The sequence below is a fragment of the Primulina tabacum genome, chromosome 14 (genome assembly GCF_025594145.1).
Source record: "Primulina tabacum isolate GXHZ01 chromosome 14, ASM2559414v2, whole genome shotgun sequence".
NCBI classification, from domain to species: Eukaryota; Viridiplantae; Streptophyta; class Magnoliopsida; order Lamiales; family Gesneriaceae; genus Primulina; species Primulina tabacum.
The window spans coordinates 9,627,210-9,771,388 of NC_134563.1; the positions used below are offsets into that span (position 1 = coordinate 9,627,210).

General features: G+C 36.1%; 2 protein-coding genes and 2 long non-coding RNA genes across 6 annotated transcripts; all 4 read left to right on the forward strand.

Moving 5' to 3' along the window:
• Positions 1–19,631: 19,631 nt before the first annotated feature.
• Positions 19,632–36,994, forward strand: LOC142525201 (uncharacterized). The gene is made up of 5 exons (XR_012815042.1): positions 19,632–19,801; positions 21,782–21,918; positions 22,686–22,873; positions 24,721–24,838; positions 36,783–36,994. It is a non-coding gene; the product is annotated as an uncharacterized LOC142525201 (long non-coding RNA).
• Positions 30,636–33,000, forward strand: LOC142525200 (uncharacterized). Its single transcript, XR_012815041.1, has 2 exons — positions 30,636–30,795; positions 32,788–33,000. It is a non-coding gene; the product is annotated as an uncharacterized LOC142525200 (long non-coding RNA).
• Positions 36,995–80,920: 43,926 nt separating the features above from the next.
• Positions 80,921–83,836, forward strand: LOC142525371 (transcription factor bHLH30-like). Of its 3 annotated transcripts, none has more exons than XM_075629649.1 (3): positions 80,921–81,077; positions 81,442–81,948; positions 82,889–83,836. In XM_075629649.1, the coding sequence occupies exons 2-3, from the start codon at positions 81,478–81,480 to the stop codon at positions 83,375–83,377; spliced, it is 960 nt and encodes a 319-aa protein (XP_075485764.1). In that variant the 5' UTR covers positions 80,921–81,077; positions 81,442–81,477; the 3' UTR covers positions 83,378–83,836. The 3 variants fall into 3 exon arrangements, with proteins under 3 accessions (XP_075485764.1, XP_075485765.1, XP_075485763.1); XM_075629650.1 differs by having other exon boundaries at positions 80,927–81,077; positions 81,457–81,948; XM_075629648.1 differs by lacking the exon at positions 80,921–81,077 and having other exon boundaries at positions 81,121–81,948.
• Positions 83,837–108,264: 24,428 nt separating this feature from the next.
• On the forward strand, positions 108,265–113,975 carry LOC142524414 (uncharacterized). Its single transcript, XM_075628399.1, has 14 exons — positions 108,265–108,680; positions 109,672–109,762; positions 109,968–110,052; positions 110,224–110,293; positions 110,428–110,497; positions 111,159–111,228; positions 111,856–111,901; positions 111,987–112,236; positions 112,316–112,518; positions 112,601–112,675; positions 112,833–112,893; positions 113,033–113,113; positions 113,413–113,492; positions 113,625–113,975. The coding sequence occupies exons 1-14, from the start codon at positions 108,562–108,564 to the stop codon at positions 113,701–113,703; spliced, it is 1,380 nt and encodes a 459-aa protein (XP_075484514.1). The 5' UTR covers positions 108,265–108,561; the 3' UTR covers positions 113,704–113,975.
• Positions 113,976–144,179: the final 30,204 nt, after the last annotated feature.

Consider the following 144,179-nt stretch of genomic DNA (forward strand, 5'->3'; position numbering starts at 1 on the left):
TGTAAGCTTAAATAATTATTTGGGACATGTTAGTGTCAATGGAATTAAGAAAATGTAAAAAACATGGAATTTTACGCATAGGGGTAAAACGGTAATTTTTGGGTTTCCAGGGGCAAAATGGTCATTTTGCACCCGGGGTGAAATTTTTTGTCCTGGCAGCGCCCTGAGCACAAATTTATGATATTTTAAATGTTCATGCATCATGATCACGATTTTAAGATTTTATAAAGATATACGTCGCATGCTTGGATTTAAGAAAAATTGCATAAATTCAAGATATTTATAAGTGATGAAAATGATAATGTTTTGAATGATGGGAATTAGTTGTGGCTATCGAAATATATGTAAATGGTTAAGACGTATATGTAAATGCTGATGATGAAGCCTAGGCACAGTGGATGGGTGATCCTGTCACTGATGTCCGACAGCCGCCGGGTACCGCGGTTCTATGTATGATGGATCCATCGTAAATGATGAACGATAGTCACCTCTAATGAACTGAATTCACCAATGATGAACGATGAATGATGAATGATGAACGATGAACGATGAATGATAAACGATGAGCTGTTTTGACACGTCATGATTTTACACGACACGTTTATGTTACATTTTTAAAGTTCATGAAAGGTATGTTGAGTATGATATTTTTCATTGTTGCGTTCTATGTATATGTATTTGCTATTAACGGTGCAGATGTGTTGAGTCTGTAGACTCACAAGGCGTGTTTGTTGCAGGTGAGCTTAATGATGAGGGGACTGGAGGTGCCGAACTCTAAGTAGACAAACTTGGTGCGGTGACACGACCCGAGGACCGCATATTTTCCGCATTATGATTTATGAGATTGGGTGGAGATGAATATTTTCCTAAGTTGATGAATTTAATATTTTGACTGATTCATGTTTACGTATGATTTTGGATGAGTTTAGTTATTTCAAACTGTAGCGTCTACTCGTTTTAAAAGTGCGGAATTTTTTTTTTAAAAATATTTTTATAAAAGCTCGCATTTTCGAAATAAAATTTAAAAGTTTCGAATGCATGCGCTCAATAGAAAAATATAAGATTTAAAAATGATCTTAAATATTTGACACTAAAAATAGCGTCGTTTAAAAATTAATCAAACTCATCCAAAATCATATGTAAACATAAACGAGTTAAAATCTTAAATTCATTAACGTATGAAAATATTCATCTTCTCTCAATCTCATATATCATAATACGGAAAACATGTGGTTCTCGGGTTGTGTCACCACACCAGGTACGCCTACTCAGAGTTCCCCACCTCAGTCCCCTCATCATTAAGCTCACCTGCATCAAACACGCCTAGTGAGTCTACAGACTCAACACACCTGCACCGTTAATAGCAAATACATATACATAGCACACAACAGTGAAAAATATCATACTCAACATACCTTTCATGAACTTTAAAAATGTAACATAAACGTGTCGTGTAAAATCATGACGTGTCAAAACAGCTCATCGTTAATCATCATTCATCATTCATCGTTTATCATTTATCGTTCATCGTTCATCATTCATCATTCATTTATCTTTCATCATTTATCATTCATCGTTCATCATTCATCGTTCATTTATCTTTCATCATTTATCATTGGTGAATTCAGTTCATTAGAGGTGACTATCGTACATCATTTACGATGGATCCATCATACATAAAACCGCGGTACCCGGCGGCTGTCGGACATCAGTGACAGGATTACCCATCCACTGTGTCTAGGCCTCGTCATCATCATCAGCATTTACATATACTCCTTAAACATTTACATATACTTCGATAGCCACAACTAATTTCCATCATTCAAAACATTACCATTTTCATCACTTATAAAAATCATGAATAAATGCAATTTTTCTTAAATTCAAGCATGCGACGTATATCTTTAAAAAATCTTAAAATCGTGATCATGATGCATAAACATTTAAAATATAGTAAATTTCTGCTCAGGGCGCTGCCAGGACCAAAATCTCACCCCGGGTGCAAAATGACCATTTTGCCCTTGGAAACCCAAAAATTACCGTTTTGCCCCTAGACGTCTAAAATTGACCCGAAGCTTACCGAACTCCTTAAAATATCCCAAAACATATTTATAAGCATTCATAGACGTAAACTCGAGTTCATTTTACAAACTAACCGATTCGTTTTAAAATTTGGACCTGGGTCCCGGTTTTAACCCGAATCGGACCGAAACTTAACCAAAACTTTCCCAAATTTTTACCATACCTTAAAAACATCTAAAAGGTCTTAAAAACCTCAAAACCAGACCTTTAGACACTCGAATAAGACCCTGAACAGCTGCTGGAAATTCCAGCAAGCCATCGCCCAACTCTAGCCGTGACCCTAGCATGCTTCTAACTACTTCATGCTTAAACAGACTCGAACCAGACCCAAACCAAGCCCTAGACTCGACCCTTAGACAATACTTAAGACAATGGTTAAGCCCTTTTTAACTCAGAACCATCACCTAAGCCCCAAAAAATCAGAACCGTGACAGCAGCTACAAGAGACTCAAATTGTGCAGCTTTCATGTTTCTGGTTGTACAGCTTTCTTCAGCCAACCAAGCCACAAACCAACTTAATTAGGCTCATGCTAGGACCCTTAGAGAGTGCCTAAATCATAGCCAAGAGCCCCAACCCAGCCCCTAGCCGAAACCATAAGATCAAACACCTACAGCCCTTACATGCATACAAATCTGCGCAGCTGCACTTCTTCTCGTTCCAGCATACTTCCTGGCCAACAAGACCCTTAACCACCATAACTATACTCATCCTACGACCATTAGAGACTGCCTAAACCATGGCCAAGAGCCCTGGACCAGCCATACACGGAACAACAAGATCCAACACCTACAGCTCCTACACGAACCTTGCCACAAACGTCGACCTACAACCATAACTCCGATCTTTAACCCCCTAGGCTTGATCCGTTCATGATACCAGCAAGGTGTCCCCTTTTTTTAAGTCTTATCAGCCCTCTAACACCGAAAACCAGCAGCCCCTTGCAACTTACCAGAAAAAAAACGTGAGTGGTGATCACAAGATGCAAGAATAAACAAGAAAACCGAAAATCTTTCCTGCACTAGGTTGGATCGAAATTTTAATTGTAAGAACACAATCATCAGCATGTATATGACGTAAATGATACAGAAATAAGGGTACGAGGCGTGCCTTAGATAGTTGATGAACGAAAACGAGACGGAGGAGACGCCGGATAGCCTTGGATGCAAGAACAAGCCAACAACCGTGGCCTTTAACTGGTGTATTTCTTTGAAACCGAGAGTACTGAAATATAAATGGGGTGTCGGCAGGTGGTGGTGGGTGATAATGGTTGTAGGGTAGCAATTATAATCTTTAATTAATTATTAATCAAATAACTAATGACCCTAAATGGTTTAATTAAAATATTAAAAGAGTTTAAGCCCAATAATCTTAAAAATAGGTCCATTAAATTCAAACACACTCCCGAAAAATATTTCGGTTTGAAAAGTTTTTGAAAATATTAGCCGAACCTTCAAAAAGTCCATCGATTCGATAAAATTTACGTACCATTAAAAAATTAAAATCTTGCAGTTAAAAATACCCAATAAATCACAATTCTTGAAGAATACCTTTAAAACATCTTATATTAATTAATAAAAATTAATCTTGTAATAAAAATAATTTCCTTGAAAATTCTCTGGTCTTCGTTCCTCGTTCGAGCGCGAAATGAAACTTGTGCATATCGTGTAGGAAACTCTCGATTTATCAGGGAGCAGGAAAGGATTTTCGGTTTTGTTTCTTACCATGCATTATTTGATCTTTGTACTCACGTTTTTGGTGTATTGCATGCAAGGGGACTGCCGAGGGTTGCGTAGGGCTGTTAAGATTGAGGTTTATGATGTCTAAGGGCTGAAGTTGAGGTGTGGTCATGGGGTTCGATCTGATCGCTGTTGTTGTGAGTGGAATGATCGAGAGGTTGGATCGTGGAGGTGCTTGTTGGGGCTGTTCGTGTATGGAGTAGGACGGGCGGTGCAGAGGCTGAACCGGGGCTTGGACCAGACCTTGGAGGGTCTGAGTCACGGTCCAGGAATGGCCAACTACCGCTGGAACCACCTGAAGCACCGGCCGCACACAATCGAGGAGGGAAGCTCGGGTAGAGTAGTTTGAGTATTAGCGATCGGGACCTTCGTGTAGGCTTGCATGGGACTATTTGCGTTGGTTCAAGGGGTTCAGAGGAGTCATAGGGTGTCTAGGATAAGCTGAGCAGGGGCTGGTCCGATTGGTTTTGGGATAGGAAAGAAAATATGATTATGGTGCACATGGGGGGCTACGGGTGGGGATAGGAGAATGGGTCCAGCTTCTTGTAGGTCTTGGCCGTGAGATTTAGGTGCTTATTTTTTAAGACCTTTTAAGTGTTTTTAAGTTATGTTAAAAAGCTGGGAAAAATTTGGTTGAGTTTCGGTTTGATTCAGGTTAAAACCGGGACTCCGGTCCAAGTTTTAAAACAATTCGGTTAAGTTATAAAATGGGCCCAAGTTTACATCTAGGGATGCTTTTAAATATGTTTTGGGATATTTTTAGGAGTTTGGTAAGCTTCGGGTCAAAATAATGAGTTTTGAAATTATCCGGGATTTAATCGCCGCACGAAATGTTAATTAAGGAATTAATTGAAATGTCTAGATTTAAACTTAATAAAATTATGGAAAATTATATTTAAGCTCAAATAATTATTAGAAGTCTAAGTTTTTAATTTGGGAATTTTATGCTAAGGTTTGGTTTAATTCGGGATTAAAACGCATTAATATGTTATAGTTAAAGATTAATTTAAAAGTCATCGATTTAAGCCAAATAAAAATATGAGAAAATTCTTGTAGGCTTAAATAATTATTTGGGACATGTTAGAATCAATGGAATTAAGAAAATGTCAAAAACGTGGAATTTTACGTTTATGGGTGAAACTATAATTTTTGGGTTTTCTGGGGCAAACTGGTTATTTTGTAATCGAGATGAGATTTTGGTCCTGGCAGCGCCCTGAGCACAAATTCATGATATTTTAAATGTTCACGCATCATGATTCACGATTTTATAAAAATATACGTTGCATGCTTGAATTTAAAGGAAATTGCATTTATACATGAATTTTATAAGTGATGAAAATGATAATGTTTTGAATGACGGGAATTAGTTGTGGCTATCGAAGTATATGTAAATGGTTAAGACGTATATGTAAATATTGATGATGAGGCCTAGGCACAGTGGATGGGTGATCCTGTCACTGATGTCCGACAGCCGCCGGGTACCGCGGTTCTATGTATGATGGATCCATCGTAAATGATGATGTACGATAGTCACGTCTAATGAACTGAATTCACCAATGATAAATGATTAAAGATGAATGATGAACGATGAACGATGAATGATAAATGATGAACGATGAATGATGAACGATAAATGATAAAAGATGAATGAGGAATGATGATTAACGATGAGCTGTTTTGACACGTCATGATTTTACACGACACGTTCATGTTACATTTTTTAAAGTTCATGAAAGGAATGTTGAGTATGGTATTTTTCACTACTGTGTGCTATGTATATGTATTTGCTATTAACGGTGCAGGTGTGTTGAGTCTTTAGACTCACTAGGCGTGTGTGATGCAGGTGAGCTTAATGATGAGGGGACTGAGGTGCGGAACTCTGAGTAGGCAGACCTGGTGCGGTGACACGACCCGAGGACCACATGTTTTCCGCATTACGATTTATGAGATTGAGAGGAGATTAATATTTTTATACATTGATGATTTTAAGATTTTTATTATTTTATGTTTTCGTATGATTATGGATGAGTTTGGTTAATTTAAACTGTACTATTTTTACGGTAAGATAATTACGATTATTTTAAATGTTATTTCGAAAATGCGAGCTTTTATTTAAAAAAAAATATCCAGTAGAATTATTATGGGGTTGAGATAAGTTTTAACTTTTAAGTATATTATCGAGGATAGGAATCGATCAGTAAATTTTGGTGCTAAGGCTTCTTAGGGTGAACTGCATGAATACAAATGTAATAGATCAACGAACATCCTGAGTATAGTATAAAAAAAAAATAAGACGCAATAAAATTCGGACTGCCATTTCTAATATTGGGAATTTTAAGAAAAGTTGAAATTTGAGGTTATAGAAAAATAAAACTAGGTTACCATAGGTCGTTATAAGTTGAGTTTCGCAAACGAAGATTTAGAAGGTATAATTTATTAGAATTGAGGAGACATAAGAACAAATTAACACTTATTTTATCAGAGTAGCGCAGCGGAAACGTGAATTATTGGAATATTAGAATTAAGAGTCTAAACTTTTATTTATCGAGGATAAGCGAATTTCGGGGACGAAATTCAATTTAAAAGGGGAAGATTGTAACGTCCCAAAACTTTGAAGGTTCACGTAAACCACATGCATGTAAGTTATTTAGTTTCTTTGGTATTTTATTAAATTGTTATAAAACATTAAATGCATGTTTATTTTGTGTTTTAATTCATAATTTATTTAAAGTTCATGCATAATTATTTCATAATAGAATTTATTTCATAAAATTTTAAAAGTTCATGCATTAGGATTTCTTGATGCATTTCGCGCTCGAACGATGAACGAAGACCGGGAAATTATCAAGAAAATTTTTTTATTACATGATTAATTTTTATTAATTAATATAAGGTGTTTTAAAGGTAATTTCCAAGAATTGGGATTTATTTGGTATTTTTAACCGCAAGATTTTAATTTTTATCGGTGCGCAAATTTTATCATATCAGGGGACTTTTTGAGGGTTCGGCTAATATTTTCAAATCTTTCCAACACGAAATATTTTTCGCGAGTGCGTTTGGATTTAATTGGCCTACTTTTAAGTTTATTGAGCCTAAAACTCTTTTAAACTTTTTAATTAATAATTAAAGTTCATTATCTTGATTATTGCCTAATTAACTAATGTATTATTGACTACCCTACACATTAAACCAACCGACACCCTCTCTAACCACTTCATCCTCTCCATTTTTAACATCCCAGCTGCATTTTTCTCTCGGATTTCAGAGCATTCATCGAGGAAAGCTTCGGTGGTCAATTGTTTTGTAAAGGGAAATTCATCCGGGTTCCCTTGTCTCGTTCTTGCACTTCAAATCACCAAGGCACGCCAAGTACTTTTATTTCTGCATTATATACGCTATATATATATGCTGTTATGTGTTTATTTTTAGGTGGAATTCTCGGTTCAGCATTATTCATGGAGATTTTTCAGTTTTGTTTCAAGTCCTTGCATTATTGAACATTCAACTCACGTTTGTTGTAATTTGCTGCAAGGGAACTGTCAACTACTGTCACTAGAAGTCTGAACCACGTAATATTTAAGGGGAAACATGCTGGAATCGTGTTTTGGCCGTGGGTGGTAAGGGCCGAGAGGTTGGGTGGAGTTGTGGCTTGTTTTGGGTTGTGTTCGGACCAAAGGTGAAGCCGACGGTGTGAGGGCAACTCTAGGCCTTGGACTTGTCTCTGATGGGTCTGAGTCATGATCTGGAAAAGCTTGAACACTGCTGGTCTTGACTCTAGGGCCGCACGAGGGAGTCGAACTAAGGAGAGATCGGGTTTGAGCGTTTTGGATGTCTAGTGAGAAGATGCGATTTCCAGCAGGCATGGGGCTGAGTCCTTGGGTTGTTTTGGTCCAGTAGGGCCCTATAGTGATCTGAGTGAGGTTGGTTAGGGGCTGCTCCACTCGGACGTGAGCTAGGATGCGAAATAGTGAAGCTTAGTCGCATTAGGATTCGAACTTGGCTTGTGCTGAAAATAGCAGCTGCTGGTGGTCTCGTTTTCATGGGTTTTAGTGTGCTGGAAAAGGTGATTTAAGAGATGATAGGATGTGTTTTAGGCATGGGTTAAGTTGGGAGAAATTCGGTTAATTTTCGAGTCGATACGGGTTAAAACCGGGACACCGGTCCAAGTTTTAAAAACAATTCGGTTAAGTTATGAAATGGGCTCAAGTTTAAGTATGGGAATGCTTATAAATATGTTTTGGGACATTTTTAAGAGTTTGGTAAGTTTCGGATCAAAATAATGAGTTTTGGATTTATCCGGGATTTAGTCGCCGCAAGAAACGTAAATTAAAGAATTAATTGAAACGCCTAGATTTAAGCTTCATAAAATTATGAAAGATTATATTTAAGCTCAAATAATTATTAGAAGTCTAAGTTTTTTAAATTGGGAATTTTATGCTAAGGTTTGGTTTAATTCGATATTAAAACGCATTAATAGGTTATATTTAAAGATTAATTTAAAAGTCATAGATTTAAGCCAAATAAAAATATGAGAAAGTTCTTGTAGGCTTAAATAATTATTTGGGACATGTTAGGGTCAATGGAATTAAGAAAATATCAAAAAGTGAAATTTACATCTAGGCGCAAAACGATAATTTTTGGATTCCCAGGGGCAAAATGGTCATTTTGCAGCCGGGGTGAGGTTTTGGTACTGGCAGCGCCCTGAGCACAAATTCATGATATTTTAAATGTTCACGCATCATGATTCACGATTTTTAAGATTTTATAAAAATATACATTGCATGCTTGAATTTAAAGGAAATTGCTTTTATACATGAATTTTATAAGTGACGAAAATGATAATGTTTTGAATGACGGGAATTAGTTGTGGCTATCGAAGTATATGTAAATGCTTAAGATGTATATGTAAATGCTGATGATGATGATGAGGCCTAGGCACAGTGGATGGGTAATCCTGTCACTGATGTCCAACAGCTGCCGGGTACCGCGGTTCTATGTATGATGGATCCATCGTAAATGATGTACGATAGTCACTTCTAATGAACTGAATTCACTAATGATAAATGATGTAAGATGAATGGTAAATGATGAAAGATGAATGATGAACGATGAATGATGAACGATAAATGATAAAAGATAAATGATGAATGATGATTAATGATGAGCTGTTTTGACACGTCATGATTTTACACGACACGTTTATGTTACATTTTTAAAGTTCATGAAAGGTATGTTGAGTATGATATTTTTCACTGCTGTGTGCTATGTATATGTATTTGCTATTAACGGTGCAGGTGTGTTGAGTCTTTAGACTCACTAGGCGTGTGTGATGCAGGTGAGCTTAATGATGAGGCGACTGAGGTGCGGAACTCTGAATAGGCAGACCTGGTGCGGTGACACGACCCGAGGACCACAGTTTTCCGCATTACAATTTATGAGATTGAGAGAAGATGAATATTTTCATACGTTATTGAATTTAAGATTTTAACCCGTTTATGTTTAAATATGATTTTGGATGAGTTTGGTTAATTTTTAAACAACGCTATTTTTAGTGTCAAATATTTAAGATCAATTTTAAATCTTATATTTTTCTATTGAGCGCATGCATGCGAAACTTTTAAATTATATTTCGAAAATGCGAGCTTTTATAAAAAAAAAAAATTTATTTCCGCACTTTTTGAAATAGCAGACGTTACAGTTGGTCTCGCTCATTTTTAAAATTCTACTGGATAAATTTTTTTTATATAAAGCTTGCATTTTCGAAATAACATTTAAAATAATAGTAATAATTTGACAGTAATAATAGCGTATTTTAAAAATAAGAAACATCCAAAATCATACGTCACCATAAACATATAAAAATCTTAAAAATCATCAACGTATTAAAATATTCATTTCCCCTCAAATCACATAAATCATAATGCGGAAAACATGTGGTCCTCGGGTCATGTCACCAAACACCAGGTCTGCCTACTCAGAGTTCGGCACCTCAAGTCTCCTCATTATGAAGCTCACCTGCATCACACACGCCTAGTGAGTCTAAAGACTCAACACACCTGCACCGTTAATAGCAAATACATATACATAGCACATGTCACGCCCCGAAACTCGGGATTGACACCGGCGTTGTTTAACAATCACACAATCGAAACAACAAGCCTTTCGTAGCACAGTATAAATCGAACCAGTTTATATATCATAATTTCAGCGAAATAAACATTGTCTTTACAATAACGAAATCCAACGAAATAGTAAATAATGCGGAAGCGTCTAACAATTATTAAATCATAAATTCGAACATAACTACTACTGGTCTCGTGAATCACCATCCCAAGAACTGTTCGGACTTCTCTTCCTCAACCTGTTCTTCGGACTTATCTGGGAAGGGTTGTAAGGGGGGTGAGTATTTTGGGAATACTCAGTAAATGGGGGACTTTGAACACAACATAACCAATTTAATAACATTTTCAAAACATATCATAAACGTACATCATGCTTTTCATAATCGTAACATAAATTTCATAACATAATAACAATGCGATTTTTCACCTTTAACGGTTTACTGACGTCAGTCCCTAAGTTTTGATCCTCTAAGGGGGCGAGGCCATAAAACAGTTCTATCCCACTGTTAAGGGTCATATATTGGAATTCCACCCATTTTCAGGGAATTCTCACAGTGTCAAACATAAACGTACCAAAAGTTCGTAAAAACGTAAAGACGAAACAACGGTACTCGACCGTATTTTTAAACCACAAAACCGAAATTTTCATGTGCATAAAACAAAATTTAAAGTAGCCCACTTACAGTGTTTGAATGCTAGAAAACGAAGATGCTTGGCTTCGGGATTTAGGTTGCTTCTTGTGCTGGCTCGGACAGCGCTTCGGCTCGACTTTTAGGCTAACCTCGGGACAATATTTGGGCAGAGTTTCGCTAGGGAGAGTTGCTGAAATTCTCGAAAATTTGCAGCAAGGACTTTCGAAAATTAGGTGTGGGGAATGACTAGGGTTGATGCACTATTTATAGGGGAGGAGGGTGGAGCTAAATTTGGCACTAAAATCATACCAAAAATCATATCAAATCCCCTAATATTGGCTCCAAATTTCCTTGCCATTCTAAAAAAATATGATGGCTAATTTATGGAATTTGTTTCCAATTTCCTTATAGTTTATTCTTGTATGTGATAATTTCGAAAATTGCTAGGTCCATGCTTTGATTCCTCTAATCTTGGATTGTCTCTACCCAATATAGTATATCCCTTTGCATATTTTCGAGAATATGCTAGCCTTATTGTAGGTATTTTTGACTTGGTAATCAAGATTTCCAACAATTAATTTCCCCATAATCATATCCTATTTATTAATAAAGTCTTATGCTAAACAAATTTCCTTACAATTATTTAATTACAAAATGGAAAAATCCGGTTCTTACATCCCTCCCTCCTTATGAGAAGTTTCGTCCTCGAAACTGGAGTTGGCCAGGTATCAAAATAGGTAGGGATATTCCTTTCCCTTACAATCTACTACCGCATTGTTTCTTGCTAACCAATCCATTCCTAAGATGATATCGAAATCGACCATGATCAACTGTATCAGGTCGGCTCTAAAAGTCTAATTACCAATACTGATTTTTCAATCTCTGTAAATTTCGTCAGTTTCAATGGCTCTACGAGTAGGCGTGGCTAGTTGGAAAGGTTCGGTTAGCTTATCGGGCTTAAGTCCTAACTTCTTACCAAATCTCTTAGATATACAAGAATTTGTAGCGCCACAGACAAATAACACATAAGCAGGCACTTGCTGAAAAAATATGGTACCTGTCACAACATCGCTTGCATCATCTGCCTCCTCCTGCGTTATGGCAAACACCCTGGCATTTGGTTTGTTCTCCCGTGGTTTATTGGCATTCGCCCCTGAGCTCGACCCGTCACTTTTACCTGGTCCAGTTGTTTTGTTGCTGGCGGCTGGACAATCTGCCATACGGTGTCCTGGTTTTCCGCATCCAAAGCAGACACCGCTGGCTCTACGACATTCTCCCAGGTGTCGTAAGTGGCAAGTTGGGCAAGGCTAAATGGCTTGGTAGTTGGTGGCGGGTGAAGGACCCTTAGGTGGTTCGCCGGAGTGGTTCGGTTTCTTGAACGACTGACTGCCATGAGAGGACTGATCATTCATAGGCCTTTTGTTCCTAAATCTCCTTCTCTCTGCGCTGGATATCAGCTTCAGCTCGGATAGCTGCGCCCATCAGGTCTGAGAAGTTCGCAGGTTGGTAGACTGCCAAAGCCGACTGTATTCTGCTGTTCAAACCCTTTTTGAAGCGGTGTAATTTCAGAACTTCGTCCGCCATGATTGCCGGAGCATAAGATCCTAAGGCGTTGAACTGGGAGGTGTATTCTACAACTGACATGTCGGGAGTTTGAGTGAAGTTTTCAAACTCACTCAGTTTCTGCAGTCTGACCTCGGCTGGATAATACTGTTTCAGAAAGGCTTCTCGAAATCGCTGCCAAGTCATTGGTCCTGCAGCTGTCATGGCTGGCGAGATTGCTTCCCACCATTTTCCTGCTTTATCTTCCAGGAACGGCACAGTCACGTCCACTTTCAGTGCCTCGGGAACTTCCAATAGGCGATGTTGAGTCTCTACACCTTTTAGCCAACTCTGGCTAACTTCAGGGTCAGCGGCTCCACTGAAGGTTGGACACCTATTCTTGCGGAGTGACTCATAGTGGAACTTGATTCCATTTGGTGGTGGAGGTGGTGGTGGCTGATTGGCGTTCGGGTTTCCCAACCCTTGCAGTGTTGTCGCCACAATAGTGGCTATGGCCATAAGATCAGTTTGGCTTAAGTTGACTGCCGGCGGGGGTCCATTTCCTTGCTCGTTCTCCTGTCCGCCTTCACGGTTGATATTAGCATAACGCGGGTTGCGGTTCTGTCTTGGGGGTCTGCCGTCCATTTCCTACAGATTGCAAGTTCTAAGAATTTGTTGTACGAGTAAAGTTCATACAATAGGTTGTGCTGAAATAAATTGAAATCAATGAACCAAATAGAACAAATTTTTATTGATTTCTAAAAGAAAGAACATGACCAATCTAAAGGAAATAAAAGTCGTACTGAATAAAATAGCAACAACGGAAAAAGAAAGGTAAAATAAAACTCCTAGAACAAAATCACTAAGACAGAATAAAATATCAGGATAAAGTAAGATACTGAAAATTAAAATTTTTTTAAAATTTCGAAAAATGAAAAGTTTTGAGATAGGCAATATGGATTCGAAGAGTATGTCGAGAGGATTTTAGATCAGTTGACGGAACCGAATTCGGAGTTTCCTACGAAAAATCGAAGGACACATGCTGGCGGGTTGACTCGTTGACTCGGCCGAGTTGACTCGCCGGGTTGACTCGCCGGAGTATGGTCGGAGGAAAGGCGTGCGTCGGCGAAGAGGTCAGCATCACAGAACCGGTGGTGGCACGGCCAGAATCGGTCGGAAAAATACCTAATTGGCCGGAACTCGCTCAAACTCGGTTAACTCACTTGAAATTGGGCGTTTTCGATTAGTTGATCCGATCTCAAAATTGATTGTTGGGAAACGTTACCCATGGATAGTATAATGTTTGGGTAAAAGGAATTGAAAATCGGAGTAGGATTGATAGGGTAATTGGACGAAATAAGATTCGGCGTTAGGGTTCGTACGCCAAATCCGTAGATCCAAAATTCCGGTTGCACCCGAGCACGAAATCTGAAATTGTTTGAGGGCTTTTGTTCGACTCGTCAAGGCAGTCCTAGATCTGGTCTCCGATCAAAGAAATACTACCAGAAGCGGCCGGAATCGGCGAAAAATGCGGCGGATCGCGCTAAGGGATTGTTTGGCCGGAATTCCCGATTTTTTTTTTTTTTTGAAAATCGATTTTTTTCCAACTCGGATTATGAACCTGGCGGCTCTGATACCACTTAAATGTCACGTCCCGAAACTCGGGATTGACACCGGCGTTGTTTAACAATCACACAATCGAAACAACAAGCCTTTCGTAGCACAGTATAAATCGAACCAGTTTATATATCATAATTTCCACGAAATAAACATTGTCTTTACAATAACGAAATCCAACGAAATAGTAAATAATGCGGAAGCGTCTTACAATTATTAAATCATAAATTGGAACATAACTACTACTGGTCTCGTGAATCACCATCCCCAGAACTGTTCGGACTCCTCTTCCTCAACCTGTTCTTCGGACTTATTTTGGAAGGGTTGTAAGGGGGGTGAGTATTTTGGGAATACTCAGTAAATGGGGGACTTTGAACACAACAAAACCAATTTAATAACATTTTCAAAACATATCATAAACGTACATCATGCTTTTTATAATCGTAACGTAAATTTCATAACATAATAACAATGCGATTTTTCACCTTTAACGGTTTACTGATGTCAGTCCCTAAGTTTTGATCCTCTAAGGGGTGAGGCCATAAAACAGTTCTATCCCACTGTTAAGGGCCATATGTTGGAATTCCACCCATTTTCAGGGAATTCTCACAGTGTCAAACATAAACGTACCAAAAGTTCGTAAAAACGTATAGACGAAACAACGGTACTCGACCGTATTTTTAAACCACAAAACCGAAATTTTCATGTGCATAAAACAAAATTTAAAACAGCCCACTTACAGTGTTTGAATGCTAGAAAACGAAGATGCTTGGCTTCGGGATTTAGGTTTCTTCTTGTGCTGGCTCGGACAGCGCTTCGGCTCGACTTTTAGGCTAACCTCGGGACAATATTTGGGCAGAGTTTCGCTAAGGAGAGTTGCTGAAATTCTCGAAAATTTGTAGCAAGGACTTTCGAAAATTAGGTGTGGGGAATGACTAGGGTTGATGCACTATTTATAGGGGAGGAGGGTGGAGCTAAATTTGGCACTAAAATCATACCAAAAATCATATCAAATCCCCTAATATTGGCTCCAAATTTCCTTGCCATTCTCGAAAAATATGATGGCTAATTTATGGGATTTGTTTCCAATTTCCTTATAGTTTATTCTTGTATGTGATAATTTCGAAAATTGCTAGGTCCATGCCTTGATTCCTCTAGTCTTGGATGGTCTCTACCCAATATAGTATATCCCTTTGCATATTTTCGAGAATATGCTAGCCTTATTGTAGGTATTTTTGACTTGGTAATCAAGATTTCCAACAATTAATTTCCCCATAATCATATCCTATTTATTAATAAAGTCTTATGCTAAACAAATTTCCTTACAATTATTTAATTACAAGATGGAAAAATCCGGTTCTTACATCCCTCCCTCCTTATGAGAAGTTTCGTCCTCGAAACTGGAGTTGGCCTGGTCTCAAAATAGGTAGGGATATTCCTTTCCCTTACAATCTACTACCGCATTGTTTCTTGCTAACCAATCCATTCCTAAGATGATATCGAAATCGACCATGATCAACTGTATCAGGTCGGCTCTAAAAGTCTAATTACCAATACTGATTTTTCAATCTCTGTAAATTTCGTCAGTTTCAATGGCTCTACGAGTAGGCGTGGCTAGTTGGAAAGGTTCGGTTAGCTTATCGGGCTTACGTCCTAACTTCTTACCAAATCTCTTAGATATACAAGAATGTGTAGCGCCACAGTCAAATAACACATAAGCAGGCACTTGCTGAAAAAATATGGTACCTGTCACAACATCGCTTGCATCATCTGCCTCCTCCTGCGTTATGGCAAACACCCTGGCATTTGGTTTGTTCTCCCGTGGTTTATTGGCATTTGCCCCTGAGCTCGACCCGTCTCTTTTACCTGGTCCGGTTGTTTTGTTGCTGGCGGCTGGACAATCTGCCATACGGTGTCCTGGTTTTCCGCATCCAAAGCAGACACCGCTGGCTCTACGACATTCTCCCAGGTGTCGTAAGTGGCAAGTTGGGCAAGGCTTAATGGCTTGGTAGTTGGTGGCGGGTGAAGGCCCCTTAGGTGGTTCGCCGGAGTGGTTCGGTTTCTTGAACGACTGACTGCCATGAGAGGACTGATCATTCATAGGCCTTTTGTTCCTAATCTCCTTCTCTCTGCGCTGGATATCAGCTTCAGCTCGGATAGCTGCGCCCATCAGGTCTGAGAAGTTCGCAGGTTGGTAGACTGCCAAAGCCGACTGTATTCTGCTGTTCAAACCCTTTTTGAAGCGGTGTAATTTCAGAACTTCGTCCGCCATGATTGCCGGAGCATAAGATCCTAAGGCGTTGAACTGGGAGGTGTATTCTACAACTGACATGTCGAGAGTTTGAGTGAAGTTTTCAAACTCACTCAGTTTCTGCAGTCTGACCTTGGCTGGATAATATTGTTTCAGAAAGGCTTCTCGAAATCGCTGCCAAGTCATTGGTCCTGCAGCTGTCATGGCTGGCGAGATTGCTTCCCACCATTTTCCCGCTTTATCTTCCAGGAACGGCACAGTCACGTCCACTTTCAGTGCCTCGGGAACTTCCAATAGGCGATGTTGAGTCTCTACACCTTTTAGCCAACTCTGGCTAACTTCAGGGTCAGCGGCTCCACTGAAGGTTGGACACCTATTCTTGCGGAGTGACTCATAGTGGAACTTGATTCCATTTGGTGGTGGAGATGGTGGTGGCTGATTGGCGTTCGGGTTTCCCAACCCTTGCAGTGTTGTCGCCACAATAGTGGCTATGGCCATAAGATCAGTTTGGCTTAAGTTGACTGCCGGCGGGGGTCCATTTCCTTGCTCGTTCTCCTGTCCGCCTTCACGGTTGATATTAGCATAACGCGGGTTGCGGTTCTGTCTTGGGGGTCTGCCGTTCATTTCCTACAGATTGCAAGTTCTAAGAATTTGTTGTACGAGTAAAGTTCATACAATAGGTTGTGCTGAAATAAATTGAAATCAATGAACCAAATAGAACAAATTTTTATTGATTTCTAAAAGAAAGAACATGACCAATCTAAAGGAAATAAAAGTCGTACTGAATAAAATAGCAACAACGGAAAAAGAAAGGTAAAATAAAACTCCTAGAACAAAATCACTAAGACAGAATAAAATATCAGGATAAAGTAAGATACTGAAAATTAAAATTTTTTTAAAATTTCGAAAAATGAAAAGTTTTGAGATAGGCAATATGGATTCGAAGAGTATGTCGAGAGGATTTTAGATCAGTTGACGGAACCGAATTCGGAGTTTCCTACGAAAAATCGAAGGACACATGCTGGCGGGTTGACTCGTTGACTCGGTCGAGTTGACTCGCCGGGTTGACTCGCCGGAGTATGGTCGGAGGAAAGGCGTGCGTCGGCTAAGAGGTCAGCATCACAGAACCGGTGGTGGCACGGCCAGAATCGGTCGGAAAAATACCTAATTGGCCGGAACTCGCTCAAACTCGGTTAACTCACTTGAAATTGGGCGTTTTCGATTAGTTGATCTGATCTCAAAATTGATTGTTGGGAAACGTTACCCATGGATAGTATAATGTTTGGGTAAAAGGAATTGAAAATCGGAGTAGGATTGATAGGGTAATTGGACGAAATAAGATTCGGCGTTAGGGTTCGTACGCCAAATCCGTAGATCCGAAATTCCGGTTGCACCCGAGCACGAAATCTGAAATTGTTTGAGGGCTTTTGTTCGTCTCGTCGAGGCAGTCCTAGATCTGGTCTCCGATCAAAGAAATACTACAGAAGCGGCCGAAATCGGCGAAAAATGCTGCTGATCGCGCTAAGGGATTGTTTGGCCGGAATTCCCGATTTTTTTTTTTTGAAAATCGATTTTTTTCCAACTCGAATTATGAACCTGGCGGCTCTGATACCACTTAAATGTCACGTCCCGAAACTCGAGATTGACACCGGCGTTGTTTAACAATCACACAATCGAAACAACAAGCCTTTCGTAGCACAGTATAAATCGAACCAGTTTATATATCATAATTTCCACGAAATAAACATTGTCTTTACAATAACGAAATCCAACGAAATAGTAAATAATGCGGAAGCGTCTTACAATTATTAAATCATAAATTGGAACATAACTACTACTGGTCTCGTGAATCACCATCCCCAGAACTGTTCGGACTCCTCTTCCTCAACCTGTTCTTCGGACTTATTTTGGAAGGGTTGTAAGGGGGGTGAGTATTTTGGGAATACTCAGTAAATGGGGGACTTTGAACACAACAAAACCAATTTAATAACATTTTCAAAACATATCATAAACGTACATCATGCTTTTTAAAATCGTAACGTAAATTTCATAACATAATAACAATGCGATTTTTCACCTTTAACGGTTTACTGACGTCAGTCCCTAAGTTTTTATCCTCTAAGGGGGCGAGGCCATAAAATAGTTATATCGCACTGTTAAGGGCCATATGTTGGAATTCCACCCATTTTCAGGGAATTCTCATAGTGTCAAACATAAACGTACCAAAAGTTCGTAAAAACGTATAGACGAAACAACGGTACTCGACCGTATTTTTAAACCACAAAACCGAATTTTCATGTGCATAAAACAAAATTTAAAACAGCCCACTTACAGTGTTTGAATGCTAGAAAACGAAGATGCTTGGCTTCGGGATTTAGGTTTCTTCTTGTGCTGGCTCGGACAGCACTTCGGCTCGACTTTTAGGCTAACCTCGGGACAATATTTGGGCAGAGTTTCGCTAAGGAGAGTTGCTGAAATTCTCGAAAATTTGTAGCAAGGACTTTCGAAAATTAGGTGTGGGGAATGACTAGGGTTGATGCACTATTTATAGGGGAGGAGGGTGGAGCTAAATTTGGCACTAAAATCATACCAAAAATCATATCAAATCCCCTAATATTGGCTCCAAATTTCCTTGCCATTCTCCAAAAATATGATGGCTAATTTATGGGATTTGTTTCCAATTTCCTTATAGTTTATTCTTGTATGTGATAATTTCGAAAATTGCTAGGTCCATGCCTTGATTCCTCTAGTCTTGGATGGTCTCTACCCAATATAGTATATCCCTTTGCATATTTTCGAGAATATGCTAGTCTTATTGTAGGTATTTTTGACTTGGTAATCAAGATTTCCAACAATTAATTTTCCCATAATCATATCCTATTTATTAATAAAGTCTTATGCTAAACAAATTTCCTTACAATTATTTAATTACAAGATGAAAAAATCCGGTTCTTACAGCACACAGCAGTGAAAAATACTATACTCAACGTACCTTTCATGAACTTTAAAAATGTAATCTTTCATGAACTTTAAAAGCGTAACGTAAACGTGTCGTGTAAAATCATGACGTGTCAAAACAGCTCATCGTTAATCATCATTCATCGTTCATCATTTATCATTCATCGTTCATCATTCATCAGTCATTTATCGTTCATCATTCATCGTTATTGTAAAGCTCCGAAAATCGAAAAGTCCATATGAACCACATGCATACAAATTATTAAATTTCTTTGGTATTTTATTAAATTCTTTTAAAGCATAAAATGCATGTTTATTTTATTAATTTTTGTTTAATTATTTTTATGCATCATTCACGATTTATTCCATACATTTTATAAGTTCATGCATTAGAATTTTTAAGTTTCATTTCGCGCTCAAACGCGTATCGGAGATCAGAAAATTTTCAGGAAAATTATTTTAATTACATGATTTGTTTTTAAATATTAATTTAAGATGTTTTAAAGGTATTTTTCAAGAATTCAGATTTATTGGGTATTTTTAACCGCAAGATTTTAATTTTTTTCAGGATTGTATTTGGATTTAATGGGTCTTATTTTAAATTAGGCTGCTTAAAAACTAAACTTAAACCTAATTAATACTAAGTGGCCAACCACCCATTTATTTATGCAGCCCCTCCACGTGAAGGCATCATCTTATCTCTCCCCTCACAACCGACACCATCTTCATTTCTCATTATTCTCTAGGTTCCATCCATTTCCCATCTCATAAAGCTGAAGGTTTCCTCGTTCATTCTTTGTTCTTGAAAAATAAATCATTCCGGCACTCGTCTTCGATCTTCTCGCGCCATTTCATCTAAGGCACGCCACGTACTTTTGTTTCTGCATCTTACTCGCTATATATATATGCTGTTATATGTTCATTAGTTTGAGGATTTTTCGATCCAAAGCATAGCATAGAGGTTCTTCGGTTTTGGGTAAAATTCATGCATATTTTGATTTATCAGTCACGTTTTCTGTTTTTGGGTGCAAGGGGCTGCTGTATTATGATGGTAAGGGGATGTTCAGATCGTGGTTGGTAAGGTTTAAGTGATGGTGTGCGCAGCTGGTTGGGTTTTGTTGGAATAGACGAGTGTCGATCGAGTGAGAGGCTTGTGGAAGGTTCGATCCATTGTTCCTGCTACACCAGCTGAGCGAGGGCCTCCTCCAGCCCTGGACCAGACCCTGGTGGGTCTGAGTCAGGGTGTGGAATGGCTCGAACCATGCTGGAAACAACAGAATGAGCAATCGAGTTAGGTAGAGACGATTTGGCTTCGGTAGTGTCTTGTTGTGGATTCTCGGTTCCTAGCGGTTAGTAAAGTGCATGGGGCCGTTGGCTTAGTTCTGGTAGGTACCTTAAGGGCAGGTCTAGGTCCTAGATGGTCAGGCTTGTGGCTGGTAAGAGCTGGTGCGAGCCTAACGCTGGTGGAATTCGGTTGGTACATAGAGGGATTGAAATGAGAATAGCTGATTTTTGTCCAGCGGCTGGTGAGGGTTGTTCGAAGGGCTGGTTTGTCTAATTTTGAGGTTTTAGCACCTTTTAAGTGTTTATTAGGTGTGGTAAAAAGTTGAGAAAAATTCGGTTAAGTTTCGAGTCGATTCGGGTTAAAATCGTGACTCCGGTTTAAGTTTTAAAATAATTTAGTTAAGTTATGAAATGTGCTCGAATTTACATCTAGGAACGATTTTAAAAATGTTTTGGGATATTTTAAGGAGTTTGGTAAGATTCGGATAAAAATAATGAGTTTTGGATTTATCTGGGATTTAGTCGCCGCACGAAATATTAATTAAAGAATTAATTGAAACACTTAGATTTAAGCTTAATAAAATTACGAAAAATAATATTTAAGCTCAAATAATTATTAGAAATCTAAGTTTTTTAATTTGGAAATTTTATGCTAAGGTTTGGTTTATTTCGAGATTAAAGCGCGTCAATATGTTATGTTTAAACATTAATTTAAAATTCATCGATTTAAGCCAAATAAAAATATGGGAAAATTCTTGTAGGCTTAAATAATTATTTGGGACATGTTATAGTCAATGGAATTAAGAAAATGTCAAAAACGTGAAATTTTACGTTTAGGGACAAAATGGTAATTTTTATGTTTTCTGGGGCATTTTGCACCCAGGGTGAGATGTTGGTCCTGGCAGCGCCCTGAGCACAAATTTATGATATTTTAAATGTTCATGCATCATGATCACGATTTTAAGATTTTATGAAGATATACGTCGCATGCTTGGATTTAAGAAAAATTGCATTTATTCAAGATTTTTTTTATAAGTGATGAAAATGATAATGTTTTGAATGATGGGAATTAGTTGTGGCTATCGAAGTATATGTAAATGGTTAAGATGTATATGTAAATGCTGATGATGAGGCCTAGGCAAAGTGGATGGGTGAACCTGTCACTGATGTCCGACAGCCGCCGGGTACCGCGGTTCTATGTATGATGGATCCATCGTAAATGATGATGTACGATAGTCACCTCTAATGAACGGAATTCACCAATGATGAATGATGAACGATGAATGATGAACGATAAATGAATGATGAACGATGAACGATAAATGATAAACGATGAATACTGAATGATGATTAACGATGAGCTGTTTTGACACGTCATGATTTTACACGACACGTTTACGTTACGCTTTTAAAGTTCATGAAAGATTACATTTTTAAAGTTCATGAAAGGTATGTTGAATATGGTATTTTTCACTGCTGTGTGCTATGTATATGTATTTGCTATTAACGGTGCAGGTGTGTTGAGTCTTTAGACTCACTAGGCGTGTGTGATGCAGGTGAGCTTCATAATGAGGAGACTTGAGGTGCCGAACTCTGAGTAGGCAGACCTGGTGTTTGGTGACATGACCCAAGGACCACATGTTTTCCAGCATTATGATTTATGAGATTTGAGAGGAAATGAATATTTTAATACGTTAGTGATTTTTATATGTTTATGGTGACGTATGATTTTGGATGTTTAGTTATTTTTAAAATACGCTATTATTACTGTCAAATTATTACTATTATTTTAAATGTTATTTCGAAAAATGCAAGCTTTATATATAAAAAAAATTTTATCTAGTAGAATTTTAAAAATGAGCGAGATGTTTCAGTATTGTAATGTCCCGAAAAATTTGAAGGTCCACGTGAATCACATGCAATTTATTAAATTTCTTTGGTATTTTATTAGTTTGTTTTAAAGCATTAAATGCATGTTTATTTAATAAATTATGTGTTTAATTATTTTTATGCATAATTCATACATGATAGAATTTATTTCACGAAATTTTAAAGGTTATACATAAAGATTTTTAAGTTTCATTTCGCGCTCAAACGAGGAACGGGGACCGGAGAATTTTCAGGAAAATAATTTTTATTACATGATTAATTTTTATTATATAATATAAGATGTTTTTAAGTGTATTTTTCAAAAATAGGATTTTATTGTGTATTTTTACCGCAAGATTTTATTTTTATCCGGTACGCAAATTTTATTGAATCGAAAGACTTTTTGAGGGTTCGGTTAATATTTTCAAAATCTTTCCAGCACGAAATATTTTTCAGGACAGTATTTGGATTTAATGGGTCTTATTTTAAATTATGCTCATTAGTGCACATTTTAATTAATCTAAACTATACTTAAAACTAAACTTAAACCTAATTAATACTAAGTGGCCACCCACCCATTTATTTATGCAGCCCCTCCACGTGAAGGCATCATCTTATCTCTCCCCTCACAACCGACACCCTCTTCATTTCTCATTATTCTCTCGGTTCCATCCATTTCCCATCTCATAAAGCTGAAGGTTTCCTCGGTCATTCTTTGTTCGTGAAAAATAAATCATTCCGGCACTCGTCTTCGATCTTCTCGCGCCATTTCATCTAAGGCACGCCTCGTACCCTTATTTCTGCATCATTTACGTCATATACATGCTGATGATTGTGTTCTTAGAATTAAAATTTCGATCCAACCTAGTGCAGGAAAGATTTTCGGTTTTCTTGTTTATTCTTGCATCTTGTGATCACCACTCACGTTTTTTCTGGTAAGTTGCAAGGGGCTGCTGGTTTTCGGTGTTAGAGGGCTGATAGGACTTAAAAAAAGGGGGACACCTTGCTGGTATCATGAACGGATCAAGCCTAGGGGGTTAAAGATCGGAGTTATGGTTGTAGGTCGACGTTTGTGGCAAGGTTGGTGTAGGAGCTGTAGGTGTTGGATCTCGTTCCGTGTATGGCTAGTCCAGGGCTCTTGGCCATGGTTTAGGCAGTCTCTAATGGTCCTAGGATGAGTATAGTTATGGTGGTTAAGGGTCTTGTTGGCCAGGAAGTATGCTGGAACGAGAAGAAGTGCAGCTGCGCAGATTTGTATGCATGTAAGGGCTGTAGGTGTTTGATCTTATGGTTTCGGCTAGGGGCTGGGTTGGGGCTCTTGGCTATGATTTAGGCACTCTCTAAGGGTCCTAGCATGAGCCTAATTAAGGTGGTTTGTGGCTTGGTTGGCTGAAGAAAGCTGTACAACCAGAAACATGAAAGCTGCACAATTTGAGTCTCTTGTAGCTGCTGTCACGGTTCTGATTTTTTTGGGGCTTAGGTGATGGTTCTGAGTTAAAAAGGGCTTAACCATGGTCTTAAGTATTGTCTAAGGGTCGAGTCTAGGGCTTAGTTTGGGTCTGGTTCGAGTCGGTTTAAGCATGAAGTAGTTAGAAGCATGCTAGGGTCACGGCTAGAGTTGGGCGATGGCTTGCTGGAATTTCCAGCAGCTGTTCAGGGTCTTATTCGAGTGTCTAAAGGTCTGGTTTTGAGGTTTTTAGGACCTTTTAGATGTTTTTAAGGTATGGTAAAAATTTGGGAATGTTTTGGTTAAGTTTCGGTCCGATTCGGGTTAAAACCGGGACCCCGGTCCAAGTTTTAAAACGAATCGGTTAGTTTGTAAAATGAGCACGAGTTTACGTCTATGAATGCTTATAAATATGTTTTGGGATATTTTAAGGAGTGCGGTAAGCTTCGGGTCAATTTTAGACGTCTAGGGGCAAAACGGTAATTTTTGGGTTTCCAGGGGCAAAATGGTCATTTTGAACCCGGGGTGAGATTTTGGTCCTGGCAGCGCCCTGAGCACAAATTTACTATATTTTAAATGTTTATGCATCATGATCACGATTTTAAGATTTTATAAAGATATACGTCGCATGCTTGAATTTAAGAAAAATTGCATTTATTCATGATTTTTATAAGTGATGAAAATGGTAATATTTTGAATGATGGGAATTAGTTGTGGCTATGGAAGTATATGTAAATGTTTAAGACGTATATGTAAATGCTGATGATGATGATGAGGCCTAGGCACAGTGGATGGGTAATCCTGTCACTGATGTCCGACAGCCGCCGGGTACCGCGGTTTTATGTATGATGGATCCATCGTAAATGATGTACGATAGTCACCTCTAATGAACTGAATTCACCAATGATAAGTGATGAAAGATAAATGAATGATGAATGATGAACGATGAACGATGAACGATGAACGATAAATGATAAACGATGAATGATGAATGATGATTAACGATGAGCTGTTTTGACACGTCATGATTTTACATGACACGTTTATGTTACATTTTTAATGTTTATGAAAGGTATGTTGAGTATGATAATTTTCACTGTTGTGTGCTATGTATATGTATTTGCTATTAACGGTGCAGGTGTGTTGAGCCTGTAGACTCACTAGGCGTGTTTGATGCAGGTAAGCTTAATGATGAGGGGACTGAGGTAGGGAACTCTGAGTAGGCATACCTTGTGTGGTGACACAACCCGAGGACCACATGTTTTCTGCATTACGATTTATGAGATTGAGAGAAGATGTATATTTTCATACGTTAATGAATTTAAGATTTTAACTCGTTTATGTTTACATATGATTTTGGATGAGTTTGGTTAATTTTTTATCGACGCTATTTTTAGTGTCAAATATTTAAGATCATCCCCAGAACTGTTCGGACTCCTCTTCCTCAACCTGTTCTTCGGACTTATCTGGGAAGGGTTGTAAGGGGGTGAATATTTTGGGAATACTCAGTAAATAGGGGACTTTGAATACAACATAACCAATTTAATAACATTTTCAAAACATATCATAAACGTACATCATGATTTTCATAATCAGTAACGTAAATTTCGTAACATAATAACACTGCGATTTTTCACCTTTAACGGTTTACTGACGTCAGTCCCTAAGTTTTGATCCTCTAAGGGGGCGAGGCCATAAAACAGTTCTATCCCACTGTTAAGGGCCATATGTTGGAATTCCATCCATTTTCAGGGAATTCTCATGGTGTCAAACATAAACGTACCAAAAGTTCGTAAAAACGTAAAGACGAAACAACGGTACTCGACCGTATTTTTAAACCACAAAACGAAATTTTCATGTGCATAAAACAAAATTTAAAATAGCCCACTTACAGTGTTTGAATGCTAGAAAACGAAGATGCTTGGCTTCGGGATTTAGGTTGCTTCTTGTGCTGGCTCGGACAGCGCTTCGGCTCGACTTTTAGGCTAACCTCGGGACAATATTTGGGCAGAGTTTCGCTAGGGAGAGTTGCTGAAATTCTCGAAAATTTGCAGCAAGGACTTTCGAAAATTAGGTGTGGGGAATGACTAGGGTTGATGCACTATTTATAGTGTAGGAGGGTGGATCTAAATTTGGCACTAAAATCATACCAAAAATCATATCAAATCCCCTAATATTGGCTCCAAATTTCCTTGCCATTCTCAAAAAATATGAAGGCTAATTTATGAGATTTGTTTCCAATTTCCTTATAGTTTATTCTTGTATGTGATAATTTCGAAAATTGCTAGGTCCATGCTTTGATTCCTCTAGTCTTGGATTGTCTCTGCCCAATATAGTATATCCCTTTGCATATTTTCGAGAATATGCTAGCCTTATTGTAGGTATTTTTGACTTGGTAATCAAGATTTCAACAATTAATTTCCTCATAATCATATCCTATTTATTAATAAAGTCTTATGCTAAACAAATTTCCTTACAATTATTTAATTACAAGATGGAAAAATCCGGTTCTTACATCCCTCCCTCCTTATGAGAAGTTTCGTCCTCGAAACTGGAGTTGGCCTGGTCTCAAAATAGGTAGGGATATTCCATTCCCTTACAATCTACTACCGCATTGTTTCTTGCTACCCAATCCATTTCTAAGATGATATCGAAATCGACCATGATCAACTGTATCAGGTCGGCTCTAAAAGTCTAATTACCAATACTGATTTTTCAATCTCTGTAAATTTCGTCAGTTTCAATGGCTCTACGAGTAGGCGTGGCTAGTTGGAAAGGTTCGGTTAGCTTATCGGGCTTACGTCCTAACTTCTTATCAAATCTCTTAGATATACAAGAATGTGTAGCGCCACAGTCAAATAACACATAAGCAGGCACTTACTGAAAAAATATGGTACCTGTCACAACATCGCTTGCATCATCTGCCTCCTCCTGCGTTATGGCAAACACCCTGGCATTTGGTTTGTTCTCCCGTGGTTTATTGGCATTCGCCCCTGAGCTCGACCCGTCTCTTTTACCTGGTCCAGTTGTTTTGTTGCTGGCGGCTGGACAATCTGCCATATGGTGTCCTGGTTTTCCGCATCCAAAGCAGACACCGCTGGCTCTACGACATTCTCCCAGGTGTCGTAAGTGGCAAGTTGGGCAAGGCTTAATGGCTTGGTAGTTGGTGGCGGGGGAAGGCCCCTTAGGTGGTTCGCCGGAGTGGTTCGGTTTCTTGAACTAATGACTGCCATGAGAGGACTGATCATTCATAGGCCTTTTGTTCCTAATCTCCTTCTCTCTGCGCTGGATATCAGCTTCAGCTCGGATAGCTGCGCCCATCAGGTCTGAGAAGTTCGCAAGTTGGTAGACTGCCAAAGCCGACTGTATTCTGCTGTTCAAACCCTTTTTGAAGCGGTGTAATTTCAGAACTTCGTCCGCCATGATTGCCGGAGCATAAGATCCTAAGGCGTTGAACTGGGAGGTGTATTCTACAACTGACATGTCGGGAGTTTGAGTGAAGTTTTCAAACTCACCCAGTTTCTGTAGTCTGACCTCGGCTGGATAATACTGTTTCAGAAAGGCTTCTCGAAATCGCTGCCAAGTCATTGGTCCTGCAGCTGTCATGGCTGGCGAGATTGCTACCCACCATTTTCCTGCTTTATCTTCCAGGAACGGCACAGTCACGTCCACTTTCAGTGCCTCGGAAACTTCCAATAGGCGATGTTGAGTCTCTACACCTTTCAGCCAACTCTGGCTAACTTCAGGGTCAGCGGCTCCACTGAAGGTTGGACACCTATTCTTGCGGAGTGACTCATAGTGGAACTTGATTCCATTTGGTGGTGGAGGTGGTGGTGGCTGATTGGCATTCGGGTTTCCCAACCCTTGCAGTGTTGTCGCCACAATAGTGGCTATGGCCATAAGATCAGTTTGGCTTAAGTTGACTGCCGGCGGGGGTCCATTTCCTGGCTCGTTCTCCTGTCCGCCTTCACGATTGATATTAGCATAACGCGGGTTGCGGTTCTGTCTTGGGGGTCTGCCGTCCATTTCCTACAGATTGCAAGTTCTAAGAATTTGTTGTACGAGTAAAGTTCATACAATAGGTTGTGCTGAAATAAATTGAAATCAATGAACCAAATAGAACAAATTTTTATTTATTTCTAAAAGAAAGAACATGACCAATCTAAAGGAAATAAAAGTCGTACTGAATAAAATAGCAACAACGGAAAAAGAAAGGTAAAATAAAACTCCTAGAACAAAATCACTAAGACAGAATAAAATATCAGGATAAAGTAAGATACTGAAAATTAAAATTTTTTTAAAATTTCGAAAAATGAAAAGTTTTGAGATAGGCAATATGGATTCGAAGAGTATGTCGAGAGGATTTTAGATCAGTTGACGGAACCGAATTCGGAGTTTCCTACGAAAAATCGAAGGACACATGCTGGCGGGTTGACTCGTTGACTCGGCCGAGTTGACTCGCCGGGTTGACTCGCCGGAGTATGGTCGGAGGAAAGGCGTGCGTCGGCGAAGAGGTCAGCATCACAGAACCGGTGGTGGCACGGCCAGAATCGGTCGGAAAAATACCTAATTGGCCGGAACTCGCTCAAACTCGGTTAACTCACTTGAAATTGGGCGTTTTCGATTAGTTGATCCGATCTCAAAATTGATTGTTGGGAAACGTTACCCATGGATAGTATAATGTTTGGGTAAAAGGAATTGAAAATCGGAGTAGGATTGATAGGGTAATTGGACGAAATAAGATTCGGCGTTAGGGTTCGTACGCCAAATCCGTAGATCCGAAATTCCGGTTGCACCCGAGCACGAAATCTGAAATTGTTTGAGGGCTTTTGTTCGTCTCGTCTAGGCAGTCCTAGATCTGGTCTCCGATCAAAGAAATACTACAGAAGCGGCCGAAATCGGCGAAAAATGCTGCTGATCGCGCTAAGGGATTGTTTGGCCGGAATTCCCGATTTTTTTTTTTTGAAAATCGATTTTTTTCCAACTCGGATTATGAACCTGGCGGCTCTGATACCACTTAAATGTCACGTCCCGAAACTCGGGATTGACACCGGCGTTGTTTAACAATCACACAATCGAAACAACAAGCCTTTCGTAGCACAGTATAAATCGAACCAGTTTATATATCATAATTTCCACGAAATAAACATTGTCTTTACAATAACGAAATCCAACGAAATAGTAAATAATGCGGAAGCGTCTTACAATTATTAAATCATAAATTGGAACATAACTACTACTGGTCTCGTGAATCACCATCCCCAGAACTGTTCGGACTCCTCTTCCTCAACCTGTTCTTCGGACTTATTTGGGAAGGGTTGTAAGGGGGGTGAGTATTTTGGGAATACTCAGTAAATGGGGGACTTTGAACACAACAAAACCAATTTAATAACATTTTCAAAACATATCATAAACGTACATCATGCTTTTTATAATCGTAACGTAAATTTCATAACATAATAACAATGCGATTTTTCACCTTTAACGGTTTACTGATGTCAGTCCCTAAGTTTTGATCCTCTAAGGGGGTGAGGCCATAAAACAGTTCTATCCCACTGTTAAGGGCCATATGTTGGAATTCCACCCATTTTCAGGGAATTCTCACAGTGTCAAACATAAACGTACCAAAAGTTCGTAAAAACGTATAGACGAAACAACGGTACTCGACCGTATTTTTAAACCACAAAACCGAAATTTTCATGTGCATAAAACAAAATTTAAAACAGCCCACTTACAGTGTTTGAATGCTAGAAAACGAAGATGCTTGGCTTCGGGATTTAGGTTTCTTCTTGTGCTGGCTCGGACAGCGCTTCGGCTCGACTTTTAGGCTAACCTCGGGACAATATTTGGGCAGAGTTTCGCTAGGGAGAGTTGCTGAAATTCTCGAAAATTTGTAGCAAGGACTTTCGAAAATTAGGTGTGGGGAATGACTAGGGTTGATGCACTGTTTATAGGGGAGGAGGGTGGAGCTAAATTTGGCACTAAAATCATACCAAAAATCATATCAAATTCCCTAATATTGGCTCCAAATTTCCTTGTCATTCTCGAAAAATATGATGGCTAATTTATGGGATTTGTTTCCAATTTCCTTATAGTTTATTCTTATATGTGATAATTTCGAAAATTGCTAGGTCCATGCCTTGATTCCTCTAGTCTTGGATGGTCTCTACCCAATATAGTATATCCCTTTGCATATTTTCGAGAATATGCTAGTCTTATTGTAGGTATTTTTGACTTGGTAATCAAGATTTCCAACAATTAATTTTCCCATAATCATATCCTATTTATTAATAAAGTCTTATGCTAAACAAATTTCCTTACAATTATTTAATTATAAGATGGAAAAATTCGGTTCTTACAGCACACAGCAGTGAAAAATACCATACTCAACATAGCTTTCATGAACTTTAAAAATGTAATCTTTCATGAACTTTAAAAGCGTAACGTAAACGTGTCGTGTAAAATCATGACGTGTCAAAACAGCTCATCGTTAATCATCATTCATCGTTTATCATTTATCGTTCATCGTTCATCATTCATCATTCATTTATCGTTCATCATTCATCGTTATTGTAACGCCCCGAAAATCGAAAAGTCCACATGAACCACATGCATACAAATTATTAAATTTCTTTGGTATTTTATTAAATTCTTTTAAAGCATAAAATGCATGTTTATTTTATTAATTTTTGTTTAATTATTTTTATGCATCATTCATGATTTATTCCATACATTTTATAAGTTCATGCATTAGAATTTTTAAGTTTCATTTCGCGCTCAAACGCGTATCGGAGATCAGAGAATTTTCAGGAAAATTATTTTAATTACATGATTTGTTTTTAAATATTAATTTAAGATGTTTTAAAGGTATTTTTCAAGAATTGAGATTTATTGGGTATTTTTAACCGCAAGATTTTAATTTTTTTTAGGATTGATTTTAGATTTAATGGGTCTTATTTTAAATTAGGCTCGTTAGTGCACATTTTAATTGATCTAAACCTATGCTTAAAAACTAAACTTAAACCTAATTAATACTAAGTGGCCAACCACCCATTTATTTATGCAGCCCCTCCACGTGAAGGCATCATCTTCTCTCTCCCCTCACAACCGACACCATCTTCATTTCTCATTATTCTCTAGGTTCCATCCATTTCCCATCTCATAAAGCTGAAGGTTTCCTCGTTCATTCTTTGTTCTTGAAAAATAAATCATTCCGGCACTCGTCTTCGATCTTCTCGCGCCATTTCATCTAAGGCACGCCACGTACTTTTGTTTCTGCATCTTACTCGCTATATATATGCTGTTATATGTTCATTAGTTTGAGGATTTTTCGATCCAAAGCATAGCATAGAGGTTCTTCGGTTTTGGGTAAAATTCATGCATATTTTGATTTATCAGTCACGTTTTCTGTTTTTGGGTGCAAGGGGCTGCTGTATTATGATGCTAAGGGGATGTTCAGATCGTGGTTGGTAAGGTTTAAGTGATGGTGTGCGCAGCTGGTTGGGTTTTGGTGGAATAGACGAGTGTCGATCGAGTGAGAGGCTTGTGGAAGGTTCGATCCATTGTTCCTGCTACACCAGCTGAGCGAGGGCCTCCTCCAGCCCTGGACCAGACCCTGGTGGGTCTGAGTCAGGGTCTGGAATGGCTCGAACCATGCTGGAAACAACAGAATGAGCAATCGAGTTAGGTAGAGACGATTTGGCTTCGGTAGTGTCTTGTTGTGGATTCTCGGTTCCTAGCGGTTAGTAAAGTGCATGGGGCCGTTGGCTTAGTTCTGGTAGGTACCTTAAGGGCAGGTCTAGGTCCTAGATGGTCGGGCTTGTGGCTGGTAAGACCTGGTGCGAGCCTAACGCTGGTGGAGTTCGGTTGGTACATAGAGGGATTGAAATGAGAATAGCTGATTTTTGTCCAGCGGCTGGTGAGGGTTGTTCGAAGGGCTGGTTGGTCTAATTTTGAGGTTTTAGCACCTTTTAAGTGTTTAGGTGTGGTAAAAAGTTGAGAAAAATTCGGTTAAGTTTCGAGTCGATTCGGGTTAAAATCGGGATTCCGGTCCAAGTTTTAAAATAATTTAGTTAAGTTATGAAATGTGCTCGAATTTACATCTAGGAACGATTTTAAAAATTTTTTGGGACATTTTAAGGAGTTTGGTAAGATTCGGATCAAAATAATGAGTTTTGGATTTATCTGGGATTTAGTCGCCGCACGAAATATTAATTAAAGAATTAATTGAAACACTTAGATTTAAGCTTAATAAAATTATGAAAATTAATATTTAAGCTCAAATAATTATTAGAAATCTAAGTTTTTTAATTTGGGAATTTCATGCTAAGGTTTGGTTTAATTCGAGATTAAAGCGTGTCAATATGTTATGTTTAAAGATCAATTTAAAATTCATCGATTTAAGCCAAATAAAAATATGGGAAAATTCATGTAGGCTTAAATAATTATTTGGGACATGTTATAGTCAATGGAATTAAGAAAATATCAAAAACGTGAAATTTTACGTCTAGGGACAAAATGGTAATTTTTATGTTTCCTGGGGCAAAATGGTCATTTTGCACCCATGGTGAGATGTTGGTCCTGGCAACGCCCTGAGCACAAATTTATGATATTTTAAATGTTCGTACATCATGATCACGATTTTAAGATTTTATGAAGATATACGTCGCTTGGTTGGATTTAAGAAAAATTGCATTTATTCAAGATTTTTTTTTATAAGTGATGAAAATGATAATGTTTTGAATGATGAGAATTAGTTGTGGCTATCGAAGTATATGTAAATGGTTAAGATGTATATGTAAATGCTGATGATGAGGCCTAGGCACAGTGGATGGGTGATCCTGTCACTGATGTCCGACAGCCGCCGAGTACCGCGGTTCTATGTATGATGGATCCATCGTAAATGATGATGTACGATAGTCACCTCTAATGAACTGAATTCACCAATGATGAATGATGAACGATGAATGATGAACGATAAATGAATGATGAATGATGAACGATAAACGATAAATGATAAACGATGAATACTGAATGATGATTAACGATGAGCTGTTTTGACACGTCATGATTTTACGCGACACGTTTACGTTACGCTTTTAAAGTTCATGAAAGATTACATTTTTAAAGTTCATGAAAGGTATGTTGAGTATGGTATTTTTTACTGCTGTGTGCTATGTATATGTATTTGCTATTAACGGTGCAGGTGTGTTGAGTCTTTAGACTCACTAGGCGTGTGTGATGCAGGTGAGCTTCATAATGAGGAGACTTGAGGTGCCGAACTCTGAGTAGGCAGACCTGGTGTTTGGTGACATGACCCAAGGACCACATGTTTTCCGCGTTATGATTTATGAGATTTGAGAGGAAATGAATATTTTAATACGTTGATGATTTTTAAGATTTTTATATGTTTATGGTGACGTATGATTTTGGATGTTTAGTTATTTTTAAAATACGCTATTATTACTGTCAAATTATTACTATTATTTTAAATGTTATTTCGAAAAATGCAAGCTTTATATATAAAAAAAAAAATTTATCCAGTAGAATTTTAAAAATGAGCGAGATGTTTCAGTATTGTAATGTCCCGAAAAATTTGAAGGTACATGTGAATCACATGCATGCAATTTATTAAATTTCTTTGGTATTTTATTAATTTGTTTTAAAGCATTAAATGCATGTTTATTTAATAAATTATGTGTTTAATTATTTTTATGCATAATTCATACATGATAGAATTTATTTCACGAAATTTTAAAGGTTATACATAAAGATTTTTAAGTTTCATTTCGCGCTCAAACGAGAAACGGGGACCGGAGAAGTGCAGCTGCGCAGATTTGTATGCATGTAAGGGCTGTAGGTGTTTGATCTTATGGTTTCGGCTAGGGGCTGGGTTGGGGCTCTTGGCTATGATTTAGGCACTCTCTAAGGGTCCTAGCATGAGCCTAATTAAGTTGGTTTGTGGCTTGGTTGGCTGAAGAAAGCTGTACAACCAGAAACATGAAAGCTGCACAATTTGAGTCTCTTGTAGCTGCTGTCACGGTTCTGATTTTTTTGGGGCTTAGGTGATGGTTCTGAGTTAAAAAGGGCTTAACCATGGTCTTAAGTATTGTCTAAGGGTCGAGTCTAGGGCTTAGTTTGTGTCTGGTTCGAGTCGGTTTAAGCATGAAGTAGTTAGAAGCATGCTAGGGTCACGGCTAGAGTTGGGCGATGGCTTGCTGGAATTTCCAGCAGCTGTTCAGGGTCTTATTCAAGTGTCTAAAGGTCTGGTTTTGAGGTTTTTAGGACCTTTTAGATGTTTTTAAGGTATGGTAAAAATTTGGAAAAGTTTTGGTTAAGTTTCGGTCCGATTCGGGTTAAAACTGGGACCCCGGTCCAAGTTTTAAAACGAATCGGTTAGTTTGTAAAATGAGCTCGAGTTTACGTCTATGAATGCTTATAAATATGTTTTGGGATATTTTAAGGAGTTCGGTAAGCTTCGGGTCAATTTTAGACGTCTAGGGGCAAAACAGTAATTTTTGGGTTTCTAGGGGCAAAATGGTCATTTTGAACCCGGGGTGAGATTTTGGTCCTGGCAGCGCCCTGAGCACAAATTTACTATATTTTAAATGTTTATGCATCATGATCACGATTTTAAGATTTTATAAAGATATACGTCGCATGCTTGAATTTAAGAAAAATTGCATTTATTCATGATTTTTATAAGTGATGAAAATGGTAATGTTTTGAATGATGGGAATTAGTTGTGGCTATGGAAGTATATGTAAATGTTTAAGACGTATATGTAAATGCTGATGATGATGATGAGGCCTAGGCACAGTGGATGGGTAATCCTGTCACTGATGTCCGACAGCCGCCGGGTACCGCGGTTCTATGTATGATGGATCCATCGTAAATGATGTACGATAGTCACCTCTAATGAACTGAATTCACCAATTGTGGGGACCCGGACGCTAATCCTCATCTTAATCATCTTTGGGATTTAATTATCAATTAAGATAAACAGGGTCTACAATTTTTTTTTTTCTTTAAAATGCGGAAGGTAATGGAATCAATCTATTATATAAACCAGTATAATAATACAAATCTTGTACAACATGCTTCTAGTTCAAACTAGTCTAAGGTTTAGCTACTAGATTTCAAGTATTAAACCAAGTCTACAATAAGTCCGGAATCACCACTCTAACTCATCTTCTCTCATCATCTTCTTGACCCCGATCCTGTCTCACCTGTTGTCATGCACACATACAAAACAAGACAACAGCTGGATACTCCGGTGAGAATAAATCCCATTATAAAACATGTATACATGCATATACACAATATAAATCATAAAGCATATTATCATGCATAAAATTCATAACGATAGGTTTCATAGTCTAGGAAACCAAATCAAAATAAGCATGCAGTAACAATGGATTCCATAATCTCTGAAATCAAAATAAAATAAGCATGCTACTCAATTCAATTCATATCTTGACTCGACTCTAACTCTAGGGATCCCGATGTGAATAAGACGTCACTGTCTGTCACCTACCCTCCCAACCGGGGTAACTGTACGTCTTATTCCTAGACTTCGGTCCTGTCTGTATCGAATGTCTACAATCGGATTGAATCTGATCCGAAGCGTCGATACCACCAAACATCTAGTTTAGCAAGTCTGCCAATGACTCTCATATTTCAATGCTTGAATATAAATCTATAAACAAGACATAATCATAATCAAATATAAATAATAAATCTAGTATGTGATTTAGGGAAACTCCAACCAAGTCTGATTCGAGTCGTATCTCCCGAATTCACATGAATTATACCTTTGTCTTCCCGGTCTGACGAAGACGAAGTCTTGTATTCCAATCTGTCCATAACCAGTCTGGCAATGACAATTGTATAAATACAATATCAGTATATAATTCGATTCAAAACCTGTTTTGATCAATACTCAAATCAGTATATAATCTGATCCATATCTGAACAAGGTACAATCTACTTCATATCAACGATATCATCGAAATCATTACGGAATCTGATCACTCTAAATTAACTGATGTTTCGACGGCATAACAATACAGTTTCGATATCCCTGTCAATCTCAACATCACATATATAATATCAGAATTCATAATCAGTATTAGTACAATTCATAATCTCAATATCTGTACACTTAAGATCAGTAACAACACAACTCTGATATTAAATCCCAATCAATATCTTTCGAAAATCATAACAATTGTATAAACAGTCTATTCTTAAATCTGACTTCAATTATACAATGTCTACTGTAGCAGAAACATCATATCTGATTCATATTCAATTATGACAATATCATAAATTCAAATCATGTCTAAACGTAACGAAACTTACGTCCAGTTGTAGCCTGCGTCGATAGAAACACAGTACCGAAGTCGGATTCAAAATCAGACGGACGGATTTTGTGTAACACTCAAATTCTCACTCGAAAGAAACTTGAAGCATTCCTTAAAATTCTCTCCTCGGCTTCCTTCTTTCTTTTGTTTCAGAGAGGAGTATGTTTGTTCTTTATATATGCATACATATACACGTTGCATTCCAAGACACCATGTGGCGATTTTTCATGATGCATGCCGCGCGCATATGCGCGCACAAAGCCGCGCATATGCCCCGGTAGTTCTGCCCGGCATCTTCCGCATTTCTGCCTCTCGCGCATATGCGCCATCTACGTCACGCATATGCGCCAATCATTCTGCCCAATCCGCGCATGTGCGCCATTTACGTCGCGCATATACGCCGATCTTTCTGGACATTCCGCGCATGTGCGCACATTCCAGTCGCGCATATGCGCCGATTATATTCTTCACACCTAATGTGATTTCTTCTTTCGGCTCTCCCGATCTGATCCGTTCCGTCTATAATTATCTTTAAATAAATAAATAAATCATTTCAGATTAATCTCAGATTACAGTAATAAAATCTCGGGCCTTACACCAATGATAAATGATGAAAGATAAATGAATGATGAACGATGAACGATGAATGATGAACGATGAACGATAAATGATAAACGATGAATGATGAATGATGATTAACGATGAGCTGTTTTGACACGTCATGATTTTACATGACACGTTTATGTTACATTTTTAATGTTTATGAAAGGTATGTTGAGTATGATAATTTTCACTGTTGTGTGCTATGTATATGTATTTGCTATTAACGGTGCAGGTGTGTTGAGTCTGTAGACTCACTAGGCGTGTTTGATGCAGGTAAGCTTAATGATGAGGGGACTGAGGTGGGGAACTCTGAGTAGGCATACCTGGTGTGGTGACACAACCCGAGGATCACATGTTTTCCGCATTACGATTTATGAGATTGAGAGAAGATGAATATTTTCATACGTTAATGAATTTAAGATTTTAACTCGTTTATGTTTACATATGATTTTGGACTGAGTTTGGTTAATTTTTAAACGACGCTATTTTTAGTGTCAAATATTTAAGATCATTTTTAAATCTTATATTTTTAAAATATCATAAATTTGTGCTCAGGGCGCTGCCAGGACCAAAAACCTCACCCCGGGTGCAAAATGACCATTTTGCCCCTAGAAACCCAAAAATTACCGTTTTACCCCTATGCGTAAAATTCCATGTTTTTTACATTTTCTTAATTCCATTGACACTAACATGTCCCAAATAATTATTTAAGCTTACATGAATTTTCTCATATTTTTATTTGGCTTAAATCGATGACCTTTAAATTAATCTTTAGATATAACATATTAATGCGTTTTATTCCCAAATTAAACCAAAACTTAGCATAAAATTCCCAAATTAAAAACTTAGACTTCTAATAATTATTTTAGTTTAAATATAATTTCCCATAATTTTATTAAGCTTAAATCTAGATGTTTCCATTAATCCTTTAATTAACGTTTCGTGCGGCGATTAAATCCCGGATAAATTCAAAACTCATTATTTTGATCTGAAACTAACCAAACTCTTAAAAAAGTCCCAAAACATATTTAAAAGTATTTCTTAGACGTAAACTCGAGCTCATTTCATAACTTAACCGAATTGTTTTAAAACTTGGATCGAGGTCCCGATTTTAACCCGAATCGAACTGAAACCTAACCAAAACTTTCCCAACTTTTATCACACCTTAAAAACACTTAAAAGACCCTAACACATAATCACCAGACCCTAAATCCCATGGCTGAAAATTTCAGAATTCACCCAAAAGTCTCGGCCCTACCTTTATGCTTGTGCAAATCCATAACTCACACATGGCTCCCACCCTTGAAATACTTCGGTCCACCTCCTCCCAACCCTTGTCCAGCCTTAAAACCAGCAGTTCTCGATCTCTCATGACCCATAAAACAAACCCAAGAGCTGCTGGAATTCTCCAGCGCACTAGCCTCCAACCATGACGCAACAAGGCTCGGCCATCTCCTTCCTAACTCGACTCCGGATTGGACCAGCCTTAGACTAAACCATCCTATGACCAAGACCAGTCCGTGGACCTCCCATTGGACAGAATCAACCACACCTCAAGCCCCCAAACTAGTGGACGTGCAGCACGGCTCCACTACCCTCCCTAAGAATCACCGAGATCAACCTTGCTTCTAACCTTTCCGAACCGTTAAAGGGTCATGGCCAGCCACTCCTAGCATTCTCCCTGCCACGTCACGAACCCAAGAGAGTCGGTTCCTTGGCTGGGATCGAGCCACGCCCGGATGGAAGCACTAAACCCTCGATCTAACCAAAGAAAACGAGGAACCTTTAGCCCGCCACCCTCTCGGCCTTCACTCTAAAACCCCACCAAACCTTACACCAGCTTCACAACCTCGCTCTGCTCTCTTGAACGTTCCCTTAACATCATCAAAACAGCAGTCCCTTTGCACAATTCCAGAAAACGTGAGTGGATGCAAAGCAAATATACATTTCATGCTCAACCGAAACATACCCGTAAAAACGATGCATGAACTGAAAAAAAACGTGAATGGCACACATATCAGCATGTATTATGGCGTAAATGATGCAGAAATAATGTACATGGCGTGCCTTGATGATAAGACGCTCGAAATCTTGAGGAGACGCGCATCGGGGAGACAACGAAGAAGCGATGAAGGAGCTAGCTTGAAAGGAAATGAAGATGACCGAATTATTGCAGCAAAGTGCTGCTATACACATGTGAAAATGCTGCTGGTGAAGAGGGGGGAACGGCTCGTGGGTGGTGGGTGATAATGGTTGTAGGGTAGTAATTATAGTATTTAATTAATTATTAATCAAATAACTAATGACCCTAAATGGTTTAATTAAAAGATTAAAAGAGTTTTAAGTCCAACGAGCTTAAAAATTGGCTCATTGTATCCTAACACACTCCGAAAAATATTTCGTGTTGGAAAGTTTTTGAAAATATTAGCCGAACCCTCAAAAAATCTCCCGATTTGATAAAATTTACGTATCGTTAAAAATTAAAATCTTGCGGGTAAAAATACCCAATAAATCTCAAATTTTTTAAAAATAACTTTAAAACATCTTATATTAATTAATAAAAATTAATCGTGTAATTAAAATAATTTTCTTGAAAATCTCCCGGTCTCCGATCCTCGTTCGTGCGCGAAATGAAACTTAAAAATCATAGTGCATGAACTTTTAAAATTTCATGAATTAAATCATATCATGCAATAATAATGCATAAAATTCATAAAAATAATTAAACACAATTTAATAAACGAGTTAAAATCTTAAATTCATTAACGTATGAAAATATTCATCTTCTCTCAATCTCATAAATCGTAATGCGGAAAACTGTGGTCCTCGGGTCGTGTCACCGCACCAGGTCTGCCTACTCAGAGTTCCGCACCTCAGTCCCCTCATCAATAAGCTCACCTGCATCACACACGCCTAGTGAGTCTAAAGACTCAACACACCTGCACCGTTAATAGCAAATATATATACATAGCACACAGCAGTGAAAAATACATACTTTTCATGAACTTTAAAAATGTAACATAAACGTGTCGTATAAAATCATGACGTGTCAAAACAGCTCATCATTAATCATCATTCATGATTTATCGTTCATCATTCATCGTTCATCATTCATCTTTCATCATTTATCATTCATCTTACATCATTTATAATTAGTGAATTCAGATTATTAGAGGTGACTATCGTACATCATTTACGATGGATCCATCATACATAGAACCGCGGTACTCGGCGGCTGTCGGACATCAGTGACAGGATTACCCATCCACTGTGCCTAGGCCTCATCATCATCATCAGCATTTACATATACGTCTTAAACATTTACATATACTTCGATAGCCACAACTACTTCCCGTCATTCAAAACATTATCATTTTCATCACTTATAAAATTCATGTATAAATGCAATTTCCTTTAAATACAAGCATGCAACGTATATTTTTATAAAATCTTAAAAATCGTGAATCATGATGCGTGAACATTTAAAATATCATGAATTTGTGCTCAGGACGCTGCCAGTACCGAACCCAAAAATTATCGTTTTGCGCCTAGACGTAAATTTCACTTTTTGATATTTTCTTAATTCCATTGACTCTAACATGTCCCAAATAATTATTTAAGCCTACAAGAACTTTCCCATATTTTTATTTGGCTTAAATCTATGACTTATAAATTAATCTTTAAATATAACCTATTAATGCGTTTTAATCTCGAATTAAACCAAACCTTAGCATAAAATTCCCAATTTAAAAACTTAGACTTCTAATAATTATTTGAGCTTAAATATAATCTTCCATAATTTTATTAAGCTTAAATCTATGCGTTTCAATTAATTCTTTAATTTATGTTTCGTGCGGCGACTAAATCCCGGATAAATCTAAAACTCATTATTTTGATCCGAAACTTATTAAACTCTTAAAAATGTCCCAAAACATATTTATAAGCATTCCCAGACTTAAACTTGAGCTCATTACATAACTTAACCGAATTGTTTTTAAAACTTGGACCGGTGTCCCGGTTTTAACCCGAATCGACTCGAAAATTAACCGAATTTCTCCCAACTTAACCCATGCCTAAAACACATCCTATCATCTCTTAAATCACCTTTTCCAGCACACTAAAACCCATGAAAACGAGACCACCAGCAGCTGCTATTTTCAGCACAAGCCAAGTTCGAATCCTAATGCGACTAAGCTTCACTATTTCGCATCCTAGCTCACGTCCGAGTGGAGCAGCCCCTAACCAACCTCACTCAGACCACTATAGGGCCCTACTGGACCAAAACAACCCAAGGACTCAGCCCCATGCCTGCTGGAAATCGCATCTTCTCACTAGACATCCAAAACGCTCAAACCCGATCTCTCCTTAGTTCGACTCCCTCGTGCGGCCCTAGAGTCAAGACCAGCAGTGTTCAAGCTTTTCCAGATCATGACTCAGACCCATCAGAGACAAGTCCAAGGCCTAGAGTTGCCCTCACATCGTCGGCTTCACCTTTGGTCCGAACACAACCCAAAACAAGCCACAACTCCACCCAACCTCTCGGCCCTTACCACCCACGGCCAAAACACGATTCCAGCATGTTTCCCCTTAAATATTACATGGTTCAGACTTCTAGTGACAGTAGTTGACAGTCCCCTTGCAGCAAATTACAACAAACGTAAGTTGGATGTTCAATAATGCAAGGACTTGAAACAAAACTGAAAAATCTCCATGAATAATGCTGAACCGAGAATTCCACCTAAAAATAAACACATAACAGCATATATATAGCGTATATGATGCAGAAATAAAAGTACTTGGCGTGCCTTGGTGATTTGAAGTGCAAGAACGAGACAAGGGAACCCGGATGAATTTTCCTTTACAAAACAATTGACCACAGAAGCTTTCCTCGATGAATGCTCTGAAATCCGAGAGAAAAATGCAGCTGGGATGTTAAAAATGGAGAGGATGAAGTTGTTGGAGAGGGTGTCGGTTGGTTTAATGTGTAGGGTAGTCAATAATACTGTAACGCCCAGATTCGACGATTGTCCTCACTGTATCAAGACGAGTCTTTCCAGCGTGCTTATGGTCCTCACTCACAAGCACCCTAGGAAACTTCCCAGGAGGTCACCCATCCCTAAAATTGCCCCAAATCAAGCACGCTTAACTTTGGAGTTCTTATGTGATGAGCTACCGAAAAGAAGATGCACCTTCATGATATGAGTAGTACAAATCAAATCTTTTAAGCCCTCTTCAACTGTACAGTCCATTACGTTGAACAGTCTCGGAATCCCTCTCATTCCGATGTGGGAACGGTTCATTCATGTTCCCTCCACCTAGAAGCCTGCCAGGAGCCGCTCATTGTCCTTGCAACCTCATGGCACCGGCGATCACCCCCGCCCTCTTCGGCCACGGGCCTCACATGCCCACCAGCTTCCGCTTGGTTCGTCCCCGAACCACACCGTACTAAGAGAGGTCGGCTCTGATACCAATTGTAACGTCCCAGATTCGACGACTGTCCTCACTGTATCAAGACGAGTCTTTCCAACGTGCTTATGTCCTCACTCACACGCACCCTAGGAAACTTCCCAGGAGGTCACCCATCCCAAAATTGCCCAAGTCAAGCACGCTTAACTTTGGAGTTCTTATGTGATGAGCTACCGAAAAGAAGATGCACCTACATGATATGAGTAGTACAAATCAAATCCTTTAAGCCCTCTTCAACTGTACAGTCCATTACGTTGAACAGTCTCGGAATCCCTCTCATTCCTATGTGGGAACGGTTCATTCATGTTCCCTCTACCTAGAAGCCTGTCAGGAGCCGCTCATTGTCCGTGCAACCTCATGGCACCGGCGATCACCCCCCGCCCTGTTCGGCCCCGGGCCTCACAAATACATTAGTTAATTAGGTAAGAATCAAGATAATGAACTTTAATAAAAAGTTTAAAAGAGTTTTAGGCTCAATAAACTTAAAAGTAGGCCAATTAAATCCAAACGCACTCGCGAAAAATATTTCGTGTTGGAAAGATTTTGGAAATATTAGCCGAACCCTCAAAAAGTCCCCCGGTATGATAAAATTTGCGCACCGATAAAAAATAAAATCTTGCGGTTAAAAATACCAAATAAATCTCAATTCTTCAAAAATATCTTTAAAACATCTTATATTAATTAATAAAAATTAATCATGTAATAAAATAATTTTCTTGAAAATTTCCCGATCTTCGTTCCTCGTTCGAGCGCGAAATGCATCAAGAAATCCTAATGCATGAACTTTTAAAATTTTATGAAATAAATTCTATTATGAAATAATTATGCATGAACTTTAAATAAATCATGAATTAAAACACAAATTAAACATGCATTTAATGTTTTATAACAATTTAATAAAATACTAAAGAAACTAAATAACTTGCATGCATGTGGTTTACGTGAATCTTCAAATTTTTGAGACGTTACATTTCACATACATGCTTAACGTTTATCCAACCAAGATTCGAAATGTAAAATAGACTCTTCAAACTAAAACTTAATCCATTAATCCTAGAAAATACTTGAAGATAAGAGACAAAAAAATATAATGAAAGTGAGATATTTAACATCACGTCTATGCATTTTCAAACTCGTGATATCTGAATTATTGAATTAGACTGTGAAATATCAGCATTCCAAATATTCATACAATCATATTAATATATGCTAAAGCCGACAAATAACGGAAATTTGAGAGCAACGTATGGAAACTGATAGACGTAAAAGATGAGGATATTGAAAAAAATTTTCCAGATCCAATAGGATCAAAAAAGTCCAATCCAAATTTTAAAAAAGACCGATACAGTTTTCTTTTCTATGCTAAATTCACACGTCGACATCTTTCCTTATCTTTAACCAAATCTCATCTATCTAAATCTCGATACAAACTCACCAAAAAAAGGAAAAAAATACCGTAAATAAAAGAGGATAAATACAAAGAAAAAGAAGAAAAACTATCCAAAAATGAAGAAGTCTCATCATTTCTTACCTTCTGAACAAAAATATACGTAAATCACTCTCTCCGAAGCGCTCAGAACCATAGCACCTACAAAATCAAACGACAGAAAATATATTGAGGAGTATCTGTTTCTTGAAAGAGGGGTGTGGAATACATTGACCAACAGATAAATTAAGGGGGAAAAAAGACGAAGAAGCTGAAGGAAGAGATAGGCGACCAGAAATTACGATTATGGTGAAGATCACGGCTTTGATGGTATTGAAATGCAGCCCGGAGGGTTTAAATCCAGTTATACTGGCGAACGCGTCGGATCTAAGCAGTTTCGGTTTTTTCCAACACCCCAGCGTTAGGGAATTTATCGCCTTTGTCGGCCGGACTGCTGCTAAGCGCACCTCACCTGGCCAACGGCAGTCCGTGCAGCATGCAGGTTTTGAAAGGGAAGTTTTGGAGACGGTTTTCTTGGAGACGTGGTGTTATTTCGAGCAAAAAAAATATTAAGCAAAAGGGCAAAGTGGTCAGAAAAATTTGGTGTCCGCATATTGCAGTTTTTATAAGTATCTGAACTTTAATAAAATAGTAGAGAATAGTAGAGATATTATAATTTCATAGCTCACTCAAAAATTTTCCAAAATGCTACGGTAGTAATTCACACGCACTTTATTATACATTTTGAGAAATTTATTTTAAATCTATAAAAATATATTTACATTTAGAAAATTCTATTATTTTTTCTTCCTCTCAAAAACCTCCATTATTTGCAATGCTAATATCCTAATTTATCAAAATTTGGTTTTTCTCGAATTCCTCTTTGTGAACTTTATATTTTTATTTCTTATAAAAAAATATAATATAATTTAAAATCAAATTTAAATTTCGATCAAACACCAAATGAGTTGTGGGGATAATAATAATTAAATGAGCTATCCACAATTACGCCAGCACGACTTGGGCCAGCGGTATAATACGTATCAAAATAAATATACAAACAATAAATGTAAAAAAACCAAATCTATATTCACACAACATAACCAAGAAAAAACAATTTCAAGATTACAACTGTGCTAAAATAGTACAACCAATGCACAAAGATAGACTAACATCAACATCCACCTCCATGGGATACTTGAGTAAATGACCTTGCAAATGCGTAAACTCATCGCGCGCGCGTATCGATCTCTTCCGGTTATCTCTAACGACCTCATTCACCATCTTTACACACTCTAAGCTCTGTGGTTCTTCGAAACAATTTTCAACCTTACCAAGGTGTTCGGACCAAAGGGGCATTATTTCTATATCCATAAATTTAGGATATGTATTATAAATAACCTATGAAGTAAAAGGTGATTTTTGGCTTCGGTAATCTACGAAATCGATGAAGTAAAACATGTTTTTTACTTTGTAATTGGTAAAATTTCGAACCCATTTTGACTTCATGGACTGTTCAAAGACTTGGTTTTTTATGCAAATCATGTACATCTACGTCGGTAATTAGATGATTCACTACTTCATTTAATGCCTAAAGTAAAAAAAAAGAAACTGTTTTTCTGCGAGTGCATTATACAAGTGAAGGGAAGACATAAATTGGAATTTAACATTTTCGTTTATTAATATTATATTGTATTTGTCATTTGAGTCGATATCTCAATGAAAATTATTGATGAACATATATTGAACCCAAATTCATTATCTTCAGTATTAAACATTTAAATCTTCTAACTATGAAATTCATTTGTTCAGAGTATCAGGGTAATTTAATTAAATAATGTTAATGCAGAAGGTTCATAAAATAATAAATCTAAATAAAAGTGAAACTAAATGCACAATAATTCCACATATAGTGCTGGAGGCAATGGATTTTCATTTCAATCGCTGTGAATGACAACGCCATATATATATATATATTTCATTTTCTTAATTCATTTCAAAACTTGGAATATTTATTTAAAAAAATCAAGTCAATTTTTTCTCGGACGAGTTCGACACCGTTAAAAATATTGTCATCCCAAATATCGAGAAAAAAAACACAATTTTGATTAAAATAAGTGAAAATTATTGTTGTTTGAATAGAAAACTATTAGTTTTTCGGAAAAATACATTAAATTTTGAATTGACAACATCTTTAATCAAAATATCTTTTGATTCTACGTTACTTTCCGACAAATAGACAATATTAGTTTATAATCCATGAGATTGAGATTGCATAGATTTTTCATGGTCCACTAACATGAGTTGTCTCATTCAACACATTCTCCTTCTTATATTAAATAATTCAAATATTTTGAAAGATATATAGCTCATTTTCTCTAAGTTTTATAGCTTAATTTAATATTGAAATATTTTTATTTTAAATGTAATTTATGACTCCATTCTCACTAATATACTGTTGATTTTTGGATTTATGACTCCATTCTTGTTTTTTTTCAATTGGAATGTTAAAGTAACGTGATATTGCATACGTCAGCTAAATTTGGTTTCACAGTAGTAATGTCTAGCACTACTTTAATGCTTCAGAGAAAAAAGATTTATAAGCACAAAAGATCAATTTTTCAGACTAACACCAAATTTTGATTACCTAAATAAACAAAACTCATAATATTACACATTGATAATGTAATTTGCACATTTTTTAATTTATTTTCAGTCGTGTTATCGTTGGTCATTCATAGTCTTAGCCCATTAACTAATATTTTTTTAAATTTAAATTTTTTTTTTCCTTCGATTTACTGATGCAGAATCGGACACGCTAGCATTTTTTGATGTCACGACATCATTTTCCGGTATCACGTCAGCATTCGAATAAAAAAAGAACTAAAATCGAAAAAAATTGCAAATTAATGAACTAAGACTTTAAATTAATCGACATGTCCAAAATGAAAAATATGAAAATTATAGGACCAAAACCTATAATTTTTTAAAAGAAACTTTTTGAAAGATCTCATTTACAATTGAAATACCTAAATACAGTTATTGCATAAGATAACACTTGTATTAAAAAAAATCATAGAAATAAATATGTGATGTCTACTACTTAAAATATTACTAACATGCAACAGTGAAAAGTATTGTAATTAACATACATTTCATGATCTTAAAAAACATGAACCTAATCATATCGTATCGTGTCAAAACATAACGTGTCTAAAAACATGTCTCAACATATCAGCATATACGTATTCATTTTTTTTATTTGAATTTCGTTCATTAGTTGTGACTTTCGTATCATTCTACATATAACCGCAAGACCCGACGACGGGGACATCAGTGACTGTATTACCCATCCACTGAGCCTTGGCCTTACATGTCATCGTATGATCGTATCATCATATTAGTCACAACCAACTCCCTTCCTTCAAAAAAAATATACCATCGTATTCATCACTTGTAAAATCTCATGCATATACGTAAATTTTCTTCAAACCAAGCATGCAACGTATTTTTCGTATATTCATAAAAATTCATGTTCATGATAACATATGCATTTAAAACATGTAAATTTTGTGATCAGGGCGTTGCAAGACTGCTAACTCGACCCGGGTGTAAAATGACCATTTTGCCCCTGAAAACCCTAATTGACCATATTGTCACTAGACCTCAAAATTTCGACCCAAATTCCACCAAACTCCTTAAAACACTTCAAAACACATTTACAATCGTTTCCTAGGCGTAAACTCGAGTCTGTTCCATAACTTATACGATTCGTTTTAAAACTTGGACCGGGGTCCCGATTTTAACGCGAATCAACCCGAAACTTAACCAAACTTTCCCAAATTTTAACCACCACTTATGCACACCCTACCAACCTCTAAACTACCCAATTCCAACCATTTTGAACCCCTTAAAACCCGCTGCCACATGCTGGAATTTTCTTCACCCAAGCGCCGAAAACCCTAGAGCACCTATATATGCTCCCAAATCTCGACCCTAGCCCAAACCGACAGAGGATCAGACCTGAGACAACCCTTCCCAGCCCACCTATAGACCCTCATGGACCGACCTAACCCTAGCCCTCAGCCCCATGCACGATGTTAAGCGCGACAACCCGAGAGCCATCGAAACAAGCCCAACCGAGACACCCCTCAACTTAACTCCCTCGACCGGCCCCATGACCACGAATAGCAGCGTTCGAGCCATCCTAGGACACGACTCAGACCCACCAGGGTTGGTCCAAGGCTTGGAACGGCCCTTGCACCTCCAGCTCACTCATTTTTCTGATCTAACAACAATCGAGCCATTCGATCAAGACGTGCGACCGACCCTTACAAAACGTGTGTACCTCGAGACTCCAGCACTTAGACACCCTAGCCCTCGACATTTCAGCCTCTAGCATCATAAATCGGCAGCCGCTTACACGACAACAAATAAAAACGTGAATTACATATCAAACAATGCATATTTCATGTCAAAATTATGCAAAAACGATACCGCATAATAGATCAAAGAATTCCTCATGCATAAACACACAAATCAGCGTATTATGATGTGAATGAAGAGAAAAACGAGAATTATTTTGGGCGTGCCTTTGCATTTTTACACTCGAAAACTTTGATACCAATGCGTAGAACTTGCACCGGAGAGACGAAGAAGGATTTCTTTGAAAACTAGGAGGATTTCGGTGGTTTGCTGATGAAGATCTTTCGAAAAAGTGCTGGAGCAAGGGGAGGGGTGGCCGAGAGCTTGGGGAGTAGGGTTATGGTTTAGTTGTGTAGCGTTTAAGTTAATATAATTAGACACTAATGGACCAATAATAATAATTAAAGGAGTTAAAAAGATTTTGGTCCTATTAAGCAGTAGGATAAACTCATCAAGCCCAAAAACACTCCCGAAAAATATTTCGTTTAGGTACGTTTTTGAAAATATTGCATGAACCCTCAAAAAGTCCTCTGACTCGCTAAAATTTGCATACCTTTTTAAAATATGACCTGACGAGTAAAAATACTCCGCCAAGGCTCAACTTAAAAAATCTCACTTAATTACACCATATATTAAATAATTTAAAATAATTATTTAATAAAAACATTAATTGTTCTCAGTCTCTGTTCCTCGTTCGAGAATAAAATACTGCTAAAAGCCTTATATCACACAATTTTAATGAACCAAGAATTAAACATATATATTCATGTTAAAATCATGCATTAATGCATTAAAAATAAATTAATTAAAATACATAAAAAATTTGATAACTTGCATGTATGTTGTTCACGTGAACCTTGAAATTTTTGTGACGTTACAAAATGTGTATCACATTCTCAAATATAATTATCAAAAACAAAATAAAATATTATGGAACGGCTTTCTTTCAAAATTTGATTACTTCCCAAAAATACTCTATCACTATTAGCACAATCAAATTTTTTATTATATATTATAGTAAGAAAACCACTATGCTTCGGATAGAGGGAACACACGTTATGAAAGCGTGAGACTGATGTCATTATTTAAACCGGACAAACAGAAGGTTTATTGTCGAAATGTAGTGGAGGCCACCCTATCATCAAATCTTTCAATAAACACTGCATTTTTCAAATATAAAATCATATTGTATAGTTAAAAAATCGTAGTAATTAATAGTGCTTAAAAAATGGGGCACTACAAAGGTTATGAAAATGGGACCCATTGAGCCATGCGTGTGACCATTTATTCATCACATAATTAAGGGTCAGTTTTCTTTTTCATCCCCAATATATTTATATAGTTTTCTTTTTCATCCCCAATACATATAAACAAGGTTCTAAAAAGCGTGAAGCGTCCCGAAGCGCGTATGTTGAGCTCCAAGCTTTTCAAGCTTAAGCGAGATTAGCACGGACTTAAGCAGGGGCGGAGCCAGAAATATGGCTCCGCCCGGGCTAGAATTTTAAATTCTAGAATTTTTTAATATTTTAAATTGATATACCCGGGCTAATATCATATTATTCTAAAATTATACAAAATTTACCTATAAATTTTTTCAAAAAAAATTGGACCACCCGGGCTAAATCCCGGGTACAAGCCCACGTAGCTCCGCCCCTGGACTTAAGCGTGCTTTATGTAACCAATAAATAAATAAAATAATACATATATATGATAAATTTAAGTCTAATACATTAATTCTCATATTTATAAAAGCATAAAAATTTCAAAATTACAATCTTTATTTGTTTTTGCAACTAGAATACATTAAAAAATGCTACATATTTGTCAAATCGTTGTTACACACGCTTAATCATAATTAAAATTAAAAAATAAGCATATAAATTTTAAACCTAATTTATTATTTTAAAATAAAAACATACCTTCATAATAAAAAAAAATAAAAAATAAACCGATGTGATTACTTGTATTCAAGTGCGCTTAATTAAAGCCTTAATTACGCTTAATTCGGTCAAACTACAATTTGACCGCCAGTTTGACCGCTTTTTACCGCTTTTCTTTCGAAACGGAGCGTTTTTGTCGAGCTACAAGCTGCTTAAGCGGGCTTTTTAAAACACTGCATATGAAAACTGATTTAATAAAAGGAAATATTTAAATAAGAAGATGATTTATGTGAGTCCCCTCCTAATTATTGGTGTGATCTGGAAGCCATCGATGATGCCTCTTGGATGACTAGTCGTGACGTGTTGACACAGAATAGATCCAACAAATGATTGTAACCTGATAATCAATGGTGTGTACATAAAAAAAATATAATATTTCCTAATAATAGTAAAATAGAAATAAAAAAAGTAAAATACCATGAAATCGATGTACTTGTTATGAACAAGTAAAAATTTATGGTAAAAAGTAAAAATCTCAAACTCTCAAAATTATCAAACTATACATTTTATAGTATTTTTTCTCTCAACTCAATTGTCTCAAATCTTTACAAATGGAGACCTATTTATAGGATTTCTTTGGAAAACAATCCAAAAATAATTTCATCATTACATACATCATCACACACTAATTTTCAACATTATAATTTTCTACATTCAACATTATAATTTTCAACACAAATATTTTTCACATTTTCAACACTCCCCCTTGTGATGATGATCATAATACAATGATTGTCTTCATTACGTGTTTTTATACTGCCTCGTTAAAAACCTTACTAGGAAAAACTCGTTGGGATAAAAATCATAGTAAGGGAAAAGAGTGCGGTCACGTAAACTCCCCCTCATGTTGACATGAACAATTCTTCACAAATTTCGTAGATTGCGCATCCCAATATTATATATGTGCTTTCTGAATATTGTCGTAGGAAGTGCCTTTGTGAAGAGATCTGATGAGTTTTTACATAATTGAATGTGACGAACATCAATATATTTATGCTTCTCAAGCTCCTTGGTGAATGCGAAAAACTTAGGAGGAATATGTTTAGTTCTGTCGCTTTTTATGTATCCTTCTTTCATTTGAGCAACACATGCATCATTATCTTCATATAATATCACAAGCTTTTCGTCGAATGATAATCTGCATGAGATTTGGATATGTTGGGTCATTAATTTTAACCATACATATTCACAGCTTGCTTCATGTAGTGCAATAATCTCGGCAAGATTTGATGAAGTTGTTACGAGCATTTGTTTCTGTGAAAACCAAGAAATTGCAGTGCCTCCACGAGTAAATACATATCCAGTTTGGGAACGTGCCTTGTGTAGATCAGATAAGTATCCAGCATCGGCATAACCAATTATACTTGGATTAGCATCTTTTGAATATAAAAGTCCCAGTCCATTGTTCCTCGTAGATAACGGAATATATGTTTAATTCCGTTCCAGTGTCTCTTTGTTGGATATGTGCTAAATCTTGCCACTAAATTTACGGCAAAAGATATATCAGGCCTTGTACAATTTGTAAGATACATAATGGCACCGATGACACTTAGATATGGTAGTTCTGGACCAAGAATATCTTCATCATCTTCACATGGACGAAATGGATCCTTTTCTATATTTAATGATCTAACAACCATTGGAGTACTTAAAGGATTTGATTTATCCATATTAAAACGTTTAAGGATCTTTTCTGTGTAATTTGTCTGGTGAAAAAATATTCCAAATTCTTTTTTTTCAATTTGTAAACCCAGACAATACTTTGTTTTTCCAAGATCCTTCATTTCAAATACTTCCTTCAAGTATGACACAACTTCTTGAATTTTCTTATTTGTTCCAATAATGTTTAAGTCATCAACATATACAGCAATAATTATGCATCCGGATGTTGTTTTCTTAATAAAAACACAAGGGCATATTGAATTATTTACATATCCCTTTTTCATCAAGTGATCACTTAGTCGATTATATCACATTCGGGCGGATTGCTTTAACCCATATAATGATCTTTGTAATTTAACAAAATAGTATTCTCTGGGTTTTGAACTTTGTGCTTCAGGCATCTTAAATCCTTAAGGATTTTCATATATATATTACTATCAAGTGATCCATATAAGTAAGCTGTGACAACATCCATAGTATTCTCTGGGTTTTGAACTTTTTGCTTCAGGCATCTTAAATCCTTAAGGATTTTCATATATATATTACTATCAAGTGATCCATATAAGTAAGCTGTGACAACATCCATAAGACGCATTTCTAAATTTTCAGATACCACCAAGCTAATCAAATACCGAAACGTAATTGCATCCATCACGGGAGAATACAGTTTTTTCATAATCAATTTCAGGTCTTCGAGAAAAATCTTTTGCAAAAAGTCGAGCTTTATATCTACTATTTCATTTTTTTCATTTCGCTTTCGAATAAAAACCCATTTGTATCCAACAGGTTTTACACCTTCATGTGTAAGGACTATAGGTCCAAAAACATTACGTTTATTTAGCGAATCTAATTCAACTTGGATGGCATCTTTCCATTTTATCCAATCCTGCCGATTTTTACATTCACCAAAAGATTTTGGTTCATTATCTTCATTATCATTTATGATGTCGATTGTCATATTATAAGAAAATATATCATCAATTTCTTCTATATGTTTTCGGTTCCATATTTTTCCAGTATTAATATAATTGATAGAGATTTTACGATTCTCGTCAGTTTGTGGTTCTGACAGAACATTTTCATCATCATGTGTATCTTCAGGAACATCATTCTCTATTTTGTGATCATCGTGTTTCTTTATCAATTTTCTTTTTCGAGGATTTTTATCCTTGGAACCGACTAGCCTTCCACGCTTCAGGCGTTTTACGACATCATGAGTTTTTTCAATTTGTTTCTTTGGAATTTCAATTCGAGCAGGAGCATTTACAGCATGTATATATGATTTAGTTACCCTTTTTGCATCTGTAAATGTATCTGGTATTTGATTTGTTATTCTTTGCAAATGCACAATTTTCTGTACATCTTTTTCACATTGTTTTGTTCTTGGATCCAAATGTAACAATGATGATACATACCATGTAATTTCCTTTTCGATATGTTTCTTGTCTCCCCCAAACACATTGGGAAGATTTCCTCATTAAAATGACAATCAGCAAAACGTGCTGTGAACACGTCGCCTGTCTGAGGTTCAAGATATCGAATGATTGATGGACTATCATAACCGATATAAATTCCAATCTTTCTTTGAGGTCCCATTTTCTTTCGTTGAGGTGGTGCAATATGCACATACACCATCCATCCAAAAATTCTCAGATGAGAAATGTCTGGTTCTTTACCAAATGCAAGCTGCAATGGGGAGTATTTATGATATGCACTTGGTCTGATACGAATTAATGCAGCGACATGTAAAATTGTATGTCCCCATATAGAAATAGGTAGATTTGTTTTCATAATCATTGGTCTAGCAATCAATTGCAAACGTTTAATCAATTATTCAGCCAATCCATTCTGTGTATGCACATGAGCAACATGATGTTCAACAGAGATTCCCATAGACATACAATAATCATTGAAAGTCTGGGAAGTAAATTCATCAGCATTATCAATTCTAATTTTTTTGATTGTATAATCGGGAAATTGATTCCTCAATTTTATTATTTGAGCAAGTAATCTTGCAAATGCAACATTTCGAGTTGACAATAAACATACATATGACTATCTGCTGGAGACATCAATCAATACCATAAAGTATCTAAATGGTCCACATGGTGGATGAATTGGTCCACAAATATTACCCTGAATACGTTCAAGAAACATTGGTGATTCAGTTTGGACTTTGGGTGGTGATGGTGTTATAATAAGTTTTCCAAGAGAACATGCTTTACATTGAAACTTATTATTCTGAAAAATCTTTTGGTCTTTCAGTGGATGACAATGTGTATTTTTTATAATTCTTCGCATCATTGTTGAACCAGGATGTCCCAATCGATCATGCCAATTTGTTAATATTGAAGAATTATCAACTACCATGTTTGATTCAATGAGACTTATATGTGTATAATGCAATCCAGTAGGGAGCATTGGTATTTTTTCAATCACATTTCTTCCTGATTTATATGTGGTAAGACACATATATTTCTCATTCCCTTCATTCATTGTTTGAGTATCATACCCATGGGAATATATATCATTAAAAGTTCGATTGTGGTGAATACAAAGCATCATTGATAAAAAAATTTTTGTACCATTAGGTAACAAAAATTGTGCTTTACCACAACCTTTAATCAAATCTACAAGACCTGATATTGTATTCACCATTGTTTTTGTTGGTTTTAGTTCCAAGAAATATCTTTTATCTCGGAGGATAGTGTGCGTTGTACCACTATCAGGTATGCAAACTTCAGCTTTGTTCATAGCATTTTCCATATTTGAACTTCAAAAAAATTATGCAATGAAATAAAATTACTGACAATACATTTATAAAAATAAAATACAATACATATGTAAAAATATAACACACGATAAAATATTATTATACGAGTACATGAAAAATAAAACAGTTTACATATCTATTCCACCAGCAAATTGATCATTGTCCGAGAAATCAGTCAGAAAATCTCCAGCATCAAAATGAGTTGAATTACTCAAAGGTTCACTATGTTCAGTGAAGTTGGTCTCCTTTTCTTTTCCCTTTATTGATTCTTTATAAAGTTTACAAAAGGGCTCAGGGGCTCGACAAATACGGGACCAATGTCCTGGAGTACCACATCTAAAACAAGAACTTTCAAATCTTTTTGAGTGATTCTCATTAACACTCATATTCTCCTGATGCCTTTTCCGTGGATGGTTTGGGACACTCTTTTGAGATGAGTTATGAAAGTAACTATATCGATTATTTTCAAAATCACGGCCGCGTCCACGACCACGACCACTTCCACGACCACGACCTCGATTTCGTCCTCGACCAAAATCTTGTCTATAACTTTGATTTTGGTTTCCAGATTTAAATTCATTTTTGCTTACGACATTTACTTCAGGAAATGCCATTGAACCAATGGGTCGTGCCTGATGATTTCTCATTAACAGCTCGTTATTCTTTTCCGTCACAAGGAGACATGCGATAAGTTCAGAATATCTAGAAAATCCACGCACTCTATATTGTTGTTGTAGAGTTATATTCGATACGTGAAAAGTGAAAAATGTTTTTGAAGCATTTCCAATTCAGTAATCTCGTGCCCACAAAATTTCAATTACGAGATTATTCTATACATCTCCGAGTTGTAATCACTGATTTTTTTAAAATCTTGGAATCTCAACGTATTCCATTCATCCCGGGCGGTCAGAAGTATAACTTCCCTTATATGTTCGAATCTTTCTTTTAATCCCTTCCACAAAGCCATGGGATCTTTCTCAATTAGATATTCACATTTTAATCTCTCGTCGAGATGTCGACGCAAAAATATCATGGCTTTTGCCTTTTCTTGTGCTGTGGATATGCCATTTTCTTTTATGGTCTCATTTAGACCCAATGACTCAAGATGCATTTCTGCATCGAGAGTCCATGACATATAATTTTTTCCCGTAATATCAAGAGCAATGAATTCGAGCTTTGCCAAATTTGACATGGTGATACTAAAAAAAATTACGACGCATTTTATTAGTTAATGAATATTGCAATACAAAGTAATGGATAAACAACAAGAACAAGCATTCGTAAAAATAAAGAAAACAAACGAGTAGGATATTCTTCAATAAATATAAGACTCGTGAGTATGATAACCAAAATAATTAAAATATCTTTGAGAAAGCAATCTTCTTTTCTCTTCGAAAATTTGATGAAGAATAATTTTTAGAGAAGAAGAGAAAGTTGAATTGATTGAATGTGTTTGTGAGATCATATTTATAGGGCAAAAACTAACCGTTTTGTTACCGTTTATGACCGTTGGTGTACAAAAATAAATGTATGTATTTGTATAATTTTATGGTAATAATATGATGTATATAATATTAGTCATGTTTAAATAATTATGTATATCATATCACATTATTATAATGAGGTATCATAAGTTATTTTGTTTAAAAACTTTATAGGCTTTTATACTTGTCGTATCCCTTACCGAGAGTGTGGGATGTTGTCTTAACATCCTCCCAGGATTTATAAAAAGTTTTTGAAAAATTTATTTTTATTATTTCTAATCTTTATTATATAATAACATTATATTATATATTAAATATATACACAATAAATAAATAACAGTAAAATAAATATTATTACTTTATTAACTTTTTCTTCTGTTTTGGAGCTTGGAAAATATGGAGGACTTTTAGAGCTTCGTGCTGATAACGTGTCATGAAAAAATAAAAATTTATGGTAAAAAATAAAAATCTCAAACTCTCAAAATTATCAAACTACACACTTTATAATATTTTTTCTCTCAACTCAATTGTCTCAAATCTTTCCAAATGGAGACCTATTTATAGGATTTTTTTGGAAAACAATCCAAAAACAATTTCATCATTACATACATCATTACACACTAATTTTCAATATTCAACACCTAATTTTACCTAATTTTCAACTTCAACATTATAATTTTTAACACAAATATTTTTCACATTTTCAACAGTACTAACTAACATAAATGAATGAAGAGGCCGAAAATCAATGCTAAGAGTATAATTTATGTTTTTCATTAAGGCTGCGTTTGGTTGAAGGATAAAATAAACTAATGATTTGTATGTAAATGATAAAGAAAATGATTGTCGTAGAAATGTAATATATGGTATAAAATAGTATTATGTTTGGTACGATTTTTAAGTATAGGATAATTTTGAATATTTTGATGAAAGGACAAAATTGCCCTTTCCTCTTTTTTTTTCTTCCACTCCGGCTGGCAGCGGTGTTCTGGCGACAGATCTGGCAGCCGAGGTGGCAGCGACTGCGGCACGTGACGGTCCCGGCGAAGGTCTGGCAAAGGCGGCGAGGCGGCGATAGTCCACGGCAGATCTGACAACCGAGAAGGCGTCGTCGGTCTGACGACGACGGTGCGGTGGCGATCCGACGAAGGTCCGGTGGCGGCGGCGGTCAGGCGATGGTGGTGACGGTCCGACGACGGCGTCGTTTCGACAGCCGAGGTGGTTCAACAGCGGTGGAGGAGGAAGGGTAAAATTGGAAAGAGAGTGGGGATAGAGGAAGGATTAATAATCCTACGGAGGAAGGATGTATTATTTAATCACACCTAATACAACCTAATCATTCATAGGAGGGATTGACTTAGTTAAAAACGTACCAAACATGAGATTAGGTGGGTTAAAAAAAAATCCACCTAATCAAGACAACCAAACGCGGCCTAATTATATAGATTCCACTTTAAATTGTTGCAAAGTGTGGGCTTGAATTGGGCTTTGTACTCCCATAAGAATTGGAAGGGGTTAAAACTGAATTAAGAAACAAATTAAGAATATGATTTGAACAATTTTATTTTATAATTTGAATTTTCAGAAGAAATTTATGATAGTGATCCTTCATTTCCCCATGTTTTCGGCCATTTCGTAGTCTTAGTTCACAAACTTGTAATTTTTTTAAATTTCAATCATTTCTCATCGAAATTGTGACGTGACATCATATATATCTACAATGTTCGCCGCCACATATATAATGAGCAATGGATGTCCATTGATATATTATCAAAGCATTCATGTAAGAAAGAGAATATGCTTTAACAAAACTGTGAGTGTCATAGGTTTTTGTCATGCCTCGAGACCGAGGTTGGTCGCACTGGCGTTGTTTCAAATCACATCATTTGTAAACAAAAAGTAGACTAGTAATAAAATATCTAAACCAGTCTATTTCATAAAAATAGATAATCTTCTTTACAATACGATTCAAGACAAAATGCAGAAGTGAATTACAAACTTAACAAAACAGAGTTATTAACAATGCTTGATCTCGAACTGATTCTTCATCACCAGCCCCAAAACATGGTTTGTTCATCCTTATCTAACTGCTCTTCACTCTTATCTGGGGAGAGAGAGTATGTTGAATTTTCGAAAAAATACTTAGCAAGTGGGACCGACAGATCGTGCATAACAAATACCAAGAATACATATGTGTATACATAATCACAATTTCAATTATAATCACGTTGAATCCAATATGAACAAATTACTAACATTTCACTGAAAATCATCTCATTTTTCATGGTCTAATGATCACTTCCCTACATGTTACTCCTCTAAGGGACGAGGCTAAATAAACAGTTATTATATTCCACCGCATCAGGGTCAAATCAAATCAAATCAAACCAAACATCAAAATTTTCTCTGTCATTTCTAGCTCAAGTCATTACAGTCCATTTCAATCAATTCAAACATGGTTTTGAATATCATATCTAATATCGAATAAGAAATTGATTTAAATATAACATATCAAATAGAAATGAATATATCATGCCGATCGAGTTTTTCAAAAACATACGTAATTGATTTTTATAAAAACTTTAAGCCAATTTAAAAAGAAATATAAGTGTGAAAACTTAATTCAAAAGCCTACTTACTTGTTCCTTTCTCGAAATAAAACATGAAGGACTTGCTGCTCAAAATATTATTCCCTTGATGCTCGAAATCAACTCAAACGAGAGCCAAGTGTTGTTCAAAATTTGGTGCTGCTTGGCTTGCTTCTAGGTCAGAAATTTGGCTCAACATCTCGGCAGCTGTCTTGCTCTAAAATGCTGAAGGAATTGTAGCAGAAAGTCGCCCCTTTCTTGCAGCTAAGGTGACTGAAAATATAAAGTATTTTGGAGAGGATTTGAAGTGGTTTACCTTAAGCTTCAGCCACTATGTATAGGTGAACACGAGCAGCTGAAATGACAGCTGTTATAACTCATTCAAGGTTGACATTGGCCATTGAAATGGTTGATACATATTACAACTCATTCAATGTTGAAAATGGACATTAAAATGTTTGTTACATATCCATTAAATTAGCTGAATGAGCCTCTTAATCCTGTTGTATTTTTATGTCTCATTTTTTGAAATTCTAGTTGCTGAAATTTGTTTGTCCATCATGATTTTTAATTTTTTTTTTTTGATTCTCAAGTATGACCATGCATTTTGGATACCATGAATTCAGGTCTTCACATTCATCTTTCCTTATTGAAAGTTTCTTTCTTGAAACTTGTGTTAGCTTGAAACTTGAAGAGGTAATGTTATTTTTTTCGCATCTTTTTCACTAATTCCCAAGTATCTTCCTTTCATGTATGGTTATATCATTTTACTTTGACATACAAAATGGTTCGTTGCCTAAGTACTTATTCCTCGATATCCTCAATTAAAATAGGAACTTCTTCGTACTTTAATACTTCATTCAAATTTCCTTCGATTAGAAGTGGTCTGGCCTCAAGAATATGACTTGGATCTAGAATATATTCTTAGTTGTGAAACATGAAAGATATTTTGAATTATTGACATGTCTCATGGAAGTTCTATAAGATTTTCTACTTTCTCAAGAATTTCAAAAGATCCAACATATTTATGATTCAATTTTCCAGTCTTATTGAATCGGAGCACACATTTCACGATTGAAAATTTCATATATGCTTTCTCACCCAGTTCAAGTTCTGTTGGTCTTCTCTTCATATCAGTTTAACTTTTCTGTCGATCTTTTGTACTCTTTAGTTTCTCCTTAATCATAGTAAATTTATCCATTATTTCTTGTATTAGTTCGGGTCTAGTGATGGAGTTTTCCCCTAATTTATTCCAATCTATTGGTGATTGATATTTTCGCACATTTAGAGCTTCGTACGGTGCCATTCCAATCCTGCTGTGATCATTGTTAATGTTAAAAACTCAATCAAGGCAGATTTTCATTCCAATTACCACTGAAGTCTAAAGCACATGTTTTCAATATATCCTCAAGAGTTTGTATGGTTATCTCCGTTTGGCCATCAGTTTGATGGTGATATGAATTACTAAGAGTAACTTTATTGCCCATAGCTTGTTGAAAGCTCTTCAAAAAACGAGATACAAACCTCGGGTCTCTATCTGATAGTATGCTAGTTGGAACTCCATGTAATCATACGATATTATTCATGTATAGGGTAGCAAGTTTGTCTAGATTATAGTTCATGCATATAAGTAAGAAGTGCACAAATTTCATGAAGCTATCAAAATTACCCATTTACCATCATGGCTTTGTCTAGAATTTGGTAAACCGAATACAAAATTCATGAAAATATGTTCTCAATTACATTCCGAGATTTCCAATGGTTGAAGAAATACTCCAATTCTTTGGTGCTCAACTTTGACTTGTTGGCACATATGACACTTAGAGACAACATTTCAACATATTTTTTCATTCCACTCTACCAGAATTTTTTTATTCAAGTCTCTGTACATCTTGGTATTACCGGGGTGAATAGAAAATTTTGATTTGTGTGGCTCGGACATCAATTCTTGTCGAATATTATCAATTTCAGGCACACATAACTGTTCTTTCATCCATACGACTCGTTTGTTATCTGCGTGGAGATCCGGCGATTTTCTTTCCTTGGTTTGCTCTTTCAGTTTCATCAAAGAAGGTTTTGATCTTGACTTATCTTGATCGTTTCTCGGAGGCATGGTTATGCCGAAAGTGACTCTAGGATTACTTTACCTTTTCTTCCGACTCAAAGTTTCATTTATCTTATTTGCTTTGCCCGGATGATAGCTTATTATCAAGTCGTAGTCTTTCAAGAGTTCAATCCACTGTCTCTACCTCATGTTTTACTCCTTTTTTGTGAACAAATATTTGAGACTTTGATAATTATAGAAAATATCACATTTGGCTCCATAAAGATAATGTTTCCAAATTTTTAGTGCGAACACTACTGCAGCTAGTTCAAGGTCATGGGTCGGAGAGTTTTACTCATTTGGTTTGAATTTCCTTGAAGCATAGGCAATTACTCTCCCATATTGCATGAGAACACATTCTAAACCTCCTTTTGATGTATCACTGTTGTTGGTGATATCCTTTTCTTCCGAGATAGTACCAATACAAGTGTAGATGCAAGTTTTTTCTTCAAAATTTCAAAGCTTTGCTCATATTCTTCAATCCATTGAAATTTATAGTTCTTTTGTGTGAGTTTAGTGAGAGGAATGAGTATTGAAAAAATTCTTTTAACAAATTTTCGATAGTAGTCGGCTTGACCCGAAAATCTTTGATCCTGTCACATTCTTTGGTCTAAGTCAATCTCAGATTGCCTCTACTTTCTTAGGGTATACTTCTATGCCTGCTTCCGAGATTTATGCCCCCAAGAATGTGATGTTTTTTTAGCCAGAATTCACATTTCTTGAATTTGGCAAAAATATATTTCTCTCTAAGGGTCTGAAGGTGAGGCAAATATGTTCTTTGTGGTCTTTTTATTGTGATCTTATTTAGTTCTCGGTAATCGATATACAATCTCATGCTTCCATTTTTTTTCACAAATAGGACCGGAGCTCTCCACATAGATTTGTTTATTTGGATTTGCTTTTTATCCAACAGTTCTTGGAGTTGTTCCTTTAATTCTTTCAATTATGCCAGAGCCATTTGTCCGGTGCTTTTGAGATTAGTGTAGCACCGGGTACCAAATTAATCTTTGAATTACACTTCACGGTCGGGAATTGTGCTAAGGAGTTCTTCAAGAAACACATTCGGAAATTCTTGTACCACTACAAGAAAAATGATTTTCCGCAGCACGTCATCAACGGCGTCCATTAAAAGCACGCTGCGAATACTACTTTTAACGATGTGCACCCATATGTGCGCTGTTAATATTGTTGCATTTGACAGAAATAACGGCGTGCATTAAAAGCACGCTGCGGATAGTAATATCCGCATCATTCATTTATGTGTGCTGTTAATAAATTATATAAACGACAGCGTGCAGTTATATGTGAGCTGTTAATAAAATATGCAATTTTCGCAGTACACAATAAAAGCATGACGTTAATAGTATTATTAACAGCGTGCATATATATGTCCACTGTTAAAAGTAAATCATTTTTAAAAAAAATCGTGTTTAGACATTAACGACGTACATTAATCGCACGCCGTCAATAGTATTATTCACGGCATGCATATTATTAGCACGCTGCGGAAAATGAGTGCAAATTTTTAAATTAGTCACGGTTTTGGTGAAACCGTCGCTAATATGCGACGGTGTAAAATAAACCGTCGCAGATTTAAAATCGGCGACGGTTTAATAAAAACATTGTCGCTTTTTCGCCGATTTAAAATCAGTGACGGTTTAACAAAAACACCGTCGCTTTTAGCGACGAATATTATTAACCGTCGCTAATAGCAGACGATTCTATTTCAAACGTCGGTAATAGCGACAGTTTAATGGATAATCGTCGCTAATAATCACAAATTGCCTATAAATATCCGATTTCCCTTCCATTTTTCTTCCACACCACTTCACAACACTTGAAAATTTTCTCTTTTATATGATTTTTATTTTCGATTTAGATACGTTTTTTTTTTAAAATTTTTGGTTAATTTTTTAATTGTTAGTTAAGATATCATAGTTGTATTGTAGTTTTTTAAAAAATTTATTAAATTATAAAAGTAAATTTTTTTTTATTTTTACGAAAAATTCAGCGACGGTTAATCGCGAAGCGAAATGTAGCGACGGGTTTTTGACTGTCGCTGAATTTAAAGACCGTCACTTAATTAGCGACGGCTTATAAACTGTCGCTAAATTAGCGACGGCGTCTTCGGTTACGAACCGTCGACGATTAGCGACGGTTTTGTCGTCGCTAATATTAGATATTCTATGAATTTTAATGGGTATATTGCACGTTGCGGATAGTTGTATATGCACGCCGTGGATAATAGTATTAACATCGTGCACATGTACGCCGCGAATAATCTTGAATTTTCAACAGCTTGCAACTTTGCAGCGTGCAATGTGCGCTGCGGAAAGAGAATTTGCCCGCTGCGAAAAGCCATTTTTGTTGTAGTGTACTCTTGGAATCTTTTCTAATGCAATTGTAGTTTCTTCCTTTACCTAATTTATCATAGCTAGGTAAAACATCTTCTCTACTTTTCATGATTTTCCAAGTCTGGGAAGTAGATAAGAGGGATTTTTGTTTCTTGACTTTGCCATGATTAACGATTTCTTCTTGATTTGGAGCTCGTAGTTTGATGTTCTTCATGCGATAATCTACTAATAAATTATTCTTTCTTAACTAATCCTTTTCAAGAATTACGTCGAACTCCACCATGTTTAGTTGAATCAATTAAGCTTGAAATAGGACAATCTTGGTTTACCCTATGTGTTTTAACTGTATTACTAGTGGGAGTTGCTACTCTAAAAGTTTCAACAAGTATTTCAGGTGTGAGCCTTAATTTCTTAGTAAACCTCTTAGATATAAACGAATGAGTGACACCAAATTTAAATAATACATAAGATGATGTTTTGTTGATTAGAATGGTACTTGCCACGACATCATTCACGTCATCTGCCTCTTCATGAGTCATTGCAAACAGAGGAGCGTTAGGCTTATTTTCATTTGGATTGTTGATGGTAGCATCAATATTAGACCATGTCCTTTTACTAGGCTCAAGTCAATCAGCAATTCGATGTCTCAACTTCTCACAGTTGAAGCATGCATTAGACTTCCAATGGAATTCCCCATGATGGTGTCTATTGCAGGTGGCACATCTTGGTCTCTTGGTATATTGGGCTGGACAAAGTGCATTTGAATGGCCCACTGAACTAATTTGGTCTTTTGAATGGCTGCTTTCCTTGAGAATATTTCCCGGTAAGAGGTCGCTCATTCTTATTCTCGCTTTCCTGGTGTTTGATGACCGTCTCGGCTCTTATTGTTACGTCAATCAGATCAGCAAAGATTGTGGGTTGGTAAACTGCTAAGGATAACTGAATACGACTGTTCAGACCATGCTTAAACTGATGCATCTTCAAGGTATCAACAGTTATGATAGTGGGAGCATAGGTTTCAAGGGAGTTCAACTTTGAAGTGTACACCACCACTTATGTATCCGGAATTTGAGTGAAATTTTGGAATTCAATCAATTTATGTAGTCACACTTCATCTGGGTAGTACTTTTTCAAGACTACCTCTCAAAATTGTTGTCATGTGTAGGGGTTGTATACCGTACCGAAAATCTTATATCGTATACCGTACCGAAAATTACGGCATAAGAAAATTCATACCGATACCAATCGGCATATCGAAAATTTTGGTACATATAAATAGCATACCAGTTATACCGAAATTCTGCAGTATACCCAAATTTCGGTACGGTATCGGTATATACCGTTTCATACCGAAAAGAAGTTTACATTTTAAATTTTTTATAAATTTGTTGTTTTAAAATATTATATATTTTAAAAATTTTGTATATTTTTTTGGTATTCCGGTATATACCAAAATTTTCAAATTGCATAACGTTACCATACCGAAAAATTCGGTATTGTTACCGTAGCGTACCGTACCGAAATCTTCGGTATATTGAAATTTCGGTAAATTCAGAATTTTTTCGGTACGGTATTCTCGGTATACCGAAAATTCGATATTTTTTCCCACCCCTAGTCATGTGATTGATCTGGATTCTGTCATGGTTAATCATACTGTCTCCCACCATTTGGCTGTTTTTCCTCTAAAAATGGATTCACCAGATCCACCTTAAACTCGTTGGGAATCTTGAGTAGGTGGAGTTGGGTCTTGATATTTTTGAGCCAGTTTTGGACAACCTCGGGGTCCGAATCGCCTTTGAATGTTTGAGATTGATTCTTGCGTAGTTACTCGAAGTGATACTTGACCCCATATTTTTGAGGTCCCGGAGGTGGTGGCTATTTCCATTGACATCTAGGTTTTCCAACCCTTGGATTGTGGTAGTCACAATAGTTGCTATAGCCATCAAGTCAGCTTGACATAGGCCCAATCATGGTGGTGGAATCGTTGTTGTTGTTTCTATTTTTGTCGCGGTTTCCATAGCATGGGTTGCGGTTGTTTCGTATTGGTCTTCTGTTCATGTCCTACAAGTATACACGTTTCTAAGATATTTTCTTGCCAATATATAAATGAGTCAACAGTAATCATAAAGTTATAGTGGTCAGAACATGAAATCAATGAAATCGACCAATGAAAAAACCAAATAAATTTTTATTGATTCCAACGAAAAGGGAAAGCAATACAAATCAAAGTTTTAGGAAGTGCAAAAATAAATACAAAAGAAAGGAAATAGATTATAAATGTAACGCCCCAGATTCGACGACTGTCCTCACTGTACCAAGACGAGTCTTTTCAGCGTGCTTATGTCCTCACTCACACGCACCCTGGGAAACTTCCCAGGAGGTCACCCATCCCAAAATTGCCACAAGTCATGCACACTTAACTTTGGAATTCTTATGTGATAAGCTACCGAAAAGAAGATGCACCTTCGTGATATGAGTAGTACAAATCAAATCTTTTAAGCCCTCTTCAACTGTACAGTCCATTACATTGAACAGTCTCGGAATCCCTCTCATTCCGGTGTAGGATCGGTTCATTCATGTTCATTTAAAGCAATATATTGAAGAATTGTGTTGTATCTGTCTTAACCAAAGGTTCCAATATAACGCCCCAGATTTGACGACTGTCCTCACTGTACCAAGACGAGTCTTTCCAGCGTGCTTATGTCCTCACTCACACGCACCATGGGAAACTTCCCAGGATGTCACCCATCCCAAAATTGCCCCAAGTTAAGCACGCTTAACTTTGGAGTTCTTATGTGATTAGCTACCGAAAAGAAGATGCACCTTCGTGATATGAGTAGTACAAATCAAATCTTTTTAAGCCCTCTTCAACTGTACAGTCCATTACATTGAACAGTCTCGGAATCCCTCTCATTCCCGTGTGGGTCGGTTCATTCATGTTCCCTCCACCTAGAAGCCTGCCAGGAGCCGCTCATTGTCCGTGCAACCTCATGGCACCGGCGATCGCCCCCCGCCCTCTTCGGCCCCGGGCCTCATATGCCCACCAGCTTCCGCTTGGTTCGTCCTCGAACCACACCGTACTCGGAGAGGTCGGCTCTGATACCAACTGTAACGCCCCAGATTCAACGACTGTCCTCACTGTACCAAGAGGAGTCTTTTCAGCGTGCTTATGTCCTCACTCACACGCACCCTGGGAAACTTCACAGGAGGTCACCCATCCCAAAATTGCCCCAAGTCAAGCACGCTTAACTTTGGAGTTCTTACGTGATGAGCTACCGAAAAGAAGATGCACCTTCGTGATATGAGTAGTACAAATCAAATCTTTTAAGCCCTCTTCAACTGTACAGTCCATTACATTGAACAGTCTCGGAGCCCCTCTCATTCCGGTGTAGGATCGGTTCATTCATGTTCCCTCTACCTAGAAGCCTGCCAGGAGCCGCTCATTGTCCGTGCAACCTCATGGCACCGGCGATCACCCCCCGCCCTCTTCGACCCTGGGCCTCACAATAAATGCTTGTGACAATCGTTGATCAAGACAAACAGAATGGTTTAGAACAATCCAAAATAATAAATATAAGTTAAATAGACCAAAAATAGCATCAATCAAGCAGTTCCAAGTATTTCGGTGCAATACAATGGTTGATTGAGATTTTTCGAGAAATTTTCAAAATTGAAAAGTATGGAGATATTGATATACATGGATAGCTTACGCGATAAGGTTTCCATAACATTTTATGGAATCTAAGTCCTAGTTTCCTAGACAAAGTTAAGGGTTCCACAAAATTTTCAAAAATTAGAACACAACATAGGTGTTGAGGTGCCAATGTTTCAAATATTCTGCACTGAGGCGCCTCACATTGGCGCTGAGGTGCCCGTTCTTCAAATTTTAGACGCTGAGGTTCCTATAGCTTGAATTTTGGCACTAAGGTGCCTGCTAGGTGGACAGGTACCCCTCGTCGGTGCTTAGGAGCCCGGTGCTCGAATTATAGGCGTTGAAGTGTTTGTCTTGCGCAAATTCGCCCAAGTTTCTTCCAACCAGATTGAACTTGGTGGCGTTCTGATACCACTTAAATGTCACGCCCCTAGATTGAGGTTGGTCGACACCAGCGTGTTTGAAAATCACACATTTGGTAAACAAAAATTCTTGTAGTAATCAAATATCTAAACTAGTTTTATGAAGTTTATTTCATAAAATAGATAATTTTCTTTACAATGCGATTCAAAAAAATGCAGCAGTGGATCAGAAACTTAACAAATGCTTAATCTCAATTTAGATCTTCATCACCGGCTCCAAAACATGGCTTGTTTATCCTTATCTAACTGCTCTCTATTCTTATCTAGGAGAGATAATAAGGGGTGAGTATTTGAGGAAGTACTCAACAAGTTGTGACTGATATAAAAATCAAAGATGGACAAATTACAAGACCAAAATAATAATTTTCGATGTTTCACCCGATATAAAATAGATAGCCCACAACGAACTTCATTACTACACAATACGTGTTCATCTACAAAATTCTGACATTTTCTATGAGGTATTTTGTTTTTTAACCTCGGTCAACTATTTAATTAAGAAAATGATCTCCTCATGTGTATTTCAAATACACACGAGAATGTCATTTTCTTAAATAAATAGTTAACCGAGGTTATTTTGCAAATTTTCCCCATTTTTCTATAGGCACTTTTGTGCGAAGTAAATTATAATAACAAGCCATCATTAAATTTGAAGCACATGCAGCTTAATTGCAATAATAATAACATAAACTAGTGTTCGGATAAAACACCGATCTAAATACAGAGATGAAAACACCTCTTTCAATTTTCACTTATGATGTTTAAAAAGAAAATATGAAGTTAAGTAGGGTTCATGATAGTTTTCCTAAGCTTCCAAAGTTTCTTTTAGCCGTGTAATTAGATACTTCGATGCTACATATGGGGGCACTGCCCCCACATAGTTTGGATGGGCAAGATTCACACTACATATGTGATTTTAAAAAAATTAGTGGACCCCATGTATGTGTGGCTAAATTTGGGCCCTTGATTCTATCATGGGACAATGCCCCTACATGTAGGATGAAATCAACCGTGTAATTAGTCAGAGTCTCCTGATGAAGACCTTTCTCTGAAAATTACTTTTGTACTGTTGTGTTATTACCATAGTTAGCGTGTCAATCAGTATTTGTTTTGCTTTATTACTCACAATGGCACTTAATTTATCTTCAAACCCATGCTTATAATTGATTTCACTTTTATTTATATTCATATAATTTGACATTAATTATTGCTTTTCTTGATCTAAGAACAAAGATAATCATAATATGTAACATCTTGCGCGCAAGCTTCCTGGCAGACCAATTTTCGACATACATGTTACTGTTAAGTATTGGTGTCTTTCTTTCTTTTATTGTCAATGGAATTGATCACAACATGCATATATATATTTGGATTAAAATTAATAAATTCATGCTTAGCTTGGAAAATAGCATGATTTCTGTTTCTATTTATATTTCCATTTATTATTAATAGTACTGCATGCTTTAACATTATGTCATTGAATTTATTAAATAGTTTTTTAATAACAGCATAAGTTATATTGATGAATATTCATGTATATGAATGATATATGAGTTGGGTATAAATCAAGTATGTTGGTTTTATTGCATGCAGATTTATTGCTTTTAAGCAGTCAATTACATTTTGTACGTCTTAGCCCGCTATTTCCTTTTTCTTTTGTAATTTGGCTGTTTGTTTTCAGTTTTAGTTTTTTTTTTCCCATTAATCTAGTGATGACATTAATAACGTGTATGACACCACATCAGCGCTTGAGAAAAAATGTCACGCCCCGAGCCCGGGCTCGCACCTGCGTGATTGCACAATGGGCCCCTATAGCAACTATTTCGTATTCGTCCTCGCTTTTACGAAAATGATTAACCCAAATTGCTATAGAAGTCCATTGTAAGTCCATTATAAACTCATTTAAATCTTTAATTTTTAAGATGTGGGGCAAGGGTGTAGTGCTCAAATTCAGTACACGTATAACTCATGCATTTATTTAATTATTAAAGCATTTATTTAATTTTAAAACGAGTCCTAGTAGTGCATGAATTATTTAAATGCATTATTTTAAATTAATTATGTTTATGCGATGCACGTTAAAATATTTTTCGAGTTTCATGTTTCAGGCGATTATTCGAGGCGGGATAGAGGAAAAGACCGGTGACGATTTTTGGCAATTTGAAAGATGGTATTTTGTTTTAAGTTAAGGATGAGGCGTTTTAAATAATTTACTTAGTTTTAGCATTTTAAAGCCTTATTTATGTATTTAGTAATTTAAGAGTTTGGAATTTTTAAAATTAATGTGTAAGCATTTTAAATGGGGGGTTTGATTAAATTAGTGTGTGTTAACTTTTGATTAGTATTTAATTTAGTTAATTTAGCACTAATTTCTCCTAATTAAAAACACACACACACGTTACACACACTTACACGTTTTTACACACACTAAAACACAACACATCTACACATTCATTTTCAGATTTTTAAAGAAAGAAAACTTAGGGTTCTTGAGAGAACAAGCAGCCGCCCCCTTCCCCTCTATTTTCCAGCAAGTTTTCGGTGATTTTATTTCAAGATAATCGAGCCACCATTGTTCTGGATCAATCCTCGCGCCATCTCCGCTTCGGTATCGCCGTTTCGGTAACGTTTATCATCAAAAGGCACGTATAATCTCTCTTTTCTGCGTCGATCATGTCATAGTATGTGTTGCGTTGTTTTTATGCGTAAAATCCATGTATGATGTGTAGTAATTTGAGCAGGAAATTTATCGATGCGTATTGCAATAGTTTTTAGATCTAAAATCCCGTTTTTCACTGTATTTTGAGTTACTGCGATTTTTCAGTCGAGAATATGAGATAACTTTCAACACGAAAAATGTATAACTTTTCGATACCTTCGATTTGATATAAGATTCGAAAGTTTTTGGATAAAAATTGAGTGAGTTATGGCGTTTTTCGTGGGAGTGCTCAAACTGCGTTTTCAGAAAATTATGATATTGATGCGTTCTTGAAGTTTATTTGTTGCAGGCTTCGTTGGGGATCGACGGGCGATCGTTGTTGCGTCTAGGTATGATTATTATGATGTTGGGTTGGTATTTTGTATGTCGTTTAGTGTCGATAGGTACTCGAGCACCTTAGTAGTCGTAGGAATCGAATTGGTGTCAATTACCACATTTTTGAATTGTATGTGCCATAGGGTGAACATCGTTGCTTTGGATGTTGTACGAAATTTGTTTGATGTTATAGCATGCTAGGATGGGTCTCGGGGTGTCGATTCATAGTCCGTGCAATCGAGTCTAGAAAGTTAAGCAAAACATGTACAAAAATTTTCGTAAGTTCGCGTTCACAGTAGGTACACGGACCCATACACGGACCCTGACACGGGGTCCATGCCTTTGTTTCTTTCACGGTGTCATCCTTGCGAGCCTACACGGACCCCTAGACGGACCCTAGCACGGGGTCCGTGTCCTCACTTCTTCCCAAGTGTCACTTTTGCGCACCTACACGGAACCCCACCCGGGCCTCAGCACGGGGTCCGTGCCTTCCCTTTTCTTCACGAGTCATTCCACCGCACCTACACGGACCCGGAGCCGGACCTGGGCACGGGGTCTGTGTACTTGAGTTTTTGGGAAATATTATGGTATGCTTGGAGGTTCGATGTCTTGGTTTAGTACAATGGTTTACAAGGTCGAGTCATGGGAATTGTAGAACGTCCTAAGGGATTAAATGAGCTCGTGAGTAAGCTTGATTATTATGTCTAAGTGTATCAGTTAAGCATTCGAATTCATGTTAGAATGTGCAGCAACGGCCCCGATCGAAGTCCAATGAATCCCTCAACGCCAAGTAAGTATGTTGACGTGCAAGAAAGTATTTTAAGTTTTTGAGGTATGCTAAATGTCTTGTGACCAAATTGAATGGGTTTGAAAGTCGGTGAACGTGGCCGAGGACCTCTCCACCCCGTTAAATTATGAACGGGTTAGATCGTGGTTGGAAAGCGTTAAATTATGAACGGGGACCAACCAGCCCGTTAAATTATGAACGGGGATCTCATGTATGTGGCAGTGGATACGTCTCTGTCAGCCCAGTACTGTGGTTTGTCTGATCAGGCGTTTATTATGTATGGGTCACTTGCTTTGAAACATCCTCTACGCAAAATGAAGTCATGTATGTTTAAGTATGAACAAGTACGCAAGCATGTTTATGAAAGCTTTTAAGTTATGGCACGTCTATGTATGTATGCAAGTTCAAGCTCATTTCAAATCCAAGCTTCAAGTATGTATGTTCTATTTTAAAGTTGCATGCGATTTTATTATGTATTACTTGCTATTCTCAGTTTATACGTGTTGAGTCTTTAGACTCACTAGACTTGATCGATGCAGGTGAGGATGTCTATGAGGAGACAGGAGGTGGGGACCAAGGAGCAGGCTTGGACTGAGCGGGAGGCTAAACCCGAGGACCACCCACGTTATTTTAATATTTCTATGCAAGTTTAAAATACTCTGATTTTATGTTGTGATGAGAGAGGTTTGAGCAAGTATTTTGTTAGCAAATTTATTTGGTGATGGATGATTTCAAAGATATTTTTATGTTTGATGAGATGACGACCGTATGGATGTTTATATTTAAGAAAATTTTTAATTTTTTCGCAAATTTTAAGTAGTAAAAAGTACGCTACGTCACAGTTGGTATCAGAGCGGTGTTCTTGCAAAGGGTTACGCCTACTGCCAGTCGCAAGAAGCTCACGAAGTCACACCTCAAGTCTGTAAGTTTCAAAGTTTTAAATTTATGTTATGTAGTAAGCATGTAGTTCTGATTTCAGCATGTGCATGTTTTTAAGTTCAAGTACTTGCAGCTTATGTTGTTTATATCATGTTCATGCATGTTGGGTTTACGTGTTGAGTAAATGTGGGAAAAGTATACCTCCTAGACGTAGGATTGTGCGTGAAGCAGGAGATGAGAATAGGAAGCCCAGGATGGGGAGAGGGCCACTCCTCCTCGTCCACTGCCAGATATGCAGGGTTAGAAGCTTGTAGGGATGACTTAGTTCGTCGCATAGTTTGCGGGGAACCAAGCTACAGTGGATGCAGGGGCGAGGCCCTAGAGGTTTAGGAGGATGGATCCTAAGGAGTTCTCGGGGACTACTGACCCGATGATAGTAGAAGGATGGATTAAGTCCATCGAGGTAATCTTTGCGTTTATGGAGCTGCAGGATGAAGACAGAGTTAGATGTGCAATCTTTTTGTTGACAGAGGACGCCAGGCTATGGGGGGAGAGCGCGTCCATGTCGGTGAATCTGCAGACTCTGTCATGGGATGAATTTAAGGAGGTCTTTTACTCCAATTACTTCAATGAGGAAGTACGATCCAGACTGACTAGGGAGTTTATGACGTTGCGTTAGGGGGATAGCAGCGTTGCGGAGTTTGAGAGGGGGTGTCACTTTGTACCCCTGATTGCGAATGATGCGCGTGAGAAGTTGAGGCATTTTATTGTAGGTTACGGCCGATCTTGCGTCGTGATGTGAGGGTTGCTGGTACGACGACTTATGCAGTTGCCGTGTCGAGAATTTTGGCGACAGAGCAGGACTAGAGGGATATTGAGGTCGATAGGCAGGGCAAGAGGCCCTATCAGGCACCTCGTCTTGAGGAATCTTCGTAAGTCATTAAGAAACTTAGGATTAAGTGGATATGAGCACTGGAATTAGGTTATCTAAGACTACTTTGGTTGTGTAAGCTTTAATTTCAAGTTTATGAAATAGGTGATTATACGAGGATATTTGATTAAATAAAAACAAAAGGGAATTAGTTGTATTCAACATAGGTTAGTAATGGTCGAATATTAAGATTTTTATCGAGTAAGAAATTTAAAATCTTTATGTGAGGATTCTAGAATTCTGTGGGTTATAAGCGAAGTTGATTTATTAGAATTAGTCCATCATTAACAAGGGAAAACTTATTAAGCTTTATACGTTAGAATGAATTAAGTACTGAGGATACGTCAAAGTGTGACATTCGTTCCAATGAGGAGGGTTTAAGTTTCTTAGGCCTCAACTATAATGTAATTGAGAAAGAAATAGTTTAAGCATGTGTTTGATGCTAGGAAGGTTTTATTATCTAAGCAGAATATCGATAATGTATATTTTGGGGTTTTATGGATTAATGTTACTCGAAATTTAAGATTTGCAACAATCTTTATTTGGAATGTACTTATAAATGGCTAAGTTACGTAAGTTTGGTGTCGTAAGGTAAAGATTCGATTCAAGGATCGTAGGTCAATGTTATTACTGGGTTAAGATAAGGTTTAACTTTTGAGTGTAGAACCAAGGATAGAAGTTGATCAGTAACTTTTGGTGCTAAGATGTCTTAGGTTGAACTGAATAAATGCTAAGGTAATAGATCGATGAACATTACGGGTATAGTATAAGGAAAGTGAGATAAGATAAGTTTGAACCTCCATTTCTAATATTGGAAATTGTGAGAAAAGTCAGAATTCGAGGTCATAGTAAAGTAAAACTAAGACAACCTTCAGGACTAGATATGAACATTACGAGTTTTTAGCGACTAATGCTCCAGCAATTTTCATGGACCTCATGAATCGAGTATTTCAGCCTTACCTCGACCAGTTCGTCATAGTATTTATTGACGATATCCTTATTTACTCGAAGGGCCACGAGGAGCACAGTCAGCACTTGAGGACACTATTGCAGACTTTGCAGAGTCGCAAGTTATTTGCAAAGTTCAGTAAGTGTGAATTTTGGTTTGAGAATGTAGCATTTTTGGGTCATATAATTTCTAGCAGCGGCATTGAGGTGGATCCAGCGAAGGTAGCAGCCGTTAAGGAATGGGTTGAACCGAAGAATGCATCAGAGATCCGCAGTTTTCTAGGATTAGTCGGCTACTACCGTAAGTTCATTCAGGGGTTTTCGTCCATAGTAGTGCCACTCACTTCGCTGACCAAGAAGAATGTTAAGTTCGTGTGGAGTGGCGAGTGTCAGAAGAGCTTCGATACTTTGAAGCAAGCTCTTATTTCGACGCCAGTGCTAGCCATGCCAACAGGGCAAGGTGATTTTGTGCTATACACCAATGCATCTAAGCTCGGGTTAGGCGCAGTACTGATGCAACAGAGTCGAGTTATAGCTTATGCTTCCAGGCAGTTGAAAGTGCATGAGAAGAACTACCCGACTCACGACCTGAAATTAGCCGCCGTTGTCTTTGCATTGAAGATTTGGAGACATTACTTGTACGGCGAGAAATGTCAGATATTTACCGATCACAAGAGTCTCAAGTATTTCTTCACGCAGAAGGAATTGAACATGAGACAGAGACGGTGGTTAGAATTGGTGAAAGACTACGACTGCGAGATTAGCTACCATCCGGGAAAGGCTAATGTCGTCGCAGACGCCTTGAGTAGGAAAGTGGCAGTTGTAGCACAGTTGTCAGCACAGAGACCTCCTCAGTCTGAGATTCAGAGGTTTGATTTAGAAGTTTTTCGCAAGGGAAGAGCTCCAAGGCTGTCTAATCTGACAGTCCAATCTTCTTTGCTAGACCGTATTCGTGCGGGCCAACCTTCAGGCGAGCAGTTGCAGAAGTGGAGTCTGAAGGATGAAGCCAAGGACAGTGTACTCTGCATAGTGTCAGATGGTATTGCGAGATACAGAGGCAGAATGTGGGTGCCTAGCGTCAATTCGATCAGAGAGGATATTCTGACAGAGGCACATGCCTCTCCGTATTCTATCCACCCAGGAAGTACCAAGATGTATAAGGACCTACAGATTCTGTATTGGCGGCCAGGGATGAAGAGAGACATCCGCAGGTTTGTGTCTGAATGCCTCACTTGTCAGCAACTGAAGGCAGAACATCAGAGGCCAGCGGTATTGGTTAAGCCACTCCCCATCCCAGAGTGGAAATGGGAGAACATCACGATGGACTTCGTCGTTGGATTGCCTAGATCAGTCAGAGGCTTTAATGCCATTTGGGTTATTGTGGATCGACTCACGAAGTCAGCACACTTTTTGCCAGTGAAGATGACTTTCTCCATGACGCAGTATGCTGAGCTTTATATCAAGGAAATAGTCCGTCTACATGGGTTCCCAGTTTCAATTGTGTCCGACAGGGACCCGAGGTTTACGTCGTCTTTCTGGAAGAGCTTACATGCAGCCATGGGGACAAAGTTGTTGTTCAGTACAGCTTTTCACCCGCAGACAGATGGCCAGTCTGAGCGAGTGATTCAGATTTTGGAGGATTTGCTAAGGGCCTGTATGATTGATTTTCAAGGGACTTGGGAGTCTAAGCTATCGCTAGTGGAGTTTACCTACGACAACAGTTTCCAATCATCTATAAGTATGGCTCCTTACGAGGCGTTGTATGGACGGAAGTGCAGATCACCAGTCCATTGGGATGAAGTTGGTGAGAGAGCAGATCTTGGCCCAGAGATAGTTTAGCAAACTGCAGATGTGGTGGTCAAGATCCGTGACAGGAGGAAGACCGCCCAGAGCCGTCAGAAGAGCTATGCTGATAAGAGGAGGAGAGATCTCGAGTTTGCCGTTGGTGATCGTGTATTCGTCAAGATAGCACCTATGAAGGGTGTTATGAGATTTGGGAAGAGAGGTAAGCTGAGTCCGAGGTTTATTGGACCTTTCGAGATTCTTGACAGAGTTGGGACATTAGCTTATCATGTAGCCCTTCCGCCGAATCTGGCCGGGGTACACAATGTGTTCCACGTCTCTATGCTGAGGAAATATCTGGCCAATCCTTCGCATATTCTGAGCTATGAGCCGTTACAGCTTGCCCCAGATCTGTCGTACGAGAAACGACCGATTCAAATCCTAGACAGACAGGAGCGCAGACTCTGGAACAAAGTGACTAAGCTAGTCAAAGTTCAGTGGCTGAACCAATCGGTGGAAGAGGTCACTTGGGAGTCCGAAGCGGCCATGAGAATTCACTACCCAGAGTTGTTTGGTAAGATTTAATTTCGAGGACGAAATTTATATAAGTGGGGGAGGAACTGTAGTGCCCAAATTCAGTACACGTATAACCCATGCATTTATTTAATTATTAAAGCATTTATTTAATTTTAAAACGAGTCCTAGTAGTGCATGAATTATTTAAATGCATTATTTTAAATTAATTATGTTTATGCGATGCACGTTAAAATGTTTTTCGAGTTTCATGTTTCAGGCGATTATTCGAGGCGGGATAGAGGAAAAGACCGGTGATGATTTTTGGCAATTTGAAAGATGGTATTTTGTTTTAAGTTAAGGATGAGGCGTTTTAAATAATTTACTTAGTTTTAGCATTTTAAAGCCTTATTTATGTATTTAGTAATTTAAGAGTTTGGAACTTTTAAAATTAGTGTGTAAGAATTTTAAATGGGGAGTTTGATTAAATTAGTGTGTGTTAACTTTTGATTAGTATTTAATTGAGTTAATTTAGCACTAATTTCTCCTAATTAAAAACACACACACGTTACACACACTCACACACACTTACACGTTTTTACACACACTAAAACACACAACACATCTACACATTCATTTTCAGATTTTTAAAGAAAGAAAACTTAGGGTTCTTGAGAGAACAAGCAGCCGCCCCCTTCCCCTCTATTTTCCAGCAAGTTTTCGGCGATTTTATTTCAAGATAATTGAGCCACCATCGTTTCGGATCAATCCTCGCGCCATCTCCGCTTCGGTATCGCCGTTTCGGTAACGTTTATCATCAAAAGGCACGTATAATCTCTCTTTTCTGCGTCGATCATGTCATAGTATGTGTTGTGTTGTTTTTATGCGTAAAATCCATGTATGATGTGTAGTATTTTGAGCAGGAAATTTATCGATGCGTATTGCAATAGTTTTTAGATCTAAAATCCCATTTTTCACTGTATTTTGAGTTACTGCGATTCTTCAGTCGAGAATCTGAGACAGCTTTCAACACAAAAAATGTAGAACTTTTCGATACCTTCGATTTAATATAAGATTCGAAATTTTTGGATAAAAATTGAGTGAGTTATGGCGTTTTTCGTGGGACTGCTCAAACTGCGTTTTCAGAAAATTATGATATTGATGCGTTCTTGAAGTTTATTTGTTGCTGGCTTCGTTGGGGATCGACGGGCGATCGTTGTTGCGTCTATGTATGATTATTATGATGTTGGGTTGGTATTTTGTATGTCATTTAGTGTCGATAGGTACTCGAGCACCTTAGTAGTCGTAGGAATCGAATTGGTGTCAATTACCACGTTTTTGAATTGTATGTGCCATAGGATGAACATCGTTGCTTTGGATGTTGTACGAAATTTGTTTGATGTTATAGCATGCTAGGATGGGTCTCGGGGTGTCGATTCATAGTCCGTGCAATCGAGTCTAGAAAGTTAAGCAAAACATTTACAAAAATTTTCGTAAGTTCGCGTTCACAGTAGGTACACGGACCCATACACGGACCCTGACACGGGGTCCGTGTCTTTGTTTCTTTCACGGTGTCATCCTTGCGAGCCTACACGGACCCCTAGACGGACCCTAGCACGGGGTTCGTGTCCTCACTTTCTTCCCAAGTGTCACTTTTGCGCACCTACACGGACCCCCACCCGGGCCTCAGCACGGGGTCCGTGCCTTCCCTTTTCTTCACGAGTCATTCCACCGCACCTACACGGACCCGGAGCCGGACCTGGGCACGGGGTCTGTGTACTTGAGTTTTTGGGAAATATTATGGTATGCTTGGAGGTTCGATGTCTTGGTTTAGTACAATGGTTTACAATGTCGAGTCATGGGAATTGTAGAACGTCCTAAGGGATTAAATGAGCTCGTGAGTAAGCTTGATTATTATGTCTAAGTGTATCAGTTAAGCATTCGAATTCATGTTAGAATGTGCAGCAACGGCCCCGATCGAAGTCCAATGAATCCCTCAACGCCAAGTAAGTATGTTGACGTGTAAGAAAATATTTTAAGTTTTTGAGGTATGCTAAATGTCTTGTGACCAAATTGAATGGTTTTGGAAGTCGGTGAACGTGGCCGAGAACCTCTCCACCCCGTTAAATTATGAACGGGTTAGATCGTGGATGGAAAGCGTTAAATTATGAACGGGGACCAACCAGCCCGTTAAATTATGAACGGGGATCTCATGTATGTGGCAGTGGATACGTCCCTGTCAGCCCAGTACTGTGGTTTGTCTGATCAGGCGTTTATTATGTATGGGTCACTTGCTTTGAAACATCCTCTACGCAAAATGAAGTCATGTATGTTTAAGTATGAACAAGTACGCAAGCATGTTTATGAAAGCTTTTAAGTTATGGCACGTCTATATATGTATGCAAGTTCAAGCTCATTTCAAATCCAAGCTTCAAGTATGTATGTTCTATTTTAAAGTTGCATGCGATTTTATTATGTATTACCTGCTATTCTCAGTTTATACGTGTTGAGTCTTTAGACTCACTAGACTTGATCGATGCAGGTGAGGATGTCTATGAGGAGACAGGAGGTGGGGACCAAGGAGCAGGCTTGGACTGAGCGGGAGGCTAAACCCGAGGACCGCCCACGTTATTTTAATATTTCTATGCAAGTTTAAAATACTCTGATTTTATGTTGTGATGAGAGAGGTTTGAGTAAGTATTTTGTTAGCAAATTTATTTGGTGATGGATGATTTCGAAGATATTTTTATGATTGATGAGATGACGACCGTATGGATGTTTATATTTAAGAAAATTTTTTATTTTTCCGCAAATTTTAAGTAGTAAAAAGTACGGTACGTCACAAAGGATATCACAATCACCCCTCCATCAGAACGCGACGTCCTCGTCGCGGCCTGACCGCTCGATCCACTAGCACCGAGAATCTAGAGGTGCCTCCTACACAGGTTCAAGAGGTGGCTCCCGTCATGTAACACTTTGACCCGCAGGTTCAAGAGGTGGATCTCATGCACGTAGCATTTTGCCCCGCATAGCACTTATTTTTCGGTGTTTCTTGCTGGTGACTTGCTCTGATACCATTCTGTCACGCCCGAGCCCGGGCCCGCGCCTGGGTGACTGCATAATGGACCCCTATAGCAACTACTTCGTATTCATCCTCCCTTTTATGAAAATGATTAACGCAAGTTGCTATAAAATTCTATTGTAAAGCCCATTATAAACTCATTTTAAATATTTAGTTTTTAAGATGTGGGACAAGGGTATCATAAAAAATATGTCTGCCACAACATATGTTTTTTCTTTGTTTCAATGACACCAAATATCGAAGGGGCTTCATTGTTTGTCGTGTTGGCAACGTTCCAGTGTAGAATTCACAAACGAAGGATTTGTAGTTGAGCTTAAATCTTTATATACTACATGAAATTTCTCTTGCTGCAAATGGAATTTCAAATTCGTCGTATAGACAAATTTTGATTATGGTTTGAAATCCTACACCGACAACTGTCGAATTTTAGATTCAGACCATAGTATATATGTATCTGTGTTTGTGTGTGTAAAAACTTATGTATAATTTCAAAATATTGTGGAAGTACCAGACATATCTAGTTACAGTTACTCCGCATTTAAAGCTGAGAAGCAACACAGTATTCAAAATCTGAATCATTGCACCTCCATTTGAAGGCACAAGAAAACTGCATGTAAGTCCACTGTTGGTTGAAAAAGAAAAAAAGCCTTACAGTTCACCATTTACATCCATTTTGTTGGTTTTTTCCAATACCATATCCCAAATACTTCAAAACCCACAAACACCACCTGGGAAAAAATCCAGCTGAAAAAAATTCATGTCCTTAACATATATAATGATGATGAGACATACACCTTGGATTAACGTTAATGAAAATATTTTGCTGCCCATTTTATTTACTAAAATGCAGGCAGTACAGTTTCCAGCAACAAGATAAATTATCTTTAATTAATATTAATAAATTCCAAAAGAGAAAATAATGAAGAATAGCTAGAGGTGGCAACTGAAACCGAGGAAGCTATTGAATATAGAGACAGAAAACTGTAAGCAAGAATATAGTGAGGTAGCTAGCTAGGGTGGGGTGGGTATGGTGGGGTTGGGGTGTGTTCTAAGACACAATGATTACATTGGGTCTTGGGGAAACAGAAAGTTTTGGCGTGGAAATAGGTGTAGAGAAAGGGCATAATACATATGGAAGAACGTGGGGAAGCTTGACCATGGTACAAAACCCTTTTTATCATCACACACACTAATGTATATTATTTACTTATTTATTATTAATTCACCGTTAGTTTTTATTTTTTTTTATTATTGGGATATATATATAGTACTTATGTGTCGAGTTATAGATATTCACATTAATTTATTTGAACCATTGATTATGTGGTTTATTGACATTTATTTGGAACATAAAATTAATTTGTATGTTATGATCTGTGTGTCGTGTGAGTGTTTCCTTTTCCTTTTCCCTTTTTTTAAATTGAAATTATCTCTTTTTTTAAAAAAAATTTATTTATATATACGCTTTTTATCCGATTATGGCAAAGCGACATGCTATAGTATTATAGTAGGTCTTTTGTGAGATGATATCATGAATCTTTATCTGTGACACGGGTCAATCCCTACCGATATTCACAATAAAAAGTAATACTCTTAGCATAGAAATAAGTAATATTTTTTCATAGATGACCCAAATAATAGACCTGTCTCATAAAATATGACATCTGAGACCGTTTCACACAATTTTTTACCATAGTATTATGATATGAGTTGTATGTATATGTTTCGATTTTTATATTTACTTGTACATGTTATTAAAGTTTGTGTGATATATAGAAAAAAATACTTCTGATGAATGTAATGTAAGCTTATGAAGGTGGATATAAATAATCTATTTTAATTTTATCAATTTTTTCATAAAATAAATAAAGTCTATAAATATTTATTGATTAATGTAAGTTTATTACACTATCAATTTCAGACGTTTTAATCTTCTCTTTTAAAATTTGAGTGGCTCTTTCAAGAAAAAAGAAGGGGTATGTACGTGTATATACCATATACTTTAATTTTATCAATATCAAGAAAAAATAAAATCTAATACGACACGCACCAAGAAAACCAACGGGGTTGAATACTTGGTGGGGATCAGCCAAGAGAAAAAAGAAAACAAATAAACCAAAAGCTAGCATACCAACAATGCACAATATAATTAAAAGAAAAAGGTTAATCAATGGTAGGATAAAAGGGGTTCTTCTGTCTATACCATTCACTAAAATCACCACTTCTTAAAGGCTGTGGCAGAGGAAGAGAAGAAGCAAAAAAGTCTAAAGATTAAAGGGGCAAAAATACTCTCCGTCTCGTATAAAAAAAACAAAGGTACAAATCTTTATACTAAATCCCTACTCACATAATCCCCTTTTGCCTCCATATGAAGTAGAATCCAAGTTTCTTGATTCTTTACTCTTATTATTTCTTTTCATCTTTATGTGAAAAAAAGATGAAATGATTATGAAACAACCCTAAAGTTCGCTTCATTTTTGACCTCTTTTGTAGCCTTAGTTTACCAAGAAATTATACATGTACCTCAATCCACATGCGTATACTTATAAATTGAGGTGGGGTTTCAAGGGTTTGAGGGCTTCGATATATTATTATGTATGGAAATAACAAGAAAGAAGAGAATCAAGAAAATATTTCACCTGACATACATTATATAACTCAAAATATTAATATTGATCAGGGTTTCCAAATTCAGGAGCCATCACTTATTCAAGATATGCAGCATCAAAATGGTACTGATGCTTATATTGGAGTTGGAGGTAATGTAGGGGGAGGATCAACTTTAACATTCCCTGAGATATCACAAATCCTACCGCCATGGACTCACCCCTTCAATCCGGTCTTTCCGACCCGTGATCACGACCCGTTTCTTCTTCCTCCACCGCTGCCAGCGTCGTCCTATGGTGGTTTGTTTAATCGAATGGCTTCCGGGTTACAGTTCGGGTACGATGGACCAGGTTCGGACCATCAAATGAGGCTTATCTCTGAATCCTTATGCCAAATGGTCAACCCCAATTCGACCCCTTTTGGGCTCCATGCTGAGCTGCAGAAAATGACGGCTCAAGAAATTATGGATGCAAAGGCTCTTGCTGCATCTAAAAGCCACAGTGAAGCTGAGAGGAGGCGTAGAGAAAGGATCAATAATCATCTAGCTAAGCTGAGAAGCTTACTCCCGAGCACCACTAAAGTAAGAGAAATGCAACAATTGAATTCAACACTTTATTGCATTTATCATTATTATATTACTGTACCATCTAATTACTTATTCACATTATTAGTGTTCACACCAAATCTAAAGTTTAGTTTTGTGTAGTCTTTTCTGGGTTCAAAGATTTTTCCAAGATTACATGCTAAGATTCTTCTTAGGTACTTATAAAAGAACTGGATTTCATATGACTAGTGGATATATGATTAGGTGGGAAAAATGACATAAAGGGTTCTCATTTTATATCACACAGTACTTTATCAATTTTGTAATTTATTCAATAATTTCTTAACCTTTTTATTGATGAAATGCCACAAAATTCCAAGTGTTGTTTTCGAGAAATTGGAAAAAGGGGACGGAGGGAAAGGGAGCAAGCGTTAATATCGCTCAGTTTGATATAATAAAGAGAAACCAAGAAGCAGTCCAAAAGCTTCCATGGAAAATTCTTGCCGGAATTTGCTGTCAAAATATTTAATAGAAAGATTCTTAAAGATTAATAAAAGACGGACAAAGAAGCATTCTTGTCAGTAATTCGGCTCGTTTTTCACACTTTATTATTACCTATGTTTGTTTCCCCGAACCCCATCCTCGACATTTAACACCGAACATACTAAAAGAAGCAGGATTTTGGTCCCATGATTCAAATCTGTTACTAGCTAGCCATTTTCTGCAAACCCTTTTATTTTCTTACAAGTCTTTATCCGTTTATCCACAAACATTGTGATATATGGCAAATGTTTGGTAGATTAACTGTGTAGTTTGTTTTTTATTTCCATTTTTCATTGTTTCCTTATGGAAGTAATTAATACTCTTGAAAATGAAACCCTTCGTTTCAACAACTAAATTTTACCCCACCCATAAAAATGTTTCCTTGTGTTTCATACGCAAACTTTCATCAAAGGTGTATATTATGCTTTTTCAGACAGACAAAGCTTCATTACTAGCAGAAGTGATCCAACAAGTGAAGGAGCTAAAGCGCCAAACTTCTCTAATAGCGGAAACTAGTCCGATCCCTACTGAAACCGATGAACTAATCGTGGATAATGCATCAGAAGAAGATGGTAAATTATTGATCAAAGCATCGATTTGCTGCGAGGACCGATCTGACCTCTTGCCAGACCTAATCAAGACTCTCAAATGTTTAAGGTTGAAAACTCTAAAGGCCGAAATAACCACACTTGGCGGCCGGGTTAAGAATGTTTTGTTCATCACCGGAGATGACGAAGATTCGAATTACCATAATATTACTGATAATGAAGACCAGATTCTACAGCAGCATGAATACAGTATAAGTTCAATACAAGAAGCACTCAAAGCAGTGATGGAGAAATCCAATGGTGAGGAGTCTGGTTCTGTAAGCGTTAAAAGGCAAAGAACCAATATCAGTATCCTTGAACACGGGTCCCTTTAAAAGATACTATATGCTAAAAATATCGCCTTTTTTTTTTTTTTTGGCCTTCACATTTTTAAATTTCCCCCATTTTTAAAATGGTGTGGCTTTTGGGTTGTGTTTCTCTTGATAAATTACATATATGTTGGCATATTATTTTGACATTAGTTACAATATCAAAACATATATCGCTAAGTGGCAGTGCTACCGCCCACGTCCACCGCCATCGCCTCCACGTATTTGTTGTGTCAAGCTCTACGGTACTAAAATTCTCCCAACGAGGAACATACTGTGTTTTTTGGAGGCAATGGAGGTTGTGACGTACCAATTTGTGGGAATTATAATTTATATTTATTAAAGCAAAGGCATGTTACACTTTGTCCCCTTTTTTATTAATTTTATGCAATGGTCATCATATATACACGTTGACCATGGGTGCTTTATGTATGGAATTATATTTAGTGCAAGATTTTTAGTTGATCTGGTTGTGTGATAAGTTTAAATATCTAATCCTGATTCACTTGATTTGCTTCTCTAGTTTTTATTAATTTGTGATGATTATATATATCCATCAAAGAAAAAATCTTCTTGCTTTTCGTCTTTAGTTTTTTCTATTTAGTATATTTTTTAACTGTCAAAATTAAGTTTTTTACTTTATCTACTCTGCCAAAATTTCATCTCTTATTTACTTTATTTATTCCATATCAGTTACTTGGTCTTGGAACAGTGGAAAAATTACTATATATTATTTTAGCTACCTATACTCTTCAAACTATTTTATAGAATTCGTATATCCAGAATTTTAAATCTTTATTCATTAACAATTTTCTTTTCTTATGTTATAGTTTTCATTTAAATATATTTCATATTTATCATATAGTACTTAATAAAATAATTTTTTTTCTATTTTAAACATTCTAATTATCAAGCGTGTTGTTTGCTGAGATAGAAAAAAAGTTTAGAGTAGTGCATGAAATCTTTTAAAATTTTCTGAAAATTCGAGCTGGTCTTAACAATTATTAGTTGTTAATGTCTTTTCTTGAACGACTAAAAGTTACTAGACCACATAAAAGATATAAATTTCTGAAAATGGTCATGCTAGACTAGTGATACAATGTATTCAATGTAAGAAAATATTTAACAGTGCGGCTAGATAAAAGCAATAAAGTAGACATGAATATAAATTAAAGATCAAATAAATGAGGCACGATATTTATCGATGTTCAAAGATTAACAACTCCAACGTCACCTTTCTTCCACTTATGAAAGAATTCACTAAAAGACTTTGATTTATATAATCATTGTACAAACATACTTCGATTACGACTTATCAATACCTAAATCGAAACTCTTATTGACAACTCAAAAAACATTGTAAATAAGTCTGGTTGTCTTTGGATGTGAGGCTCGGGGCAGAAGAGGGCGGGGGGTGATCGCCGGTGCCCTGAGGTTGCACGGACAATGAGCGGCTCCTGGCAGGCTTCTACATGGAGGGAACATGAATGAACCGACCCACACGGGAATGAGAGGGATTCCGAGACTGTTCAATGTAATGGACTGTACAGTTGAAGAGGGCTTAAAAAGATTTGATTTGTACTACTCATATCACGAAGGTGCATCTTTTTTTCGGTAGCTCATCACATAAGAACTCCAAAGTTAAGCGTGCTTTACTTGGGGCAATTTTGGGATGGGTGACCTCCTGGGAAGTTTCCCATGGTGCGTGTGAGTGAGGACATAAGCACGCTGGAAAGACTCGTCTTGGTACAGTGAGGACAGTCGTCAAATCTGGGGCGTTACAGTTGGTATCAGAGCCGACCTCTCTTAGTACGGTGTGGTTCGGGGACGAACCAAGCCGAAGCTGGTGGGCATGTGAGGCCCGGGGCCGAAGAGGACGGGGGGTGATCGCCGGTGCCCTGAGGTTGCACGGACAATGAGCGGCTCCTGGCAGGCATCTAGGTGGAGGGAACATGAATGAACCGACCCACACGAGAATGAGAGGGATTCCGAGACTGTTCAATGTAATGGACTGTACAGTTGAAGAGGGCTTAAAAGATTTGATTGGTACTACTCATATCACGAAGGTGCATCTTCTTTTCGGTAGCTCATCACATAAGAACTCCAAAGTTAAGCGTGCTTTACTTGGGGCAATTTTGGGATGGGTGACTTCCTGGGAAGTTTCCCAGGGTGCGTGTGAGTGAGGACATAAGCACGCTGGAAAGACTCGTCTTGGTACAGTGAGGACAGTCGTCAAATCTGGGGCGTTACATTGGAACCTTTGGTTAATACAGATACAACACAATTCTTCAATAGATTGCTTTAAATGACTGAGTTGGTGAACTAGTACAATTTGATCATTGATGATTTAATATGAAAATTAATAATTTGCTATTGAAAGTGTAGAACCCGTAAATCAGTTTACGTATAAGCCATGCATAATTCTAGATATTTTTAAATTTAATTGACTTCATTGCATGATTATTTTAAATGCATTTCTTTGAAGTTAATTATTTTATTATTTCAGTTCAGTAGTTTGATTTTTAGCATTTCAGTTATTTCAGTGAGGCCGGACCGGAGTTGGAGTTTCGAGATAGAATTTAAGATTCGAGAAATATTTCCAGAAGTTAATTTAGCTAGCAACTAAGTTCATTTAAGTTAGAAAGGGAGGTTTGAGGATTTAATTTAATTATTTGAGGTGATTAAGAAATGAACTCATTTAAGTTATTTAATTAAGGGGTTAGCTCACTAAATTATTTAAAGGATTAGTAAGGCTTTCAAGGATTATTAGTTGACTAGATAACCAACACTTCCCACTCATTTTATTAGCATAATTTCGGCCCCATAGTTGCTAGGCAACTCAATTGCCAACTCATCAACCTTTTGACTATTTCTTTGCATGTAAGTTGTAGGATAATTTTAGGATTTTTGGGAGCACAATTTAATTAATTAATGGACATATCCTAGACTAGAAAACAAGCTAATAATCGGCCACCCCTCCTAGAAGCTTCCAAGAAGATTTGATAGCAAACCACAATTCAAATTTCAAAGGAGAGTGGACTTAGTCTTGATTCATTCCTTATATCTTGCACCCTTTCTCCTCACCTTCCTAACCATTTTTCCCCTCTCTTTTTTTTCGAAATCTGAGTGAAATTTTTAAGCTGAGAACCATGGGAATCCAGTAGGAAAATAATGGAGAGAAATCGAGTACAAGAAAGGTAGAGAAGCTAGCCACTCCGTCTCATCCGCGCCGAGTCGTCGCATCCTTTCGTTTTTCCATCAAACGAATCAAGGCATGTCTAGATTTCTTTCAAACCTCAATCAAGTCATATTATCAATTATTTTTCAGTACATGAATCATGTTTTATCATGCAAAAACCGAAGTACATCATAGAATTTTCAGAAAATAATGCATGCAGATTTCGGCCCTTTCATGACAAGCTTCACGTTTTTCTGAGTTTTGTTGTTTCAAGTGATTGGTTCGATTCCAGGCTCCCAAGGCGACTCCTAGACACGTAATAGGATGCATTAGGACCATGTTGGCCCATTCATTCAGCCCCCATGCTTGCTGGAAAACCGAAATGACAGCAAGTTTCCCATAGGCGCAGATTGGTGTTCGAAATTTCAGTTTTTATGTCAAGGGGTTGGATCTGATCTTGGCTGCCCTAAGGGCTCTTAGCCATGGTTGGATCACTCCCCTAGCATGTCTAAGACGTGACTAAGTCGCCCTTTTGGTGGCTTGGTCCATGGCTCATCGGTTTTTAAATAAACAACAAGAACAGCCCCTCCCCTCTCGGTTTCCCTTCTTTTGACAGCATCATGTTTTTCGAATTGTGTGGTTTGATGTGGATCTTGGTTGGCCTATGGCCCTTAGCCATGGTTCATACCATGCCCCTAGATGTCTAGATCCTGCCATGGTCAATCAAATGGCCACTGGAACGACACGAGACATCAATCGAAGCAACACACTACACACGCATACAAAAGCATTCTCGGTATGAGTTTTCGGTTGTTGCTGGAATGGTGCGAACTATGGCTGGCCAAAAGCCCTTAGCCATGGTTCGAATCATTCCTTGGGACGTTGTGGAGAGGATTTGGTCGGTGGTTCAAGCCCCAATGGCCAAAAGTCTCGCAAACGACGCGATGCAGGCAAGGTTGCAGCTGCTGGAAAATTACAGCAAGTTGCTGTGTCGGTTCGGTGGCTAGTTCGAGTTCTTGGTTGGCTTTTAGCCCATGGTCTTGGACTGGACAATGTCTCATTGAGTTAGGAAGGTTATGTTTTCGACCGTTCGTCATTTGGATCATTTTTGAGGTCGTACGAGAATTTACGGTGCGATGTGCCAAATTGACTCTCGAAAGAGCGTTTCGTGTTTTGGCCTCCATTTCCACCTAGATTTCGACCCTATCATTTTAGGAGCATTATTTTATGATTTTTCAGCGTATTTTAATCATGACTATACGTCGGTTCGGTGTCGGTTCAGGTTGGCTCGGAGTCATGATTAAATGCGAAGTCATTAGGCGTCATAGTCACATCTTTTGAACGTAAATTGCATAGTTGGTCAAGTTTTAGCATTTGCATGTTTTTCATGGCACAGTTAAGTTGCAGCGAACCTGGGGACGATCCGATCCAATCCAATCCAGTTGGTAAAATTACGGGACATTTTCATTATGCCAGTTAATTATTTTACGTGCATTAAATAGAAAATGATTATTTTTGAGATTTATGCGATATGGCTTGTGGTTCATTCACTATGTGGGAGTGTTATTTTATGCGGTCGCCAGTGACCGATCAGTTCAGTATGGTACCACCCGGTCGCCAGTGACCGGCCAGCTCAGTTCAGTTTCAGCCTCCCCGGTAGCCAGTTACCGATCAGTTCAGCTTAGTGCAGGGGCCACAAGCGTAAAACATAATCTCAACAGAAAATTTTATCAGTTATTTCAGTACAGGCTCCAAGGAGCAAACATTTTTTTCTGTGATTATCAGTTCAGTTATGCACGTATTATAATTGCTCAGTACAGATTATTTTCAGCATGCCTCAGGACAGGATATGTTAACTCATGCATATTTTAATTCAGATTTTTACTCGTTACCTGCGATATATGCATGCTGAGTCTTTAGGCTCACTAGACTTGATTATTGTAGGTACTGATGAGGCCAGGGCCGAGGGCGGGGACCAGTGAGCCAGCTTGGGTCGGTAGTAGTGGCACCCGAGGACCTCAGAGCAGCAGTTGTTATTTTATTCCGCAAATATTTTATCAGTCGTTGGATATTTTTAAATTGTGATTTTTGGCAAACTTTATTTTCTTCCGCTGCAATATTTTGAAATATTGAACTTGTTTCACCAGTGATTTTATGAATGAGGCCACTTAAGTTCTTTTAAAAAGAAAATTTTTAATTTTCCGCAAATTTTCAAGCAAGAAGTTTTAGGGCCTTTGCAGAAAGACTTGAGATCTGAAAGAATAAGAGTGTTCGAAATATTATATATTGCAGATTTTTAAAAAGCTTCAATATTTTTTATTCTTTCCTTCAATCTTGAATCTGCATATTGATATTTGAATATCTCCCAATGGTCATAAATTCTTTAACTGATCATATGTACTAAATTCCTATAGGATGACATTGTCAACTTCTCTTTATATATATCACACTGCAATTAATGCTTCTTTTCTTTTAATGAATTTGGATTCTGAAAAATTGATTTTCTCTTGACATATTAGGAAACATTATTATCAACTGAGGGTTGATAGGATATTGTACATGATATGTCAATGTACTTTAGTTGATATACATATACAACTAGGATCAGTCTGCGGGTTGAGGTGCTGATGATGTCCGGTTGGATAGAAGCTAGTTTTAAAGCATTTTGACTTGTACAAATTAGCGAAAGTGCAATCCATCTCAAATTTTTGGCATCCATCTAGAATCCTGATCATATTTCATGAAAATAGCAGCTAGACTTGAAACAGCTCGAGACAGTTTGTTATCACTAAAACTAGGATATTTTCAATCTAAAACTTTCCTCATTTTTATTGACGTCAAAACTAAACGGCTGGACTAAATACAATATATACAAGTGAGAAATTCAAATGTCAAACACAATTTAAAAAAAAAATAATGTATTTCATTGAGTGACCGAAATTACATTTTTATAAGTATGGAGAAAGTAAACCTATTACACCTATAAAATAAAGAAAACCTTATTTCTTAAAACTTGAGCCGTTGCTACAACTGTCACCAACTCTCTTTCTTCTCGCCTCTTCCACATATCTCCGCCTCTTTTTGCTTTAGCTCGCTTATCCTCTTCAAATTTGGTTTTTTTCAGCCTTCCTCTTTTGCTCTTCTAACTTCTTATAATCTTCCTTCTTTTGGCATCACCACCTTGCATGTACTCCAAAATTTCTTGAAACTGGCTACCAAGGGTGGTCTGTAAATGATCAAGACATGCATCCATATGATTATTTAATAGAGTGATTTGAAATGAAATTTCAACGTTCATAAGGACGACTTGATTCTTCATCGTGGTCTGATCAATGCTTAAATTCAGGAAGTGCTTCCTAATTAAACTCATAAATTTTAGCACTTGAGATTCGAAATGATCAAAGGAAATCGTGTGAGAAAAGTGTTTGATCTCCAGACTGTTGACAGATTTTTACACGGATTGAATTTGATCCAGTAGCTGTTGCGGAAAGGAATCTCCTTCAGCAAGTTCATCTGGCTCGAATAAATTATGAGGAGACTGAGAATAAGTGGCTTGATCCAATCAAAGAAGTATTGGTTGGGTATCTACATAAGAAGTTCCAATCAAGCTCTCCATCGGTCAGTATTTGGGGATAGAGATCCTCATACATCGTGTTCAAATGTTCAGCAGTTGGAGTGGTGATTGAAGAAATGAGAACTTTTTCTTCTAGCTGTGTCTCAGCCATTTCTGCCATTGGTTTGGGCCCTGGTTGGACTTATTCAAAATCAAAGTGAGACAAAGATTTACCACATCATCCACATGTGTGAGTTGAATTTCTGAAAAATTTCGAATATGAGATGAAGAAGGAGGAAATGCATGAGCTGATCCGCCAACTTGTATATTTTTGGGGAATGGATCAGCGAAAATATTTTCCGAGTACCCAAACATTTGTTCAAACTTTTGAATATTGACCTCTGGCTAGATTGGGGTAGGAGCAACTTGAGTTTTGGGAGTGCTTCCATGGAGGGGTTCTCAACAACCTGATTTTATGGAGTTCTGTTGGAGTTTCCCTTATGGGTATCTCAACACCTTGACTTTGTGCTGCTACAGCTTGATCTGGCCACCAGTGAGAGTTTCTTCACTGTCAAACACGCCATGAAAGTCTTCATCCTCTTCTATAAGCAACTCATACTTGTCTTTTCATCTTTACAATAATGGAAATGGATAGTGCATCAATTTCAAGATGTTGAATCACCACAACATTATCTCTGGCTTATGGATTGTGTGCATTAAAGTTTTCCCTCTTTCGCTTTATGATACATCGCAACACACTTTCCTTGAGTTTCATTTCTATGAACTCGTGTCGTTCCAGAGTTTCAGAGATAGGATCAGTCTCAGTCCAGTGCAATTTCTTTTCTTCAAATTCAACTACCGCCTTGAGCTTTCTCTTTTCATGAATTACAGAAATGGAATCAACTCGTTGATCAAACATGCCAAGTCTTTCTTTGAAAATTTCTTCAACACACTGCATGACAACATTGATAGCGTGAGCGCGGCTTGAGTGTTTGAAAGCTTGGACTGTTCAACAAGTATGCCTTTGCCCTTATCATTAGGGTCTATGGCAGACAGTCTAGAGTACTGTGTGGTAACTTCTTCACGTTCCACAAATTTAACTCATAACAAGTTAGATATTGGGACGAATAACATTGGAATTGGATGGAGTCGTTCCAACACATGCTTGATCAGTTTGATTTTCTTTACTTTAGGCTTTTTAGCCTTTTTATTGGTCTCTGCCTTCTTAGGTCCACCAAAAACTTGGGTGTGGGGAACCTTATCCCTACTTGTATCAGAGTCTGAATCAGAAGACAAGACATGCTTCCTTTTGGCTTCTCTAGACGGTGTCTTGGTTGGCTTCTTGCTCCTTTCAATTTTCTTTCTTGATTTCCAATAGTTCGACGCCTTTTGGAAAATCATTCTTATTGTACATCTTCCCAGCGATGGTATTCATCATTTTGATGGGGTGGAGCTTTGGAACATCTTCAGTGTAATTTTGTGTTGTTCGAGAAGATAGCACAGAGGAATGGCGAAGCCATGAGACTTCGGTTCGATTTGTTTTATAATAAAATGGTTTGATTATTTTGATTTCATTTATTGAGTTTGGACAATTATTTAAATTAGTAATTAAATAAAATATAAAATTTTAGCTATTATTTTTCAGTTAATTTTTTATAAAATATTTAAATCTAAGATCGAAATGAATTAAATAAATATTAATCAACTAAAAATTAACAAATTTATATACTTAATTCACAAAAAATATTTTATAAAATATATATGATCTATATAAAAAATAAAAAAAAATTATTAGCTTAATTAAATTTTGGGTATTTTTGGTCTGTTCGATTTTGACACATAATCTGAAATTTAATCATAGAAATTTCATTTTTAGCATTTGAATCCAAAATAAAAAATTCGGTTGTCGGTTCGATTTAGTTTGATTACCTATTTTTTCGGTTTCAATTTCTGGTTTCTGACTTTAACAAAAGTTTGAACACCCCTACCATGAAACATACTTAAAATTAATGGAAGAAGGGAAAATATATTAAGTTTAGATGTCATTATGAGAAATGTAAATGAACTGAATCGAGCTGAATATAATGAAAATTAAATGGCTCAAATTCGGATTGAAATACATATAATCGGGCTCGAGCTCGATTCAAAGTTCAAAAAATTTTAAATGTTTTGCTCGCGAGCTATTCGAATTATTAAATTCTCGAAATTTATTTATTTAATATATATTTATAGAATATTAATAAGATATCAAAGCTCGCGATCGGCTTGGGAACTATATATAGACCAAAATAACTTGATCTTGAGTTAAGTTAAATTCGAATTAAGTATTTTTTGAGTCGGTTCAAAAATCTTGTGAATAGGCCCATCTCGTTTACATTCCTTGACATTGGTTAAAAAATTAAAGCTATTCGGCGACGCACAAAGGCCAATGAGTCGCGTTGTGAAAAGACACTCCACACTTTAGCGAAGTTGAGTGTAAGATGTGTTGCGAAATGTACCAATGAAATAACTTTTCCGTAAAAATTTTTTTGCAACGCTTGCTAAGCGTATTGAAATGTTTTACGAGTTTTGCGACGCTCTAGGATTATCTTTCTGCGACACTTTAATTGAGTCACGTTGCCAAAGGACTTAGAACGTTAGAGGGAAAATTTCCCACTACGTATTAGCGACGTTGAGTATGCTCTATGTCGTCAAATGCTTATATTTTGTGATGCATTAGCTTTGTCTAGTTGCAAAATAACCCAAAATAAAGTTGGGAAAATGAACGCACACGATTCGCTATTTGAGTGACGCTGAGCACATTGTTGCGTGTTTTCTTAATTGCTCGCAAGATCACAACGTCAAGTTATAGTAAAATGTATTTTTGAGTACAAGTGTCGATCCCACGAGGAGTATGTATATAAATGTATATTAGTGCTTGTGATTAAAATGGTCTCGACTTTATTTAAAAAAATCAATTAAAAGATTTGGTTGCAAGAATAACTAAATTGAAAATAGGTTTAAATGTAACACCAAATTGTAACAAATAACAATGGGATAAAAGATCTAGAGGTCCGATTTTACGCAACTGTCCACCATTTGTAAGTTCTTGTAGCTATGTTATAAAAATCCTTCTTATTCATTAGCCAAGAATCATATAATTATCTACTCCCTCTCCCTAGTGTTAAGTAGACTTTAATTATCTAAAAATGGATTGCAACGTTCCATCAACAATCAACAAATAAATAACACATCAAGCACTAGATTCTCTATGGGCTTCAATAGCATTACAGGCCCTCCCGAACTCTATAAATACCATTGATGTATTTTTCTCATTTCTTGTTTATAATTTCCTCTTCCGAGTGATAAATTGTAAACATATAAATCATTCAAATTATGGTCAATAAATTGAAAGCATTAAGATTAGAACAATACAAATGAACAATATGAAAAACTTAAATAGCTTAGTTCATAGATTCTAACACATGGTTTCTAATTTTGTTCCATCTTTTCTCTAGAAATAAAAATTAGTTCATAATAACACAAGAAAAACAACAAAACATGGTTTTAAAACAAGACATATCAACTGAAAAATAAAAGAAAGAAGAACTTAGAACAAGAGTTTGAAGTGCTGATTCCGTTCCTGGAGTTGTGCAAAAAGTTTCCCAAGAACTTGATGAACTTGAGTCTTCAATCTTCTAGCAGCAGCCTCCACTCTTCCCTTGGCTCCTCTTTTTCTCCAACTTCTTCAATCAAACATCATTCAATTTTTTCTTTACTTTTGTAGGAGAATTTCAATTTCTTTAATCCTTTGAATTCTTACTCCCTTGAAAAGGTAGGAAATTAATGTATAAGATATTCAAATGGGTGGTAAATGTGGGATATTTGAAACGATATCGAATGGGGTCTTTTACACATATTCGCGTGTGCTATTCGAATTCATATAGGCTATAAAGAGGTGACAAATGATAAATTATTTTTATTTGGTAGCTTGAAAGGCTCAATCGATCCAAAAAAAATCACCTAAATCATTCCTAAATTATAGTTTGTCCGTATTTCACCTCGAGTGTTGTTTGGATAGTTCTAGACAAAATCTCAATTCACAAACACAGAGTAGAATCTAATCATCAGTGAAAAATAGTGTCTCAATGTATCAACCAAATACATATATATTCAAAAGAAAAGTGTTTGGCTTCCAAGAAATTTCAAGAACACAATTCTTTTCTCATATAGGCTCAAGAGGGCTTCAAATGAATAGTTATAAACAATATAAATAGGCCCAAATAAAATCAAAGATTGCCTCAATCATATATGTGTTTGCAAAAATTTATTTCAATGTCAAATGAAAATCACAGAGCTGTTTAGAAATTATAAGCCTCAAGCTTACCAAATCTCATGATTGTTCTCTAAATTTTTCAAATTGATTGATAAACATGAATAAAATGCATGACCTTGCTTCTCAATACACAAATTTTGTTCACCATTGGCCATTTCAAAAAATTTCATGATTATGACACTACAAACACACAAGCAAACAACTCAAAAGCAAATAAAACACTCAAATAAAACTAATAAATAAATGAACACACAACATAAAATAACACACAAAATAAAACATAAAATAACACACAAAATAAAATAATAACACACATTATGCGTCGTCAAATAGTATCATAAGAAAACGTTCAACGTGCGGTGCGTCGTGATAGATCAGATTTCTTGTAGTGGGAACAAGCACTTTCCGGTTCTTCTTTTTCTTTAATGATATTTTATCTCTGGACCTTATCTTCTCATAGGGTTTTTGTCATCTTTCTTTGGCTATTACAATCTGCAATGAAATGGTTCTTCTTTTCACAGTTAAAACAAGCTTGATAATTATCACCATCTTGATCCTTTTTATGATAAGAATTAAACTTAGATTGATTCTTTCTCATGAATTTTTCGAATTTTTAAATAAATAATGACATGACCTCATTTCTTATCAGGTCAGCGAATTTTCTGCTAGAAGACTCTTCAACATTGGTTAGTGTAGTGGTTGTAGTGGCTAGAGCTTTGGTAGGTTGATGGGTGGAAGGTTTTTCTTTTGTTCGCATCCGCAGATTGTACTAACGAGCCTTCAAATCTGCAAACAAGTCATGAAACTCAAGTTAGTTGAGGTCCATAGACTCCCTAATTTCTACGGTCTTTATCTCTCATTCTTTGGACAATGCTCTCATTACCTTAAAAGAAAGTTCACAGTTAGAGTATTCTTTGCTAAGATAATCAAGCTATATTACAATGCTACTAAATAGTTCATCAAACTCATTCTATATCTCGTTGGGCTTAACTTTTGCATTGTTAAACTTTTGAATAGCCAATGTCAGCTTGTTCTCCTGTGGTCATTTCCTTCACATAGTTGGTTGGTTTTTTTTCAAATCTATTTGGCTGTAGAACAATTCTTGATTTTGCTGAACATTTTTTTGGCAAGAGTCCTATAGAGGATATCTTTGATCACATTGTCCAATTTAGCTTTCTTTTTATCCTCCACGGTCCACTTTGACTAATGTTTTTCAACTAGTTGTGGTGCACTCTTTAACATGGTTATGGTAGTGTTGACTTTAAGGACCTTCATTGGACAATCAGTGATGACATATCATATGTCATCATTTTGTGGAGCATATGTCATCATTTTGTGGAGCTAGATGTGCATGCATGTGTATCTTCCAAACATAATCTCCTTTAGAAAATATATGGATCTTGTAAAATGATGTCATTTCAATATATGAATATCAGAGTTCAAAAAAACTCTGGTCTGATACAAATTGTTAGGATCAAGCGCTTACCACTAGGCTAAAAGCTATAGCTGTTAACTAATGCACAACTTTATTTCCTTATACTCGTGACAGAGCATATTACACCTACATGAGTGCTAATGGGTCGAACTATTAGGAGAGGTACATGTCTATCTGATGGTATTGTCTCATATTTCTTAAAGATCGGTCTTACCATTTCCCTACCGCTGACCATGTCTCCAACAGAGATAGTATTACTCGTTAAGATCTGGTGTCATTCTTTTACGACCCACTTAGCTAACCAGATTAATCGACACAACGTTAATAGTTAAACGAACGAGAACTTCTTAAGAGGTCACTCATCTAAGTACTACTCTCATTCATGCACGATTAATCCAACGTAGTAATAAAGTTTATCTAATAACGTAACATACAACTACAATAGTAATATATTATTATTAATAATAATAATAATAAAAAATGAACCCCTCAAAAGCTCTCACAGGCGGACATTAAAAAGACACTGGCTTAACAAATTAAAAGCACCGCCTCTGCAGGGCCGGGGCTTACCTGTAAGAAAAAAATATATATATACCACTTTTATATTTATAAAATATAAAAGGGTTAGTTTTATTTTTTGACCATGAAATTTTTATATTCTCTATCTACTGAAAAATGGATTATTTAGATGTCTAATTTTATTAGTTATCTCACATTAGTTGAATTAAGTATTTTAGAGTTGTATATATATGTACTTGAATAATAATCTTATCTTAAACTAGCTTTTGGGTAAAATTAACTTTAAGTTTCAATCTTAACAAGGAAATTTCGTATTCGAGCTAGATTCATTGATTCAAAGTTAATATTTTGTCAAAAGTATGATTTTAAATATTAAGATTTTATTTTGGCACAAACAAAAATTCAAATTCAGAATAGATTTATTTGTTTCATCAATCCAAACACAATATAAAAAAATTGAACAAGAGCAATAGTAGAAGCCGAAGGAGTGATGGAAACCACCAGCTCCACCGATGCTCCATACCCACTCCCTAGCCATGGCTTTGCCATTTTTTCAGGAGAATTAATTCTTTCTTCTTCTTCTTTTTTTTTTGAAGGAGACCAATTAATTGATCATGTCAGCCTCAAGTGTGAAGTTTTCTCATCTTAGTAATTTTTGTTTTTGTGAGTTGATTTATAAATTTTGAATTTTTAAATTATTTTTTCTAATAATTTCGATTATATTTCATTCTACAAAAAATGTTGAAGATATATGTATATTCCCAGCATTTGTTTCATTTATATTCTGTTATCTATTATATGCTCTGTGAATGATACATTCATAGGCTTCCCTTGCATTTATGCTGAGGCTAAACACGAAGAGTCGATGATGTATGGAATGACTGAAGATTGATGAAGAGTAAGATAAATCCAAATGTGGTTATAGACTTATAATCTATACACCCTTAGAGTTGACTCTACATAGTTTTCATCTTCGGCTGAACCTGAACTTATCAATGTCATAATCACCCTATCTTCTAAATATTCTAAGACAAAAACTTGTGTGAGACGGTCTCACGGGTCGTATTTTTTGAGACTGATTTCTTATTTGGGTCATCCATGAAAAAATACAACTTTTTATGCTAAGAATATTACTTTTTATTGTGAATATCGGTAGGGTTGACTCGTCTCACAGATAAAGATTCTTGAGACCGTCTCATACAGGGGCAGAACCAGGATTCAAAATTACTTGGGACTGGCTCCATCCCATACTGTATTTAATAAAATAAATAATTAACTAAAAATTTTAAAATAAAAAATATGTAAACATTGACTTCATGAAAACATAGAACAAAAGTATTTAATATTTAATACCTTCAAAAACATGGAGCTAAAATACTACTGAATTTGTGTTCTTCGATTTTTCTTAATTTAACTTATTATGGCTAACTAAATCAAATCAATATTACCGTCACTAAACAATCGTTACTTTAATCCAAGAAACCTCGAACAATTATAATTATTCCAAAACAATTCTCGAAGTTAACATTTGAGAATCTTAAGACATAATACATTTAAATATAAATTTTTTAGAGCCATGTAGGTTCGAAAATTTCATTTACATAATTTTGAATTTTTCAAAAATTCATACAAAATTTCATAAATTTGCACTTATATTTTCTATAGTATCTAAACATTCAAATAATAAATAATCAACACTAAAAATTGAAAACCACCAATATATATAAAATATGAAAATTCGAAATAATGCCCAAATAAATTCCAAAAAATTATCAATACCTCAAATCGGCTCAATTATAGTACCTACAATCATCAATTTAACATATATCAATTATTGGAATTCAGAAGAATCAAAATACACCAAAATTTCGAAATACTAAAATCTGAAATTATCTTTAAAAATCGAAATCTAACTTAGAACAACAAGAATGAGCTATAGTAAGTCTAACATTAAAATTTTCTCATGACATCCGGCGAAAACGATGACCGATGGGTGAGGGTCGATTTTGTAACACCCTAAACACAAAGGTGCATAAATGCATTTTAAAGTTTATTAGTATAACTAAATTTTATTGTTTTCATTTTATTATTTTACCACATTATTTTTCGATACAAATTTTATTTGTCCAAAGTATCTAGAAATACATTAAAATACATCAGAATACACTTAAAAATTCATCAAGTACTATAAGGTTCTCATTCCAAAACCAAATACCCAAAATATAATAAAATATTATAATTAAGCTCAACATATATATTAAGTAATTAAGTACAATAATTATTAAGTTCAATGAAAGATAATTTATAATACATAGGTTTAATATAATATAATAATTAGATACAAGAATATAATAATATTAAGTTTGTATAAACATGATATTTTTTCCATTTAATAAATAAATAAATAAATAAAAATTAAAAAAATGATAATAAAATTAATAAGGATAAGCATGATTTACGGCTATATATATCTGAACTCTCTCCTTTTGCAAATCACAAACCAGCCGAGAGAAAGAGAAACGGGAAAGGAAAGGGAAAAGAGGAAGAAAATAGAAGAAAATCTATAAATCTTTCCGAAAAATTCCATTAAATCACCAACTATTCACCTCATATCGTAAAGCAATATAGCACTGGAGGTGACATAAGAGGATCGATCAAAAACAAGAAAATCAAACAAATATATTCCGAGAAACGGCAACGGAATTCCGTTTCAAGCAAGGACTTGCTCCAACAACTCGGATTACTAATCAAGCCTAAACTGTAAGTTATCAGATGAGAAAGTTACTATTCATTCTTCTATTAAAGCCTTTGGCATTTGGCCTGAAAATTTCAATAGCATTTATTTAATGTTCAAATATCATCTACAATTCATTTCGATTACTGATATATTTTCTTACATATTTATGAATGGATTGATATACCATTAATCAATGGAGTCATGGACAACGGATTTTGGTTCGGAAATTGAGTTCACTGGACAACGTGGCTTCGGCCCGGAAAGTGAGTCCAAGAACAACGGGTCAAAAGTCCCGGGTATATGGTTCATCTGAACAACGCGCACCGAATATTTTGGTCTGGAGAGTGGTTCACCCGGCTCGTAAAAGGATCTTATAAGTGCTCAATTAGAGCCAGAAATGTTAATTTATGAAATAATTGCATTTATCTATTATTCGTAGTAATTTTAACATTTCATAGCATTCATAACATCTAATTTGTTATGCTTATTACTTCATGCATAATTATGATGAAGCGTCATTTTAACTTATTTAAAAGATATATATTAATTTAAACTCACTAAGTACTCAAAGACTTAACCCTCTGTTTCTCTTCGTCTATTGTAATTTCCAGACAGGAACCCCAGAATTGGAATAAGAGGAAAATAACTGAAGCTGAAATAAGAGCATTTGAAAGTCGTGATGATCTGTTTATAAAAAATGTTAAACTTCCGCTGTAAAATAATTGTACATATTTGAAATAAGAATGTAAATATTTGTGTATAGTCTTTTAATGATAGTAGAAAATATTTAAATTTTTATCTACAATATTTTTAATGATAATGGTAAAAATAAAGATAGCAGTTCAATAAATAAATATTGTAGAAAATGTGGCATTCAATAAGGGAATAATTATGAATTCCTAAATCGGACGTCACAGAGGTGATATCAAAGCCCAGATTTCTTAGAGTCTAGAGACAGGAACCTAAGGTTTATTATAATGTCATACGTTAATCTTTATGTTTTTCTCATAATTGAAATGTTTTCCTTCAGGATGACGGAGTCTAGTGGGACATCAAGAAATAAACAAACTATAATCATCAAACACATGGAGGAAGAAATAACAAAATTAAGCACAGAAAACTCGGATTTGAAATGCCTAGTGAATATGTATCGGGAGCATTTTGAAACCTTTGGAACAACTGAAACTTTTCATGGATTTATTGAAGAACGGATGAGGGCTGATAATCTAGCATATCAGGGAGAAGTGAGTCATGTACTGTATGAAAGAGACCGCATTCTTATATACTTACTAGACATGCATGAATTCTATGACCGATGTTTGATTAGTTTCCTAAAAGGAGTATCACACCCTTCAATCCACATTGACCACTTAATCATGCATGGGCGTGAACTTGTTTATCAATCTATCCACGGAATGGCCTCCCATCACTAACACATTTGAAACCGAAGGTAGTAGCTTGACTAAAAATATTCCACAGTATGTACCAACCCCTTTTGTAGAATATTCTGGAGTCATGAACACAAAACTAGATCAAAAACCCTTTATGATAGAAGATTATCTGTTGCAGTCACCTGAAGTTGAATTTCTTCCTGACTTCACGGGGGAAAACTTTGTATTTGGAGTAGATGAACTTGTTCCAATGACTATCATACCCGAAAGTGAAAATGTTAATGAGCTTAGTTATGAACTAGACCCAGTTGAACCATATACATCACTGCCAAATACGGATCAAAATATTACCATGGAAACCACAGGCACAAATGAAGGCTCGAGCCACACAACTTTTATAGATCTCTCAGACGACGAATGAAGACAGTGATTATTTGACACTAGTATATAACTAGTATTAATAATCATAATCTTTTGTAGGTATGATGATTATCAAGGTCATCACTTTTTGTAGGCATGATGACCCAGTTTGCTAGTTCTGTTTGTATTATGCTTGGGTATTGTAAATATTTGAAACATGTCATGTTATTTCATATATATATATATATATATATATATAAATATAGTACAAGATATTTCATATTTTATATTTATGTGTTTAGAATGACGTCTTCACAAAATAGTACTCAAGCCAGAATCAAACAAGAAATTCCCTCTCAAGATGACCACAACTCGGCAACTGGTGGAAATTCCAGAAGCGCTCAACACAATCCCCCCCAAGAACAAAACGTACAAAATATGTTTAAAATAATGCATCAATTTGTGCAGTTTTGTCAGCAAAATCCACCACGACCTCATGATCAAGCTCAACAACATCACATTGAGGTAAATAATCGAGCTCTTGAGAGATTTTTGAGATTCAAACCGCCAAAGTTTGAAGGCAAACCAGATGTGTATCAAGCAGAATCTTGGCTAAGCAAAATCAACAAAATATTCTCTATTCTTAATTATTCTGAAGAACAAAAGGTGAATTTTTCCACTTACTTATTTGAAGAAGCAGCTCATAACTAGGTGGTGTACGGTGGAACATAAGTGGACAAAGAATCACACCCCAAAAACGTGGGACAATTTTCTGCAAGAATTCGAAGGTAAATATATAACTCAAGTTATATAAAATACCCGAGAACGCGAATTTATGGATTTAGTCCAAGGTGACATGACCGTAGCTCAATATGAGGCAGAATTCCACCGTCTTATACAGTATGCACCACACTACATGGAATATGAGGTAAGAAAAAGAAAAAAAATTGTTCAACGATTAAATTTAGATATTTGTTGGGCAACATTGTCCACAGAATTGCCAGTTATGTTTCTGCTGTCAATCAAGCTCTACGAGTAGAAGAAGACATCAAGGTACTTCTTAAAAAAGAGGAAGAAGAAAAGAAAATTAGGAAGCCCAACCTTTTTGAGGATAAAAATCGGAAAAGAAAATTTGAAAAAAAAAACACAATCAGTCAGGCAAGGAGAAGCTGTCAAAGGAAAAGTTCCAAGAAACAACAATAAAAAGTATGGATATTGTGGATTATCAAATCATGAAGAAGAAAAGTGCTGGAGAAAAGGTGGGAAATGTCTTATTTGCGGAAGTGAGCAACACCATATTCAAGATTGTCCAAAAAAAACGTAGAAGACTCAACCCACAACAAAGCCAAAGATACCTGCTCGAGCCTATGCCCTCTTAAGAAACAAAGAGGAGGAAGTTGACCCCACTGCAGTCGTAGAAGGTACTGTTACCATATTATCCAGTTATGAAAAAACTTTATTTGATTCAGGAGCTACTCATTCTTTTATCTGCAAAAGTTTTTGTATATAAATTACCACTGTTATTTGAGCAGCAACCATATAGCTTCGAAATTTGCTCACCTTTAGGGACAACGATGATTACTGACATCATTTACAAAAACTGTCCCTTAAAATTTCAAGAAAAAGAATATCTAGCAGATTTGATTGAGTTACCTATCAAGAACTATGATATTATTCTTGGAATGGACTGGTTATTTAGACACCAAGCCCAGCTCAATTGCTACACAAAAGAAGTTTATCTTCAAACTTCTCATCCAATCAATTCCAAAGCTAACCATACCCTGGGAATAGTATCAACAGCAGAAGCTAAGGCTATACTAAAAGACAACGGACAAGGATTTCTAGCTTATTTGATAAATAAGCCAAATGATCAAATCAAGATCTCCGAAATCTTAGTTGTACAAGAATTTCCAGAGGTTTTTCCTGAAGAAATCAATACTTTACCTCCTCAAAGAGACGTAGAGTTTTCCATTGATCTAATACCTGGAGCACAACCCAGATCAAAAACTCCATACCGAATGGCACCTTCAGAGTTAAAAGAATTAAAACTCCAATTACAAGAGCTCATGGACAAGAAATACGTCCGGACTAGTACATCTCCATGGGGTGCTCCTGTATTATTTGTCAAAAAGAAAGATGGAACTCTAAGGATGTGCATTGATTATCGAGAACTTAACAATGTTACCATCAAAAACAAATATCCTCTACCACATATCGAAGAATTATTTGATTTCTTACAAGAGTCTCAAGTATATTCAAAACTTGATTTGCGGCAAGGATATTACAAATTGAGAATTAAAGAGGATGACATCTCCAAAACAGATTTTAATGCCCGTTATGGACACTATGAGTTTGTGGTAATACATTCGGATTAACCAACGCTCCTGCAGCTTTCATGGATATGATGCATCAAATATTTCAACCATTCTTTGACAAATTCGTTGTCATATTCATAGATGACATTTTGATATTTTCAAAAAGTCATGAGGAACATGCTCAACATCTACGATTGATTCTCAAAACTTTGAAAGAACATCAATTGTATGTCAAATTCAGTAAGTGTGAATTTTGGCTAGACAAAATGTCATTTCTTAGCCACTTTATCTCTAAGAAAGGACTTGAAGTAGATCCTGCAAAAATAGAAGCCATATCTCGCTGGAAACAACCAATCAACATCACAGAAATTAGAAGTTTTCTCGGCCTAGCAGATACTACCGAAGATTCATTAAAGATTTTACGAAAATTGCTTGTTCCCCTGACATAGATAACTCGCAAAGACAACCTTTTCTTGTGGAATGATGAATGTGAGAAAAGTTTCTGCAAATTAAAAAAAATGCTTACTAGTGCATCTGTATTAGCTTTACCAGAAGAGACAGAAGGATTTGTGGTTTACACAGATGCCTCAAAAGAAGGCTTTGGATGTGTATTAATGCAAAACGATAAAGTTATTGCATATGCATCTAGAAAATTAAAGAATCACGAGTTAAATTATCCCACTCATTATCTGGAATTAGGAGCAATAGTGTTTGCATTAGCAAAATGGAGACACTACTTGTACGGTTCCAATTTTGATATTTATACAAACCACAAAAGCTTGAAGTATTTATTTACTCAAAAAGAGCTGAACATGAGACAAAGAAGATGGATTGAATTTTTGGAAGATTACGATTGTTCCATTCTTTATCAATCAGGTAAAGCTAATGTAGTAGCCGATACTTTAAGTAGAAAGATTAGCATGGCTTGTTTGGAAATGAAAGAAGTAAGAGAATAGGTACACATCCATTCACGAGGGCACTTGGCCGGATTAAGAATCGAACCTGAATTTCATAGCAGAATTAAGCAAAATCAAGAATTGGACCAAGAAGTTTCCAAACTCCGCACTGATTCAAATTTCGTCACCAATTCACAAGGAATACTATTTTATCATGACCGTATTTTTGTGCCTAGCTCAATGAAAAAGGAAATAATGGAAAAATCACATCAGTCTCGGATCAGCATTCATCCAGGAGGATCTAAGATGTACCAAGAGATTAAAAAACACTTCTGGTGGAAAGGAATGACACGAGATATTGCAGATTTCATTTCACAATGCCTATCTTGCCAAATGATAAAGGCTGAACATCAAAGACCAGCAGGTCTTTTGCAACCACTTCCTATACCAGAATGGAAATGGGATCAAATAACTATAGACTTTGTGACCAGATTACCCCAGCTCCCAGGAGGTTTTAATAGCATATGTGTTATCGTTGATCACTTAACCAAGTCAGCACATTTGATACCCATAAGTCACAAATATGGGTTAGAGAAACTGGCTGATTTATATCAGAAGGAAATTATACGGTTACATGGTATCCTCACTATCATAGTATCTGATAGAGATCCAAAGTTAACGTCAAGATTATGGAAAAAACTTCAGGAATGCCTTGATACCAAATTAAATTTTAGCACAGCAGCACATCCACAAACTGATGGTCAGTCTGAACGAACCATTCAAATATTTGAAGACATGCTTCGCGCATGTGTGCTGGATTTTGGGGCAAACTGAGGAAAACATTTGCCTCTAGTTGAATTTTCATACAACAATAGTTATCAATCCTCAATAAAAATGGCACCATATGAAGCATTATATGGAAGAAAATGTCGCTCTCCTCTTAACTGGGATATCGATGAATGGAGAGGCACAAAGAATGGACAAGAACGAGCAATCAGGCCTGACATTATACAAGAAGCTATCGACAAAATACAACTTATCAGTCAACGAATACAAACAGCTCAAAGTCGACAGAAGAGTTATGCAGATAAGAGGCGGAAAGATTTGAAATTTGAAGTCGGAGATTTTGTATTACTAAAAGTATCACCAAGAAAAGGAATCAAGCGTACTGGAAAGAAGGGAAAGTTGCATCCTCGATTTGTTGGACCCTCTAAAGTGATAGAACGAATAGGCATTGTGGCTTATCGTCTATCTCTACCCGAAAATATCTCTGGTATACATAACGTATTCCACGTATCACAATTAAGGAAATGCAAAGTAGGCTCATCCCAATTGATTGACCACCAACAGATAGATCTGGAAGAAAATCTAACATATGAAGAACAATCTGTGAAAGTTTTGGACCAAAGAATAAAGGAACTTCGTGGTCGACCAATTCAGTTGATAAAAGTCTTATGGAAAAATCACAACATTGAAGAAGCAACGTGGGAAATAGAGAAAGATATGAGATGTCAATATCCGCATTTATTCCAATAACTCTTAAATCTGGGGACCAGATTTTTAAAAGGAGGGGATATTATGACACCCTAAACACAAAGGTGCATAAATGCATTTTAAAGTTTATTAGTATAACTAAATTTTATTATTTTCATTTTATTATTTTACCACATTATCTTTCGATACAAATTTTATTTGTCCAAAGTATCTAGAAATACATTAACATAAATCACAATACACTTAAAAATTCATCAAGTACTATGAGGTTCCCATTCCAAAACCAAATACCCAAAATATAATAAAATATTATAATTAAGCTCAACATATATATTAAGTAATTAAGTAAAATAATTATTAAGTTCAATGAAAGATAATTTATAATACATAGATTTAATATAATATAATAATTAGATACAAGAATATAATAATATTAAGTTTGGATAAACATGATATTTTTTTCCATTTAATAAATAAATAAATAAAAATTAAGAAAAATGATAATAAAATTAATAAGGATAATCATGATTTACGTCTATATATATCTGAACTCTCTCCTTTTGCAAATCACAAACCAGCCGAGAGAAAGAGAAACGGGAAAGGAAAGAAGAAAGGAAAGGGAAAAAAGGAAGAAAATAGAAGAAAATCTAGAAACCTTTCCGAAATATTCCAATAAATCACCAACTATTCACCTCATATCGTAAAGCAATATAGCACTGGAAGTGACGTAAGAGGATCGATCAAAAACAAGAAAATCAAACAAAGATATTCCGAGAAACGGCAACGGAATTCCGTTTCAAGCCAGGACTTGCTCCAAGAACTCGGATTACTAATCAAGCATAAACTGTAAGTTATCAGGTGAGGAAATTACTATTCATTCTTCTATTAAAGTCTTTGGCATTTGGCCTGAAAATTTCAATAGCATTTATTTAATGTTCAGATATCATCTACAATTTATTTCGATTACTGATATATTTTCTTGCATATTTATGAATGGATTGATATACCATTAATGAATGGAGTCATGGACAACGGATTTCGGTCCGAAAATTGAGTCCACTGGACAACGTGGCTTCGGCCCGAAATGTGAGTCCAATGAACAACGGGTCAAAAGTCCCGGGTATATGGTTCATCTGAACAACGCGCACCGAATATTTCGGTCCGGAAAATGGTTCACCCGGCTCGTAAAAGGATCTTATAAGTGCTCAATTAGAGCCACAAATGCTAATTTATGAAATAATTGCATTTATCTATTATTCGTAGTAATTTTAACATTTCATAGCATTCATAACATCTAATTTTTTATGCTTATTACTTCATGCATAATTATGATAAGCGTCATTTTAACTTATTTAAAAGATATATATTAATTTAAACTCACTAAGTACTCAAAGACTTAACCCTCTGTTTCTCTTCGTCTATTGTAATTTTCAGACACATGAACCCCAGAATTGGAACAGGAGGAAAATTACTGAAGCTGAAATAAGAGCATTTAAAAGTCGTGATGATCTGTTTATAAATAAATGTTAAACTTCCGCTGTAAAATAATTGTACATATTTGAAATAAGAATGTAAATATTTGTGTACAATCTTTTAATGATAGTAGAAAATATTTAAATTTTTATCTACAATATTTTTAATGATAATGGTAAAAATAAAGATAGCAGTTCAATAAATAAATATTGTAGAAAATGTGGCACTCAGTAAGAGAATAATTATGAATTCCTAAATCGGACGTCACAGATTTCAAGACGAAAAAGAAACTTCGAAAATTTGGTATTAAAAGAAATTTTATGTCGCGGGCTTTCCGAATCTACAATCGATTTTAAAAATCGACGACCGACGGTGAAGTTACAGCCATTTCAAGTAACGAAAATTGTGATGGCTTGAGGGAGAAGAATGAAGATGTCATAGGAATTGTAGACAGTGAATAAGAGAGAGAAAATTGATTGAAGCTTAGTCAACAAATTTTTAAAATAAAACATACCTATTATTTTTTAAAAAAAATTAGGTGGGGCTAGAGCCCAACCTAAACCCTAACCTAGCTCAGTCCTTGGTCTCACAAGAGACCTATTCATATTTTAAATACTTTATCACTTAACAAGTCTATGGGCAAGAGCCATATGTTTTAATCACCTAACAAGTAGCATAAATTGTTAAAAGTTAAAGGGTGTAAGTGGATCAAATCAAGTTGAATATGACAAAAAATTTAAGTTTCGAATTCGACTTGAATCAGTTTTATTGCAGTTCGAGCTCGATTCTAATCTCAAAAATTTTTAAAAAAATTGCTTGAATTTTGTTTCAATTATAGTTCGAGTTCGGCTGAAAAGATTCAAACATGTTACCAAACTATTAGAACTATTATTCGAAAACAAGTATTTGAAAAGCTCAAAATTTATTTATTAATATATAATTATATATATTGATAAAATATTCAGACTCGCGAACTATCGAACAAAATAATTTGAGCTCGAATTCGGCTCGAGAAAAAATCCAACATATTTGAGTACACCTCAAATTGGATAAATTTGAGTACGAAACAAAAATTTTTTCGAGTCACTTCGAAAAAATTGCCAATCAACATGATTCATTTATATGTTGCCAGAAGCGGACACTTTTTCTAAAAAAATAAAAAAAAAACAATCCTAAAAGAAGGGACAAAATTTAAGGAAACTTCACAGCGCCTGCGCAATCTTTGTAACCTCTTCCTTCTCAGTAGTAGGACAATTTCGACTTTTGGTACGGACCCCAAGTCCTCGACTCACAAAGCGTCATTCCCTTGAAAGCGAGGCCTCCAAAAGATGCAGAACATCACCCATCATTAAACCTTGTTGTCCGAAAGGATTGTTTTTCTTTCTTTTTCCTTTTTGCCCGCAAAACCTCCGTTTAATTTCCCATCAATCGCTACAGTTCCATTTGCAACTTTTTCTTTCCAATTACTGATCATTTGCCGACTTAGATGCAGAAGAATTGTGCATCAAAGTGATCTGGGAGGGGATGATGAATTGGAGGAGAATTTTGAAGTCTTTACAAGTAGTCGTGGCTCATGGGTTGCTCTTCTTGTTCACTATTTTTCTCTCTCTCAAGCTTCATGGTGCTATTAACTATACTTGGTGGTTTGTATTTCTTTTCTCTATCATTTTTTCATGTAAGATTTTTTGGGGATTTTGTTTATTCCTGTGCTTGATTGTCTGGAAATTGGTTTTGCGGGCTTTTTTTTTTTAAATTCCTGTGTTTGATTTGCAAGCAATTTTAATTGAATTTTATGCTTGATTATCAAGAAAAGATCGTAACTTTGTATATTTTGAATAAGGGATGTTGATGTTTTATCGTTGAGATACAAAATGCGGAATTTTTTTGCTCTTGATTTGTGTGAATTTCACATGATTGATTGCATGTGGTGATTCATTGTAGATTATTCTCTCTTCCCCCTAACTTGTCTTATTTAGCATGTTTTCCAGCTTGACTGCATTTTTATTTTCAAGTAGCTACACCAATCCCTTTTAACTCAAGTAAAAACAATTTTTATATTTAATTTGGTTGATGTGGCCATGATAATTTCTGTCACGTCTTCCTAACTACTAGCCAAAAGTGATGTTTGACATGAAGCTCGATGGCGTAGGAAATTGGTTTGATGTGAATGAAATGTAGTCGTAGTTTGTTGTTTTTCTTTATATTTATAAATTAATGGGTCTGGACTCGTGTATATGTAGTTGTTTTTCATTATATTTATAAATTCATCGATTTGGCCTCGTGTATAAAGAAAGAATGTCAGACTTGTTCTAGAAGTTCTATTGCAGTTTGGATTTGATTTTTGCAGAACAGAAATGGATTTCTAAGCTCTACTTTCCATTAAGACTGTTAAACTTGTTATCAGCACGAATGTGTATTCATCTTTTGTTGATGTTTCCTAGTTTGTTCTTTATTGGCTGTAAACCAATATTTTTCTAGTCATTATATAGCCAAAGAAAATGGTCGAGCTTTGATTATAATATTCCAGATTCTTTATTATATGGTAGTGATCCTGCCTACTTAGACTTAAGTGTGTTTAATCTTCCAGGCTTTTTGGACAATGAGTTGATTCCTTTAGTTTTTTTATCTCTGTAGGTTGATATTTTCTCCTCTCTGGTTATTTCATGCGGTTGTGGCAAGGGGGAGATACTCTTTACCTGCCCCATCTATGCCTCATGATCGCCGAGTATGATACCTTGGAATCCATCAAACAATGTATCACTATTTCACGTGACAAGTAAATGCCACCCCCCCCCCCCCCCCACACACACACACACACACACACACACACACACACGCACGCACGCACCAACCCACCCGCCTACACTAACAAAAATTAAATGTGTTCTTTTGCGACAATTAAAATATGACTCGCCCTCTTCCATGGCCAGTGGGCACCACTTCATTCTGTCATGGCCACACCATTGCTCGTTGCTTTCGAACTACTTCTGTGTATTCATCTCGAGAGAAGATATGGTAATTTCTCTCTCTCGCTGGTCCTTGGCAATTGATTAAAAGTTTGCAGAATCAATTTAATGTTGGTCCATCCTTCTTTGTTATTTTTCGTGAACACCACTTTCATTTTCTTTGAGCCGATAAACATGTAACTATAGCTGTGTATAAATTATCAAATGTGGTGAATGGCAGCTGTGAATTTGAAGATTTTATTTCTGCCTCTGCTAGCCCTGGAAACTGCAATTTTGGTTGATAACATCAGGTGATACTTCTCTTTCTTGTAAAGAAGTTATTTATATAATCTTATCCCAAGGATTTTATATTTTTGTTCAAGAGATTGTGTGGATGAGTTTAGACAAGAGTGATCATGTTATTTGTTATTGTTTTGTTGTTAAGGATGTGTCGATACCTTATGCCTGGAGATGACGAAAGTATCAATGATGAGGCAATATGGGAAACTCTTCCTGTAAGATTGTGTAAAGCTTTCACTGAATATTCCAAAAACTGAATTGTTGTATCGATTGTTTCAAGTTCTTTAAAGTGGTTACTGAACTTTTTCAATGGACACCATATGAAGTAAGGAATCTCGATTTTTAGACTAGTTATAATATTATACACTAAATCATTAAATAGTCCATGATGCGGATTCATTTTGTTGGGTCACACGAAGCTCTGGTTCTAATTTATTTCCAAAAAAATGTCATACAATGCATGCAACATTTAGTATGGTAAGTGTTCAAGGTACTATATCAATTTTCAATTATGAAACTGCCCGCTGTATTAAAGAAACTGTAAAACTGAAAATTTGGGAAAAATAGTGAACTTAGAAATGGCCTTCATCTGTGAAAAAATCAATTTCATGTCATAATTCTTCCCTTTCCAGATGATATTATCATGGACTTTACCGAGAAAGGATGTTTTCTTTTGCATGCTGGCTAGTTATTCAACAAAGGATTGGGTATTTACCTTTTTGTAAACTTTTAGATGCTGATGACCACCTTAATTAATATCATTTGTGAAAAAAAATTGTGATTTATGTTGCTTTGTACCCAAATTATGTTGTATGTTGTGAATCATTGTTTTGTCATACTCGTTGTTTACCTTAAGTTTTCATATTTCTTTTTCAGCACTTCTGGGTTGCAATATCTATGATCTTCTTCATTGCTGCGACGGCATTTACACTTCTGAAACTTTGTGGTAATTTGATTTATGTCCTATTAAGAGATCTTATTATGTATTACTTCTGGGATCCATCCATTTGACAATCTTAAATGTGTTTATACTAAGGTCTGAGATGAGAACACAAGCAATGATAAAAAAAAATTATAGAATGAGTTAAAAGAAGGAAAGGGAGAGAGAAAAAAAGAACTGGTGTCACGCGACTAGGAAGATGGACTCTATTTTTTTTCCCTTATATTATCAACTCAGGGAATAAAATCATTCAAAATTTTCACAGTTAACACATTAATTATCATACGGGTACCATGAGCGTTACAGTTTTTAATTTTTAACGGTTTTACCTCATCCACTGCTTAAGGTCACACACTTAACTATTTAGAGTTTGGGAAGAAAAACAAGTGTTCATTAACTCCGCTAGTAACATATTTACTTACATCTTGAGATTCTTGCTGATGTTGTACTTTGAATCGATTGTTTTTGCTCTTGATGCAGATACATGTGCTTGTCAATATTTTTCTTCTGCAACTGAATTTTCTAATTAATTATTCGTGTAGTTTTTCATTATCTAATTAGGTTATACGGTTTATACTGTTCAACTTAGGTTTAAGGTTATATCTTCATTAAATATTTCTCTATTTTTTGCAGGTGATGTCACTGGCCTTGGTTGGTGGGATTTATTTATCAATTACGGGTATATACAATTCTCTTTTTCCCGCATTTACTGAACATATTGTCTTGTGTCGTGCATGCTGAAACAGGCATATACATTATTTCAGTGTTGCAGAGTGCTTTGCCTTTCTTATTTGCACCAAGTGGTACAATCCCGCAATTCACAGACGTCCTCATCTAACAGCAGCCACTTCATCTTCAAGGGATGTTAGATATTTTAACTTGGCTAACGGTGCCATGATAGCTTCAGAGGATGATAATCAAGAAAGCAGAACGTGCAGTTTACATGACATTGGTGGGCATGTGATGAAAATTCCACTTATTGGTTTTCAAGTCTTGTTGTTCATGTACTTGGAGGTACGTCAAATTATCAAAGATTCAAATTTTACAAATGCTTTCGCATGTTGATAAAGAGTTATTATGTTGTCAATTTCAGGGAACTCCGCCTGGTGCTAAATACATTCCAATTCCATTATTGTTTTCTCCCCTTCTTTTTCTTCAAGGAGCTGGATTGTTGTTTGCCATATTTCGGTTTTATGAGAAAGTCATATTATTACTACGCGATGGCAGTTCAAGAAGGTCCTTTAGACTACCTCCAAGTGTTTATGAGTATATGGGCTTCATGCGTCGTGGGTCGAGGTACTGACATTAAGTTGACGGAAGGTCCTAAACTACATTGTTATATCTATCATTTATTCTTGCTAATTATTTCCAATATCAGGTTATTGGGCTGGTGGTCTATTGATGAAGGAAGTCGAGAAGAGCAAGCTCGGCTATATTATGCTGGGGAATCCGGGTGAATTTTCTGAAGTTTATTTTTGGACCACTCAATGTTGTTGGATATGTTATTTCAAATAAATTATGATCCAGAAAATATAGTTACCATGTTTTTTTAAAAAGAAAATGCTATCACTGTATGAAATTGAATCACGAACATTGTTTATTTCTCGCAGGTATAATACATTTTCGCCAGATGATGTGAAGAAAATGCCAAAGGCAGATCTTGCGAAGGAGGTGATTATCATGTTGTCTTTAAATAGCTGGAATTTTAATTTTTTTTTACTCCCACCTTTTTTTATGTTATTTATACTGGCGCTACAAATACTATGTGCATGATTGATTGTGGCTGGCATTGTTTAATTTTTTTTTCAAGATATGGAGACTCCAATCCACCCTTGCTGAGCAAACAGACATCACAAATATTACCCAGAACGAGTTCGAAAAGCTTCAAAATGTAAACTCAGTAAATTTTTATTCATACTCGCTACTTTCCTGTTATGTAGTTTTGTTGTGACTTGTGTAGCCTATGTTATTGGATTTATAACACCATCTCCGATGATGATTGGTGAGAACATGCAAACTGATAATCAAGATAAAGAATTTAAATGATCATATGTTCGGAACACATCGAGACAATATATTTTGGTCAACTAGGCAAAGAATTGGCAAATGTGGTACCCAGCTCATCCTCAAATTCTTGTAATAGGTGCCTTAAAATGTGAATATTGTAATCCTGCTTGTTTATTGTGTCAGGACAAAATCCTGTGTCGAGTTTGCTTCGATGAACAAATAAATATAGTTCTACTCCCTTGTAGACATCATGTTCTTTGCAGGTATTACCTGTATCCCTCTTGATTTTTTGGTCCCAAATAACCTGAGCTTCCCATCTCTGTCTGATTCATGAATTTATATTATGCCTCAATGTCTAAAAATGTTGACACTTCGTTTGTGAATTATAAACTCAGCATCTGCTGCGGAAAATGCAAGAAATGCCCCATATGTCGTGTGTACATCGAAGAGCGTCTGCCTGTATACGATGTGTAGCTGCTGGTTTTACAGAGGGATCGCCAGGTAAAGAGAAATAGTGTGGTTGAGTAATTTGAGCAAATGAATCAATGATTCAAGGGGTGATTGCAGTTTTATCAAGTCATTTCACCATCTCAATTTAAACAGCTTGGTTTATAGTATTAATGTGTATATTTGCATAGTAATGTTGGCTGATTTAGCCCCTTTGTCATACTGTTTGGAATTACATACATGTAATACACATCTATCTTCACTTGGGAAGTAACAAGGTTGGCCTTTTTTCCTTTGTACTTTTTTGTCTCACATTGTTAGTAAACATGAGCATATGCAGATATTGTGTGGTTATTCGTTGTGAAAATATTTTTTAAGGTTTTGGGTTTTATCTTTCAACTTGAGAGTGAAATCGAGTCGAATTCGAGTTGAGCTTTTAAATTTTTTTATGCTTATGCATGAACTCACGAATATTTTAGCCTGAACTGAATTTCTTATTGAGTTGGTTCATAGTCGATTTGATTTAAAATTTGAGTGCAAATGAAATTAGTAGCATATTTGAAGAAAATGTGGAGCAAGTTTTTTTTTTTAAAAAAAATATTTAAGAATAATTATGTGGGACTATATGTTGGAATATATCAACACGTACAACAAAAGGTAGAGAGGTGTATTTTGATCGCTGAAGAAAGTATAATATAATTTCTTTACCTCATCCAATCCATAAACTGTTTATTAACAAATAAAATAAAATAAGATAAAATATTCCTTTTGTCATAAGATCTTTCAATTGTTTTCTGTCAGTTCGACGATCCCAAAAAATGTTTATATAAAAAGGAAAATAACAACGCAAAACAAGACCCAAGCCACAAATCATTCAAGAACACATCTTTATAACTAAATTGTTTTTAGTCATTTTATATTATATTCATTATTATTATTAAAATACCTAGAAACGATATATTTTCGCAAATGGGAATTTAGTTTTTGAGGTAATGTTTTATATTTAAAAATAAAAATAAAATAATTTTGTTATTGTAATTATAAAATTTACATCAAGAGATTTTGGATTTAAAAAATGAAGAAAAAATTCAATAATACTCAAACGAATTTATAAAAAAAGTTGTAAAATTTACATCAAGAGATCTTGGATTAAAATAATAATAAATAACGAATTCAATAATATTCAAACGAATTTATAAAAATGTGCCAGAAATTATAAGTGACACCCAAGACAGCACTACAAGTTAGAACAATCCAAGCCAAAATAAAAACCACAAATGTTTGAGAAATATAATTCGGCATGGACTTCTGATGATAAGACAAAAGCAAATTTCGATAATGTGGCAAAAAATATCTTGTACAAAATCCTAGACAAGAATATCTTCAGTAAGATTAAAATGTGTGCCACTACAAAGGAGATCCTTGGGAAACTGATTCAACTTAATGAAGGTAACGATCAAATAAAAAAGATCATTCTTACTATTGCAATGAAAAAGTTCGAGAACATAAAAATGAAGCTTTGAGAATCTTTGAATGATTTGATGAAAGATTATTTGATATAATTGTAAGGAATTATGTTCGACAGATATGTGTAAATATATCAACAGTAGTATAAAATTGTAAATGTGTGTTTTATCAGAATTAAATGTTGTGTCAAATGTTACAACATTTCTGACAACAATCAACGGAATATTATATTTTCTAACACAAATTCACTTTAAATAAATAGATGAACGAGATTAAATTTGCACAAGTATATGGCAAAAATTAATCACTAGAAAAACACAACAGTTTACAAACTAGTGATTTAAGCAAAAATCAATTTTCTCAACATATTGAGAAAATAAAAGTTTTCTAAAAAACAACCAATAATAATAAAACATCAATTAAGAAAACAAAAACGTGATGCCAAAAGAGGAGCCACAAAAACGATCTTTAGCCAACTTCGTTACGGATGTTGTCTGAAGATGTGCCCAACATTCAAGACAACACGCGATCATCACTCTCCAAAACAACACGATCCTTGATGACTTATTTCTCTAATCTTCACGTTGTGCACAAGTCCGTGTTTGTATGTATGATCGAGTGAGAAGAGGCCTAGCGAACAGGAGAGAGTTTTTGATGTCCTTGATATCTTATTTATAGATGTAGACTTTTATTTTTCAAGGAAACCTATTGCACAAGGAAAGTAAGAGTTTTATTAGAAATAAACTCTTAATATCATATCTCTTTAAATCATTATCATAAATAGCATATCTAAAATATATTTGCTTAATTATCTCATTATCTTAGAAAGACAAAATCTCACAAAATATTGTATGAAATCAAATTAACAAGGAAAAGGTATTGTTAGGGAAATAATTTAAATCAAGACATTTTATCAATTAGATTCGGAATTATTATTTCCATTCAATCTCCCCCTTTTTGCCTTTCTTGGACAAAATGAGATCAAACCCATTTATCCTTGTTTAGCTCAAATCATCTCCCCCTGAATTAGAGAATTTTTCTCCCCCTGAATAATTAAGGTTTGCACGGGTGTTGTTAGAATTGTTGGCAACACTTGAGACAACACCTGCACCATTTCATTAACAGTTTACTAAGTAAATACATTAGGCGCAGAGAGAGGAAAAGACAGAAACATCAGCAAAAATAAACCGGCACAAAATAACCAAGACACTTAATTCCCTTCCTTCTCTTCATCAGTCCTTGGCCCCTGATGGAACAGCTTCTGTTTGATCATCACCATCTCCATTTTTTTGTCCTGGAAAGACAGCGACCTACAAAAGAAGCCGAAAGTTTGCAACCACAGCTTGATAGTAGGTAATATCAGCCTTGGCTTGCTCAACCTTAGCCATAGCATGATCAATATCAGCCTTGGCTTGCTCTACCTTTGCCACAGCGTGAGCAATGTGGGCGTGCGCTTCTGGTACAGAGATCATGATATAGTCAGTGGTCTGTGGAGGAGCAGGAGGGCTTGGCAGTGGCCCTGAAACAGGTGGTGCTCTGGGAGATTCAGTCCATGGAAGATCAATTCTTCGATTGCCTTTGAAAAATGCAGGGGAAATCTTGAATGGTTCACCAAGGTCAGATAATTGCTCATTTATATCACGAACAAAACCTTGGGATATCAGCACCCCGTAGATGAGGCTTGGAAAAGGAAGCTTGGACGCCTTGAGACCTCCGTCCGCATACTGAAGTGTTGAAAACCAGTTGTCCAAAATTAAACACTCCATCTGTCCCGATGGAGTACAGAACCAAGGCTTGGTGTCTTGTGACTGTGGTGGTGTTTGTGGAAGGAGTCCAATTTCGAATAGCCAGTTTATGGAGTACCGAGTAGACTGAGGTTAGGTTGGAAGCTAGGAGCTTCTTTGGATGACTCGGAAATTGAGTAACAATGCCCCCAGTGAGTGTGGATGTGACTAGATGGATGTCTGGGGCAAGACCATCCTCATCCTCTGCAGGAGTCTGATAATGAGAGTTAATGGATGCAGGACTGAACTCAAAGACTTTGTTGCGAACATAAACTCTCCCATATTTCGCAGAACGTTCATCACCTATACCAGGTGAGAGGTTTGAGTAAAACTCTAGCACCGGCCATCGACTAAACGGTGTGACTGCTGAGACTGTGGAGAGGAAGGAGCAGTTTTTCAGGAAAGCAATCAGATTTTGCCTCGCAAAGCCATCAGTATCGACGTTCTTTTCCTCAATGAAGTCGCGATTTTCATAAAGATACCACTGAGAAACTGCGTGTTTAGTGTAGAATTTGGTAGAAAAATTAGTGCCCAAGTCATAATCACTGAGGTCCGTGCTGTCTTCAGTGTTGGCATCATCCTCAGCAACATCTTGTTCAACAGACCCATGTTCTTTAGAGACGATATCTTCCTCAGCAGGCTTGTCAGTAGGACTGCTGGAGTCAGTAGAACTTCCAGAGTCTGGAGGATCAACAGGAACAGCAGAAGTTTCGACTTTTTGATTTCTCAAGTTGGCCATAAATTGGGCCAACGTGATTTCCTCATCTGTAGATGGTGAGGGCTTTGGTGGAGGAACATGGGGTGCGTTCTCATCAGATTTAGTGCCTTCACTGGACGATGTATTGCTGTCCTTAGGTGGGGGAACAGTCTTCTTGCGAGCCACAAATTCGTAGTCACCATCATTTGAGTCATCTCCTGAAGTTTCAGCAGGATCAATCAGCGATGGGCGAGTGGAGGGCTGGCCCTTGTGGCGAAATCTCTTTCCAGGAGTAAGATCAGGGTTGTACCCAGCCTGTCGTTTTGAGCGTCGCACTCGTGGGCGAGGTGGATTGGAGAACCTGAACATAGGTGGATTTTCGAGGTCCACAGGATTCCCTGGCTCTCCTGGAGCAATGACCTCTAAGGGTTCCGGAGTTAGAACAGCAGGTATGATCTGGAGGTTCAGTGTAGGGGGTGTTACTGCAGATGTTGCGGGAGGTGGAGCAACATCCTCGGTATGACCTATTTCACTTCGGATATCAAGAGGATCATATCCTTTTCCTGCCATTGTCACGAGTAAAATTTCGAACACAGAAGAGAATTGAAAATTTTGAATTGATAAACGTTAACAGAGGGAAGAAACGAAATATCGCCGGGATGAATTTGAATGCCTAGGGTTTGCAGAACAGTAAGACCGTGTATAATAAGACCGTGTATAATGTGAATTAAGCAGTGTAAATCAAGAGAACAATCATGGGGCACAGTGCAACGGTAAAAAAAAATATGTAACTGATTTAGTCTAACGGTAATAAAATGAATCGATGGAACCTAGCCGTTTATCATTTCAAGCAATTACTGAGACAATTTTTGCACAATATTATTTCAAAAATGCCAGAAATAAACTCACATCGAATTTACACTCCACTAGACATGAAATATAACTGAAATTCGAATTTAGCAAACTCTGAATTTTTATCGAATTCTTCTTTTGTTGAAATACTCCTGTCCTTATGACTCAACAATATTCACAATTATATGTTTATGCATAATCTAGTTATGCCTAATTTCAGAAGGTAACAGAAATAGAAACATGAAAACAAATATGATATATGTTTACAGATAAAGTGTTGTCACGAATGTTGGCAACATCCTCCGACAACACGCAAAATTCCCAAAAAAAAATTTGATTTTTCTTCACACTTGGTGACTTTGGCAACTATTGATCATAGAAGTGGTAGCTCTCACACTAGAAGAACAGTCTTCTTTTGGACTCATCTAGGTAGCTTTTTCTATTTTCTTCTATTTTGATTTCTATATTAAATTCAGAAGAGGTAGCTTCCACACTAAAAGTACAGTCTTCTTTGGACTCTTTTAGATAGTTTTTTCCAATCTTTTCTTCTGATACAGAGCATGTTTTATGAATATTTTCAGTCTAATCAAATCACCTTTCACATGGGACAAACTCATGGTATACATGATTCTCCTTCACTACTTAGTGACTCAATTCAAATATTTTTCATGTCCAAGTGTATTAAACAAGATCGAATAAGGAATTGTAAGTGTAACAGAAGATTAAGCAATATCATTCCAACACATCATATCACCGTATGCATGAAAATGCAGAATGTCTAATGCTTAAAAATGAACATGCATGTTAGGTGTTGTCCGAGATGTTGTAACATCTAAGACAACATCTATGAATGATCAGACAGAACACATGCTGAGAGATTTCCTAAGGTTGGAGAATCTCTCAAAGTCTAATGCTTTTGTGAATATGTCAGCCAATTGGTTATTTGTATCAACAAATTTCAACAAATTCCATCCGAATCAATCCTTTCTCTACTTGATCTCGAATAATGTGGTGTCGAATGTCAATGTGTTTAAAACGAGAGTGTTGTACTGGGTTTTTTGAAATGTTTATTGCACTAGAATTGTCACAATACATAATTAATGGTTCACTTTTAAGTCCATAATCTTCTATCATTTGATTCATCCACAAGAATTGAGTGCAACCACTTCCTGCTGCCACATATTCAGATTCAGCAGTTGAAATTGAAACACAGTTCTGTTTTCTACTATGCCATGATATCAAGTTATTTCCAAGGTAAAAGCAGCCTCCAGAGGTACTCTTTCTATCATCCAAATCCCCTGCCCAATCAGCATCTGAAAACCCTACCAAATTCGAGTTGGTGTCGTGTATATACCATAATCCTAGGTCAATGGTTCCGGCTATATATCGTAGGATACGTTTTACGGCTTTTAAATGAGAAATATTAGGGTTAGATTGGTATCTAGCACATAAGCAAACGCTAAACATTAAGTCAGGGCGGCTAGCAGTCAAGTACAGGAGACTTCCTATGATGCTGCGATATAAGGTGTTGTCAACATTTTCGGCAGCATCATCTTTGGATAATTTTTCAATCGAGCCCATAGGTGTCTTCATGTGCTTTGTGTTCTCATTAGCAAATTTCTTTATCAAGTTTTTTGCATACTTACTTTGACACAAAAAGATGCCATCATACATTTGTTTGATTTGCAAACCAAGAAAAAAACTTATCTCGCCAACCATGCTCATTTTGAATGTGGATGACATGCACTCAACAAAATTATCAGCATGCTTTTGAGATGAGGAACCAAAGATTATATCATCAACATAGACTTGACAAATAAGGATTTCACCTTTGGATTTCTGAATAAAAAGGGTATTGTCTACCTCACCTCTTTTGAAGCCAATTTCAAGAAGATATTATGTTAGTCTGTCATACAATGCACGTGGTGCTTGCTTCAAACCATAGAGAGTCTTTTTAAACTTGTACACATGATTTAAGTTATGTGGATCTTCAAATCCTTTAGACTGTCTGACATATGCTTCCTCACACAAGGTACCATCAAGAATTCACTTTTAACATCCATTTGAAATAATTTGATTTTCATGTAGTATGCAATAGCTAGCAAAAGTCGGACTGACTCAATGCGGGCAACAGGAGAAAAGGTCTCATCAAAATCAACCCCCTCAACCTGTGTGTACCCCTGAGCAACCAACCTTGCTTTGTTTCGAATGATGTTCCCTGACTCATCAGTTTTATTTTTAAAAATTCACTTTGTTCCAATTATATTGACGTGGTCAGGAGGTGGAACTAGATTCCAAGCATCATTTCGAACGAATTCATCAAGCTCATCATGCATAGCATTGGTTCAAAACTCATCTTTCAAGGCTTCATCAACATTTTTATGTTCAAATTGAGATACAAAACATGAAAATCTGACCTGTGAGTAAGCAGAGCTCATGCATATAAGTTCAGCCGTCTTTCGGTAATCGACTTTCTCTTTCTTTCGAGTTTGGACTTCACCTTCCGCACTTCCAATTATTTGAGATGATGGATTATTTCTCTGGATCTTAGTTGGTATATTTTGTCCATCATCTGCTGTGTCATCATCACTATTTGCTTCGTCCTCAAATTCAGTGACTTCAGTGTCACGTGTTGTGCTAGATGTTGCAATATCTGGGGCAACACCTGCATTTTCCAGTTCGATTGGGTTTTCCAGAAGATCTTCAACGTCATCCTCAGCAGTTTTCTTCTTGAGATCTGCACAATCATCAAACACAACATTAATGGATTCCATAATAGTCCTAGTTCTTAGAATAAACATGCGATAGGCTCGACTATTAGTAGCATACCCTAAAAACAGACACTTATCACTCTTTGAATCGAATTTAGCAAGCTGATCCCTGTCATTTAAAATGTAACAAACGCATTCAAAAATATGAAAATATTTGAGATTAGGCTTCTTTACCATGATTATTTTATAAGATGTCATGGTTGAGCCACTTCTCAAATATACTCTGTTTGAGATATGACAAGCCGTATTCAGGGCCTCTGCCGAAAAACGCTTTGAGATATTCTTTGAGGTCAGCATCACCCTTGTCATTTCTTGAAGTGTTCTATTCTTGCGTTCGGCTATCCCATTCTGTTGTGGAGTTTTTGGTGCCTAAAACTCGTGTGAAATACCTTTCCTGTCACAAAATGATGCGAATGAAGAATTCTCAAATTCCTTACCATGGTCAGTCCTGATTCTTCTCACCTTCAGATTATGGAAGTGATTCTTGTGATCAATTGTTTAAACACACTGAAGGTGTCTGATTTCTCCTTAATAAAACTAACCCATGAAAACCGTGAGAAATCATCAACACATACAAAAAAATATTTCTTACCTCCAAAGCTCTGGACTTCCATAGGACCCATAAGATCCATGAGAAGTAACTCCAGACAGCATGTTGTCCCAGATGTTGGCAACACCGGGTGTGACACACGAGTCTGTTTTCTTTTTTGACACTCACCGCACACATAAGGTATCCCAGATGAAATATTAGGCATACCTCACACTGCCTCGTATTTACTCAAATTCTTCAAGGTTTGGAAATTTACATGGCCGAGTTTCTGATGCCAAAGGTCAAGTTCAGTGATTTGTGCATGTTTGCATGAAATTTCTTCACCTATCTGATAGCAATTGTCCGAAGACCTTGTACCTGTCATGATGCATATGTTAGATTCATCAAAAACTTCACACACGTGTTTATTAAACTTGACATGCAAATTATCATTGCATAATTGACTTATGCTTATCAAATTTGAGTTTAATCCTTCAACATGGAGCACATTGTAGAGCTTTGGTAGTCCTTCAACATTCAAAGTTCCCTTTCCAACAATCTTTCCTTTAGCTCCCCCTCCATAGGTTACTCTGCCACATTTTTGTTCAACATAATCGATGAGGTATTCTCGTGACCCTGTCATATGGCGTGAGCTTCCACTATCAAAGTACCAGTAACCTGCAGTGTTAGTTTTTAATGAAGTATAAACAACATTACAGTGAATTTTTTCCTTTGGTACCCAAACCTGTCTTACTGTAGGTCGATTCTTGGAGATGTTGCGGGAAGTGTTGTGCAACATTTGAGGCAACATCCGGCTTGACTTTTGGTTCATGCGGTCATCCCTGAGTTTGAAACAATATGGCTTGATATGTCCAGGCTTAAAGCAGTAATGACATACATACCTGCGTTTTCATTTCTTAGGAACAGGTGCAGTGGATTGTATTTTCGGTGGAGATCTTTTGATTAAAGGTGTAGGTTGTGGCGGTGTGAATGTTTCAGTTTTTCCTTTCACAAAAACGATGTTTTTTGAAGATTCACTAGTTTCATGTACACTGTATTTGAACCCTAAATCCTTCTTGTCATCTCTTCCCATTGAAAGTATGGATTGAAGCTTGGATGTGCTCGAATTAAACTTGGATAAGGTTTCAGTTGCCTTTTGAAGTTCTTCTTTGGTCTTTCCCAGTTCTATGTCTTTTTTGCTCAGAATTACTTCAAGTTTGGCAACCACACCTTTTAGATCAGTGTTTTCCTTTACAAGAGTTGAGTTAAGCTTGTTTCTTTTGGTCCAATCCTCAAACAACTCTTCATAAAGCTTTTGAACACTCTCAAGAGTCATCTCTTCATCATCAGCTTCCGATTCATCATCTACACTCGAATTTCCAGAAGTTGTGGATTTTAAACATACTGATTTTTTGCAGATGTTGCGGCCAAGAGTGGCAACACCTAGGGCAACACCTAATGGATTCACCTGCAGGCTGTGATTTTCTGTCAATAATGCAGTCAAGGAGGTGTGATTATCTTCATCATTGGATTTCTCCTCCTCATCAGATTCTTCATCGCTTAGAGACGCATTGTAGCCTTTGTTCTTTCGCAGTTTGTTGGCACATTCATTTGCATAGTGTCCGAACCCCTTGCACTCTCTACACTGCACCGAATCATACTTTTTTGAGTTAAATTGTCCTTTGCCTTCGTTCCTTGGTTGAAATTGTTGCTTGTCAGGAAACCTTTGTGGTCTTTCAGAGGCAGGAAGACTTGGAAATTTCGAGGGTTGTGCATCCTTCTTCTTATCTCTGATTCTTTTCAAGTAATCCCCGAATTTCTTTGTAATAAAGGAGACAGAGTCCTCACAAAGGTCTGATTCATTGACTTCTTGGGATATTTGAAGAAGGTCGTTGAAGGAGTCATTTTAAGCTTGGAATGCAATTGTTTTCCCTTTATCTTTCTTCTGCATGTCTATGTTCATCTCAAAAGTCCGAAGTGAACTGATAAGGTCTTCCAAAGCCATTTGCGTTGTGTCCTTAGCCTCATCTATCGCACAAATTTTTATGTTGAATCTTTCGAGCAAAGAACGGAGAACCTTACTAACTAATCGTTCATTGGAGATGGGGTCTCCAAGACTGAACGCCTCATTAGCAATTTCCGTAGACGACGATCATATTCCAGTATGTTCTCAGATTCTTCCATCCTCATCATCTCGAACTTAGAAGTAACCATCATCAGTCTTGTTCGTCGCACACTCTCAGAACCTTCACAATGTCTTTGGAGAATGTCCCATGCATCTCTGGCCGAGACACAATTAGTAATAAGCCCGAACATGTTCGTATCAACTGAAGAAAATATGGCATTCTGTGCCTTTGAGTTGTAATTTGAAATATGCACTTCATCAGTAGTCCAGTCAATTTTCGATTTGATTAGACTATCACCATCTTCGTCTATTCTCCTTGGTGGAGACCAACCACATAGTACTCTTTGCCATGCTCTTTCATATATGAATTTTATATGAAACCGGATTTTGACCTTCCATAGACCGTAGTTGGTTCCATCTAAGACTGGTGGCCGAAGTGCGGTGTTTGCGAGTGATAGATTCATTTGAACGGTTCTGTCAAACAAAAACCAGAATCAGCCCTTAGTATATCAAGAGAAGGCTCTGATACCACTTGTAAGGAATTATGTTCGACAGTTATGTGTAAATATATCAACCGTAGTGTAAAATTGTAAATGTGTGTTTTATTAGAATTAAGTGTTGTGTCAAATGTTACAATATTTAAGACAACATGCAGCGGAATATTATATTTTGTAACACAAATTCACTTTAAAAAAATAGATGAACGATATTAAATTTTGTAACACAAGTATAAATACTTGTGCGGTGCTGTGACACCCTAACCCGTTTTAAAATAATAATAAACTCTATAATGCGGAAGCTTTAAAAAAAATAGACTTGGAGGAAAGTAAGTGCTTTAAAAATTTTGACAGAGTTTCCCCGTAAAAGGGAACTCATCACCTGCCTCAAGCAATAAAACCAATACATTAAAAACATTCCCACAACTAATACATAGAGATATACAAAATCAAAAGCATTCCATTTGATTACCAAAATAATTGAGACAAATTTAAACTCCCAAAATAACAGGTGGGTTACAACAAAATATATTAGCCAACTCCAACCATTACAAAACAAAATACTTTCTTAACCATCCATTGAAAAAATTATCATTTCATCCTTCCTCCAAACTTGGCACATTTCCTTCTTCCGTGTCGACACCACGCCGTATCAGTCTCAGTTACCTGCATCTGCATCTCATGAACATAACTGAAATGAGTTATAAAAACTCAGCAAGTAGATCTTTAAATAACAAGTACATATACCATATTGTAAAGAAGGAATCCATACCATTTCTTAACCATAATATGCCATCAGTCAATAAAATGCGTATATAACAATTATAAGATGGCATCTATCGAACAATTCATTTCTGTTCATTCGTATGGCATTGATAGGTCATCAGTCAATGGTACACATGTACGTCTCAGTCAAAATCAGTCACGGTACATGTCATTATGTTGATCAACTTCAGTCAAGTGGATCTAGAATTACCGTAGGTAACACCACAATACCATATAACCATCAAGCCATAAAAACATACATTGAAACATTTTATCAAACACGTGGTGTGCGTGCTAAAACCTTAGCTCCTTTACTTTTTCCTTGGCATCAATTCCATCTCCTTTCAATATATCATTACATACAATGTACATAACCAATGAGTTAAAGGAGCTAAAATCATTTAAAACATCATTTATCATATACATAGATCATGAGATGCATTCAAAGGAAAAGTCTACTTACAACCCAATATACAAGTAGTTGCTTAGTTCTTGAGGGATTCCTACAACACAATATCAATAATAATACCATTAATCATTATATTAACAACCTTACCTCAACATTTAAACCAAACAACCCAATATCTTTCCTTCAATCACTAACCCAAGGAAAATAAGCTTTCTTACCTTTTTCCTAGATTCTTGAGGAGAAGAACTTCTAATCTCCAAGAAAAGATTAAGGCTTCAATCAAAGATTAATGCCTTGGAAGAAATTGGATTGAAGGAGAAATGAGAAACCCTAGCTTCCAAGCCGATGGAGAGAAAAGAAGGAGAAGGAAAATGAGTAAAAAGATGATCCTATTCGATTTTATGCCTTCCCAAACCTCAAAACATGCTTTTTAACTTGCTGGGCGCTCGGGCGGTCACATATTACCGCCCTAGAGCCGAACTTACTGCCCAAAACTCAAAAATCCAGAAGCAGTGGCGCTCGGGCGGTCGTTTCTTACCGCTCGGGCGCCGCTCTGCGCACAACTACCGTAAAGATCGCTTCCGAAACACATCTTCCCTTCCGAATTAGAAAAAATGGTAAACATGAAAGTTGTAGCCCTATGTCTTGGCTTTCATCTCCAATTGACCTCATGTAATTTGAAGGTCTGAGTAAATAGTTATACTCATTCTCCCAACATGTGTCATTTTAGGAACGACGATACGCACGACACACTTTGGGGCGCTTTTGGCTTATCTTCCACAATGATTTGAACAAAACTCAAAACACAAAAGTTATAGCCTTATATCTAATCTTTCTAATGAAAGAGGCCTCACATCAATTGGATCAATATACAAAACATTATGCTAAAAACCACCACTACTGCCACATTTTCATACCGTTACAGCACTTCCATTACCTATTTAACTCAAATTCAACCTTCTATTCTACCTAACCATTATCTATTCCATTCTATAATATTCATTACCATTCATATCATAATGTAAAGCCATAAACCATCACAATAAAAATACCGTAATTCATAATAAAAAGACATGAATGATCGGCTATTACAGGTGCCTTATGGCAAAAATTAATCACTAGAAAAACACAACGTTTACAAAAAGCTATCACTAGTGATTTAAGCAAAAATCAATTTCTCAACATATTGAGAAAATAAAAGCTTTCTAAAAACAACCAATAATAATAAAACATCAATTAAGAAGGCAAAAACGTGATGCCAAAAGAGGAGCCACGAAAACGATCTTCAGTCAACTTCCGTTACGGATGTTGTCTGAAAATGTGCCCAACATTCAAGGCAACACGCGCGATCACCACTCTTCAAAATAGCGCGATCCTTGATGACTTATTTCTCTGATCTTCATGCCTTGCACAAGTCCGTGTTTGTATGTATGATCGAGTGAGAAGATGCCTAGCGAACAAGAGAGTTTTTGATGTCCTTGATCTCTTATTTATAGATGTAGACTTTTATTCTTCAAGGAAACCTATTGCACAAGGAAAGTAAGAGTTTTATTGGAAATAAACTCTTAATACCATATCTCTTTAAATCATTATCATAAATAGCATATCTAAAATATATTTGCTTAATTATCTCATTATCTTAGAAAGGCAAAATCTCACAAGATATTGTATGAAATCAAATTAACAAGGAAATGATATTCTTAGGGAAATAATTTAAATCAAGGCATTTTATCAATTAAATTCGGAAATATTATTTTCATTCAATAATTATCGAGTTGACAGCTCTTGGAAAGTATTTACACCAATAGAAAAATCACATTAAAGGTGATGAGAGTCTTTCTAAGAGAATGAGATATTAAAACAAATGCAATGAGATAATCAAAAGATTTGAAAAAATTGGAGTTACACGACTTGTTTGATGATCTGAAAGCATACTAGTTTGAGCTTGACACCAGAAATGGAGAGAAATCCACCTATAATCATCCAACCATAGATCTTACCGCTACTGTTGTTGAGCCCATTCGGTAGAGAACTGCATAACTAATCAGCAATGACGTGATGTCATTTTTTTAAGAAGTTTTCCAGGTTGACGAAGAAGAAGCAAAGAACTTTTCAGAATCAGAATCGTAATTACAAGAAGAAACCACATGCCGGTGACATGGCACGTTTCAGACCTTTGACGAGTTGTATTTTAAACCGGAAATCAATCTTTGACGAAAATAGGGACTTTTGGAGGCTCGGTTGTTATTTTCGAAAAAAATGGGCTTAAGCGTTCATTATTTATTTTTATCTCAAATAATCAAGCTTCCAAGCTCTTTTATTCCATTCAAAACACACGCCTCTCACCCTAGGAAATTACTATGACTCTTCCATCAGCAAATAAACACACACACCACATGTTTTCAAGAGGAATTCACGCAAGGTTTGAAGAAAATTCAGCAAGCTTCTTCCCCCGTCTCTTCGCCAACGTCCCTCGCCTCGTAAGCAGTTTTTCGAGCGTAATATACGTAAAGGCAAGCCTTAATCTTCATTCACTCATTTTCACACCATATTATATGTTTTGATACATGATTGCATGAAAAACATGATACACTTCTTTTATTTTCGTTTTTATGGCATAAACATGATAAAACTAGAGTTTTCATCTTTTAAAACTCTTTCTTATGATGCGTTGTTGCGTGTTTTCTTGATTGCTCGCAAGCGCACGATATCAAGTTATAGTAAAATGTAAGTAGAGTACCAGTGTCAATCCCACGAGGAGTGTAAATTAAAATTATATCAATGCTTGTAATTAAAATAGTCTCAACTTTATTTAGAAAAATTAAAAGAGATTTGGTTTAGTTAAACGAATTAATTGAAAACAAATAAATAATCAAATCACCGAGTTGAGAAATAACAATGAGAGAAAAATATCTAGAAAAATGATTTCACCAAGTTTTCACGATAATTATTCTCAGTTAAATTTATATTCATGAATTCCAATTATTTAATGACCAAGAACACTTAATTATTTTATTCCTCCTTTCTCAAGTGACGAATAAATTGTATCAATCAAACTTCGATTCAATTATTCCTAATAAAATCTAAGTTTCATTGATAAGTGCAAATGATGTTCTTACCTAAGCCTCGCTAAAGTTATACGCCTTCCGAACGATATAAACATTCAACGATGTGTATCTAATGATCTATAATCCTAGTCCCTCTCTCGAGTTGTAGATTAATCAGACAACAGACAATTTATGGCCAGTAAATTGCAGTAGAAATAAACACGGAGAAACACAATTAAACATAAAATGGAATTCAATCATATAAAATAACCACGTCAAATTATCGCATCCACAAAGCTACACCATTCTCTAGACTGCAGAATTAGTTCATGACGAAATCTAAATAAAAACACCGCATGTTTAAAGAATTAGACATCGCTACACAAGAAACGAAAGGAGTAAAAGATTAGAAGGCAAATCAGAAGTTGCGTCTCTGTCCCCAGAATCGTCGTTCTTTGTCTTCGTGATCAATCTTCAAACTCCAGATCTTCGTCTCGTGCGTGCTCTCGCTTTCTCGTGTTTTTTTCTCCCAAAAACGGCTCTGTCGTATGTTTCTTCGCCTAGCGCGGCTGAATTTCTCGTATGATTCTTTCCCAAGGCGGCTAATCCCATTATTCTTACCTAAAATGCGGCTTTTATAAGATTTTGGTACGCAGTGCGCGCGGTTGCGCAGAAATGGCGCTGCCGCGCGTGCGCCTCTGTCTATCTTTTGGCATTTCAGTGCGCGCGGGTGCGCGTGAAGTGGCGCGGCCGCGTGCAACTCTCTGGTCGATGTCTTGCATGTATGCACGCGCAGGTGGCGCAGCCGCGCGCGCACCTCTGTCCGATGGTGTGCACTTCTTGGTGTGTTATCTTGCATCTTTGCACTATTTTCCTCAACTCCTGTAGTGACGACAAAAATGAACAAAAACCACATAATTCCGTTCGAAACTAACATAATTCAAAATAGATTCTTATATAAATTAAGTGCAAATCTTGCACTTATCATGCGCAAAGGGGCTGGCATGGTAGGGTTACTAGATGAGATGCATGTTTAAGGGCTGAAAAGGTTAGGGCAAGAGGATGAATGAAAATATGGGTTCTAGAGTCCTAGGATTATTAGCTTGACTTTCCTTGAAGGGGGCGGCTCGATCGTGGTTAAGGGCTGTGTCCAGGGGTCTCATGGTGGTCCTAGTTGGCTAGAAGGGAGGCTGGTGCAAGGAGGAGGGGCCGTAGGGTTCAAGGGAGGTCGCGTGCATGGTAGGGGAAGACTTGGTGGCTGTGGCATGCTAGCTGTTGTAGGCTTGTTCCAGTAGGGTCCCTAGGGTGTGGTCAAGGTCTTAGGATGGTCAAATAAGGTCTGGACCAAGTGGTTAAGGTCTAGAGTCGAAAGTTGCATGGGATTGTCAAGTTAGGGTTCGAAAATAGAAGGGGCAAAATTTTCAGTAGTGGTTTAGGCTTGTTCAAGGGTTTGAATTGGCATGATTGGGTTATATATGGTATGGTTGTGGGAATAAGTTATTGTTCAAGTTTGGTAAGATTTGGTTAAGTTTCGAGTCCATTCGAGTAAAAACCGGGATGTACGTCTAAGTTTAAATACGAATTGAGAAATTAGTCAAGGAGCTTAATTTTAAATCTAAGAAATATTTATGGGTGAATTTTAAGGTGATATGTTAAGTTTGGATAGATTTGGGTCGTCGTTTTAAGGTGTAAGGATAAATTGAGAAAGTTAGGGTTTCAGGGGCAAAACAGTCATTTTACACCCGAAAAATGTTAGACGTCCTGGCAATGCCCTAAATGCTGTAATGAATGTTAAAATGGTTATTTTAATGTTTATGAAATTATATACGCATGAATTTTTATATGTGATGAAAATAATCAAAATTTTAATGAGCTGACTTGATTGTGATATAAGGATATGATTGGGGATATCATAAGGAAAAAAGACCCAGAAGGATGTTGTATGTGGGAGAAGGCCCCAGAATAAGGCCGGATGCAGGAAAATACCCTAAAGGGAGCCCATTTACAGGAAAAGACCCCAGAGAGAGCCCGACAATCGTATTTCCATCGAAATGATATGATGATATGTAAGTCCAAGGCTCAGTTGACGGGTGAGAGCGTCGCTGATGTCCCCGCCGCTCGGTACTATGGTTATACGTGGATGGATCCATCGAACTACAGCTGATATGAAATCACAATTAGATCCAAATCCAATTAAAAGAAAACGTATACGTATATGATGAAATGAAAAGTATACGATGAAAGGAAAATTTTTAAAGTTTATGTACATGAAAATCTATTTTATTAAAAGTATTTTCACCTGTTGCTTGTGGATATATATGCATTATTTGCTATCATAATTAAGGTTTGTTGAGCCATTAGACTCACTAGGTATGATCGATGAGGTGAGCAGGATGTTGATATTGATGGAGGACTTGATCGTTGAACTAGCTGGACTAAAGGTGCACACAACTCGAGGACCGTAGCTAGTTTTCCGCAATTACGTTTTTTATTTAAGTTTACTTTAAAGATTTTATGAATTATGATGCTTTGAGTGCACTACAACAAAATATGCATTCAACCACACTGAAATTTTTTTTTTAAAAATCGTTTTCTTTTACTTTTTAACAACGGTTTTAATGAAAACCGTTGTTAAAAAGCAACAAAAGACAACGGTTTTTAGAAAACCGTTTGACAAAAACCGTCGCTATTTTAAATCGGCGACGGTTTTAAATCGGCGATGGTTAAACAACTGTCGCTATTCGCGACGAATAAATAAAAACCGTCGCTACCAAAAACCGTCGCCAATAACGACAGTAATACCAAAAGCCGTCACAAATTGTCTATAAATACTCGCATTTTCGGTATATTTCCTCCCACATCTATAATACATTTTCCTCTCTAGTACGATTTTAGTTTCGATTTAAGGTAAGTTTTTTCGTTTCAATTCTTGGTAAATTTTTAATTTTTATTTAAGATTATGAATTCTTGGTAAGACGACGACGATTTGCTAGAAATTGCTATTGAGCATGTTAAAGAGAATCCTCATTTGTTGACTCATTTGTTGACGGTTGTGGATGTTCATGAATATGCGTAAAAAAAAATTTATTCTACTTAAAATATTAGCGACGGATTATGACTAAACCGTCGCTAATTAGTGACATTATTATTCTATACAGTCGCTACTTAGCGACGATTTAGTTTAAAACCGACGCTAATTGACGACGTTTTTGATAAAGTCGTCGCTAATTATCGACGGTTTAAAATAAATCGTCGCTAACTGTAGCGACGGTATAACTTAAACCGTCGCTAATTATAGCGACGGTTTATTCAAAACCGTCGCTAATATTTTAGACGGTTTAGTCATAATCCGTCGTTAATGTTTTAGACGGTTTACCCATAATTCGTCGCTAATTAGCGACGGTTTTGAAGCTACAGCAACGGTTTTAGAACGCAATTTCAAAAACACTGCAAATTACAACAGTTGTAACAGTGCCTACGACAAATCCGTTGTCATATAGTTTTTTTTTTGTAGTGGTGGTTTTGAGAGGATTTAAAGAGTTTATGCTTTATTTTGAAAGAAAAATGCTACTTTTAGGTATGGTTGACGATTTACGATTTCATGTTTTGAATTGCATTCTTTTGGGATTTTCAAATAATAGGTTGGTTGGTATTTAAATAGCAAAAATATTTGTATATATACATATGGCCGAAAGTTTTAAAAAAACTATTGTACATTTTAAAGAAAAACGAGTAGTGGACGTCTCATTTTTTCCTTTATACTTTTTTGTGTCACATTTTTGGTAAACATTAGCATATGCAGATATTGTGTAGTTATTCATTGTGAAAATATTTTTTAAGGTTTTGGGTTTTATCTTTCAACTTGGGGTTGAAATCGAGTCGAATTCGAGTTGAGCTTTTAAAATTTTTTATGCTTATGCATGAACTCACGAATATTTTAGCATGAACTGAATTTTTTATTGAGTTGGTTCATAGTCGATTTGATTTAAAATTTGAGTGCAAATGAAATTAGTAGCATATTTGAAGAAAATGTGGAGCAAGTTTTTTTTTTAAAAAAAATATTTAAGAATAATTATGTGGGACTATATGTTGGAATATGCAACACGTGTAACAAATGGTAGAGATGTGTATTTTGATTGCTGGAGAAAGTATAACATAATTTCTTTACCTCATCCAATCCATAAACTATTTATTAACAAATAAAATAAAATAAAATAAAATATTCCTTTTGTCATAAGATCCTTCAATTGTTTTCTGTCAGTTGGACGATTCCAAAAAATGTATATATAAAAAGGAAAATAACAACGCGAAACAAGACCCAAGCCACAAATCATTCAAGAACACATGGCTGATATTGACAAAACTGGATTAGGGTTACCCATTTCTTCATAAATTTTCATGGAATTCATCTGCATAATGAATCCATTAAACCACTCATCCATTGTCGTAAATGTCTCCTCTGGATAAAGATTTGTGACTTCAACTTCATCCACCCCATCTATTGTTTGATTTGTTTGGCAACCCTTGAAGAAAATGTCGTGGGTGAAAGATGCCACCACACTTTTGTGGAATCATTTTCTCTTCAACCAAAATTACATTCTTTATTTAAAAAGAATGCAGCATATATTCAGTTGCAAGATATCTCGTTTGAAGTATACTCGAGAGATACCTGGAATATGATCATATACAGACATATTTCCAGACGTAGTTTGGGGAACTGGGAATCGAATAGTTTGTGTCCAATATGTCTCTTAAACCTTAAAAGAGCAAGAATCTACTGAAATCTATTTCGGATACTCTTGACATATATGTCTCTTCTAAGATGTGTACGATGTAACACTAATAAATGTTTAGTTAAAACTGGTCCATGTAAACATTTTTCGAATGTGTATTAATGGATGTTTGATTTCTTGAAAGATGTATATATATGAATAAATGTGGAACAACCCTTTGCAGCATCAAGGTAAATGGTCTTCGGAGACAGTGATTCTTGGAGGATTTCTACCAATTTTCTTCTCCCACAGAGAAGCAAGCTCGTTAATAAATCACGTCAGAAGGGTGTGTTTTATCATAGTAAGGCCATGAAGCTACATAATTGCAACAAATATAGGTGTAGGATATGCCTGCATCTTCAACTACTCGTCGGACTTTTTCGTTTTTAGTTATACATGCTCAGCCCTGGCTCCACCGGGTCAGCCCGATCCAAGTCGCGCCGGAAGGCAAGAACCTCTGCAACTCCAAAATTTCATTGATCACTCATGTCCAATTTTGGTTTACACTTATCACATACATTGATTATTTAATAAATTTAAAAGTGATTTAACTAAGGAGAATCATAAATGTATAGACTAATACATACTTTACTAACCTTAATCGTCCCAACGGCTTGGATGAGGACCAATTGATCAAGAATGTTAGCACCACTGCACCCACTGCTGATATTACTACATCTCTCTTTTTAGTATTTTCTTCATCAATTCTTGGTCGTTTATGGCACCCTACATTTAAATTTTAAATTAAAAAACAACTAATAATGTATAAATTTAATTCCTTAATAATCATCCAGGGAAAAATGAAAATGCTCAAATAAAACCATAAATCGAATCAAATAGAAGACACATACATGAATGATGGTGGCTCCTTGATCCTCAAAACCTTTCAGAGCCTTGGTCTTTGCCTGGCAACTCGGTATCTAACATACAAGAATAGAAGTCGACCAGCCGGAATTCAGGGTAGCTTCTGCGATGTGAGAAGTCCACTAGAGTGATCACTGGACGTTTGTCTGGTTGCTGATCCACTAGCAAGATCGATATGGAAAATTGCTGTGTTCTTACATGTGTTACCATAAAATCTTCTCAATACAATAACACATCATTTTTTCTCTATTCTTATTTCATTGAAACGTTGAGGATATCCGACGTGACATCAATAACATCTGATACTCACATGACATACTGCAGTAAAACCAAATTTTGACTGTTTACAAAAATCAAAACTTAAAATAGGTCAACTCACAGTCGGTGGATTAGACTATTTTCCTCAATTCAATAATATGTAAATAAATGATTGTGAAAATTGAATAGTGATTTTCAAAGTTGGATCCTACGAAATATGCGGATGAGGAAAGCTGGATCAGATTAAGACAAGCCCAGTGCCTTTATTTATATGTATTAGGCTACAGGTTTTGGCCCAAAAGTTTGATTTCATTCTGGGCTTATATATAATAAAACCCACAATCGCCAAATTTTGGTCCATAATTATAATTATTAGCCCGAATAAATAGCCAAGGTTACAATCACAATCAAAAAGACAAATTAAAATCATTATATAATATGAAAACTAAATTTCTTGAATTATTTATAGTTTGTGTAAAGAATCTAAATTTTATGTTGACCAAAAGTTCAGTGAAGCCGTAACATTTAGAAAAATATACAAAAACCCTCGTTTTGTTTATATTATTTAGTTAAACTTTGTCAAGACTCAAGAATTACTTTTCCAAGTGTTTTTAAGCAACTTTTTCCACCTCCGTAAAATAAGAAGTTAAAGCAAAAGTACCAAAAAACTCACTGTTCTTGAGTTTATTAAAAAATCTACCAACCTCGTTTCTTCAGGCTACGAAGAAATGCTACAATTAAGTCTTGAACTTGAAACCTCGGTATTCAATAACTAGACAAACAAACTACTCTTCCCTCTTCATTATTTTAATTTTAAAATTTTCAAGCTTGGATTTTGGAAGTTAAGAAGTATTATTTATAATAAATCTCACATCTTTTGACTAAAAACACATACATATATATTATATTTGTCACTCATATTATATATAATAATAATTGTTTGGGTATTGGAAATGGAAGAGTTTTGAATGTGTTTGTTGAAAAGAGGAATTATTGGGAAAATGCGTGAACCTGAACAGTGTTACAGATCTCATTAAGGTTAGGTTTGTTGTCAAACTAATTAAATTAATGAGACTGCATACTGCATTTATCCTAAAATTGCATGGCTTTGTCGGAAAAATTTAATCATTTTCGTTGCATGCATGCATGATATGTGTCGGTTTAACGGTTTAATTAATGGCAAATTGGTTTAGTTTTATACGTATTTTATTTTATTTATCACTATTGGCCACTGATAATTATAAAACGCACTCAACAAAATAAAGTGAAATTTATGAATTAATTTGGTCAACCAGCAACTACTTGATTTATTTTAATTGAACTATACAATATGATATTAATTAATGAGAAGTCAATTCATAATCACATGCATATATATTATTTTGACTTCTAGATATTTTATATATATTTTTTGTATAGATTAAATATTCAGAGGGTTCTTGCAATAGACCACTCGAGCCGTATAATCAACAATGAATTAAAATTGAATTGTGATGCTGACTTACTAGAAACCACAAATGCAATTATGAATGTCTTTTAAAAAAAAATGAAAATAAAAATCAACACGTAATTTAATTATTATATTTTTTTAAAATAAAGACTGAAATTAAATTACTGATTATACTTTTATGATCTTTGTTAAAACTACACTGAAGGAATAAAACAATAAATATGTAAAAAAAATTAATTCAGTATGATATCTAACTTGAAATAAAATGAGTAGGTCTCTTATGAGATGGTCTCACGAATCTTTATCTGTGAGACGGGTCAACTCTATCGATATTCACAATAAAAAGTAATACGTTTAGCATAAAAATTAATATTTTTTTATGGATGACCCAAATAAGATATCTGTCTCACAAAATATGACATGTAAGACCGTCTTATATAATTTTTTTCCAATACAATATAGTTTTGACTCGTGCGAACCAATCAAACACGTGAATATTTTTCATTTTTTTATTCGTCGCTCGTCGCTCTCAATGTTGAGTGTAACTCTTCTCTAACGCTTATTATATAAATATATTATTAATTTTTTTTTTTTTTTGAATATTATGAAGTAGTACTGGACTTTAACGTAATTTTAGGATCCGAAGTTTGAATTTCTAATAAGTTAAATATAAAAAATATCTATTTAAATGTGGAAAAATGTCCAATTTTGCTAATAAAACTGAGATCTTTTGTATCATTTATCAATTTGCAAGCATTCTCCAACCAGTATTTCAGCCATGTGACGCACAAAGTGTTATTTTATTTATTAACACTTAAATTATTTTAAGTATTAATGTTTGAATAATTAATTATAATTATTGATATAATATAATGAATATGTTTAATTCTAATATTAAAAATATTAATGTTATTTGAGATAGCATTAAATGGGGATAACAATATCTTTGTTAAATTGACTTTTTTTATTTTGGTTAAATTGAATTGTTATTAATAAAAAATAGAAAAATATCTTTTAAAATGATATTTTGTGAATCCAAATTTTAAACAATAAATAAGTATTTTTCAAAACGTCAATAAATTTGTCATTTATTCGATGAATAAATTTTGATTAAAATGTTTAATTATTTTTTAGGATAGTTAAAAAATATTTATAGTAAAGTTCTAATTATGATACATAATAATAATATTAATATAAATTTACTGACAATCAATATACCAAAAATTTACGACGAAATTTTTTTTAAAAATTGAAAAACATTATATTATATAAAAAATTATTTTATTTAATAAGATAGAGAGTAATGAGAATTAAATTTATATAAGTAATACAAAACTCAAAATGATAATCGAAATTAAATGAATGATATAATCAATGCGAACATTTAAATGTGTTTGTTGATATCATATTAAAGTTTAGAGATGGTGAATAAACTTTTTTAAAATATTTCTAAACTATGAACATTTTTTATGTTGTTAAAAAATATTATTGAACGACTAGACTTGCTGGACCACTAAAAAATGAATAAAGTGCTGAACAGTTCGGATTGATTAATGATGAACAATATTTGAACAAAAGCGGCTTGAAATATGATTTGCAAGAATGTAGAGTGCGTGATGAAATAAGACAAGTAGTTTTATGGATGTTCGGAGATAAAACTGCTATGTCACCCCTTCTTCCACTAAAAGACTTTAGTTTTACAACGTCTTGTAACAAGACACTTAGGTCAGGACTTATCACTGCCTAGACTGAAACTTTTAGTGATAAATTTACAAATCTAAATGTCAAAAACCATCGGTTCACCAGACAACAATACAAAACCCAACTGTTTGATATCTTTGAATTGTTAGTGTAGCACGAAATGATCTTTGACGATTTGATATAAACTGATAAGAGTGTGTTAAGTGAGCAGCTTGAGATAGAAAGATTGTGTGCTCGAAAATCTTGAAATATGCAGGCTTGAGAATTGTTCAGTTCTTGTAAATGATTGATAATTGTTCTCTCTTCAAAAATCTGCATATTTATAGTTCAAAAGCATCGACGGTCGGATTTATTTTTCAACGATCATCTATACTATCACCGGATAGAATGGACATGCAACTTTAAATCGACATACATATCATTAATGCTCATTTAATTTTGTTTGTGATTTTGCGATTTTAAGCTCTTTTTTCCAGAAAACTAACATACCATGTTCAAAATAAGTAATTTTTTGTCATTCGAAAGTTGGTAGGATATTGTTTAATCATTTTAAATAGGGCAGATGTTGAACGACTTGACTTTCATTATCCTATTTGAAATAACTTATTTCTGACCGGTGGCCTTGCTGTTGAATCTTCTACTGCCGATCAGTTTGACATACGATAGCTTGCAGCTAGAGTTCAGACAATATACGACTTGACTTCTTGCCAAAACGACTTGATCTTCTGATGCTTTTGTCTGAACGACTTGAATTGATACAGCCGTCTGAAAACCCGAAAATACAATAGACTAGTAGTTGAACCTGAAACAACTCGATGTTGTTATTTTGCAATCTCAAAACTTATGATAATAAATATATTCTAACATAGTTTATATTTCAAGGGACATCAAATTCAAATTTTAATTTTAAAAAAACTGAAAAAACTTCACATTTAATTACATATTTATTTCCTAATTATTTTTAAATATTTAATACGGTAGATGAATACATTAACACTGATAAATATTTCTTATATATATAGATGTGACTGACAGTTAACCAATGAGCAAATCGTGTAAACTGTTCAATCTCTTTGTTTGAAGATTTGGTAGAAAGCTTTATGTAACGTACCGTACTTTTTACTACTAAAATTTGCGGAAGAATTAAAAATTTTTCTTAAATAAAACGTGAGCATTCAAAATTTGGTAAAATAAACTGTACGTCTCAACAAAGATCTAAAATAAGTTTGACAAAAGTATTTGAACATTTTCATAAAAACTTAAAAACATGGCGGTCCTCGGGTTTAGCCTCCCGCTCAGTCCAAGCCTGCTCCTTGGTCCCCACCTCCTGTCTCCTCATAAACATCCTCACCTGCATCGATCAAGTCTAGTGAGTCTAAAGACTCAACACGTATAAACTAGGAATAACGAATAATACATAATAAAACCACATGCAGCTTAAAAATAGAACATACATACTTGAAACTTGAACTTGAAGTAACTTGAACATTCATACATATCATAGACGTGCCATAACGTAAAAACTTTCACAAACATGCTTGCCTACTTGTACATACATAAACATACATGAACTTCATTATTTTGCGTAGAGATATGTTTCAATGCAAGTGACCCATAACATAATCGCCTGATCAGACTAAACCACAGTACTGGGATGATAGGGGCGAACCCACTTCCACATACATGAGATCTCCGTTCATGCTTTAACGGGTGGATTGGTCCCCGTTCATGCTTTAACGCTTTCCAATCCTGATCTAAACTCGTTCATGCTTTAACGGGGTGGGATGGTCCCCGTTCATGATTTAACGCTTTCCAACCCCATACATACATTGGCCACAAGACATTTCGCATACCTCAAAAACTTGAAAATATTTTCTTTGCACGTCAAACATACTTACTTGGCGTTGAGGGATTCGTTGGACTTCGATTGGGGCTGCTGCTGCATATACTAACATGAATTTAAGCTTAACTTACATAACCTAGACGTAGGTAATCGTACTAGCCCGAATCAATTAAATAGCTTAAGGCATTCTAAAACGCTCGGGACTTGACCTCATTTTAATCATCGTACTAACCCAAGACATGAAACCCCAAAGCAAAGTATAAAATTTCCCAAAATATGAAGTACACGGACCCCGTGCCTGGGTCCGTGTATGGGTCCGCGTAGGTACGCAAAAGAAATACTCTGGAAGGAGAAGGGACACGGACCCCGTACCCAGGTCCGGCTCCGGGTCCGTGTAGACTCGGTAAAAGCTGTGGTGCAGAAAGGGAAAGGCACGGACCCCGTGCCCTGGTCCGTGTAGTCTCGGTAAAAATGGCACCAAGAAGAAACAAAGGCACGGACCTCGTGCCAAGGTCCGTGTCCGGGTCCGTGTATCTGCAGGAAGTGCAAACTCACGAAATTTCAATACATGCTATGCTTGTCATTCTAGACTCGATAGTACGGACCATGAACCGACACCCCGAGACCCATCCTAGCATGCCATAACATCGACCCAACTTCGCACAACACCCAAAGCAACAACGTCCACCCTACGACACATACAATTCAAAAAACGTGGCAAATGACACCAACTCGTTTCCTACGACTTCTAATGCATTTGCGTATCTATCGACACTAAACGACCTATCAAATAACATCCCAACATCATACTACGCATACCTAGATGCAGCAACGATCACCCGTCGATCTCCAACGAAGCCTGCAACAATAAAATCTCAAGAACACACATCAAAACATAATTTTCTGAAAAACGAAGTTTGAGCAGTCTCACTAAAAATGTCATAACTCACTCAATTTTCATCTAAAAATTTCGAATTTACTGTCAAATCGAAGGTATCAATAAGTTCTACAATTTTTGTGTTGAAAGTTTTCTCAAAAACGCGACCGAAAAATCGCAGTATTTAAAAAATACAGCAAAAACGAAATTTTAGATCTGAAAATGGTTTCAAAAGTGTTCTAAACATAATTGCTCAAACTCCTACGCATCGCACATGTATTTTTACACATAATTAACAACACACGCATAATATGACGAGATCGATGCAGCAATAACAGAATATACGTGCCTTTTGATATTTAAAAATACCGTAACGACGACAACGACGCGGGAAAGAAGCGAGGTTGATCCGGGACGACTTGCAGCTCGACTTTCTTGCAATAAAACTCACCGAAAAGTGCTGAAATTCTATGAAGGGAGGGGCGGCTGCTGAGTTCACAAGAACCCTAGGTTTTCTCTCTTTTAAAAATCTGAAAATAAGATGGGTAGGGTGTGTTGTGTGTTTTAGTGTGTGTAAAAACATGTAAGTGTGTGTGAGTGTGTGTAACGTGTGTGAGGATTTTTAATTAGGAGAAATTAGTGTTAAATTATCTAATTAAAATACTAATTAAAGGTTAACACACACTAGTTTAATCAATCTCCTCAATTAAAATAATTACACAATAATTTAAAAATTCTAAACTCTTAAATTATTAAATACATAAATAAGGTTTTAAAATGCTAAACTAAATGAATTATTTAAAATGCCCCTTCCTAGCTTTTAAAATAACATACCGCATTTTAAATTGCCAAGAATCGTCCCCGGTCTTTTCCTCGATCCCGCCTCGAATAATTGCCTGAAACATGAAACTCAAAAAATATTTTAACGTGCATCACATAAACATAATTAATTTAAAATAATGCATTTAAATAAATCATGCACTACTAAGACTCGATTTAAAATTAAATAACTGCTTTAATAATTAAATAAATGCATGGGTTATACGTGTACTGAATTTGAGCACTACATTCTACTTCTCCAATATTTCATTAATATCTTTTTAAAATTTATAAATTTATAAAACTTTAATAATTGATTTTGAAATTGGTTGTAATGTATACATCTATACATTATCATGATTCTAAAGTCGATATTTTTTATTCCACCAAAAATTAGATCTAGAATCAAACCGCTCGATCGGACATGATTTTGGTTTCAGTATTGAGATTATTTCGGTGTGGTTTTGATGAAAGTTTGAGGTGTTTTATTTGATATAATTTTTTTTAAATTATATGACAAAAAATTTAATCTATCTTTTTGTAAATGGATTATTTTTTTTACAAAAAGAAAATAAATACAACAAATTTTGGAACATTGATAGAGAAAATGATTTTTGCATGCAAGGTGATACATTAAAAAATATAGGAGACAAATTAAATTGCTCGTGTTCATAAACCCTTGGACATATTATTTGGGATCGAATTAGAGTTTAGAGAAAACAAACTACTATAAAATTTTCTAAAATTTTTGTCGTTCTTAACAGTTTTTAGGGATGTTAAGAAATATTATCGAGCAGCTAGATTAGCTCTACCACTAAAAAATGAGTAAGTGTGGAACAGTCCGGCTTGACTAGTGATGAACTATATTCGACAGTTTAACGAGAAATGGTTTGAAATATGATATGCAAGAATGTAAAATGGGAAATGACACTACAACAAAAACGGCTTTTCGCAGCGTGCAAATTCTCTTTCCAGCGGCGCACATTGCACGCTGCACAACTGCAAGCTGTTGAAAGTTCAAGATTATCTGCGGCGTACATGTGCACGCTGTTAATACTATTATCCGCAGCGTGCTTATGTACGCCGTTAATATAATTATCCGCAGCTTGCAGTGTACGCCGTTAATATAGCGACTGGTCTTTAATAATTTTTTTCGTTAAAATAAAAAAATTACTTTTATAATTTAATAAAATTTTTAAAAAAAACTTACAATCTGACTGTGATAACAATACTCATGATCTTAACTAACACTTAAAAAATTAACCAAAATTTGAAACGAAAAAATGTACCCTAAATCGAAACTGAAATACCCTAAGAGAGAAAAATTTTAAGTGTTGTGAAGTGGTGTGGAGGAAAATGGATCGAAAATGTAGATATTTATAGAAAATTTGCGACGGATTTTAGAATAGCGACGGTTTTTTATTTACACCGTCGCTATTAACGACGATTGAAATAGAACCGTCGCTAATAGCGATAGTTTTTTATTGAAGCGTCACATATAAGTGCACGCTGTCATTTATATAATTTATTAACAGCACACATAAATGCATACTGCGTATATTACTATCCGCAGCGTGCTTTTAATGCACGCCGTTATTTCTGTCAAGTGCAACAACATTAACAGCGCACATATGGGTGCACACCGTTAAAAGTAATATTCGCAGCGTGCTTTTAATGCACGCTGTTGATGACGTTCTGCGGAAAAATCATTTTTCTTGTAGTGTGAAATAAAACAAATATATTTGTAGATGTCAAAGAGATAAAAATCCTACATCATCCATTCTTCAACAATTCTACATATTTATAGTTGAAAAAATCCTAATTAGTCGGATTTATTTTTCAACGATCATTTGTACTATCACCTGATAAAATAAACATATAAATTTTAGTCGCCATACGGATCATTAAATGCTTATTGTGCTTTTGAGACTTTAAGCTATTGCTTTTCATAAAGCTGACATATCATTTATTCAAATTGCTCTCCATTTCTAAGTTCACAGCCGTCGTGGTAACTTCATCGATATTACCTACCAAATAAAAGGCTTATTCAGGAAGACCATCTAATTCTCCAGAAAGGATCTATTGAAACCCTTTTTAACGGCTTGAACACGTGTACTACCAGTCAGTTTGACAGATGATATTTTGCAGGCTAGAGTTCAAACATTCTGCTAGTTGACTTCTTGCCAAAATAACTTGATCTTCTAATGCACTTTTCTGAACAGTTTGAACTGATCAAGAGATTTGAAATACTGAAAAATACAATTAAAGAAGGGTTGAACCTGAAATAACTCGACGTTATTTTGTCAATCACCAAAACTTAGACATAGGATAATAAAAATATTCTAAAATATATATAATATCCTTTGTTTGTTCATCTTCTTTATATTTTCATAAATGATTCTCCTTTTTAACTTATATAGTTACAACAACGATGAATTTGACAAACAGAAGGAACAACATTTTCCTTTAAACCAAAAAAAAATTTACATTTCAAAAAATCCAAATTTGGCCTCGAATTTTATCAGGTTGTCATTTTTACAGTTTTAACTTTGATCCGCCTCGATTCTTATAACCACTCTTAAATATAACAGTGATACATACAATCCCGGATTTTAACTTCACTCCTAAAATTTTATTTGTAAAATTAAATTTTCACTTGTCATCTTGTATCGTTAATCTATTTCAAAAAAAATGGTGTTTTGTACTTTGGTTAGCATTAATTAATTCAAATTTCTTAGTTCCTAACTTAAATTAAGACATTAAAAAAAAAAATGATATATATAAGTTTCATTTTAGAGATACCACTTTTGGCAATAAATCACTATTTTGGTCTAAAAATATTATTTCAACCTTTATCCTCCAAATCCTGATTACGCCCGACGAGGGGAGCTAGTACACGTTGGGAGGATAAGGTTGCTTCTAGATATTTGACTCGTCGCAATTTGTCGGCAGGGTGGGGATGCCCTTGGGCCCTAA

What these genes read in the sequence shown, in the direction of transcription:
- LOC142525371 (XM_075629648.1), top strand. Translation starts at nt 81,355, where the DNA reads ATGTATGGAAATAACAAGAAAGAAGAGAATCAAGAAAATATTTCACCT. An exon ending in TACTCCCGAGCACCACTAAA is followed by an intron (nt 81,949 to 82,888) that starts GTAAGAGAAATG and finishes ATGCTTTTTCAG; the next exon opens with ACAGACAAAGCTTCATTACT.
- LOC142524414 (XM_075628399.1), top strand. Translation starts at nt 108,562, where the DNA reads ATGATGAATTGGAGGAGAATTTTGAAGTCTTTACAAGTAGTCGTGGCT. An exon ending in TGTTGTTCATGTACTTGGAG is followed by an intron (nt 112,237 to 112,315) that starts GTACGTCAAATT and finishes TGTCAATTTCAG; the next exon opens with GGAACTCCGCCTGGTGCTAA. An exon ending in AGGCAGATCTTGCGAAGGAG is followed by an intron (nt 112,894 to 113,032) that starts GTGATTATCATG and finishes TTTTTTTTCAAG; the next exon opens with ATATGGAGACTCCAATCCAC.